This window comes from Aythya ferina (genome assembly GCF_964211825.1).
Source record: "Aythya ferina genome assembly, chromosome: 2".
In the NCBI taxonomy this organism is placed as follows: domain Eukaryota; kingdom Metazoa; phylum Chordata; class Aves; order Anseriformes; family Anatidae; genus Aythya; species Aythya ferina.
In genome coordinates this window covers 137942925-138087103 of record NC_140297.1, presented here as the reverse complement: position 1 = coordinate 138087103, position 144179 = coordinate 137942925, and the positions used below count along the sequence as shown (strand labels likewise).

At 39.8% G+C, this 144179-nt stretch overlaps 5 protein-coding genes and 1 long non-coding RNA gene across 11 annotated transcripts; 3 read left to right on the top strand and 3 right to left on the bottom strand.

Moving 5' to 3' along the window:
* Positions 1–1372: 1372 nt before the first annotated feature.
* POP1 (POP1 homolog, ribonuclease P/MRP subunit) lies at positions 1373–25028 on the bottom strand. 2 transcript variants are annotated; one of them, XM_084511206.1, is made up of 15 exons: positions 24806–25028; positions 22703–22885; positions 21657–21832; positions 18847–19095; positions 18202–18289; positions 17713–17888; positions 16839–17089; positions 16624–16717; positions 15714–15825; positions 14632–14751; positions 7741–7856; positions 6209–6400; positions 5101–5255; positions 3937–4278; positions 1373–3166 (listed from the first exon to the last, which is right to left on the bottom strand). In XM_084511206.1, exons 1-15 carry the CDS (start codon positions 24924–24926, stop codon positions 2479–2481), a joined length of 3063 nt encoding a protein of 1020 aa, XP_084367332.1. In that variant the 5' UTR covers positions 24927–25028; the 3' UTR covers positions 1373–2478. The 2 variants fall into 2 exon arrangements, with proteins under 2 accessions (XP_084367332.1, XP_084367333.1); XM_084511207.1 differs by lacking the exons at positions 21657–21832; positions 22703–22885; positions 24806–25028 and adding an exon at positions 21068–21553.
* Positions 25029–25165: 137 nt separating this feature from the next.
* RIDA (reactive intermediate imine deaminase A) lies at positions 25166–32283 on the top strand. The gene is made up of 6 exons (XM_084510466.1): positions 25166–25290; positions 28081–28186; positions 28726–28780; positions 29575–29643; positions 31074–31129; positions 31515–32283. The coding sequence occupies exons 1-6, from the start codon at positions 25226–25228 to the stop codon at positions 31581–31583; spliced, it is 420 nt and encodes a 139-aa protein (XP_084366592.1). The 5' UTR covers positions 25166–25225; the 3' UTR covers positions 31584–32283.
* Positions 32284–35562: 3279 nt separating this feature from the next.
* Positions 35563–45440, bottom strand: ERICH5 (glutamate rich 5). Of its 2 annotated transcripts, XM_084510458.1 has the most exons (4): positions 45320–45440; positions 41514–41936; positions 39447–39563; positions 35563–36937 (listed from the first exon to the last, which is right to left on the bottom strand). In XM_084510458.1, exons 1-4 carry the CDS (start codon positions 45387–45389, stop codon positions 36915–36917), a joined length of 633 nt encoding a protein of 210 aa, XP_084366584.1. In that variant the 5' UTR covers positions 45390–45440; the 3' UTR covers positions 35563–36914. The 2 variants fall into 2 exon arrangements, with proteins under 2 accessions (XP_084366584.1, XP_084366583.1); XM_084510457.1 differs by lacking the exons at positions 35563–36937; positions 39447–39563 and having other exon boundaries at positions 41298–41936.
* A 15035-nt stretch (positions 45441–60475) lies between these two features.
* RPL30 (ribosomal protein L30) lies at positions 60476–63919 on the top strand. Its single transcript, XM_084510456.1, has 5 exons — positions 60476–60583; positions 60676–60726; positions 61534–61679; positions 62401–62531; positions 63812–63919. The coding sequence occupies exons 2-5, from the start codon at positions 60706–60708 to the stop codon at positions 63859–63861; spliced, it is 348 nt and encodes a 115-aa protein (XP_084366582.1). The 5' UTR covers positions 60476–60583; positions 60676–60705; the 3' UTR covers positions 63862–63919.
* Positions 63920–65099: 1180 nt separating this feature from the next.
* MATN2 (matrilin 2) lies at positions 65100–131213 on the bottom strand. Of its 4 annotated transcripts, none has more exons than XM_084510453.1 (27): positions 131067–131213; positions 123024–123188; positions 110416–110985; positions 106594–106716; positions 102007–102129; positions 97025–97147; positions 92363–92485; positions 88406–88528; positions 85594–85716; positions 83892–84014; positions 83611–83733; positions 83134–83256; positions 82920–83042; positions 82587–82709; positions 78552–78674; positions 78335–78457; positions 78122–78244; positions 77814–77936; positions 77469–77591; positions 77205–77327; positions 76917–77039; positions 74720–75133; positions 71993–72145; positions 67830–67901; positions 67137–67247; positions 66808–66894; positions 65100–65451 (listed from the first exon to the last, which is right to left on the bottom strand). In XM_084510453.1, the coding sequence occupies exons 2-27, from the start codon at positions 123172–123174 to the stop codon at positions 65399–65401; spliced, it is 3825 nt and encodes a 1274-aa protein (XP_084366579.1). In that variant the 5' UTR covers positions 123175–123188; positions 131067–131213; the 3' UTR covers positions 65100–65398. The 4 variants fall into 4 exon arrangements, with proteins under 4 accessions (XP_084366579.1, XP_084366578.1, XP_084366580.1 ...); XM_084510452.1 differs by lacking the exon at positions 131067–131213 and adding an exon at positions 127813–128257; XM_084510454.1 differs by lacking the exons at positions 78552–78674; positions 131067–131213 and adding an exon at positions 127813–128257 and having other exon boundaries at positions 65100–66894.
* Positions 130527–137481, top strand: LOC311432226. The gene is made up of 3 exons (XR_014689906.1): positions 130527–130922; positions 131919–132687; positions 136445–137481. It is a non-coding gene; the product is annotated as an uncharacterized lncRNA (long non-coding RNA).
* Positions 137482–144179: the final 6698 nt, after the last annotated feature.

Sequence of the window (144179 nt, the reverse complement as noted above, 5' to 3'; positions counted from 1 at the left end):
TTTTCACTGGGTTTGAGTTTCCTGGGTTCCCGAAAATGCCTGTGTATCAGGGCTCATGGGAGCCGATCCAGATGCTCCGGGGCAATTAACCAAAGGGTAGTAACTGCAACGAGATACAGCCTAAGAACAGATGTGTGCCACAACCTACACCTGATTCAACATGATGAACACAGACGTAGTGTCCAGCTGACAAAGAGATAACACAGGCTTAATTATCCACAGTTTGATTATCCAGTGTTGACACGGTTTTTATGACTAAGTCACCCTTGAGACACTCCGAATCTGGAAATCCCAACCACAGATAAAAATTTCCTTGCAGCTACATAAAGTCACAGTGTTTTTCTGACAAACTTTGGCTGAGAGTTTTGAGCATTTTTAACTTATCGGGCTCGCAGAGCATTTTACAAGGAGAGTGAAGTCTTGAGGCATAAATCATCGACTTAAAGGAAAACAACTGTGTAACAATATTACAAGATATACAGAACAGGATGCACTTGGATTCCAGTTTCTGTTCATTGGCTCAGCAGAGAGGAGGATCATAAATCAGAAAGAGAGAATGGAAATCAAAGAAAAGTAACAGGAAGTGTCAAAATGAAAACCTGGCAGAAATTACCAATAGGAGGAAAAGAAAAAAGACTCCAGATGTTTAAAAAAAAAAAAAAAAAAAGGAAAGATTCAGTGAACAAAAGATCTACAAGCAGAAAAGAAGCAAAAATAATAGCTTGGGTGGGGGGCTTCTCCTCATTCTTTCTCACGTACAAGTGAGGTCTAGGGAGGCAAGAAAATACGTATCTGAGGAGATGGGGGGAGGCAAAGGGGGAAATAGCCATATAAACATCACCTCCCCTCTTTTCTTCCCATGAAGCACAGCTCTGGAAACTCTGATCCTAGAAATATTTCAATTGAGCTCACAATTCAAAAGGTTCATTAAATCCAGGATTATTACCATGAGAGAACTTGATCAGAGCAGCCAGACTGTAATGTTTAAGGGGTTCTTTATTTCCACATACCTACGTGCTGCGGAGCTCGGAGTCACATGGCGAGCATGTGAAGCCCGGACCCGCAGAGCACCAAGCCTTTTCCTCTGGGGCCATCTACCGGCAAAGCAAAGCAAAACGGTGCTGGACCAGCTTCTCGGCGTGTTTCTGCCATGGTCACTTCATCAGGTGCACTGAGGGAGGGTGCTCACAGAGTTAAGGTACTCTAAAGCCTTCCTCCAACAAAAAAACTCCACCCAAGATTAGTTTATTCACCTCAGACTTTTTCAAACGAAGCTGTGAGCGTAGGAACTAAGTTACAGGCTGATCCTTAGAAAGACAAAACTGTTAACTGATTGTATTTAGTTTTTCAAAGAACCAAGCTGAACAGAAGATTCCTGAATCACAAATAGATTACATTTTTATTTGTCATGATCATTTCAGGGTAAACGTTACCAACTGATATATATTTGTATCATGCTCCTACTAAACTACAATGTATTACTGTAAACTCGTTATTAAGCTGCTTAACTCAAGAATGGCTGGAAGTTTAAGGCTATCATTAGAAAAAGAAAAAAAGTCCAACCCACAACAAACCCAACTAACTAGCCCCCCTTCCCCAGCCAAATCAAATACCTTCCTCCCCTTACCCGCCCCCTGCACACTTTACAGGTTTAATGACTGTTTGACCAACATTCATAAACCCTATTGTAAATTGAGGAAAACCTCAGTCCCAGCATTTCCATACAAAAATAAATTCATGTTTTAAGGAACCAAAATATCTCCACTTATTAGCAGAAAATGTACGCTGACCCACCAAGAGCCATTTACATCTGAAAGGCTTCTACTATCTTTTAAAGAGTTCTCCCTCTCAAAATTGAGAGAGAAATTATTATGCTTTCCAATTTAAGAGATTCGGTTACTATGATTTAAGATTATACAAACAGACAACCTTTTATTTGCATTTCATTTCAGCGCAGAGCTTTTCCAAAGTACCTCACCTGCTTTCTGTGCTAGTTCTGTCTACTTAGCTCTATTCCACTGTAGCCACGGACCCAAGGAAGTAGTAAAACCCCCTTGCTATACGCACAGGCCCAGATGGCACTCGCTTGTAGGCGAACAGTGAATGGGAAAGTTACAACATATCAGCCATCTGACCACAAAAAGGAAAAATTTGTGATTTGCTGTGTAAGGACTGTTATAGCAGCCACTGCTCTGAGGTGAAAAATGAACTATGTGCTTCTTAGAGATAAGGATGATTACAACTGATAAGTTACTGTTATAAATCCTTAGCAGCGCAGACATCAGAAGTAATACTTGGTCTGTTTATGCATCAGTTATTTGCATGATTCAAGTCACAAAGCTTTTCAATTGTTTCATACTCCTCAAGACTCTGGGACTCAGAAACACCTCCTCAAATTTGAGGCATGTCAGAAAGGCCACAGAAGACATAGCAGACATTCTTTGGTATTTTTGGCATTCTGCTGCATTGTAGTGATACTTAAACCTCAATAGTAAGTCTGGCAAATCTGTACTGTAACGATGCTGGAGTTCTTAACAAAACAAGCCCTTTTTTATCTGCTGGCTGGCCGTGTAACATATAAAGCAAACCTGTCAAGCTAACAAAACCCAGGGCTTCTCCACAGCCTGCAGCCAATGAAAAATCCCCTCGAGTGACATATCCCAGGAGAGTTCTGGAGCAGTGTGAAGTAACATCTGGGAGAGTGTCTGGCCAAAGACCAAGTATGAGGTCTTCATGTTCCTCAGTTGTTTCTTCATCTAGAACACTGGGAGAGTCACTTTCTAGAGCCTCCACATTATCTTTCTCCTCTTCCTTCTCCTTCTTCTTCTTCTTCTTCTTCTTTTTCTCCTCTTTTAGCTCCTGTACCCTGTGCTTGAATATGTCACGATGCTTGGGTTCTTGAGGACCGCAGAAGAGTTTGTCTTTGCTTAAATGCAGCAAGTCGTCTTCTGTTGGGATGCAAATCATGGCATGTAACTCAGGGTTCCCCTTCCTCAAGAGAGACAAGCTGACCCATACGAGAGCCCTGGGATAGCGCATCAAGATCGGCAAAAAGACATCTTCAGTCATTTCCTTTTGTCCAAGTCGGGAAATAAGGCGGATTCGACGATCTTTTCCAGAAGTGGGATAGCACCAGGCTGCTACTTGCATTAGCAATTTCTTGCTCCTATTAAAAAGTTTTAAAAATAAACATCAAGGATAGTTATTAACAAGTAGTACAACAGAAATCCAGAAACTCACTGATTTGCAAGACCATGAGTAAGGAAGCCCTGGGGCTTCTTTCTATAACCTTCCAAGCTGATGTTTGTATCACTCAGCACAAAAAGAACAGGGGCGAGTGGAATTCATGTGTTAGGGTACTTCTTAAGGAGATGTTCCTTGTTAAAACCTGCTTTAATCTCAAATACCTTAAAACCCTCAGTGACATTCAGTCCTGAACTGCCAGTATTTTCTTCCTTTAGTAACTACACAAGAACGGAAGACCTGCAGTCAGACACTTTCCAAACACTGTTGCTGCCCTCGTGTGTTGCATTGAAACGCAGGAGATTTTATTTTCTTTGCAGATATTTAAGTAGTGCAAGAACCACCTGAGATGATGCACTAGAAAAAGAATATGTAAGCTTATATATACAACAATTTTTAAGTTGCAAAACTTAAAACTTAAAAAGCAGACATTGCATGTCAACTCCAAAATGTTAAATTCAACACTGCGACATTTAAGATAATTCCTTACTTCATCTAGTCATGGTGTTTGCTGGAGAAAAGCAGGACTTCACTTAATGGCAAAATTCTGGTCCTCAGCAAAACTAAATCTCCTCCTCATTGTATTTGGATCAATTCATTCTCTCAACTTAATAATCAAAGCTGAGCTGTTCCTTTTCCCAATTCAATTATTCCCAAGAAAGAAATGGCACCTTGCGTATCATTTTGACATACCTGAGAACAACAAAGCCTCTTGTCGTAGCTTCATCTCCCTCACCCAAGTTTTGGCTGCCTGGATCACCCTCTCTCTTTATGGCACCTTCAGAGCTTGCGATTTCCATGGTCTCCTCTACCTCACCAGTCTCAGGGGAAGCTTCTTCGGCCACTTCTGGTTTGGGGTCACAGAAGCCATTCCCTTCAGTCGCACAGTGCTCAGCGTCGGGGGAAGAAGGACAGATAAATTCTTCCGAAGCGTTCATTCTTCCTTCCCAGTTCTTCGTCAGCTGCTCCCAAGGACAGATGAAAGGGGACAGAGTGCCCAGCTTGATGTAATTTGCTCTTTTTGCAGGTGGACGCCTAATGATAAATCAAGTAGGTAAGAATATTTATTTCTTAGGCCCTTATTTCGAATTAGGGCATCAAAAGGCTAATTGCCTATGTTGCCATAATGTTCTACAGTGTTTTGTAAACAAGTATTTAGAACGGAAAGCTGTCTGTGCATTCACTTGGTAATCTCATTGACCAATAACTCTAAAGTTACGCTTCTAGACAACACTGTCGTGTTTCTGCCCTCTACATTCTCTCTGCCATTCTGGATGCTTCTACTTACTACAACTGACACCACCACCATTTCCTCTGAATTTCTCCTACTTTTTCCTAGTCCAAAGGAGAGCTGACACCTGTTTGTACAGAAGATGCTTTTAGCTGACCCATAAGCATGGTTAAGAGTTTTGTGTTTATTGTAATGAAAACAAAGGCAAACTGCAGAATATCTAGTATTAAAAATAGTATTAAAAAGTTGACACTAAAATACAACCCTTTGTTCACTTTATTCTTTACCACAGAATACTCTAACATTCTGCTTTTGCCTTCTCCTCTTGCCTCTTGTTTGCTGCTGAGGTTGCTTGGAATAAGTTGTCATGAAGCCTTATTACCGCCTTGTAACCAAACTTATCTCTGGAAATAGGTTTTACTTAATTTATATGGCCTGTTTAGCAGAGCTTTTCTGTTATGTACAGCTTAGATTTTTTTTCTTTTAATATTGGAATTTAAAACTCTAGTAAAAGTTCTTCATAAAGTCCAAGTCTAAATGAACACAACAACAGATAATTAAGAGACTACTTTAAGCAGCATTACTTCTTTTCTCATTCTCATGATCAATCCTGAAGTCAGCATTACCGTTTGAATTTTTCAAGAAGGGTGGCTTCCAGTTCTTTGGCAAACTGCATTCCCGCTGGGCAATCTGGGAAATCATTTGGAGTGTGAGGTGTTCTTTGATATTCAGAATGCTTTGCAGCCTCTTGCAAGCCACCAACTCGTACACCTCGATATATCTGTTATAAAAACCAAAACCCCAAAAAAGCCATGTTTGTATTGATTCCTGGTTACTAACTGAAACGAGACAGTAATACTCCTGAAGCTACTGCCTTAAAAAATTGTAAGTATTGCTTCAGCTTTTGAAAAAAAAAATCAACTTAAATATGATTTCCACAGTTCTAAACGATGACTTCAACAAGAATATTAGTCATGCTCTTTAAGGTTATTTTGAAAAACAATCAACAAAAATAAATAGAATTTCACAGGTTCTGATCTTGTATGTTGCCAGGAATGTTGAGAGAGCTGGAGATGTTCAGCCTGAAGAAGAAAAGACTCCAGGGAGACCTCACTGCAGCCTTCCAGTACTTAAAGGAAGCTTATAAAGAAAGATGGATAGTGACACTGAAAGATGGTGATAGGACAAGCAGGAATGGCTTTAAACTAAAAGAGGGGAGGTTTAGATTAGATGTCAGGAAGAAATTCTTTACTCTGTGCGTGGAGGGAGGCACTCAAACATGTTGCCCAGTTAACTGTAGAAAGGCACTATAAAAACCACCTAAACATTCAAAGTAAGATACTCCTAACAGCACCAGGAAAATATTCAGCCTAACTTAAACTTTGTGTTTCAAGCTCCCCTCAAATCAGAGGCAACAGAATGTTGTCAGAACAGTGGAGATAGCCAAGCTGGAAGTGGATGAGCAGCTGGCATCAAATGATTTCTCTTTAGAGACACATGCTCTTGGAAACACAAAACCCAAGAGCTACAGCATTAGCTGTCTTTTCGTACTCCCCACACTTCAAGCTTCAAACTGCCAGGTGGGCAGAGTTATATCCAACAGAAGATATGGAAAGCTACTGGGGATTTTGATCCTGTGATAGCGAATTGATTACACAATGCTAAAATCAGTATTTAACACCAAATGGCATCATTTCTTGTATTTACTTGCCGTTTCCAAGGAAAGTCACTTACAAAAGGAATCCAGAAAGCCATGCCCCAGCCCTTTGGGAGATAGATATCCCAGCCACTCCCCCATCCTGGGCGATCTTCTCCAGCCATTTTTCCTGGCTGTTGCACCAACAGTATGGGAATCTTTGACTCACAAGGACCCAAATCAAGCTGTGATCCAGGTACCAATAACTGGGCTCTCATTTGGTTTAAATCCTGAGGAGGAGGAGAAATTTCCCATAAGTTAGTAACCTTTTTTCCTTTTCCAAGTAATGTTCTGAAACACAGACATGAGATAACTTATGACAAGGAAAAATAAGTAAGAAACATGCTACACATTTGAACAGACCATCATTGAAGCATAAAACACACCTTTAGAAAAAGTATTTAAGTAACCTTTTTTTCCCTCTCTTGTAATTTCCATATTCCTTGATGGATGGCAGGTATTGAAACTCAAGAGCAAGAATGTACAGCAAAGGTGAGGAGGAAAAGTAATCCAACTTGATATTTATAGATTTGTGCACAAGACTAGACTGAGCTGGTGCTTTCAGAAAATCTGTCGATAGTTAGATAAAATCTGAACCATAACTAGGGAGATGAAAAGAGCATTTAGTCATGAATCGGTTTTGCATGAAGCATGCTGGCACCAAGGCTTTGTCAATATTGGTTGTTATATTTCATTGTACAGCATTATGAATGTATTTACGAGAAAAAGAACACCAGACTGCAACTTTACACATCCCTTCTGCATCAGCTGTTCTTGTAAGGTAAACATTACATTTCACAACAGCAGGAAGACCACAAAGACTGCGCTGATCCTGTTATGTGCTAATGTAACATTTTGGAAGCATTTTGCTTTTTTACACTGTGGTGGTCAATTTGAAAGAACACAAAACTAATTTGCAACACAAGAATATTTGGAGAGATGTTTCTGCCATATGAACATTTTCTATTTTGGGTTATAATGGTGCCAAAAATTTATCACCTCTTGTGACTAGATTACCTTTTCACCCATTCACTTGTGGGTTGCTCCTCCATTGCCAATAGAAATGTCAAGATACAAGGTTTCAAACCTGTAAAAGCACATCTAAAGCTGTCTAGAAATCACAGGTATTACCCAGAATGACACAACACAGTGTGTTGTAGTTCAAGCCCTGAAGGATCTACTTAGTCTCATTTTCCTTTCTTTTTTCAGGAAAATCCACCTAGCTTTGACTGAAGAGTAAAAGGACAGAGCCTCTCTGTACCACTTCATCCCTTTTATCTGCTATACACGAGTTAAAGTGATGTAGGAAAATCCAGTTCCAAATCTTTCAGTTAAATAAACCTACGATGATTTAGTCCTGTAGACAATCCAGTAAAGCTTTCTTTTAAGTGAATCACAAACAATGGTTATAGAAGAACATTACATAAGTGCTACAGAACAGAAAGTTCAACTCAGCAGTTGGATAACTACTACATTAGTAAACTACTACTTTTGGAGTTAAACAAGTTTCAGGAGTCTCGTATGCGGACCGTTAGCCATTTTCTCCATGGCAATCCACCTTGTTAGTTACCTGCTCTGAAATTTTATTTTCAGTGACGTTCTTACAGATGTCCTGGTCCCAGATAAAGCTGTGAGCACACTCAACGGGTACACCCTCCAGGTACAGCTGCCTAACTTTATCATTATCTACAAAAGAAGAGAACCTTCAAGCAAAATTCACATTTTTGTGGTTTAAATTTCAGATTTTCAAAACCACTCCAATATCATGAGTACTATGAGCAAACTGGGAAAAAAAAAAAAAAAACACTACTGAAAGGTTAACAATCATCACAGTGCCTGGAATATATCCTAGCATACATTTTTCCAAATACAGAACATGAAATAAACTACCTGTTAGTCTTAGAAGAATTAACCTTGCGTTTTCTTACAGACAGACATTTCTTAGTAAAAGTGACATCACACTTGGCAATGTTAGTTACATACTTAGGAAGCAACTTTTAATATTCTGGAATTTGGCATTTCAGGAAAAGTATGAAGTTCACCCAAGTTTGGTTAAAAAAAAAAAAAAAAAAAAAAAAAAGAACAATGTTACAAAGCCTGAAATAAGTCCTAAGCAAACTTATTGGATAAGCGAAGATGACCTTTAAAAAATGTACATACAGGCAATATTTTTATGGATATGACTAGAATGCAATACTTATTTAGCACTAGCTTTCCACTCCCTGGATCTTTTCAGGCTCTGCACTTCAAGGAAGGTATGAGTATGTCTTCTTTGAGCACGTCTGCACAGTCCCACAGGTGTGTGTACTACTGAAGATGATAACAGTTCATCATTGGGGGTATTAAACCTATCTCTGCTTCAACTCCCCAGTCCAAACAAAATAGAGGAAAAACGTGGGTTAAAAAACTATGGGTTAAAAGCATTCAGCATTCCATATTTGGTACGCAATGCCTGCCGATCCATATTCTGAGTAAAATAATCCTTACCAACAAATGACACAACGAGTTATTAACAGCTATGTGATTAAAACTCATTGCTGCTCACCTTGTAGGTTGCAAAGTCTTACATATTAAAGGAACATACATTTTTTGTTTGTTTTAAAGTAATGTAGTCTTTTGAAAGACACAATTTAGGTAATTTTTCCAATTAATGAGGACAAAGACTTTGTGCACAGAAGATATGGATTGTTCAGTAGTCCTAACTATACAATAGATACTACCAAACAGAATTGCAATAATTGTTAAAAAATACATAAAGTGTCCATAGTAGTAACAGTTGCAAAAATCAACAGCAACCTTTAATATGGCAACACTCCTGATAGCTTGATGGTGCTATTAACCTGATACTTGCTAAGCATCTTGCTGATAAGTAACATTTACATACAATGATGAGGAAGAAATACTAAAACAATGATCAGATTAGGGTGACATTCCTTCAAATTAAGGACTCTGCACTTTACTGTGGACATCTTCACAAAACTAATGTAGACTCCAAATAAATTATTACAGTTTGTAATTTAAAACCCACTGGGCACAGACCTCTCCTCTATACAGCACAGAATTAAGGTTTGTAGTGGAAAGCCTACAACTGCAATGTACAGCACAGCAAGATCTAGTGGAAACGGAGCATTTTATTTTGTAAGGTTTCCAGTTTATTATAACAAACAAGCCAAACACAGAAAGAGCCATGCTATAGATGACAACTAAAAAGAAAATCTTTAGTCCTTGCCAATCCAACCACAAGAATTTCTTCTGTGATCCAAAATTAAATCAATAACCTGAGGAGGAACCTGAAAAGGTTCTGTGTTCCCAGAGGGAAAGCACGTTCTGTTTGGAGACACAGCAAATATCACTGAACTGAAGGAAGGAGAAAAAGACAGCAAAAACATGAGTCGTAGCGGTAGGGAATTTATTCCTGACTCTTAGGGATAACCAAGGTGAAGGGCATGTAATTCCAAGCAAATAGAGGGTAGGGAAAGGGGCTTTTCAATCTTCTGTACAGAAAGTATTTGTGAACATTAGAATCTCTTTAGGTTACATTATTTAAACACATTCTAGTTCCTTTAACTGTAAATTTTTCACTATAACTTTCTCTGAATTATTTTTTGTCTCCTATTACCACATCTGAGATACTGGTATCCCTGTCATATTTTGGAGTTTCTTAGAATTCGTATATTATAGGACATAACTTTTTTTTTTTTCATTAAAAAGCCATTTAATGCCTGTCTCTTTCCATCCCTACATTCCACCCAATATTCTCCTCACTACCCTAAAATCTTTAACTTCATACTTTCTTTTACCTTGTTCTCCATTCCACCTGAAGAATCCCACCTCTCTGCAAAGCATGCTGTAATTCAAACTGTCGCTTTTTCCTATTTTCTTCAGTCCACAATGTAAAATTTTTGGAGAAATAACCCTACTGATGAACAAGCAGCTAATGAAGATGTTACAGCTGGTACAGGAAATTGGGAGTTGCATTACTAAGCACAGAAAGCTCAATGACAATCAGCACGTTACCTGCTTCTGCTGATGTTTATGGTTGGTGCTCAGACAATACTGACAGAGAAAGGAAGGTTTTGTTTCAGTTCAAATTGTTGTTCTGACACGTGTAGCTGATTACCTTAGCCATCTCAGAAGACATACCTAAGGTTAAGAGTGCTTCTATTTGAAAATTTTCTGTCTGTGAGAAGCAGCAGCAGAAGCAAAAAAAGTACTGTTAGGGAACAGTTTCACAGCACGTATGCATGGGGTACCAGGAGAACCAAAGCAAAGGACTGGATACCTAAACCACTGCAAGAATGTGTTGATTGGCAAAGAATCACGCTCTGTGTTTGCAAAAGTAACTTTAGCTCACTTATCTTTCATGATGCATTCTCCTTATACTCATCTCATTCATTGACTGTTTAGAGGCTCCACCATACCCCGTGTTGAGCAAGAGAATTTGTATTCTCCCATGACAAGACAGCAGCAGTGTATCAAAATGTCAGAAGAGTACTTTAAAACGGAGAGAAGACTAACGCTAATTTGCGGTCACGTAAGTACTGACCGCTTGCTGGGAGGCTCGACTTCCAGAAGGCATAAACCTGCTGAGAAGGCAGTGAGAAGTGATTTATTCACAAACTCTCTATCCCACAGCCTAAAGAAATGAGGTCAGTTCCGTGTATAAACACACAGCCTGAACCCATGCATATGCATTCACGTGTGTGAGTAACTGGGAAAGACTGAAGTTACCGTTGGTTAACACGTTACCCACTGGGGGAAAACTACACAGGCATTATCTTAGAACAGCATTTTGAAAACAAAATTTAAAAAAATAAAAGGGGATACAGATAGATGCATGTCACTTCACAGATTTCATGTATGACAATCCACAAACAGAGCTGAGGGCTGTAACTTACCTAAACTATTTGCACATCTGATAAATAATGCATCTTTAAACTGGTAAGAATTTGCTAAGAAAATCAATTGTTTTTTATCCAATGAAGAACAGAAGACTACTATAGAATCTGCTACCATAAGCAGTGTCATTTTGATCTTCCTAATATCAATCCTAATTGCATTTGAATGTCCAGGAAGCAAAAAGGGGAAAAAGTGTGGAATAGAGCAAGGGTTCCTTTTTATTGCCCAGTCAACGTGACATGTCATTAAGACGAATGGCTAGTACCATTTCTTACATAAAGGTCATCTTACCACATTACCACATCTGAGTAAGGTTATATCAAAACCAAGGCTCAGAAAGTTTATGTAGCTCTAAGGCTCATAAAAAGATTTCCTCTTACAGAAGGAGCAAATTAAAACCATTTCAATGGAATTACAGACCTCATCTTCCATCGGTGGATCAACTATCTAGAAGAAAAGCCTAACTTTTTTTTTTGTGGCTGTTACTGTGGAAACACTGGTAATATCATTGCTGTAGTTATGTATATACTATGTGCCAAGATTAAATTTCCTCATTACTTTTGTTTAAACAAATTGCCCTTCATAAAGTTGAAGAGGTGGATAGAATCCCTTCCTGGATCACTCCTCACAAAAGAACCAGTGTAAGCAGGACAGAACCATTTGGAAAAAATGCTGGTAAAACCGGTAAATCAAACTCAAATAACCCATGGGAATGTGTTTCTTTTGATGACATTCTTGCTGGATATTTCAGTAATCTGACTCCAAGTGTGGACAATAACAGGGTTCTGGGGAAGAGTGCAGCACTAAGATCAGTATGCAGTGATGTCATTCTAGACATTTATGGCTTACAAACTTCAAGTTAGAGGCGATCTTTCTGCATCAAATGGCCTTCAATAGATTCTCCTCCGTCTAATTAATGGATTTGTAAACTCCTGCAAATCAGCCAGGTAATCAAGGAGGTTGATAGGAACAAAGAACAAATACATTTGATAGATAAAGGCAATGAAACGTGCAACAAGACCACATGTTCCAACAAGATCACAAACTAAGCTGCACAGTTCCAGGTCCTGAAACAGTAAACAGTGTGAAGAATGCACAATGCTGGCAGAGAGAGAATAGATACAAAACATATTTTGCACAGTAACTGATTATGCCTAGGCTTCCTTTTATTAGTGCAGATGCAGTTTTACTTTTTCTTCAAAAACACTAAGAATGAAAAGCATGTGAAGGCTTTCCCCAACTAGAAAATTGTAAAAGTATCTAAGTTTAATAAACTAACATGGATAGGTTTTCTAACGTTTTTCAAAATGTAATTTCTCTTAGCTACTTGAACAAGTAAGCCCATTACGGCAGAGATATAGCACCAGTGGTAGCTGTCACACAGTTGACTACCAAGTCAGGATAGGAACAACAGACTTTGGAGAGTAACAGTGGCCTCTCTTTTCAACTAATACTTAGGAATAAGTATTGATGAGTATTGATGAGTATTGATGAGTATTGATGAGTATTGATGAGTATTGATGAGTATTGATGAGTATTGATGAGTATTGATGAGTATTGATGAGTATTGATGAGTATTGATGAGTATTGATGAGTATTGATGAGTATTGATGAGTATGAGAGTGGCAGTTGTACCTCAGTCTTGAGGTTTCTAGGTAGGAGAGATGAACTACCACACCATAAGATTTAGCCCCTGCACATGTAATGGGTACGCAGCAGACTGTGAATAACCCACTAAGTCACCCCACACAGCATTAGGAAGTATTCAGGTGGGAAACAGAACAGCAGCCATTCCTATTCCCTCCCTATTGCTTCTTGTAGCAGGGCTGTTCTCTCCCTTTCTGCTCCCTTACCATGATGTCCTTTTGATTTTAGATTAGAAGACAGCTGTATTATTTATCTTCCTTCATTCTTCTGCTTACTTTTAACTTATCTGGTTAGCAATGTGTTTGTGCAACATGAAGTCCTTTAGCAGGACCTAAATTAAGAGGTATCACACACAGTTTACTTTTTCTTGCTAGCTGATCAAGGGCTTTCTCCTTCACCTGAATAAGAGTCAGAGAGGGCAGATAATATTTTAAGCTTATGATAAAATAAAATTTAAAAAAAAAAAAAAAAAACTCAGAAAGGAACCAAAAAGCAACACCAGATTTTCTGAATGTTTGTGGTTTAGATTTTTTTTTTGCAAGTTGAAGGATAAGTAGAAAGACCTTGAAGATGGACATTTCTAGCCAGCCAAAGGAAGACAGGTATATGTACCTATTTCCTATTGTTTCCCTGCCTTCCATCATTACCTCTTTACCATGTCCCTGCTTCCTGAGGGACAACCATCTCTGGCAGTGGGACAGAAACTACTACGTGGCTTTTCCAATGCTTAGAAGCCTTCCACTGAACTGGCCTTCTTGATCACATCTTCACAGACATGACAAGCAGAATGAAGGGGAACAGACTACTTCTTGTGGTCACTAACTCCTTTACCAGCTCAAACAAGTCTCTGTAAACAAGTGGTGTATAGCTCACCTTACTCCTCAGGACGAAGGAACCAAAGCAGAGGTCACACATGCAGCAACATTTCCAACACGAACATTAACGATGAGAATGTAGCTAAGCAGAACTAATAAACAGGAGAAAGGCTGTTCTACATACAGAGGTTAAAACAGGAGGATATAAGAAAATCTGAATAGGAAGAGTTGTGCTAAAAGAGAGCTAGAAGATGGTAACTGAAATCAGCATTCAACCTGCTTTTCAGTGAAAGCTAAGGCTAGATTATTCCAGTAAACACACCACCAAGGAAACAAAGTATTTTGAAGTCTCTGGAAACTTCACTTCTCTTGTTTGCTAGCTGACTATTCTGTTTCTCATACTAAGTTAGGCAGTCTGTGCCCTGTCAACCTAATTGTAAATGCCTACACAGCACTGTATACAAACCCCACATTTTTCAAGGATGTTCAAATCCAACTGATTTTGCATTTTGCACTGAAATGTTGTGCAAGTAAGCACTGAAATGAAAGTCTACGTAGTCACCCATGCAGCTTTTGTTTTCAAGGAAGACTACCATCTTGGCCATTTGAAATACTAACCTTGCATTTTATTTATTTTTTTCCTCCCTAGTGAATTTGCGAATTTCATCATTCAAAGGCTATAAACCAGAAACAGCAGGTATCTTGGAGAGAGAGACAGCACCTGGAAGACTAAATACTGAACATAAACTGAGCATCTTTTAGCACCTGGTTGGCCTTGCCAGGATTCGAACCTGGATCATCTGTATGGTCAGACAGAGGCTTCCACTGAGCACAAGACCAGCTTTGGTGCAGATCCCTCCCTCACAATTGCTGTTCTAAAACCTATGCAACCTATTTTCAGGCTGTTTCTGTTCTAACAAGGCATATAGAAAGAGGAAGGAAACATTCTAAAAGCTAATGCTAGAGGAAAACAGCAAGAAAAAAAAAACAAAAAAAAAAACATCAGCAGAATATGACAGTAAATGAAAACAGAAGTGTAGAAAGAAACTGTATCTCTTGCCTTTGGCAGTTTCACGCACAATATAAGCAAGGCATTTTACCTTGGTATTTTTCAGGGTCTGGCATGGCTTTTCTCTTCTTTTTTGGCAGATTTACTCGAGGATCTCCAACAGTGAGGCCGAGTATTGTACCTGGTGGCATTTCTGATGGTGAACTTATCCCTTTAAAAATACACAGATGAACATTGCCATGAAACCGCAAATAAATTTACAATCTTCTTCTGCACTGTTATTTTGTGCATTTTTGCCTGCAGGGATATGACACCACTAGAAGCCAGAGATGCAAGCCAGAGTACTCAATTTAGCATGTTTTGAAAACTCACCAATGCTTGTCCAATGTCCAATAACAAAAGACAACAATAGCAGCATAAGAGTTACTCTGCAATTATACTTACGCTTAGCATAGAAATGAGGTCACTCGCTCAATTAACAGACTCAAATTCATCCTTTACGTTTGGCACAACTCCTAAGCAACAAACCTTTCTTTTCTACTTTTCTTCCAGAGAAAGGAAAAAAAAAGGAATTAAGTTTTACCTCATCTTGCCCAATCTGAGGCCTAACTGCTTCAGACTGGAGAGCTTGAGTATAATTTGAGATCTAACACCACCAGCTCTTTATCTGTTTTCAGAGCTAGAAACTAAGATGTTGTTTACTTTGTATTTTACATCTCAGCCAAGTAAACAACTGTTTATTAGGAACAAAAACATGCAAGGCAAGACAAAATGCTTTCACTTTGAGCAGGAGTCTACCATGTTATCTGAGGAGGCAGTTTACAATTTACTGTCTTAAGTGTTTGTATGTGTGAGTGGTATAGTCCAACATAAATATATCCCATCAACAATTTCCAATCTAAGTTCACAAAGAAAAGAAACAAGACTTATTTGTTTAAGAGTTTGGACTACACAGAGGACATAATGTTCCCTTAAAAAAAAATCAGCGTAGCTATCCTCAAATCTTTGACATGCCAGGGTAATTACCTAAGTACATGCTCACTGGCATCACTCCCTCGATCAAGAAAAAAAAAAAAAGCCTCTCCAAACCTATGCCAGCTTGTTAGCATGCCAGTTTTGACCGCTAGAACCTAAGAGTTTTCCCTTCCTCCCGTATCACCAATCCCCAAATACCTTCTAATAGCTCAAAGATAGCAGTTTGACGTTGATGAAGAGATACTTTTTCAGAGTCCTTGCAGTTTTCTACCCACCAGTTATTCAGTTCTGATTCTGAATCTGCCATCTCCTGGAAAACAACACCATCTAATTAACTCAAGTAGTAATTTCGTATTTTCTATCAGTATGAATTCAATCTCAGTTTGCCTTAATCACTATGATTACTTTCTTCCGAATTTCAAACCAAAATCCTTTTTTCCTGATGCAGCTTATTCCTATATTCCACTTTATAATACCCTCCAATAAGCACGTTCAATTTAACCTGTGCTCCAAAAGTAAACAAAGCAATCCACAATCCTTCCTAACTGTAGTCGGTAATTTTTTATACAAAGCCAGAGATTTCATGGCCTCCTCATGTTTGCTGCAAGAGACAAAAAAACTCCCACATTGAAACCACAGTGATGCTACGTGCCAAGAGGTGCACAAGATACTAAATCCTGTAGGAATTATGCATTTGATTTAAAATGCAAGTCTTCTATACTTTTCGTGTCTTGCCTTACAGAGCGCTCTAGCTTGTTGCTTGAGAAACATGATCTATAGAACGCCAAGGAGAAAGTGAATTATTCTAGACCTGTCAACACAGTGTGTCACTACTAAACTTTCAGGGCCCACTCAATAGTGTCATATGATCCTGTTTCTAGTTCTATGTTCCTCCTACCCACACCTGAAATCCATATAGGTGTTCATCCTCAGATCAGTATCAGTTAAGGGGCTCAATACAGAGAAGCTAACAGAGTGAAAATACTTATTTTAAAGGCTAACATGCGTAATGCTAGACAATTTATGATTCTTTCTAGCCAAAAGAAGTTTGCACACCCCAAAAACCTTATTAAAGCTACAGTAGTATCCAACTTGCTATTTTCCTTACTGTTTGAAGCGAAGCAGCTTTCAGGGTCTCTGTAAGGACACAGTGTGACAGCGGGCCGATCAGTCGGTATCTGAGAATCTCCATAGTTCGATCACTGAAACAGAGGGAAGTTTCACCTGAGTGTCCACTTGTACAGCATGCTTTTTCCCCCAGTACTATGTTAAGCTATAATCCATCTATTAACTGGTTATAGGTAACAGTTTCTGTGAACAAACCTGATCACAACACCAGTAGTTTGCGAGATCCATGAGTAGGACTGCAATGGATCTCTAGTGCCATCACCAATTATTTTTTTCACTGGCACAGCTTTTTCTCCTTCTTTATCCTCTTTCTTTCTTTTTTTGCCAAGGCTCAGAACGACATCCATTTGTTCTTCCTCTTGAGCTGATGTTGTAGCTGGCTCAGGGATATAGACTTTTTCAGGCTCTAAACACTGAAAAATTTCTTTTAACTCGTTCAGTATGTCCTAAAGAAAAGTCAAAAGTTTGGATTAGGAGGATGAGCAGGGCATTACAAAGCTTAAACACAATTTTAAGAATTACACTCTAGCATTTTATTTTCTTACAAGGATTTAAGGGAATGATCTTCGTTCTGCTTAAGTCCATGCCTTACTATCAAGTGCTGTATGTAATATTGTTGCTAGAAAATTGTCACTCAAATTAATGGGAGAAAAATTGCAAATGTATAGTTGATTTACTGAAGGTCATAGCTAAGAAGCAGATTATGATTACCTGTGATGACAGTAACCAAAAAGCCTGTCATGGGTGGCAGTGGGAAGGAAGCAAATCAAGCAACAGCACATTGTGAACGTACCCCAAAAAGCATCACTAGAAAACCCTGAACAAGCTCACAACAACAACAAAAAAAAAAACAACTCAGAGGCATGAACCTCCCATACCATCTTTGTAAGAAGTTACAGAACACAAATATAGTCAGAGTGGAAACAGTGCTTTAATTTTTGATTCATAATTTTTAATTCTTAATTTTTAATTCCATCTCTCTCTTGTACACCTTTCAGGAAGTATCTCCAGCATAAGGAATAGACAAGGCATGAACAAACTGGAGTTCAACGCTGAAAAAACAAAATACCTGTTTGAGAGCTGGATGCATCCAGATCCATAACTGTCTGTTTTCAGACCCATCCCTGGGTTTCCAAATAAACGTAACGGGACCAAGCGCATCCTCAGGATAGCGATCTGCTCGGTAAAGATTCAGGGAACCCTGGAATCTTCCAGACAGGCAACGTGCCACTCTAAATGTTAATCCTGAAGAAGAAGATACTTAATGAAAAACAAAGCAACCTCTTGTTTAAGAAACAAAAAAGGAAGTTCAGTCTGGCTGTTAGGACAGTACCAAATAAAGAAGACAATAATAATAAGTTTATTAAAAGGCAAATGAAAATAAGAAATTGTGGTCCTAGGAGAGGACATTTTAATCAGGTTTTTCAACCAAAAAATCACAACTAGGTATCAACTCTTATTACTTCTCAGATTGCTAGTACATTAAGAAGGAAAAAGCATGAGTCAACCTTTAGTCTGTTCAGAATCTTAACTTTATTTCAAACGAATTAAATTTTACCTGTGTCAACACTACATATTCGCGCAAGTTGCTTCAGAAGCTCATTCTCTTTACCAGTCAACTCCACGCAACAATAATATGATAAATCCTGAAACAACAGGATAGTAGTGAAGTGAGAATAACTCTTGAAAGTGAAGCCAGCAAGGAAAGATCAGATAGAGCTTTATGATTTACACTGCAGTTGTATTTTTTCATTCACTAAAATTTGAATCAACGAGAAAACATTTTCCTTTCTATCTTAGCATTGATAGTCACAGGACAGCTGTCTGGCATTTCTCATTCAAGGACCAACCTTCCCCTTGAAGCAAGGGATCAAAAAGGTCACACAATAAAGCATCTGTCTTCAACAGCACCCTTCTCAGGAAGGAGAAACAGGGATTCATTTAATTTCTAAGCTTTTATGGTTGAAAATGGAGTATTTCAGTCATAGTTACCTTTTTAATACATAAGACTCTTCCATAGGCTCACCTTGGTCTCTTTGATGCTCTCCACCTTTCATTGCAGTTATGAAATTATTCAGTTCATAGCTAGCAGTTATTAACAGCTGACACAACATTACTTCAAAGAGACAGAAACACTCGTAACTGAACAGTTGATTACTTCAACTTGGCAAAATAACAAAGAAAACAGATGCAAACATGGTACCTGAAGAAGACAGTGATTTGTCATGGCTCGGTAGCAAGCCCTGTAGCACTTCTCTGTAGGGCTGTTTCCTAAGCAGTATCCCCATTTTTTTACCATATGAAATCTCTTTGCATGCCAAATATGTGTTTCCAACCAAATATTCTTTCTTTGCCTGCGATTAAACTCTGCTACCAAATTCCCGTGGCGCCTTCTAGCTTTGCGACATTTAGTCTTCGACTGTTCTTTTTTCTGATGTACAGCCTTCTCCGCCTGTTTTTTAAAAGAGAGAACATCGAAGTAAATCTCAAAAGGACAAACTTCTGTTGAAGATAAAGGTTAACATATACAAGGATACAGGAAGCACTTCCATAATCTAAGCTATACTTTATCCTGATGTTATTTCTCCATAATTCTACCTTCTCATTTGAGGATAACTAACAGATGGAAATTTTATATGCAAGCCCCATCCATATGAGAATATCAAAGTTGGACTTGAACCCACAGTTAAACCAAAATCCCCAGACATTCAGAAACTTACATGTGAACAGGAAGATCTCTTGGGTGGTGAGGCCCTGGCACAGGCTGCCCAGAGAAGCTGTGGATGCCCCATCCCTGGAGGTGCTCAAGGCCAGGCTGGATGGGGCTTTGGGCAACCTGGGCTGGTGGGAGGTGTCCCTGCCCATGGCAGGGGGTTGGAATTAAATGATCCTTCAGGTCCCTTCCAACCCAAACCGTTCTGTGATTCTGCTACTTCCTGCGTGAAGTTTTTGGCCAACATCAGTATACCCACATGAACAAAAGAACATGATACTTGGAAAACCTCAAAATCTGAGCTTGTACAGAAGCAGTACTCAAATACTGGCAGGTAGGACCTGAGGATACTCAGAGTCTCTACAATGTGTAAAAGCAAACAAGGAAAGGCCCTTGGTAACATCAAACTAAATTGCTGATTACAACCCAGTCAAGAACAGAATCACTAAGAGCGAATGCATGGCTGAAGAGGAAGGCTTGCCTCTCAAGTTTTTATTTGTCTTTCTGTGAAGAGAAGTGGCAGAAAGAAATAGGGACTACAGGGCAAAAATAAATAAATAAATAAACGAACAAACAAATTAATTATTAGATTAATTAACTAGATTAATTAAATTAATCTAAATAAATAAATAAATGCTTCTTAGGATGTCCACTGTGCATTTGCCAAGAAATGGTTGATGGCAGACCACTGGTTTTAAGAGCAACAGCAGAGAAAAGAGAATACTAGAAAGTCACTGAGCAGAGGGAACACTGACATGACCCACGATGTCGAGACAGAAAGGCACAGAAGAATAAACCAAGTTCCAAGTCACAATCAGACTTATCTGATGGCCTGCAGAAAAGGTAAAAGAAGCCACTGGGCCAATAATACGTAACTGATTTGTTCAGAAAGACAGCTAGAGGAAAAAGTGATGTGGTACCGTAGACAAAAAATGCATGTCTTCAAGCTTGTGATGAGGTAAGAGAGAGTCTAGGTAAGTTTTTGCATGAAAGTGGTCACATTAAAGGATCTAAGGAAACAAAGAAAGTGCTGCAGAATCAGAACAGTAACTTTGAAGAAGCAGACTTCAAACACTGAAAACTAATAGACAGAACCTTTAGAAAGGGAAATGGCTCAGAAGACACAAAAGCTCCAAGAAATCATGAAACAAAAAAAACATTTAAGCACACAAACTATGCCAAAAGACCTGAAGAGACAGAATATAGAAGAAATGCAGCTGCATGACCTCAAAAATCCATGAATCATACAAGTGAAAATAAGGATGGGTAACAGTGAGTATATACAGAGAAGTTAGAAATGCTTCCACGTGAAATGAGTTAATGAATTAGGACACAAAAGAACCAAATATAAACATGAAAGAAATCTAGATTAACAAGGACAGAGCAGTAACCACGCAAAGCAGCCCATGCTGCTTATGCCAAACTGCATAAAATCTCATCATGACTAACAAAGCAAAAAGAATGCCAACCAGAGCAATAAAAAAAAAAAGACATGCAGGTTATGAAGATCTAATAAACCACACCCTAAGGAACATGAGCAGAAGTACTTGAAGCAATTTCTGAATCATGAATCTTCAGGAACTCAGGAGGAAGGGGTAAGGTCTCAACCTTAACACACAGAAAACTTATCAAGCAAACTCATCTTATCATTTTAAGAAGTGTCCAGAGGAAGTATAGTGATCAGAGAAAAACATCAGAGTCAGACTTATACCTTTTTTTTAAAATACATATGAACGCCATACTGGATTAGGAGCAAGTAGCTACACAGGAGCATTCTGACTCAATGCTGAGATACTGCTGCTCCAAAATGAGTTTCATGAGCAACCAGGAATACCCATTAGCAGGTCTGAAGCTGCACACAGCTGCCAACTACTCCAGCGAATGTCTGAGCTGTAAAATAGAACAACTGCAGGAATGAGCTGTGCTGGTTTGAGTCCAGCAGGGTCACAGCTCAAAGCAGTGGTGGGGTGCAAGCTAGGCAGGTGTTATTCAGGACTCCTGGGGCCTAGATTCACTGCCCAAACAAACCCTCCTGCAAGTAAGGGTTCTATCACTAGTCCAGTAACTTTTCAAGTCGTCCAATAATCACAAAGCCGAGTTGTTAGTAAGATCTACTTGAGCTACCATCTAAAACTGAGATGTTTCTGCATTTTGGATCCAAGTATCAGCCAAAGTTTGTGTACCTACAGAAAATTTGCTGACCAGCTCAGGTCTAAACATTAATAAATGTACAGCTGAACACCGTACATCAGCTATGCCCATGATACAGTTTATCAAATACAATCAGAACACGCTTATACCTCTTTTCTGGCAATCTCCTGCAGCCTCCTGGGTAGGCGTTTAATGTTGTGACTCATAGCTCGCCTTCGCATCTGCCTAGGTAGCGTCTGGAAAACTAGAGAGTTTGAAGACTTCTGCGTAACTGCTTTCAACATGGCTTTCATCTCAGCAGCACGAGCTTCAGCAAAGGTAGACACTGCAATGGAAAGAACTGTATCAGAGCATGACAAATGGCAAAAATCAAAGGTGACACTACACAAATTCCTGAACTCCAGCAGAGTATTTCTGCTACATCCATCTGATGACTTGCTGAAATAAAAGAAAATACTGTGTACTGTCTATTGCTGAAGTAATAACTATTCTTTAGATATTCTGAAGCTTACATATTTATTTAAGCACATACTTGGACATGAATGAATCTAAAAAGCCGTGGTGTAACCAACAAGTTTTATTTGTATCAAGTACTTCTTTACTAGATTAGAATAGCAATGTTTTCAGATGGTACTCAAAGAGATGTAAAAACTTCTTCATGGAAAAACAGGAAGCAGTAATCATATTACATACTGTTTTAAAATGATCAAATACAGAGCCAGAGGTTGATTTTGTTTTATTCTTACAGAAATGTATTCATTATCATAGCACCGCCACATTTTGAAAAACTAATTTGTCTCTTTGTTCTCCTACAACAAATATTCTGTTTGAAGAAAAGCCGTCTCTAACTCACATCGTGAGCATAAACAGTTTCACTGGCTACATTAAAAACAGATGACTGTCAGCACTCATTTTATTGGTAAACAGAAAGCAAAATGCACACCCCTCATCACAAGTAAGTGCAATTTTTCAACTTGGAAGTCTGAAAGGACTCACTGAACAACATCTGGTCGTTCATTCTGGTACACAAGTATATCTGTATTTTGGAGAAAATCAGGAAAAACTGAAGTCCAAGTGAACACACCAAACACAGCATCGGTTCTGATTTTTGCTATTTCACAAAACCAAAGGCAGACAGCAGACAAATAACAGCAGGTTGCCCTGGAAATTGTGGCCTTTTTTTGTATATACAAACCTGTTATGTATCTAGGTATTTCCTCAGAAGCACCCTGGTGTCCTCCTTGCCATCCTCCTCTTCCTCTGCCTCGCTCTCCTCTGTTTTGTTCTCTGGGAAAATACTGGTCTTTCCTGTAGGGAGGCCCGGATGACTGATGCGAAAATTTCTGCTGTTGATACTGCTGCTCGGAATGAAAATCTCCTGAAGGGTTTAGAAACGAACAGAGGTAACAGAAACACACAGTCAACAGATAAATGCTAAACCATCCTTTGTAGTAAGATTGCAGTACACATTCCTCCAACTGTATTTAACATGTACTGAAAAAGCCATGAGGAAACAGAATTAAGTTCTTTTTCATCAGAATAAACAAAAAAATTGTGCTGCCCAGCAGCGAGCAGCAAAAGATTCAGGAGCTTTTACACATTTTAAGAGTGGTACCCAACACAGACTTTGCCTCCAATACTCTATCCGGCCTAATACGAAAGACCTGATCAAAATCAGCCTATACTGACTGCATCAGTAGCAATTCTTATTTTTGTCTAGTTAGGGTTTTAGTATGACACCAGCAAAGGTAATATTTTACCCATAACCATACGATTTTTGTCTGGTATCTTCTAGCTTAAGAAAGTCTCATGCATGTATTTCCGTTACAGCAGTAAATAAATTCAGCAGGATTCATTTATGTTGGTGCAGTAAGTTACAGCGTACATTTTTCTGGTACAGGCATCTAAATCAACATCAAAATCAAATAAATCACTGCACCAAGTGAAGTACTAGTAGGAACACAGGGCTGTACAGTTCAGGGAGCCCCTCCACTGACAATCACCCTGTGTGTCAGGGGGAACAGGCAGCAGTTTTCAGGTTGATGAGCTTCTTAAACAACTTTAACGTATTGTCCCATTAATTTTGCTACTGGCATGAGGAACACACAGCCAGAAACAGATTCACCTCCAGTAGCTTCAATTTAAATGAGCTTAGAGCAGCAAGGAACCTCCCTCTTCTGTTTCAAGCAATCATGAAGCTGAAATTTCACGTTCTGCAACAATGCTGTTCCGGCTCCTGTAACCAGCTAAGAAGCAACCACATTATACAACAGCACAGCAATTCAAATGGAATATGTATATATATATATATATATATATATATATATATATATATATACACACACATATACGTTTTGGGATAGAAAGAAAGTATGTTCTCATGTGGAATAATTCCCTGATCTGAGTTTGCCACGTGGCTGGGAGCAGCACCATCCAGACAGTGAGGTGAGGGTGGGGAGGAAGTAGCTGGGAGAGAGGGACGGAGGCTGGAGTCAACAAATTTGTGGAAACCTACAGCACAAATCAACTGAAAGAAGAGAGCTGAATGGCAAGTAACTCATATCACAAACACACTCATATCACAAACTTCCACTGTTAAGTTAGCCTAAAAATGGAGACACCGAGTATTTTAATAAGATGGAAGAAGAGTGTTTCTAAGGGTAGTGTCTGATTTAATACCTAAAGAAAAATCAGATGATTTCAGGAATTACATAGACTCATAGTTTTATAGTTTTATAACTCCTCTGTATTTTTTTTCTTTGTTTCTACAGAACTAGCTCCATAAAACCAAGACACTCACTAACACTGCAGAATAAAACCAAGAAACCAAGATACTCACTAACACTACAGAATAATGCTATGTGCATGCTATTCAGCACGACTGAAGATTATAACCATATAGTTTTTTTAATTCCCTGCTAAAAGAGAAAGGCAGAAAGCAGCGCTTAATCTGATAGCACTGCTTTAACAACATTGCAAACCCCTCAGCCTGGGCCGGCCGTAATTTGCTGCATCATGCTGTCTGCCTCAGCACCATCCCCTCGATATGCACTTAAACATCATTTTTTCACCCCAAAACAGAGAGGCAACGCCTCAACCTCTGAATGCTGCGCTCTTTGTATATTTTTTCCCCAAAATAACATAGGTTAAAATAAAAAAAAAATCTAAGCATGACTGAGGCACGTGGTCCAGGCTGTGAGGTGACACACGCAGACCAGGGGGCAGCGGGCAGGTCCCCCCTGAGGGGGCACTGAGGGGACCCTGAGGGGATCCTGAGGGGACCCTGAGGGGGCCGTACCTGGGGGCGGGCAGGGCCTGGGGCCGCCGGCGGGCACAGGCCCCGGCTCGGCGGGCATGGTGACGCTGACCGGCTGGTTCCTCATCTTCTTGGCCCGCTTCTTCTCCCTCGCACCAGACATGACCGCGGGGGCTGAAAGGACACACACGGAGCAGGGGGGGGAGGACAACTCCCGGTGCCGGTGCCGGTACCGGCCCCACCGCACGCCGCCGCCTCGCCTCACCACACACCGCCTGGCGAGTGCGCATGCGCGCCGCGCCAAAGCCACCCTCCCCGGACTACATCTCCCAGAAGCCCCTGCGGCGCGGGGCGGGCTGCGGGGAGGGGAGGGGGGAGAAGAGAGAAGGGGAGGGTAAAAGGCGAGGGGGGGGAGACAGGAGGTGGCGGGTGGCGGAGGAGAGGGACGGGGTAGGGGCAGCCATGGCGAGTCTGGTGAAGAAAATAATCAGTACTGCCAAGGCTCCCGCTGCGATGGGTCCCTACAGGTGTGCCCTGGCTGGGGGTAGCGGGCTTTGCCCCGTGGGAGGCTGTGGGGTGGTTTTTGGGGTGCTTGTGGGGAGGTTGAGAGGTTATGGGGTGGTTTTGGGGGGTTATAAGGGGGTTACGGGGTGGTTTTGGGGTGGGTGGACCTGTCCCTGGGGGTGGTGGGGCCGGTGGGGTCCCGGAACCCCTGAGGAGAGTGGGTCTGGAATGGCACCGGGAGCTTCAGCCCGCCCGCGGGGCTCCCTAAAATGTCCGCCTGGGAGGCACCGGGGGAGCAAAGTTCATAGATCTTAAAAATAATCCCCCAAAAGGCTTGTCTTTGCTATTTAGATCAGAAAATTTATTCCTGTAGACTTATGTCTAAGGTACTGAGTGGGTTTTACCGGTGTTTTCTAAGGGTTCCTAGTCATGCATTCTGGGCATGTTAGGCTTGGTTTCCCATTTAAACACAGGCTCCTTAGGTTTTAAAACTACTTGTAGCATCCTGATGCCTCCAAAAGCATTATCTGTCTCCGGTCCTGTGAAAATGAACGCTCTGAACCTCAAGCTGGATGTTCCCGATAGGAATTGTAAAGATGGAAAAGTACCAAGGGTAGAGGCAGAGAGAGCCCCACGACCTAAAGGTTAACTTCTGGTGGATGGCAGCCAGGGGCTCGGCATCGCTTCTGCAGGGCACCTGGGACAGGGAAAGCTACAGCTCCTCAGCTGCACACACACCCACTGGCTTAGCCTTTAACATAGCCCTCAACTTCTGCTGTGGATTAACTGCACTCCTGTGTTTTGTGCTTCTTGGTAGTTCTTGCTGAAATGCTTCTTACTATGCAGTCTGCTACTGGTATGGTGGGTCTAACATCAATAAGTTTATCACTAACTTAGTTAATCGAGTTCCAGTCAGCTTTTCAAAGTCCAGCGAGCAAAAATTGCACAAGAAAAAAACCTGCTGTGTTTCTGCTCTGAGCATGGGAACAGGGGAAGGAGGGCTTAATGTAGAGGGAAGGTTTGGGGTCTATGGGCTGCGTTCCTGGTTCTGCTGCAGCCTTCCAGGGTGCTACTTTTACCATATTTTGTATTTCCTTTATTGAGCAGCAGAGATGTTATTCTTATATTAATCTACAGCCCTTTGGGTAAAGACAACCTGACTTTTTTTTTGTGAATTGTTACTGGTGTCAGTGAATAGGGGGTTCCACTGCGAAGCGTACAAGGGAAAAGAAAGTCAAGGAGCAGAGGAATCTGTAAGGATGCTGCTGGTCTGGCAGTGGTATTGGAAGGCTTCAGTATGCTTTTTCTTTTTTTTTTTCTTTTTTTTTTTTTTTTTTTTTGCTCTCCCCAGTTATTCATGATTTGGGATTGTCCAAAGGTCAGTTAGGATAAATGTTTTTTGGTGTCATTTGCTTTATAATAAGCAGGTTAAGACAATCTCAATTTTTTATCAGAGAGCTAATATCTCCTTGTTGTGTGGTTCTCCACACAGGAAACAGAAGCACGAGCTTGTGGTCTGAGGGCCTGTTCCTCAAACAAAGTACGATATGCTGAGAAAGAAAACAGTTAAAGAAGAATCTGTGTTGTGCTCATGCACGCATTTCCTATCTAGGCTGCATCAGCTAGAAAACTATTTCTTTTGCTAGTTTCTCTTTAAATGGTATAATTTTGTCTTATCCCAGTTTAGGTAGTTGCTGATGGCAGAGAATAATCACCATGTAAGATATGTTACTCCATCGGATAAATTACTGGCTTTTTTTCCATAATGGAATTGTAGGGGAATGTGGGACAGGCGTTTTTACCTGGACAGGGAAGATGGGAGTGATGGCATTGTTCAGATTGCTTAACCGTAATCATTTTACTGAGTCCCTAAATTAGGTTAGGCCCATGTAAAGTCAATGGATTGAGCAATGAAGAGATGTAGTAAAAACTGAAAGAATGGCTTTCTTTCTCCACTGACATAAAAGGGAAGCTAAGCTGCTAATTTAGGTAGTTCAGGGAGGTGCCTATCTCCGGTTTGTGTAACTTCAGGGGCTTGTTCAGCTGTTAGAACAATAAATTTTCTTGTGGAATGGGTAGAGATAAGAAAAATGGTGTTGACACACCATAAACATTTTGAGAAGACCCTTTCTTTAATTTCTTTATGAAATATTTTTAGCTATCAGCTGGAGGGATGTAAACTATGTCTCTTGTGTAATTGATGGTTTAAGTCTTTGTTTTAATCTCTTAATTTTGTGGTAATTAAAGATGTTAATAATTGCTAACTCGACTTCATACCTGATGTTTACATAGAAATGGTTAGCAAATAGCTCGAATTCTGCAGTCTTCTGAGCTAACCCAGCCAATGGGTCACTCAGGTTATGTGGTGCAAAGGAGAGGGATTGCTCTTGGGATAGAGATACTCTGCCTCCCACCATTTATCTGCAGTGCTGTGTTAGTGTTGTGTTGCTGCACTTATCCCTTCCTGAGAACCAGGGTTTGTTAGCTCAAAGACAGAGCTATGCTGTCTTTCATGGGTGGTTCAGTCCCAGCTGAACCAAACTCTTACAGATTGTACACACAGCTTATGTCTAAACTTGTGCACGCGTAACCCGTGGCACCAAGCAGTGTGGTTTAGTGATGGAACTCAGCAGGTCAGACTTGCTATTTTTGAAGATCTTTTCCAACCTAGATGGTTCTCTGATAACCTATATTTCCAAGATCTTACAAATGACTGAAGAAAATGTGAAATGTGCTTACAAGGGAATGCTTTTGAATAGTTAAATGTTTTTGGTGGGGAAGTTTTCAACAGTAAATGTCTCTTCTGTTTTCAGCCAAGCAGTGCTTGTAGACCGGACCATGTACATTGCAGGACAGATTGGTATAGAGCCTTCCAGTGGGCAGCTTGTCTCCGGAGGTGCAAAGGAAGAAGCTAAGCAGGTAAGATGTGTTCTGGCAATAACCTTTTAATGGCTTGTGCTTTTTTAAATGTAGACTGATGAGAAATTGTAGAATCCTAAAGAGCACATTGCACATCCTCCAAGGTGAGGTAAAATAAGAAGCAATTTCATCCCATCCCTGTCATTTTCCATCCAAACAACCTTGGAGGTCAAGGGAGGAATCTATTTCAAGTAGGAAAGAATCAATGTTTTGAACAAAGGTTTGACCCCAGTGGCTTGAGTGGGGGGAAGATTTGTTCCCCCAGCAGCAAAGAAGCTGTGTGAGTAGTTAGGATGAGATTGAGCTGCATCCTGCATTTGCATGTAATGAATGGATGGGGGTTTATTAGATGTTCCCTTTCATTAATTTACTTTTTAATCTATTTCTGTTTGTTTTTTTTTTTTACTCACTGATGACTGTTGAAGGCTTGCTGGGTGAACTACAACGTGGATCTGTAGCTAGATTACAACTCATGTTTACATACTTACCTAAATACAACCTTGCTGATATTTAAATATTTTTATCTGATTTCTCATTAGGCTCTAAAGAATATGGGAGAAATCCTGAAAGCTGCAGGCTGTGACTATGGCAATGGTAGGTTCTGTTATGAGGATGGCAAACAAGTCATTATTTTCACATCAATTAAAAAAAAGTGACCTCTAAAATAAAATAAACCTTTTTGCTAAATATACAGTTGTTATAAATAGCTATAAAGGGAAAAAATCAACGTGCAAGTCTTTATGTGATGGGTATCAATGGGACACTAACTTTTCCCCAGAGTTTCTGACCATAATACTAACTTTTTTTGATTCTAACTGAAGAAGCTCAGGTGTAGATAGAGCTGCAATTGACTACAGGCATTTTAAATGTCCTAGACCTTACTTCTGGTAAAAGCAGGTTTATGTCTGTTGTGTTCATGTTCTAGGCACTTTCATTACCTGGTCTTTTGAAGCGGAATCTGATAGTGGAGCCAAATCAGGATTAATATTGGTTTAGGCAGTCATGGGTAAAAAATTCTAGCATAGACTGTATCTTCAGTCATTTTATGGACTCTTTTTGGCAGCAGATATTATATATATTTTTTTTGCCAACAGTTGGCTTACAATAGCTTTCTTAAATCAACCTGCTTCATCAGTTAGGTGCCTTTTAGAATTGGGCTTCATAATGGAATTTAAAACAGTCACTTTCAAAGCAGGCCAGGAATATATAATTCCTTATAGTTTAATGTACTAGTTATTAAGATACTTTTTTTAGGTATTTCTGTAGGTGGTAGCTCTACTGGTCAATGTCTGTTTGGAAAACTTTTCAAGATGTTTATAATATTTGAGATACATTCATGGAATAAAAGCAAGAAACTCACAAAATAACTGCAGTTATGTAATTTCTAGTTGTGAAGACTACGGTTTTGATGGCAGACATGAAGGACTTCAATGATATTAACGATATTTACAAACAATGTAAGTGGTTTTTTTGTTTGTTTTACCATTATGGCTTGTAGAACTAATTACACTTGCTGTAAGCAGTGTTTTAATGACTCAGGTGATTTAGTTCCACGTTATTAGGGATTTCATGAGAAATACAACATTAAATCAAAGCAATTTACTTGCAAACACCCAAACAAGTACAGCTGAATTTCATATGGACTCATGTCCTACCATCCCACTAACTTTTCATATGAAAATCAACCCTACAAGTTAATCTTCTACTTCTTTTTGCTTTGATAGACGGTCTGTTTTTCCTAATATAATTCTGTTGTAGGCAGCCTTAAAATGCTTAATTTCAGGTTGTATATTTTTATTTATTTAAATCTCTATCTTTTAATAATTTCTGTGTTATTGTTATGGGACAAAGCTCGCTTATGAGGATGAGTCACCCTTCTGCACTTCAGAATACAAGAATAGTGCTGGGTTAAACAAACTGAATGTAAGCTGAAGTAGGTGATTTGTGAGCCATGTTGTGCAGAAGAATTTGGGAGGCTCTGCACATAAGTTCCTTATTTATGTAGGTTTGGGTTTTAATTAGATAGTAACATCTGGTCCTGAATAAAGTCTCTTATTCATGAGCTATCGGTACAGTCTTCTGCATTTCAAGATGGAATTGTGTGTGTTTAAGTGGAGAAAAAACAGACCAGCTGGATACTTAGCTACTTGTTGCCAAACAGACCTCCTACCTGTTGTTCAGGAAAGCTGTTGTTGCTGTTCTTTGATGTGAGTTATTAACTTTGTTAGTGCAGGAGCATGGAAGTGCCATTTCTGAGCCTAGCGTTAACTCTCACTAGAAAAACTTATATTTAATTATGCAAATTCAGCTCATATCTTGACTGATAGCCTTTTCTTCCTGTTATTTTAGTATGCTTGAGCTCCGGGCCTAATTAGGAATGGAGGACTAAGTCAGGGCCTATTTTGTCTGCCTTCCTTTGATATGAGCAAGGTTTACCCCTGGTAATTCTACACAAATCTGGGATCTTTTCTCATGACTCCTGCCACTGTTTCTCCTTCTTGCTCTATCTGTGAAAGAGCCCTCTCCCACTCTCCAGTCTTTGCACTGGCTGATCACCATTCTGGTTCAATATTGCTGTTTCAGCCAAGTTGGTGTCAAACCCATGCAGTGTCAGCAGAGTGCAAGTTATCCCTGTCCACTAGATCACAATTGAAGCTGCCTTCTTGGTGATGAACAGTAGCTTGTTGAGATACTGGAACAGTCAGTGATATAATTTAAAAAAAAAAGAGGATGTGGATGGAGAAGAAAGCTGGGACAGAAGCTTATCTGTCTTGTCTAATTGAACCTGAAACCATTCTAGTGACTGCATTTTATACAGATGACTTAGAACCATGCGGTTTATCAAGCAAAGTTAAATGATTAGTGGATGGTTTTGTTTCAATTACAGTTTTCAAGTCCAATTTCCCAGCCAGAGCAGCCTATCAAGTTGCTGCTTTGCCAAAAGTAAGTGTCACTTTAAGTACTTGCTTCTGAAACATTATGGCAACTTTTCTTCTGTAATAGCTTCAATTATGATTATTTTATTGAATAAAATAGTATTTTCTTTTAAGTATGCTGGTCTTATTCCCCCATACAAGAGTTCTGAAATGAGATACCTTGCTCTGTAATGGAAGATGGCTACAACTGTAGAAGTAAGGGTTTCTGGTATGTAAGGAAGAGTAAAGTGAATTTTCAATGTTAACATTGCTAAATCAGTAATACCACTGTCAGAAATATATTCCCCTTAAAATGTCGCTCTTTGTTCTTATCAGGTCATGTTATATATCCAATTGCTTCGTAAAATAGATACTTTAAATTCCTAATATGTTTCTTTATTGCTATCTCACAGGGTGCCCGAGTTGAGATTGAAGCGATTGCCATCCAAGGACCCATCCAGGATGTTTCAGCCTCCCTATAAGGAAAGGCTGGGTACCCTACACCTAGGACAGGTGCTTTCTTCCAGATCGTGGCCTTGCGGTCTATAAAATACAAGCTTGTATAAAATACAAGCTTACCCAGAAACACATGGAAGCACTACTAAAATCCATTGAGCCTGGTCGTAGAGCAGGGGCCTTATGTTGTGATGGTGAGAAGGTATTCAGATACTAAAGTACTCATTTTAGGTGGATGTATGACAGTTACACTGGGTGATCTGGACATGGAAAATTAATGACTTGTAACAGTAGGTTTTTAGTAATTGTTTTAAATAAGAAAAAGGTCAGAAATGAAAAATAGTAGAATACTTGAATTAGTATACATTTTCACTTCTGTGTTTTGGAGAATTCTGTTGTATTAACTTCTAAACTATCTTAAATGCTTTCTTTACAGAACAGATTAGTGTTGGAACTTGCTCACATTTTGTTCATAAAGAAGTGATTTCTTAGGAGGGTGAATATTACTTCAGAGAAGCATCATTTTCTTCTTTCTGAAATGAATGTCCTCATAGTTGTAAATCACCTGCAAATTAATCCATTCCTGCAACCTTTTTCATAGTCTTTCTCATACTAATTCAACTTTTACTATGTTTGTTATGGTGAGGGGAAAAAAGAAGACATTCCAATTGTATGAGGGAAAATATCCTGTTTAATGACAATAAATGATAATTATATCTTTAAAAATGTGCTTGTCTTTTCTAGGAACAAACTTTTTTGTTTTCCTGATAATGCTTTTATGCTCTATTACAAAGGAAGTCCTCATTTTGCTTCTTCAATAAGAAATTATAAACCTATTCTTTTGGTTTGAATTACCTATTACCTAATAGCAAAGGATGAAAAATAATCCTTCAAGGCAGAAAGTTTTCTGCTACCATGGCATTACAGTTCTTGGCATTTTTCTCTCTGCCATCAAGAACAGAAGCATCTGCTTGGTGGGGTGTTTAAGCAATACTGGTGGTGATAGTAAGTTACTCTATCCCTCTGCATTCATTTTCTATCTAAGCCAGTAGGAATGGATACCATGTTTTTACAGAACTACTTTGAAAAGTCAGCTACCTCATTGTACAGATGATTCCCTGTCTTCCCCCGCAGCCATGTATCTAAACACAATATTGGTTTATTCAGGGTAAATGAATATACATTGTTTGCTATCTGAATTATCAAGCAATAACCATAGAAAAGCATCTGGCTCTTCTACATACAAACTTTCTACAAATAAAGGCTATTAGTCATGGTTCTGCTCTTTCTCTCTCTCCTTGGCTATACTACTGGTATCTTTTATATTCTACATCTCTAACTTAAGAAGCAATCCCACTGAAGCATAAACAGTAACAGATGTTTTCATGTTACTACCAGCTGCTTTCTGACATGATTTTCTAAGAAACAGAAAATATTACTTCATTTTGTCAGTTAAGAATAATGTTATTAAATGTAGTTAAATTATTTAAACAGATTCACAATTTGTGTTTGTTTGTTTGTTACAACTTTACTCACATATCAGTACTTTTACTTTTTTTGTTGCAGAATTATTTCCCCAAGCAGATTGCAATAGTGTTGAATGTGATCTAAGTTTAGTCTTAAGTAATAGCAAGAGTTATCCCTTATTACCTCTCACAACATTCTTTACTATGATGCCTGCCTCCTTTACTTGTGCTGTGTTGCCTCTCTGCCAATCTTAAACCTAACACTAGATGGCAGTATGTATGTAGTTAGTTAGTTAATTGTTACTCTTTTTTTATTTTTCCTCCTGCTGACTGGTACAAAGGGATGTGAATATACCATTGCTGTCTCCAGTAAGGTATACACTGAGAGTGAAATATAAGTGAAGCACCCCAAAAAAAATGCATGCTGGATGGAACTAGTAAGAGTCAATATACCATTTCCATTAAAAATGGTTGTATCAGTAAGTAAGGAAAATTCTGCAAACAGACAGGAATTAAAATTCACTTTTAGCTATAAGATCATTTAGCTTTTAGCTGAACTCCAGTTGCATGGCTTCTTGAATGTCTCAGACCTAAATATGTATCCTTCAGGTACACAAAATCTTGAATAACAGGTAAACTTTTATTTAAAACTGTAACAACAGTTCTTAACATAAAATCAACTTTCCACAGACATGTTTAAAACTTTTTTAATTTTTTAAGTAGAATTATATTTCTTGATTCTATTTTTAAATAAAAAGGCAAAGCCCCATAATTCTCTAATATGAAAAGCAAGTATTGTGGATATCTCCTGTTCAGCAAAGTATAAAATACTTAAGAAATCTTGTTTAAAGTGGAACTAAGTTAAACAAAGGTGGCTTTTTTTGTTTTCTGGACTGCGCTGCTAGCATGAAAAATAGGAAGTTGCCATTCAGCCTGTGACAGTAATTTCACCATTTAAAGTTTGTTTCAATCACATGTAACTTTAGAGAGGAAAAATAATTAAAAAAAAAAAAAAAAAATCTCTGGTTCCATTCTGGTTTCATAAAAGCAAAGCAATTCTTAATTTTGCATATTCTACCAGGTACTTTGGGATTTTTTTTTTCTAGTGATTATGTTGTCTATGGATTAAGCAACACAAAAATAAAGTTCAGTACATAATTTTAATAAAACTGTTCTCTGTTAAACCAGAGACTAATTTAAAGTTGTGTTTTGTTTTGTGTTTTGTTCTTAATTTAAAACTCTTGCTGCAGTTTTTATCTGAGGGAAGTTATGCATTAAGTGAAAGAGCCAGCTGTAGCAAGGCAGACTACTGAGTATCTTCTGGGATCCTAACACTATGTGTGTTTGTCTGCACAGAGCCACTGGGGTCCCAAATTAACCTTCTCTAGGGCTATGTTTTTTGGTAATTCAGACAAAATTCTTACCAGAACTTTCTTGTTAGCTTGGAAATTTCCTACTTCAGGGGTCCTGCCCAGCACTCTGCAGTATGGGATAACTACTAGCTTGGATGAAGGTAAGGACTGAAGATAGTCTAGATTTTGATGGACGCTTCTGGAAATGGGTTTTTATTTTATTTTATTTTTTTAATTTTATTTTAAATAAGGTACCTTGTCCTAGCTCTGGAGGTATATCTTGTAAGGAGAGACATCAGAGCACATCCTCTTCTCAGCCTTTAAATGAGAAAGCTCTTTGATCCACAGACCAATTTCTGCCCTTGGTGATCTTCGTGATATCCACAGGTTTGTGGAAGCAAATAACTGCCTGTATTTTGTCTCTTTATGCATGGTATGTGCTTTGGTAGCTCACAGACTGTAAATACTAGGCCACAGTGGGACAGCGATTGTCCTATTTCTCAAGGCAGAGAGGTTCAGTTTAAGCTTAGCATCCAGGTGGTAATTTATCCAATTCTGGTGGACTTTGTGGTAATTTATCCAATTAACATTTCATGTTTAACACAATATCAAGCATATTGCACTTTTTGGGAAGGAAAAGGTAAAATAGCTTTTGTTTATTGTAATCACAAAATATGCAAGGACTGAAGATGATAGAGAAGGGCTGACCTGAGTTATAACTGGCTCACACGCCTCGTTTCCAATTAGCATTGCTTTTAATGACTTGAAAAAGTTGAACAATGAGGTAAGGTTGTATATTGTCACCCATCTTCATTGTAGCAGCAGCAGCAGCAAGAGTGATTCTGACGTGGACAAAAGGTTTGACTACCTCTGTTAGAATTTTTAATTTCCACTTTAATGTCAACAGATTTTTAATAGAATCAGCTGCTTGTTTTGACTTTCTTATTACAGAAGACTAGTAAAAATAAAAAAAAATCACAGCATCCACCTACCATAATAAAATAATCCTTTTAAAAGACAGTATGCGTTTTGGTTTTAGAAGTTTATGCTGCTGCCTGCAGAAAGGCAACCTTAAGTGAAGTTGACAAGATAGCTGTAGATTGAAAAGATTGCTGATAATCAGAAAACCTTAGATGCAGTGATGTAGCAAAGAAATATCATTTCAGTAAAAAGCTGGTAGGCCAGGGTTATCAATGAATATTATTTAATACAAACCAAAGTCATCCAGAGTCAGATGTGCATGTGCAGCATAACACTTATCTTAAAATTGATTTTTGTAATTTGCTGCTGGTTATAAAATATTTTCTGCAGTCCTTCTGTACAATAAAGCTAATAAAAATAGTAACACGTGCTTGCCCCTTTTAGATACTTGACCTTTTCTCCACAGTCTACTTTCATATGCCAGAGAATCCTGTAAACACAGTCTCCAATAAAGACATATACTCCCTTTGCAACATTCGCTGTCAGAGCAAATTTCTACTCTCTGTCAGATCCATGACATCGGTTATATTCATCTACTCCACAGGAAGTCTGAAGGATTTGTCATTCTGCTTCAGCTCCAAAATGATTGCTTTGCATTTTGGAAAATAACACAGTCCCTGAATGCGTGTTTCTTCTGGAGGACAGCTCTACAGGGAAATTTAATGGATGAATTCTCCCTTAGGAACAGGCTTCTATATGTTTTAGTCAGAAATCTATTTTAGAAGCCACAAGCGTATATTAGGAGCTACGTGGCTAAAGATGGCTTATTAATCACCATGTGTTTTAACTGCTGTGAATTTATATTTTAAGTGTGCCAGAATTTAAAAGACTAAAACATCCTACTCCTAGTTTAAAATGCCCCTTTTCTTCCAGTTATGCAGAAGTTATGACATATATTGTACTACCACCCTTTCAATAGATGTGTTTAAAAATGGAGAGTTAGCAAAAGATACCTACTTGCTTCCTGGACGTTGCACCCTGTGTATCTTCCATTTTGTGAAAAAACTAGACTCTGCATTTAGTAAATGGGCGAGCTGGGGTTTCCAGTCCTCTGTGTGCTGTACACTTCAGCAGCTCCATAAACTGGTAGTTCAGGCACTCAGAGAAATTGCCTGCGTGTGGAAGAGTTCTCTGGAGCAGGACTTCCATTTCTATCTACTTACACTACTATTAAATAAAATAAAATGCTACGCTATATTCTTTACCCTATATAATGCTGGTTGAAGGCTTCAAAGAATTAAAGTTGGTTATGTGAACCTGGACATATTCTTAATTGAAAACTGAATTATTATACTCCTGTCAGAAAATTATTCCACTGTGCCAGCAGTGTACAGAAGGCACTCTGTGGCAGGGAGGTGAGGGTTCAGGTATTCCAAATACTTGAAGTCTTGGCAGCTTGACTTCAAAAATATATATATTATATAATACTTTTTCTGATGTCTCTTATTCATGTTTGTGTTCTACAAAAGCTCTATTTTCCCAACTTAATAAAATTTAAAAATGTCCATGTGGACAGAAGAGCCGGCCCACGAAGAGGATGTTCATACAGACATAGCTTCTATTCCTTGTTATTAGCTGTTTCTGAAACACATGGGAAAAAAAATAATGTAATAATTACTTTAGAATAGGTCTTGATATTCAATATATCCTACAGAAATTCCGTATGCAAGTTCCCTGGAAGTACCACAGCATGAAGGGGCTAGTTGCTCTTCTCCAAAATCTGTAAGGATGTTCTGTGTGGACTTGAAACAGCCACAAGCAGCTGCTGGCTGCTTCCTCTTCCCCCATCCCATTCCTACAGTCTTCCTCTTTTAGGCATTAACATCGTTATGTGAAATCCAGTTATGCTGGGATGATTTTATGTTCCTTCCCACCCTGCTGCCTGTTCTCTTAACAATGTTTGAAATCACTGGATAGCTTTGGTCACGCTTGACACAGAAGCAGAGCTCTCACAGACATCAAACTTAAAAGTAGTCTCATAAGAACAAGAGGCAATGGGCACAAATTCAAACAAGAGATTTAAACATAAGAACAAGAAAAACTTGTTCTTGTTCTTTTCTTTTTGTAAGAAAAACTTACAAAGACCCTGCAAGGATAGGATGGGAACATGGGACTTGGGGTTCTTGTAATGGATGGTGGTACTGCCACAAGGCTGGGGAGGGAACACAGGGGAGGTGGAGTTTTGCAGGGAAATGCAGGTGATAGGAAAGAAGGGTCCAGCTGCAACACAGAGGCTGACAATTTGTATGAATATTGCAAATTCTTTTAGTGGTTTTGAACTCAACGCTCACATAGAGTCACTAAGCATTCCTTTGTTCAGAGAGGAGCCTTGGTTAGTTTTAGAGCACTGTTTATTTTGTGCTGTGATCAACTCATATCCTTTCAGTTATCTCCTCTCAGAGGCAAGACTTCAAATGCTTTTGATCTCTCTTAGAGCAAGAATTTTTTCCATTCCCTTCAGCAATCTTGCTTCCCTGCCCAGAACCTTGTTTTAGTTCTTCAATATCCTTTCAAGATGGAAGAATTGCTCCTTTACACAACAGCATCCCAAATTTAAAGGCTCGCTGTTCCATTCTTAACAGTGTTTGCTTTGCTCGCTCACAGCTGTTCACTGAGCTGTATGCACTCATGTGCTCCTATCTTCTGAAATGTGTTACAGAGACAGGAGCAGGGCTGCTCTTTCTGCTTCTCTAGAAATATTGTTGGGGAGAATGTTGTCAGGGCAGGTAAATGCAGAAAGGGAGTATTTCATCAAAGCTATAATCATCGCATGATGAAATCTCTTACTCTTCAGAAGCAGGTTCTGTTTTGTTGTTTTGTTTTGTTTTTGTTTGTTTGTGTTGTTGTTTTGTTGGTGTTTTTTTGTTTGTTTGTTTTTCTGAGGTTTTCTGGAAGCAAATAAGTGCTTTGCTGAACTCACAGCACAGAAAGAGAATTCTGACCCTTTGCAAAAGTTTAGGGGTAAGATACGAAAAACCATTCAAGTGAATAAACTTTTCCAGACTTCACAGACAAAGCTATATGGCATAAAATTGAAGACCCTGCAAGAATATAGCTGCTGACAGCCAAAAATAGCTTTTTTATACAGTCCAGCTTAAAAAAAGTAAAAATATACAAGTGATAAACTTTTAAATGGATGAGAAATAACAAGGAGGTGAGTGCATTTTTTAGTCACTACGTATCTAATTCTACTTGAATAATCAGAAGGTTATGAAGGCATGTATGCTTGGGCCAAACTGTTTGGCCAGCAACCTACTGATCTTCTAGGCTGCGATGTTCATGCTGAAAAATGTTTTCCTGAATCCCGTGGCAAGTGGAACATGCTGGGTTGCTACAGTTGGTGCAAATGTGTCTTTCTCCACCAGCCACAGAAGTTGGCCTGCAAAGCGCTTTCAAATGCACATTTCTGGACCTGCCCAGCAACACTTCTGAGTGTAGGGTCCTCAGTGAATATTGAGGAAGGAGAAATAACTTTTGCAGAAATACTGTGATGATGAAAATGTGAATGTAATTTCAAAGTCTGATGGAGGCTTAGTCCGGTTCCCTCACCTTCTTCTCTTAACTGGTGTTATAATTCTCTGAAGGCAATTTATTTGCCTGGTGTTTTTTCCTTCCCACCATGTGACTGCGTTTACTGTGCAATGTGCTTTCACCCCAGTGCTACACTGCTGATTTCAGCTGGTAATGAGAATAAGGGTATCTAAAATGAACGTCCGGCACAGGATGGAAATCACACAGCGGTGTTAAGGCATTAACCCATAAAAACAAGCTTGGCAAATAATAATGAGCAGAGTCATGATTTTAACATTGGTTTCTGTTTTCCAAGACTGCGTGCTACAATCTAGCATTCTTTCCAAACAGGGAAAATATATCCCTGGTAAGACTCATTTATTATAATAAGATGACCCATGGAAAGAGTGGCAGTGTCTTTAGCAAAAATATCTCTTAACATTAATAAAAATATTTATGTCCCTCCCTCTTTCTTGTCTTAAACTGCAAAAAGCAGCAACTGTACCCCACTGAGGACAGCAGAGCTTTTCTGTCTCCTAAACAATAACCCGTGCAGTCCTTCCCTCCTCTGTCAACATACCTATCTCTGTTGCTGCTGCACCATCCACAGCTTCTCCTGTTTCTTCTTCTTTTGTTTCAGGCCCTCCACTTACTATCTCACTGAGCAGCTCAGTTTCCACCTGTTCTCCCGTCTCACCTGGGAACAGTAACCATGGAGATCAAATTAGGATCCACTGAAAAAGCACCACAGGCCCCAGCTCCTTCCTGCACACCTGATTTTGCTCCTTCAGCTCTCCAGTGCCCTTTAGAGGGGCACAGTGTGGAGGTATCAGCTGAACTGATCAACCAGGATGCTCCCCATCGTTTCCCATCATCCAGGTACACACATGCCTCATGCCTGTGAAATCCTCCTGACACTTTCATAAAGTGCCCTTGATGCTCTATTCAATATACATCATAAGCATGATCACTATTCAAATTAATTTTCCTAGGTAATGGATTTTTTTTTAACATGTGTGCAGTTTTATTTGCAGTTGGAACAAAACAGTAACGTGCCACTCTGGCTCAAACTGTGCAGCGGGGAAGCTACTACATAATTAATCTACTCACACAGCTACTAAAGGAAAACAAAAGTCCTTATGCACCACAGCATAAAAAAAAAAGAAAATTTCCTTCTTCATCACATACCTCACAGGAAGAATATGTATGCAAGTTAAGACACTGGAATATTACTTCTACCTTGGTACAAATAAGAGGAAAATTCTTTTCCCCAAAACATTGCTTGCTCACCCTTCAAGCAGCATGGAAAGCTCAGTGGACAAAGCCCAATAACTGATCCCCAGTCCAGTTGTGAGCATGCTTTCATGTAAAGGAGGTCCCACTACATCATTCAGGGGATGCTGTTCTGCCACCAGTGCTGCACCACAAAGCTTATAGATGGTGATTAATGACACTGGAGTTTTCAGCCAGGTGGGACCATGTGTTTTGCAGGTAAATCATTTACTGCTTGTCTAAAACAAGACTTAATTCCAAGTGATAGATCTCCATTTTATCTAGAAGAAAAGCTCAAAATTCTTTTACAAAGAGACACGGGAGAGGACAAGCCAATGCCCATCTTCAGCTACTGGGAATTGGATTTATGTAGCCATTTCATGTGTGCACAGCAAAGCCACGGGGTTAAGAGGCAGTGAATGCAATGGCTTCTGGGCATCCCATAGAGAAGTCCTTCTGCATTTTGGACTTCTTCAGGGCAAATGTGGAGTGAAGAAGGCTGCTGCTATCTCGTTTCCTTGCAGAGAAATGCCTCTCATGTGCTTCACCTGCTTATTCCCTGAAGAACTGCTCCCCAAGGAAGTATCTAATTCCTCAGTGAGCTGCCTTGTACCATTTAGGAGAAAGTTGATTCCGCCTGTGAGGTGTTCACCTTCTGCATGTACAGACAGAGACACACGTCCTGGGGGCATTAACCCAAAGCAGAGTACAGCCTGCAATCTCTGGCAATGGGCATAGCTCCTGCTAAAGGTCCCTCTGACAGCTGCCTGGTGCAGTGGAGATCCCTTCTGCCTCAGGCACGCAGCCTTTGTCCCAAGCTGGTCATCTCCAAGGGGCTTTGGAAAGCCCAGCCCCATGTCCCTCCAATGCTGTCTCTATTCTGCTTGTTTAATAGCTTGTTTAGGACAGACTGGATATGCCAAGGGTGCATCTAAGAACTGCTTTTTCCTCTACAGATAGACGTCCAGCCCCCAACTTCATGTGCACAGGGATGTTGCTTTAGAGTTAACCCAGGTAACTAAGGAATAGAGCCTTTGGGCTCTGCAAATACAAAGCATTGTGTCTGAGCTACACAGAAACACAACATTGAAAGAGGGATATGGTGGGGCATCTTACCCGCTAAGAACATAAAGGTTGTGAAATGAAATAGCAGAGAGAATGGCTGGAAATGCTGATTGAATTTATTACAGCTTGGACTTGCGAGTCTGAGGCTTCCCCACCCGTACCTTATTATGCTCTACATCGTACAGACTCTGTGGGCCAAATTCTGACTCCAGAAGCTCACATGAGGCTCTCCCTAAACTCAAAGGGACCCCCTGATGTGTCTCTGGAGGCAGAATTTGGTCTCCCGAATTTACAAAAGCACAAATATTACCCTCAATGTAATGGTCCTCTTCGGTAACATGCACTTTGTTGACGATTTCCACTACAGAGCTGTCACTGCCCTCTACCAGCCCACTGTCCTCCGCCGGGTCTGGTGGCAGTGACCCAGCATCTTCTCCCAGCGTTGGTGGTGGTGAAGGCTCTGTGCTCTCCTCTCGCCACACAGACGGCAGCTCAGAGCTCTCCTCCGACCCCACAGGCAGCGGCTCTGTGCCCTCCGGCTCCTCCCTGTCCCGAACCGAACTGATCTTCTCCTCCTCAGCTGGGCTCACAGCCTCATCTTTGTCCCCTGGCAGGCACTCGCCTGGGTTGGTCTCCTCAGAGACAAGACTCACTGCCTCTGCCAGGCCCAGCTGGGTTTGGTCAGCTATGGTCTCGTAGTCGTCTGCGGTTGGGGTGTTCTCACCTGGTGATGCTGTTAGACACAGCAAGGAAAAGAAAGAGAGTTACAGATAATGGATGAGTGGCCATTTAGGTTAGACAAGGCCTAGACTCAGCGGGGACTGGGCCACACAAGCAGTACCTGTCAAAGAGCTCACACCTACAGATAATACTTGCTCACTGGGGCTGCTGCTTCTGCAGGACAGCTCTGTTTGTTTTTTAATATTAAGTTACTATTCATATTCCTCTGTCCAACAAACCATTTGATGACAGGAAGGCTCACCTCAAGAAAACTTCCGCTCCTTTCGTCTCTCGTCAACTCACTTAAAGCCTTTCTGGCAGACAAAATTTATGAACAAAGACATGGTGAAATTACTCTGACAGGCATTTAAGGATGAAAGTTGAAGACTCAAATTGAGCTATACCTACCTATCAGACTGATTTAATCCCTTTCTGATTAAATTCAGTTTGACACGAGCTTGTACTTGACCTTGTCAGAAGGAATGTCAGGATGGAAACACTGGGAGGTCATGCACAAAATTTGTTTAGGTAATAATTGCAAGATCTGGATGAATTGCATTTTTTGGGAAAATCATTATTGTAGTATCAAAGGCTGAGCAGAACTGTATGATTTTTCTTATACACAGGCAAACACAGTGAAGAAAAATGTAATACATCTCATTTTTTTGGAGGCATTCAAGCAAATCAGTTAGGACACTGGCAAGGAGCAAGTCGCCAACTGCAGCTCCAGCTGGGTCCAGCCATCTCCCTCCACTCAAAATTCAGAGCCTCACACTCCCTCGGGGACAGGTGACTTCAGATGCCCTTTTCTGACCATTTAGCACCTACAGAAGCAGTCAGAAGAGAGCAGGCACTGAGCTGCTTTTGTGGTCTTAGTCCTCATTACTGGCAATGTAATTAATCTGTGTGCCAGCTGGGTGTCAGCAAGGCTGACAGCCACAGGGTAGAACCCCAGGTCCTCGATGCGTTTGTTGGAAATGTTATTAGGGTATTGCAATGTGCTGTGTTATGGTCTGCTTATAGTATTGCATGGGGATTATGCGTGTTACAGCACGATCACACAATAGCTCAACCTGTCAGCTTAACTCCTCTGTGTGATTTTTTCCAACCGGTAATGTTTTAAAAACAAAAAATGTGAAAATTCTAAGAATTTGAGGTTGTGGTTTAAAGAAAGGAGTAGACAGGGTTTTCAACACCTCTTAAAGGCACGAGAAGAACACAAAGTCAATGAAAGGCCCATTTACACACCTCGGATTTGTGGCTATGTAGAGGTACGGTTATGTATAACACAACACAAAGAAAAGGAGGTAGGATGAGCTGCGTAAGTCAGTGTCCTCTCTCCGTGGGTAGAGGGTTTCACAAAGCACATTGCTGCTCTTTTTAAGCCTGCTATGAGTAATTTCATCAAATGACACAGCTCTTGTGATACAGGATACAGCAAATGTGTTACCCCGTTTACCTTCTCAAGATCTCTATCACACCTTATCTGCCAGGTACAACTTTCCCTAACATGAAAGTCAATGTGGAATCACTTTCTGCAAACAGATAGCTAGTCAAAGTAACAGTAAATAAACCTTAAACTTGGCAAGAGCCTGCTCGCAGTGTTTCACAAGAAAGGCTCCTTCTGTGCACAGAGTTCTGGTGATTTTAGGCTTATGGCCCATATTTTCCAAAGGGATCAGTGAGAGCACAAGTGTCCATCCACTGTTCAAGTCCCAATAGCTTCTGGGTCCCCAGCATCTTGTCAGAGCCACACACCTCGAAGAGTCTTACGTTGGCTACCCTAAGCAGCGACTACCTATGCCAACAGACAAGAGGCTTGATCTTTTCACATGTTATTTTTTATCCCTTTAGACACTTCTCATGCCTTCATTTTGCTTAGTACAGGTGGACAGGGAGCATAGAAAACCCACAGGCAGAAATAAATGAGACATGAAAACTTGCTGTTTCTACCAGTAACAGAAACTTAACTCCACAAAAACAGTAAAAAATTACTGGGAATTTCCTGCAGCTCCTAGAAACATCAGCTGGTCCTCTCTTCATCAAGACATTTTTTATAAATTGTATTATAAAATACTCCCATGCAATGTGAGACTTGCACTGCTGGAAAGCCTTGAAGCATTCTTCTGCTCTCAATTAAATGCAAAGAATTCTCTAATACGGAAAAAATGAACCCCCCTGGTAATCTGTTCAATACCTTCATCTGCAACAGGAATGAAAATTGTGTGGCAGTCAGCATTCTTAGGATGCCTTATTGTTTTGTTTATAAACTATAGTTTTTGTTTTGTTCATAATTTATAATTTTTATTTTCCCTGCTGTAGACAATTTCAGCTGGAGGAGCAGTGAAAAAGCACATTGAATTTAAGTGAACCGCAGGTACAATATTTTACCTTTGCCTTCTTTCTTTCCTTTTGAAAGAGCCTCAAATTTTTCTGAGTTATACATCAATGGAATGAAATGAAATACATTTTTTCCACTGGCACATTCAGAGAAGTTTATTTCAAATTCTTTTCTCCCACTAAATTAAATTAGAAAACAACTAACATATCTGGCTGGTAATAAGAGTCCAAATAATTGAAGTATTTCAGATGTAATTACAATTAATTACACATTATCATGACATTGGCTTATGTATTCAGGACTTTAAATTATTATACTAACATGAATAAGACTTTAGACAGAATTCTTGAGGTACTCAGAACAAATAACTTCAGTTATTTCCCTGAGCCTTTCAGCATTCCTGCACAACGCATTAATATCTTTCAGCTAGAGGACAAAAAGGCAGAGGAATTCAGTACATTGACCAGGTGAACAAGACAGCAGGTACAATATGAAAAGATTTCTGATGATATTTTCCACAAGGCTGCCTGTATACTGTCTCTATAGTGGCGTACACAGCACTCACCCCATGCAACCTGCTAGCACCCCTGCAATCACAACAAACCATAATATTGCGAGGCAAGAAACAGAAAATAAATACACATGGAAAACTTGGATGCTGCAGCCAGAATAACAGCAACAGAAGGATAAACTCGAGAATACGGGAAAGAAATGCAGCAAAATGAAAAGCAAACAACCTGTGTGCATCCCCAGGACGTACCCTTTTGGAGAGCTCGGCATCGCTATCTGCAGCGTTTGGGTTCTTACAGTGAGAGCTCCCCAACCCCCTTATTATTATAAGGGGGGTGGGAGAGATCCCAAACATGGGATTTGTGAGGGATTATGGAATTTTTCTAAGGTGTTATAGAAAACCTGAGGGGCTCTTGAGCTCTTAAGAGCCCCTCGGGTTTTCCACAGCACCTGTGGGAAACGGTGAGCATCCCGTGCCCCAGAGACCGACACCCCCATGCTCCTTGCCCCTATTGCCCCCCACCTTGTCCCCTAGCCCAGCTCACCCCGCAGAGGCTCCCCGGTGCCAGGGGGGTGCTCTTGGGGCCGGCTGCGGGCGCTGCTGGAGCAGCCCATGGCGCTGGAGCCTCTTCCCAGCTCCAAGGGGGCGGGCGGTGCTGGGGCTGGGTGCTGGGGCGGGGGGGGGACAGGGCGAGGAGGGGCTGAAATTGCCGCTGGGCAGAGCAGGGAGATGGAGCCGCGGGGGTGAGGAGGTGGCTGGGGCTTGTGGGCTTGCAGCAGTTCCTCTAGGGGCTGTGGATGAAATGCTGGGGATAGCAGAGAGGTTTAAGCGCAGGGATTCCTTCCCTTAGCGATTTTTTCTGAGTGACAGCAGCTGGAGGTCTGGTGAATTTAATCCTGCGTCTCTAAAACTCGCTGGCACACTTAGAGTCGGGCTAGCAGATCCATATGTGGACCCATCTGCCAGGTAGGAGGGTCCAGGGTCTTGATAAGGATATCAGACAGACTTAGAGACTGTGCTCATGTAGGAGAGAGCCATGAATCAATGATCCCAGAGATGCTGAGGCTGGCAGGGCCCTCTGGAGCCACCTGGTGCCACCCGTGCCCAAGCAGGGACACCCAGAGCAGGGTGCCCAGCACCACGTCCAGGCGGCTGCTGAAGGGCTCCAAGGAGGAGAGCCCACAGCCTCTGGGCAGTCCCAAAAATATCACTGCGAGTGACCCAGCATGATGTTGGCAGATGGAAATGCTTCACAGCTCTCCCCTGGACAGGGCGCCTCTCCACAGGTTTCCTGCCATCTCTAACCTGAACCACCCTGGTGCTTCCCTAAAGGAGGGCAGTAGCCAAATAGCCAGAAAATTACCATTAGCACTACACAAACTAAACAATCATCTTGAACGAGTTATTTTTATAAAGGAAAACATTTCATTTTATTCAGAAATATATACTGGGAAATTAAAATAAAATGTAAACTGTGAGTGTTCAGTGATAGCCGTATCTCCAGAGGCAAAGCAAGGAATGCCTATGTCCTTTTTACTCAGGTAAAAATACACTTCCATAAGCAACCTTTGTAAGGTCCTGGCAATTTTTAAGTTCCACAGACCAGTGCTACATGGTCAAACTCCTTTAACTCGTTCTGGAGCTCACTGGCTGTTCATAATTTTGAATATTTTGGACAAGAGTCCTACTCCAACTAGTAAATTTATGTCTACTTTCTGATCCCTGAAAATATATACACACAGCCTGGGACTTACCATATCACAGTAGACTTTTCAAAATGTGATATTAATAAGGAGTATTCTTTTTTTAAACTATGACTCCTTTTCTCAACTCTTTGGCTATTCTTTACAGAATAAAATATCCTAGAGTTTATTGTGCTAGACAATTCAGGCCAAATTTTCCACTGAGGCACATCTGTGTAGCTCCATTTACAGCTGCTCTGTGATGATGATTTGTGACCTGCAGGAAACTGCCTTCTGAAACACAGCTTTTTATTTTTCCTGGGATGGCAATGACCTCGAAACTTAGCTTCTAAGATGTACCTTGTGCTTTCTAGGAAAAAAGAGAATCTGAAGGTCTTCTTATCAGACTACCTACTATTTTTAGAAATCTGTATCTCTGGATTTCTGAACACTTTGGCCCTTAGAAAGGGTAAATATCTTCTTGTACTGGCACTCCAAGATAGCTATACATATATATATGAATATATTTATATATGTATGTATCTATACACGTGTATACACACATGCGTGCACTGTTTAGCATCTTTTTACTTACTGAAAGCTCATTTATTTCCTTCCTTCCTTCCTTCCTTCCTTCCTTCCTTCCTTCCTTCCTTCCTTCCTTCCTTCCTTCCTTCCTTCCTTCCTTCCTTCCTTCCTTCCTTCCTTCCTTCCTTCCTTCCTTCCTTCCTTCCTTCCTTCCTTCCTTCCTCAAAGTAAAGTCATTGGAATGGAAGGATGGCTGGGAAGAGATTTTAATGCTGATTCAAACGACCTGTACATTACTTGGGTTCCAAATTCCCAATGGTCTGAAACGAAGAGCTGTGTTTGTTTGCCTGACAATGAAGGGGATAGTTCAGCGCACAACCCTGTGAAAATTGGATGAACATGGTTGCATTTGCTGTAAATGTGATTATTGTCAGAGAACACGGTCTGTCACTTTTAATAGCCCTGACAAGTGCAAAAAGAGAAAATAATGGACGCAGGTGTTCACACGAAGTTGTTACATAATTGTGCAGAGAATTTAATGGGACTGAAGTATAAGAAAGGATTATGGTTTTGCATATGTTGCATTTTTATTGTATACATTATTATGAAATTATATATTGTATCCTATCAAAATAGTATGTCTTGGTCATATTAGTAAAATAAAGGGGTGGGCCTAGCTTTTCAAATGGTCAATCTCCTTTTTCGAATTGGATCTTGTCTTTCAGGGCTGGAACGTGACTTCTGGCACTTGAAGCACAGCTGAAGATACACAGCCTCAGCCTTGCGGTGGGTTTAGAAGAGGTTATGACTTCAAAGCCCACCCCTGAATTGCATCACACAAAATTTCCCAGTTCTTTGCTGGTAAAAGGTCGATCCCATCAGTCACCCAGCAGCTCTGACAAGCAGCAAGTTGTGAGCTCTACCCATTCCCAGCTCAAGTGCAGGGAACGGGGGCAAGCAGGGGTACAGCTTCAGTCCTTCCTCTGTGCTGAATGTCTGCAGAGGCCACACGAGTCCCAGGCTGTTAGGGAGATCCACGCTTTCTCTAAAGATCATCAGCGCTGCTGGTTCAGCTTTATAAAAAACAGAGTTCAGAGAATTTAACAGAATGATCCATCCCAGGCTATGCCAAATAGTTTCCATGTACCACTTGTTTTTCAGACCTCAGTATTTATCTTTCTTCATTCAAGTAATTTCTTTCCATTACTTCCTCCCACTTGATCATACATCGTCTCCAATAGCATACATAATTAGTGCACTTTTCTTTTCTTCTTACTGTCATAGGATTACATGTAATTTTTAGGTGATCAGGGAGGGAGACTCCTCTGTTAGTAAGCCAATGATGGTGTTATTACTGTTGCATTTGAGGGGACAATGTCTGAAGTTCTACAACGTGGGGAGAAAGTTGTTTTGGGATTTCTCTGCAGAAATGCATGTGCCTTTGCAGAGTACAGTCAGTACCTACTGCTTGCAGCTGAACTTGCAAGAGACCACATCCATGATCCTAGCCAGCCGCCACTGTGAAGCAAAAGCTGTTTACTTCCCTGGCTTTCCTCAAGCCTGTACACATTCTGCTTGTGCCATAGTTTTGGCCGTCGGTGATGCAGCCTAAAGAGCTTCCTGCCTTGCCTTTCGCCTCTCCCCTCCCCAGGTCCCAGCTCATTCCCACCCACAGCAGGACCTGTCATCCCATGGCCTGTGTCAGTACAGCTGAGATGGCATTATGAAATGAATCACTGGCTCAAATAAAAAACAACTCTGAAAAAAAAAAAAAGGCTCAGGGTGGGAACTCCTTTAGCTGCCATCTTGATTCAAAGATCGAAGCCGAAATTCCTTTAAGTGGTATATTCTTTATTGCAGCGCTGGATGCACGGGGGATCTCTCCACCTATCGTGCATACCTAAAGCGGAAAGCAGTCTTGAATTTATACAATCAATCTATCAATATTCTACAAGCACCTATACATATGCATTACCTATCCCCGCCTTCCCTCGCTTCTCATGCTAATTAGCCTTTTGGCACCTTGCGCCTGCGTAGAGCCTTCCAAGAATTGTGGGCAGGGGTCTTTGGGACGTGGGCAGGGGTCTTTGGGAGGAAGACCCCGAGTCTTCCTCACAGTGTACTTTTCACCTTTGGTCAGGAATCTGCTGAATTGGCAGGTTTCTTAATTGCAAGAGCTGGTTGTTGCCAATTCTTCCGTTTGTTGTATCTTTATAATGAATTCCAATGTCCAGTTTTGAGATTTATAGTCCTTACGTTTGTTTCTCTGTCCGTCTGCCGCTTCCTTATCATGAGTTTCAGTGTCTTGTTTCGAGATATACAGTCCATGTCTGGGGATTGTCCTTGCCTCCCCAATGCCTCCCCAATACCTCCTTAATCAATCCCCCCTTTTCTTTTCCCATGCAAATTCTTTTGCATCAGATACTTTCATTATTTACAGTAACACAACAAAGCAGGCATCTAAACAACATGCACACAAATATTCCTAATACTACTAATGCGATTAGAGCAATGAACACTTGTTTCAACCATTGAAAATTGGGCAACCAGGAGGTTAACTTATTCCATATTTCACTAAAACTCCACGAAAGATCATCTTTACTGATATCATGTAGGACCCTTGTCTGCTTCCATATTTCTTCCAGGTCGGTAGAGATCCTTCCACTCTGATCTACATACACACAACAACTTGTGTTTATTACTGTACAGACTCCCCCTTGAGCGGCCAGTAACAAGTCTAGGGCCATCCGATTTTGTAATACTACCTGTGATAAACTAGATATCTCTCCTTGTTGAGCCTTTATAGTATCCAGAGTTTTGTTTTCTAACTTCTCTATAATTGCAGAAATATTAACTATTGCCTTTTCCAATTCACTCACTCCTAACCATGGGATAAACCATCAAACAAAACTATGAAAAGCGGTGTGTCTCTCTATCAATGGATTGTTAATTTTTTGTCTGATTCTCCGCATATGATTTCTCAAGTAACCTCGAGGCACTACATCATGTACTGTCATATTGGGGACTACCGCTCCAAGAGTGCAAGTTCCCTTCCAATTCTCAGGCAAGACCTTACAGGCTGTATCATTGCATAGCCAATACCACCCTTTTCCTTCTGGTACTGGCCAGCTGGTTGGATTTGCCCAACTGCTAGTCGTACTAATATCAATTGTTCAATTACAAGATGTCTGATTTCCCACATAAGTAGTATCCGTATTTATACAATGCTGTTTTCCTATACCCTTAGGCGAGTTACACCTTTGTACACATACATAATAGGATTCTAACGGCATGAAGCTATTCACTTCTAGTTCCAAAACTTCTTAATATTTTCAACCCCAAGATGTGTTTTCCCACAAATTAGTCCAAGATAAGTTTGCAGGCAACGGAATCCCGATTAACGATACACCCTTATTCCCATGCTGTGGCAGATGGGTGCATACCCAACAGTTCGTCTTATTAGTTACTTGAGAAATTGTTTGTATTAAGGTCAGGTGTAAGTTCTCATCCCAAGTTGCCCACCCCGAATCCGAGAACCGCACCCCTGCAATCATTAGGATCTGGAAAACCGTAATTTTGTTGGTCCAATTGGAGTGGTGGTCTATATTCTCGCCAGGACCTTCTTCACCCTTGAATTGTGGATCCAAGCTGCTTGCTTCTTAATCTTAATGGCGGTGTGTGTTGTCAGTAATACTTGGTATGGTCCCATCCACTTTCCTTCCATTTTTCCTGTAGGGGTTGTCCTGAAAAAGTCTTTATATATATATATAATTCCCGAGCTTAAAGGGGTGGATTGGTTGATCCAACCCTCTAGCCCTGGTCCCTAAAACAAATTTATGTACTTTATTTAATTGTTTCTGAAGTTCAGTTATATAAGCATATAAATATTCTGATCCTAACTGCGTTAGGTCCTCTCCACTAAATAGAAATTGCTATGGCCTTCCATATAAGATTTTGAAGGGACTCAAATTCCCTTTTATTCTAGGTTTAACTCTAATTCCAAGTAATGCTAAAGGGAGGGATTGAGGCCATGACAAATTAGCTTCTTATCCAATTTTAGCTATTTATTGTTTAATTAAATGGTTCATTTTTTCTACCTGTCCATTTGCCTGTGGTCTATAAGGGGTATGCAGTTGCCAATCTATCTTTAGAATCTTACTTATCTGTTGTACCACTTGTGCACAAAAATGTGAACCTCTATCAGAAGACATTGCTACTAGAATCCCAAAGCATGGTATTATTTCATTTAACAAGACTTTAACCACTTCTCTTGCTTTGTTTGTTCGACAGGGAAAGGCTTCAGGCCTTCCTGAAAACGTGTCAGTCAGAACCAGTAAATAATGATACCCCCCTTTTCTAGGGAGTTCTGAAAAATCAATTTGCCACTGTTGCCCCGAATAATTTCCTTTACCGATTATTCCAAATTTTATTCTATTCTTGGTATTGGGGTTATTGTGTAACCAAATGCTACATTGTTGAGTTACTTGTTTTATCATATCGTCCCACTAATGTCTGACTCAGGCTCTTATGCAGTGTGCCAGCTCCCCAGTGCGTTTTATTGTGTTCTGTAAGAACTATGGGCCATGTCAAACTAGAGGCTATTACTATGTGGTTATCTTTTAAATATACTCATCCATCTGGCTTCATTTTACCTTTCTAATCTTCAATTAATTTTAAGTCTTCTTTTGTATAATTTGGATATAGTTTGGATTTTACCGTCTGGTATCAAAGACAATGCCTTCACCTCAGTTATTTCAGCTGCCTGCTTAGCCTCTGCCAATCGATTTCCAATTTCAAAATCGGTGTTCCCCTTTTGGTGTCCCTGACAATGCATGATAGCTACCTTTTCTGGTTGTTTTACAGCCTCTAACAATTTTAAAATTTCTTCAGCATACTTTGTGTTTTCACTGAGCGGTCAGCAATCCATGTTCTTTCCAAATTGCTCCATGAGCATGTACCACGCCGAATGTATATTTAGAATCTGTCCAAATATTTACCCTTTTTCCCGCTGCCAGTTCCAATGCTCTCGTGAGAGCAACTATCTCCGCCTTTTGAGCTGATGTTCCAGGGGGTAAAGGCTTAGACTCGATTACCTGCTGAGTAGTTGTTATAGCATATCCAGCTTTACGTTGTCTTTGCGTAACAAAACTGCTCCCATCCGTGAACCAAGTTTCTTCCGCATCTTCCATGGGCTCCTCCTTAAGGTCTGGTCGGCTGGAATACACAGTCTCTATAGTTTCTAAACAATCGTGAATCACAGGCTGTGCCGGAGCATCACTAAGAAAAGAGGCTAGATTCACAATATTAGTTATCACAATTTCCACGTTGTCCTGTTCTACCAATATTGCTTGATATTTCAAAATCATCAATTCTTGTTTAAGTTGTTTAAAGACTTTTTGTGCTTCTCCAGTCCAGACTAACTTTGACTGGTTAATCTTTATCAATTCACATAGAGGCTTTACCAATAGTCCATAATTATAAATCCAAAGGCGACACCAACCTGTCATTCATAAAAAGGTTTGTAGCTCCTTTACCATTTGAGGTTCTGGAGTCTGGCAAATGACTTCCTTATGTTCAGTTCCTAGTTCTCGTTGTCCTTCCGAAATTTCAAATCCCAGATAGGTCACACTTTGTTGAGCCAGCTGGACTTTCTGTCAAGAGACTTGATATCCATTTAAACCCAGAAAATTAAGACGACTTATAGTCCATTGAATCCAACTCCCTTTAGTCTCAGTAGCTATTAAGAGATCATCTACATATTGTAACAAAGCACCTTCAGTGTCCGGAGGCATCCATGTTTCGAGTTCCCTTGCTAATTGGTTTCCAAAAATAGTGGGGCTATTCTTGAATCCTTGAGGTAGTAATGTCCACGTAAGCTGCGTCTTTCTGCCTGAATCGGGATTTTCCCATTCAAAGGCAAATAGGTTTTGGCTTTCTGTGGCTAAGCCTAGGCAGAAGAAGGCATCTTTTAAATCCAGTACGGTAAACCAGACTTGACTATTCTTTAATTTAGTCAGCAAAGTATAAGGGTTTGCCACTACTGGATGTATATCCTCAGTGATTTTATTTATGGCCCTCAAATCCTGAACTAGCCTATAGCTTTTTCATCTGCCTTTTTAATTGGCGATATGGGTGTATTGTATTCTGATTCGCATTCAATCAATAATCCATACTGTAAAAATTTATTAATTATCTCTTTAATTCCTTTCCTATCTTCTATCCTCAAAGGATATTACTTAACCTTAACGGGTTTCTGTCCTGGCTTTAATTTAATAATTATTAAGGTCACATTTTTAGCTCTTCCAGGGACTTCGGTAGCCCAAACTCCTGGACATACTTGATCTGTGATCTCTAAAGGTATTTCACTTTTAGGGTCAGTTTGTATTAGTGCCAAACTTAACACATTTGTTAGTTGTTCTTCTCCTATTCTTAATTCCATTTTCCCTTTTTCGAAGACAATTTCTGCTCCTACTTGCTCTAATAAATCTCTACCTAAGAGTGCCCATGAGGAGCTAGGCATATATAAAAATCTGTGTATGCCCCATTGTTTCCCTAACTTGTACTTCAAAGGTTCACAAAAATAAGCCTTTTCGGTTACACCTTGTCCTGGTTTCAGTTAGAACAGAGTTAATTTTCTTCCTAGTAGCTGGTAGAATGCTATGTTTTGGCTTAGGATGAGAAGAGTGCTGATAACACCCTGATGTTTTAATTGTTGCAGAGCAGTGCTTATACCAAGCCAAGGACATCTCAGCTTCTTGTTCTGTCCTGCCAGTGGGCAGGCTGGGGGTGCAGTAAGAGCTGAGAGGGGACAGACCCAGGACAGGTGACCCAAACTAGCCAAAGGGGTATTCCATGCCATCTGACGTCATGCTAAACAATATATAGGGGTGGCTAGCCGGGGGCCGGACTGCTCGGGGTTAGGCTGGGCATCGGTCAGCGGGTGGTGAGCAATTGCATTGTGCATCACTTGTTTGTACACATTATTAGTAGTAGTACTATTATCATCATCATCATCATCATATTATTATTATTATTATTATTATTTTGTCTTATTAAACTGTCTTTATCTCAACTCACAGGCTTCACTTTCCATTTCTCTCCCCCGTCCCAGAGAGGGAGGGGGAGGGTGAGCGAACAGCTGCGTGGTGTTTAGCTGCCGGCCGGGTTAAACCACGACACACCTTTTACCCTAACATAATAATTCTGTGAAGGCATTAATGCTTGATTTAGAACTGAATATGTTGCCCCATATCAATAAGAAATTTCACTTCCATTCCTCCCCTAGCTTCATTATAACCAGTGGAGGATCCGCTAGGGTAGATTCCCCAAGTCCCCATTATTCCTGTTGAAATCAGGGGTCGATTACACTAGGAAAAGGCTAGTCAATTTGTCCTCCGAAGCCAGGTCCAAACCGTTTTGTTTTATTTATTTATTTATTTATTTATTTATTTTCATTACATTTCAGAGTTGGTCCAAAAATTCCATAGGGGTTTCTTTTAGACCTTGTTGGAAGCATATTCTCAATTCCCAATTCATCCAGGTTTTAGTATTTACTTAACCGTTCATAATTTTCAGGATGATTCGGGTCTTAGTGGGGGTCGGTCAGGGGAATGCAATTGTCCACAGTTCCCTGAGCGGTCCCATCGGCAATCTGAGCTCGCACATGAACTCAGGTTGTTTTAAGAGTTAACTGGTTTTCTGTTTCTGTGACAACTCTCTCGGACCCATCATGGTCCCTTTGCCCCAAAGGGCTAACACCCATGATTTTAAGATCTCTGCCTCGGGCAGAGGCAGAACTATTATCATTCCTACATCCTCTTTCCCTGCTCATTCAACTTCAAACACCTTTAACACTTTCAACAACCCTTTTAACACTTCCTTTATCTTTCTCCAGCCTGTACTTCTCTAATGCCATCATCAAAGGCTCAGTCAGGGGCCAACTTAATTCTGTACCTTTTCCCACCAAGATGCTGAAACATCAGTATACAACATTTCATCCTGTTCTGCTTCTCAAAAAAACAACATTAACTGTAACAAAATATTATAGTTTAAAGTTCCATTTAGGGGCCACTTTTCTCCACATTCCAGCTTATAAAGCGGCCACCACTGATTACAATATTTGATCAATGTTTTCCTGTTCACACTTCCACCGGCAGATCCTCCAATATCCTTCCAGTGACTTAAAACACATCCTAACACACTTTTCTTTAAAATTTCACTGCTTGTTTGCCCCCCCATTTTCTAGTTTACACTTTCAGAATACACATGTTACTTGCAAAAGCATATCACAAAACGTATCACTCACAAAAATACGGGCACGCAATATCTTTCAGTAGAGATGTCACAAAACTACTATTACCAGCAATATTGCCAAAATCACAATAACAATAGTCAGAGTCAAATTCCACATGCGATAAGTCAGAAAACCGAACTGTGTAACACCGTAACGATATCTCTCTTATAACAATGCCACGAACCTACTATTACCACCAGAAAAATAGCCAAAATCACAGTAACAATAACCAAAGTTAAATACCATACTCCATGAGTCAGAAAACCGAAATAGACAACACAATTCCAGATGGACCTTAAAGCGAGCTCTTTCCTTAAGGTCCCCAAATATACTTTTGGTGCTTACCACAAAGTATATACCAAACACTGCCTCGCAGAAGATCACCTTCTGACTTACAGACAGTTCCAGATACAGATGGACCCCAAGGTCCCCAGATATACTTGTGGTACTAACCACAAAGTATATACCAAATACTGTCCTGCAGAAGTCACCTTCCGACTTACTGGACAGTCCCAGATGACCGGTCTACCAGAAAACCAAACCAGAATAAAGAATATACTCACTTACAATGATGGGGTCCTTGTCTGCCTCCGCAGTGATCCGGTGAGTCGAGGAGTCCCTCCGGGAAATCCCGGGGGTACCCTAGGGAGTCCTGTCCCCAGCGGGTCCTGCGGTCCGGCAGAGAGGTTGTCCCATCTGGGGTGCCAGATTGATTCAAAGATCGAAGCCGAAATTCCTTTAAGTGGTATATTCTTTATTGCAGCGCTGGATGCACGGGGGATCTCTCCACCTATCGTGCATACCTAAAGCGGAAAGCAGTCTTGAATTTATACAATCAATCTATCAATATTCTACAAGCACCTATACATATGCATTACCTATCCCCGCCTTCCCTCGCTTCTCATGCTAATTAGCCTTTTGGCACCTTGCGCCTGCGTAGAGCCTTCCAAGAATTGTGGGCAGGGGTCTTTGGGACGTGGGCAGGGGTCTTTGGGAGGAAGACCCCGAGTCTTCCTCACAGTGTACTTTTCACCTTTGGTCAGGAATCTGCTGAATTGGCAGGTTTCTTAATTGCAAGAGCTGGTTGTTGCCAATTCTTCCGTTTGTTGTATCTTTATAATGAATTCCAATGTCCAGTTTTGAGATTTATAGTCCTTACGTTTGTTTCTCTGTCCGTCTGCCGCTTCCTTATCATGAGTTTCAGTGTCTTGTTTCGAGATATACAGTCCATGTCTGGGGATTGTCCTTGCCTCCCCAATGCCTCCCCAATACCTCCTTAATCAATCTCTACTGAAGTTGATGTATCATGAAATTATGATCCCAGCCAAAGCAGGACAATTAGACTGTTAATCCCGCCATGACTCAGTAATTTGTGATCACGTGTCCAGACTCAAAGGAAATAAGTCGCTTTTTTTTTTTTTTTTTTTTTTTTTTTTTTTTTTTTTTTTTTAATGATCTTGCACATTTTTCATCTTCTAGATCACTTAGGATTTCTCACAAGCTGAGTTTGTTGCATTTTCCTCCAGGTCACGAATGATGAAGCTCCTCTTCATTTTTTTAGCTATGCCAGTGTTCCACCAGCGACTTCTCTCCTATGTCTTTCATGCTCCTAATTTATGCCTCCAAATACCTTTCACTGGTGTCTTCTTTCAGAACCTGATTAAATACACACAAGAGGAAGGTGGTGAGAGACCTCACAGAACCACAGAATCATAGAGAATTAGGGATTGGAAGGGACCTTGAAAGATCATCTTGTCCAATCCTCCTGCTGGAGCAGGAACACCTAGATCAGGTCACACAGGAACACATCCAGGCGGGTTTTGAAAGTCTCCAGAGAAGGAGACTCCACAGCCCCCCTGGGCAGCATATTCCAGTGCTCTGTCACCCTCACCATAAAAAAAGACCAGCTTCACCCCTGAAGAAGTTGATCTTTCTGGCCCAGCTTGGCCACTGGGGCAAGGAGAAGGGTTGGATGTGTCTGTGATGGCTCTTTTAGAGCAGGAAGACCTTGATGGGAGAAGTAATGATGTTTTTCCTGACGTTGCCAGCTGCTCCCTGGTTCTCTTCACCTTGAAACTTGTTGTTGTTGTTGTTGGAAATGGTGGCATCTGCTACTTCTGTCACCTTCTTTTATTTCTGCAGTAACATGGCCTAATCATGGAGCACCCTTGCAGAGGGAACAGCACTTGGCCTGTGTGCCAAACGCAGCCTCAGTGCCTTCCCCATGTTTTGATTCCGGAACAGTGCAGCGTAAACGCACATGCACTCGAGCTGCTGACTGATTTTTAGTGGCCATGTAATATTGTTTAAGGAATTTTCAAGGGGCCAAAGCCTTCTCTTACTACTAGTGTTGACTTCATCTGACTTGAGACAGCCCTTTGCCTTTATGAGAGACGTTTTATGAACCACAGGCTCTCAGAAGATGCCTGCACGACCACAGAAGGGAGATTTGGGGTGTGAGGGACAAGTGCAAAAGCCTATTTCTGACTCTATTTCCCCACATATCCAGAATTAGTGTCACAGTTTGGATCCCAGTGACTGGTTTCTGACAGAAAGTTCTTTCAGAAAAGCGTTTCTTTGTTTGTTTTCTGTAAAAACATACCACTGGAAAGAACTAATTTACAAGCTTTTAAGGGAAATACTACATTTTCTCCTTATTTGAGCTGAGGTTGCAGAGAGTACCCTTACAAACAGCTCCCTCTTCAGGAGCTGTGCAGGACTCCCAAATTTTGCGAGATACCATTAAGACTTGGCATACCCAAACAGAACTGCACTGAGGAATTCACTAGGCCCACTGAGTTTTACACTCTGAGTAATTTCAAATCGCAAGAAGAATATTTGAGATGACCACAGACAACTAGGTAAAAATTTAAAGAATTAAGAGAAGGCACAAGTTGGCTGTAGGAATAACAGCAGTGCACCTGAGTGTTGGGACACAAAGAATTAGAGGAACAAGAAAAGAATGAGACACAGCCACCAAATAAAAGTTAGAAATATATCTTCAAGATTAATTTAATTATGCTCTGTAAAGGACTAAAAATGAACTTGTTTCAAAAAGTGAAACTGGACTATGGGAAGCCATCAAAATGTAATATTTTTTTTTATTATGACTTAAATAGTACATATACTATTTATATATGCTTAATCTAGAAATTATTTCCATAGGACTTTTCAATTAGTGGTGGACCAGTATTTGAGTTTCTGTTGTTAAATTTAAGGTCAGCTGAAGTCTGGTGATTTTTTCCCCCTTGTATACCTTTATTTCATTTTCATCTTGATATTAGCAGGTTGGATTTTTATCTAGGTTCTTAAACTGGTCTGCTAAAAACTGAAGTTGTCACCTAGTTTCTACACAGGATTGGGATGATGCTGTGCATTTTGACCAAAGGCTGCTTCCCACTGAAAAGGTTTTATTTTTGTAAATATTTGATAAGCTGTGTGACTATATACCAAAACAAAACAAAACAAAACAAACAAACAAACAAAAACTTGTGTGAAGGCATCCATGCCAGGAGAAAAGCATTCAATATATTTCCAGAAATTAATTCCTTTCTTAATCAAAATAAAGTATATTCACATAAGCATCCTACTGTAACTGATTCCAGTATGTTTTGGCTTTGCTTTTCAGTTTGTTGCTATATAACCCACATTGACAAAGGCATCAAACTTCCAAAAGCCAACAAATACAGTGCTCTCCCATGCTTATGCCAACCTAGGCAAATCTATAAATGATTTTATGCTAGTTTTGTAATTTCATCACAAAACATTTACGTTGAGACAAACATGATGCAGTATGTCCTAGGTGCATGAAGTCATACCAGTAGAAGAGCTACTGTACTGCAAGCAGACTTCCCTGTCCTGATGTTCCTATCCTGACGTATAATTTTGAAGAGGGTTGAATGTGGACGAGGCATGATTCAGCTGGTCTGTAGATTTAGAGGTACTGTAGCTAGTATCACCTCTGCAGCAGCGATGGGTTGGGCTGACTGACTGCATGCAGAGGTGCCAAAGATCCGCAGGAGATGATGGATGCCTTCTCCCTTATACCATCAGTCCTTAGGGTGCTGTTGAGATGCAGTGAATACTGGCAAAGGTGGTGTCTGACTGCGGACAGAGAAAGCAAGCATCTGCTCCTAGACAAAGTGCTGTAGAGAGTACAGAGACTTGGACTCATCCCTAAGTGTCCTGGGCTAGCCCCCTGGGACAGGCTGGGCCTCTCAGCTGCTGCAGGTTTTCACAGGGGAACACTCAAAACTAACACCCCAAGCTCCTAACCTCACCTCAGTTCCCACAGTGTCCAGGCAGGCATCACCTGAACCCGTGCTGCCCGCTTCTCCCCCCTTTCTATGCTACTCTGGGACATCTTTTAAAAACTTATGGTCTTGTTTAAATATCTTTTTGGTGCTACAGTGCATGGTGGCTTGCTGGTATTTGAAATGTAAGGAAGAAGGAAATCTGTGGGGTGATAATCTATCATGGAGTCACCGTCCCTTGGAGGTGTTCAAGGAGAGGTTGGACGTGGTGCTTGGGGACATGGTTTAGTGGGTGACATTGGTGGTAGGGTGATGGTTGGACCAGATGATCTTGGAGATCTTTTCCAATCCTAATGATTCTACGATTCTACGATCATCCCACGCCAGGCAGCGCCACAGGACCTACTGTAGTCCCAAAGCTTTTATGTAAAAGACCTTCCTGTGGATTCTGACTCTGTGTGCTTATTGGCAGGTTGTACTGGGCACGAACCTACAGACAACACTGTGACAGCTGTAACTTTCTCACATCCCAGCTGTATTCTCCAGTAGTGTGTGCTCAGAAAGGTATTTTCAAAGACAGTTGTTTCCAAAGCCCACACTGTCCCTTCCCCTTCCTCACGGGGAAAGGCAGGCCGCCTGGGCCTCTCCTCTGCATTGTGCCTCCTTGAGCGGCGCCTGAAGCCTCCCGGAGCTGCGAGGGGAAAAACAGAGGCGTTTAAAATCGCTCCGTGATGCACAGGGCACCGTAAAGCGCTGCTGATGAAGGACACGACGAGGAAAGCGAGCGCGCAGAACCAACCTTTCGGGCCGCTGACGCGCGGCCGCCATTTCACAGCGCGTCCCCCTCACGTCCCTCCCCCTCTCCCCGCCCCCTGGCCGCGCTAAGCCAATGGGAGCCGCGCGCGGGGGCGGATTGACAGCCGGCGGGCGGGGCCGGGGCGGGGCTGGTTGGCGTTCGCGCCTCTCGCGAGAGCTGGCGCGGCGGGGAGAGGCGGCGCGTGCCGCGGCTCCTTCCTTTGGCTCGCGGCGGCCATCTTGGCGGCGCCTCAGCGGTGAGTGGGGCCGGGGCCGGGCGGCGCGGGGGGGCTCGGGGGGCCGCTAACGGGCGCTAACCCGACCCCCGGTCGGCCTCTGTGTGTTCCAGTTCCCCCCCCAGCCGACGCCAGCCAGCGACATGGTGGCCGCCAAGAAGACGGTGAGTGGCGGCCGGCCGCCGCGTGGCCGCGTGAGGCGGCGGCCGGGCCTCTGAGGGGACCCGCGGGGGTTCTGAGGGGACTTTGGGGGCTTCTGAGGGGCACGGCCTGAGGCCGGTTCTTGTGGGCTCGGCTCCCTCCACCCCAGGGCATCCCAGGTTGCTCACAGGGCCCCTGTGGTAGGGGGAGGAAAGGGGAGCTGGTGCTGTGGTCCTGGTGTGGGTGGTAGGGCGGTGGAGCTCAAACTTTGCGTTTCTGCCATCTTTTTGCTATGATTTCAAGTCTATTCCAGCAAATACGGGTTTCTTCGTAGGTGGTGGCACTCGCTGTTGCATGAGCACCACGTTCTCGTGTTGGGGGGGCTGCTCGTTTAGCATGTGGTTGCTTGTCTTTGCCTACCTGCTTAATGCTGTCAACACGTGCCCTGGGAAGTGCCACACGCCCAGCCTAGCTCAGCTTTGCAAGGTGGAGGTGGTATGGATATCGATTCAACTTGGCTGAGCTTTGCAAAGGCACGCTGCTTACACCACGATGCAGTCGATTAACGTAGGTAGCACCAACAACGCTTTTTTCCTGTGTAACTGGTAAGAGGTACTTTGATAAAGTTGGGCAAGCATAGTATCAGCATCCTTCTTACCCACAATCATATACTGTGCTGGCTCTTTATTCCACATTCCAAATAATATATCATGAAAAGATTGCTGGTAGTTGAAATTTCTTCACCTTAAGTCTTACGCCGTTTTGCAAAAGGCAAAGTAGCATATGATAAAGCTTTCTTTTTTTTTTTTTTTTTTTTTTTTTTCCTTCAGAAAAAGTCCCTGGAGTCTATAAACTCTAGGCTTCAGCTGGTTATGAAAAGTGGTAAATATGTGCTAGGCTACAAACAGACTCTGAAAATGATCCGGCAGGGCAAAGCCAAGCTGGTCATCCTCGCCAACAACTGCCCGGCTTTGAGGTAAGCAGATGTGTGAATTATTACTTTTTTAAACTAAGGCAAATGCTTTGTATAAATACAGCATGTGCTTCATGTGAATTGGTAATACAGAGTAGCTTGTTGGCCTGTTCCTTGCTGCTATGAATTAAACATGGTGGGTTGTTTGGTGTATACAAATTTCAGGTCTGGACACGTTAAAATTCTTCCCAGCTGTTTTTTAGGTTTCTAATACCAAGAGTTCACATTAGAGAATATACTTTAAGTTTTTTCACACCGTGATAGCATTCACTGAAAGTGTAATGTGACCCAGTCCCTGCTTTTTCAAAGTAATATATTGGGAAATAATTTTACAGGAAGGAAAAACTGGTAGTTGATATTGATATAAAATACATTTGAAGCATAAAAAAAATGCTGTCAAAGTTATAATTTAACTTTAAGCTCCTGGCCATAGAAATAATTCTTTTGAGAACAAAGTCTTTAGTGGTTTCCGTCTCCTGACGTGTTCCTTGTTGAATTTGTGGGGCCCTTTTTTGTCATTAAGGAGTATCTGACAGGTTAAAGAAAGTGTAGATGCAGAATTAACATAGGGCACTGTTACATTTGCTTGCAAGAAGATGATTTTTTCTGGGAGGGAAGGAAAACTGTAGGGTTTAAGTATAGCTGGAGTTAGCCCTGCTTCTGGTGTATTATGGTTGATCAGAATTGTTTGTCAGTGCTTTAATACCAAGTTTTTGAATCTCAGAAAATCAGAGATCGAGTACTACGCTATGCTCGCAAAGACCGGTGTCCACCATTACAGCGGCAACAACATTGAGTTGGGTACAGCCTGTGGCAAATACTACAGAGTGTGCACGCTGGCCATCATTGACCCAGGTATGTGTCTGCTGCTGTATAATGACCCAGACGGGTGTGTATCAGCGGTTCTTTCATCCTCCAAGCACTGCTACTCACTAGTATGTAACATGCAGGTGTGATGTAGCTTTGCTGTAACTTCCATTGGGCTTCATTCTCAATTTCTTCTGCTCAATATTCTGTTTTCAGGAGTTCTAGGTTCTTAGAACTTTGTTGCTCTTCCTTACATTTGCATGTAGCTCCTTTCACTGTTAAACCTTGGGAGCTTACCTGTCACTGTAATGAGGTTTCTTTCAGTGGCTGGGAAGGAACTTAATGGGACATGTGTCTAAAACCACTGCTAGGACATGAACTTGTGTCACCTGCTCTCTGTATCAATTGGGTTTGAACTTTGTTAATCCAAGACAAAGGATCTCAGCAAAACAAATTGCTGGGTTATGAGTTGTCTTGCTTCCCAGGGTGAGCTATAAAAGAAAAAGCAACGTGCAAGTGGATACTAGTCCAGTACCAGAGCTGAAAATCATATTAAGTGATAAAACTGTAAATTGGTGTGTAATTCTATGGCTTAGTAGCACTCTTTGTTCAGAGTTGTTCAAGTTCCTTGTAGAGTCTGCTAATTAGGGGACTTCCTATCTTATTTCCTGAGTCTTCTAGAGAAGAATCTAATTACCTTCCATTGTTCTGTTTGACCAAGAGTTGTCTTAATTGAATGCATACATACGGATTTAATGATCCTTAACTTTGATCAAATGTTCCCCAAGTGACATCAGTTTGAGTTCACTGTTTCTTTAGAAACCTTTATTTAGCTTGTTTGTATTAAAATAATAGGTAAAACTTTGTTTTTAAAACACTGCATTTAGGTTTGTTTTATTTTTTTTGGCTGCCATATTAAGAGCTTTATATTAAGCTGACTGTAAGTTAAAGAACTGCACCTGAAACTTCCTGCTATGTAGTGCAATGCGAATATTCTCGCTGTCCTGATATTCTCGTGATCAGGGGAGGCTAGACATTCGCTATATTAAAGCTGTGCATTGTGTCCTCCAGGACTAGATTGTCGCTCTAGTACTGGCTTTGTGAATGCTAGTGACAAGTATGTAATTATCATAACCATACTGAGTATCTATTAGCAAAAATGCAGTTAAAAGTATTTTTATCAAGCCATCAAAATTACTTTTTTGTAAATAAACTGTTTCCACATTACTTTTACGTTTTGTTTGTAGAATCTTTTTTATTTTTTTGCTTATTTCTGGAAATGGATCTTTCTGTAGGTCTTCTTGTAACGATGTATTTTTGTTTTACAGGTGACTCTGACATCATTAGAAGCATGCCAGAACAAACCAGTGAGAAGTAAACGCTGTAATGGTGTTCTTTCTACAATAAAACTGGTTACAGATCTGTTTTAAGAAAAACTTGTATTGTATTATACATTTTTGGTTTTAGGGAACAAACTATATAAACGAAGATTCTTTATCACCGCTGTGTTTTTTGTTCTGTTAGAAGTAACATTGGCGGGACAAAACTTGCCTGTTGCTTTCTGTATGAGTTGGGGCTCTTCAGAAGGTAAGTGGAGCAGGAGTTGACCACAGTAAGCATGGTGTCAAATCCCAACAGGCTGTGACTCCCTTAGGTTTTGGATTTTGGGGTGCTAATGGGAAAACAAGTCATCATGTGAGGCACAGTAGCAAATTTGGGACGTTGCTAGGGGATCCCAGTGACTTTACTAAAAAGTGTGAATAAATTTTAGTATTTTTTTCACCTTATCAGTCACAAACTACTAATGCAAATTACTGTGTATTCATTCCTAAATATGTACACATGTTACTGTTGAGGATGTTGGCATTTTCTGGCTTTATCCTTTTTTTTGTGTGAGATCACAGTTGCATGATGTTCCTTAGTATTAGTGACTAATAAATGGGGTGTTGGCACTTTCCTGACGTTCAGTGAAAGGAACATTTAACAACAGTCAGTATGTACCAGCAGTCTCACAAAACTTGCATTCTATCTGCCAAAGAATGCTAAAACACAAAACACCTTTTAAAGCTTGTTGCTTTGTACATGTGCACACTTACTAGTTTGTCTGCCATGATTTAATCTAATTTTGCTGCAACTACTTTGGTTTTGTAGCAGAACAGATCAAGTTGTGTACTTCAGGTTGCAGACAGTAAAGAGGCAAAACAATGTGTCAAAGCAAAGAAGGAATTGCTGGTGCCTGTACCTATTAAACCCCAGATTTAGTTCCTTTAGTTCAAGAAATGGTTCTGGTGCTGCTGTCAATGTAAAAGTGTAGCAGAAGAGAGCCAGCAGACTCCCTGCTTTGCTCATTTACATTCATCGCGTTTTCAACACAGACAGTATAAATTCATTATTTCCAACTGATTTCAGTAGTCTGCACTTGTTGGAAAGAATGTATGAAATCTAAGTGCTGCGAATGCCATCCCACTGTTCTGTTCTTACACATGCACGTACATACAGCTACACGTAGGCGCACAGTCAGCGTGCTCGAAATAGGAGCAGAGTGAGTGGAGGAGGGAAGTACAGAAAAGCAACCCAAATAAATTCATACCTTTAAAAATACTTCAAAACGTGGAGGTTTCACATCAAAAATAACAGCATTTTAATGTTTTGCATAGCTTATTTCAGTTTAGTTCTACTGAATTAGAATTTTTGCTAGTTACTAAATTGTTTATATATAAAACTTTTTAAAAAAAAAAGTCTTATCTGCAATTAATGTAAGACAGAACACACAGTATTACAGATGCAGGAGTCCAAAATACTCTTATTTAACTTGAGACATGGGTTTGTTACTTTACTTTAAACTGATTTAACAAAATAGCTCTCCCAACTTTGTATGTATAAATATACAGTGTAGTGTACACTTGATGCTTTGGTCAGTATTTTAGCCTGTTTTCCAAGTCTTCCATTCTCTTCGTCATTTCTTCCAGTAGGCAAAAGTTAAGGAAAGAGCTAATGATGATATGCAGTATTAAAAAAAAAAAAAAAAAAAAAAAAATAACGTCAGCTGTCTGATCAGTCAGGTATTGTGGAGCATGACATCACATAGCATGGAATAAAATTGGAAATTAGGAGGGTTTAGGAAGGTTAGTCACCTTTTGCTTGGGAAATGGCTGGGTATCAGTCTGTTCATGGGAGGTAGTAAGCAATTGCCTTTGCATTGCTTGTTTTCTCTGTCCTTCCACTTCTTGAACAATTTTTTTATGATGACTTGCAAGTTTTCTTGCTTTAATTCCTCCTTTCCTTTTCCCTGTCCTAGTGGGAATTGGGGGAAGGGAAAGGTGTGGTGTTTACCTGCCCACTGTGACAGATTCACAACCCCCTCCCCACTTTATGAAATAATTCTGCTTTGCAAGGAATGATTTATAATTAATGAAATGAGCAAAATGTGATGCCTTGCCACTAAAGGGTTCTTGGGAAGATGGGAAATAGCAGTGCGGCTGGCTGTTGAGATACACAAAATAGCTGAATGTAAGGTCTGAGCTGGTAGGGGTACTCTTGAGAACCTACTAAATCAGGCTTGGTGGACAAACATACTGTAGAGCACCCTGTGATTTGCTTGTCTCTCAGTTGCTGAAATCTGTGTTTTGGGGAATCTGACAGACTTGCAAAGAACACTACTGATGGAAATTATGGGATATAGGACAACTGCTTCTGTGGTTGATGGCTGAGCTGGCTTAAGAGCAGCACTCATCTCTCACAACTGATAGTGGAGTTCTTGGGCAGGCAAGTTAGACAGTTTCAGGTTAGCATGTGTAGCATTGCAACCTCATAATGAAGCTTAATTTGGGGAATTTGAATCTATCAATCTATGCTTCTTTTCTGTGTGAATAATTGTTCATGTGAAAATAATTAGACCTTATGTCCTCTGCTTCCTCTTCACTGAGAATCTTACCTTACACACCTTCCTGCCTCCGGTGCTTCACCTAGCAGCTAGGAAGGGAAATATCTCATGGTTCCTGTTGCTACTAAATGTTGTTAACATCTGAAGTAAAGCAAAGCAGAGAGTATTGGTCTTGACTTTAACCAGTGCTTTCTTTGCTGATCCTGAAGGTGGTAATTGTTACAGATTATTAAAAGATCCATATTAATAATTTGATCCCTTCTATGAAGGAGAAACAGATTTCAAGTCTTAGGAGCCTTGCTTTTTGGAGATTAACAGTGTCTGCGAAGTAGTTCAGCTTTTCATTTCAGTAGAGTGATCTGTGCCACGAAGGCAGCTTATGCTTGCTAGTTATAATTTCTTTTAACCCACCCCTCTTGATTTACATACAAGAAAGGATATATCGCTGTGTGAGTTTTCTTACTTCACTGGTTGCGTAGTTCTGGAATGTCACAAGGTTTTCACATTTGCATTGGTCTTTGTCTTTTGCTGAAAAACAGAAATAGGCAAGCATAGATTTAAATGCTGAATAAATCCGATGGGCTGAGGGAGAGAAAGACAAATTTTAAATGTAGAGCAGGTTTAATACAGCTCCCTGTTCTGAAAACAGGTCAACATCCAAAGGAATGCTATGGGGCAGAGTTTGTATACTGAGAAATAGTACACAGCATGCCTTAGCCTAGATAATGAAAGAGCAGTCTGGATTATCTAAACAAAGGTAACCTAATTACCTGTTGTTCTTGTGGAGTGAGTGTGACTGTCTTCAAAATGATACTTATGGTGTATTGCAAGATTGGGGCAGGCAAGGACATCTGTGATGGTTATTGTGGTTGAGTCAGGTCCTGCAGGAAACCCCCCCCCAAAAGTCTAAAAATGAAACCCACTGCACGTAATTATGCATTATCTTTGCTACTCACATGCACAGAGTTCTCCTTAATTAGTGAGTAATCTCACTGACTGCAGTGAGGATCATTCATGGAGAGGACTAGCGATACAAAGAGGTGAAGGAACCAAGCTGTTAGGCTGTATTTACTGCGTACATGATTTAAGGTGTGGGTTGCAGAACGGAAAGGGAGTTGTGAAGGTTCCTGTGAGAAACAGAAGTGATTGAAAGCTGAACATGCTTTAAAAATCAAGCAGAGTGTTGGAATACAAGCTTCCCCTTGAAGAAATTCATTTGGATGGTGTAAAAAGGGAGCATGCAGCCATGCCTCTGTTATGGTGGCTCTCAAATTTTCTGTACTAAAAGCAGATGTGAATTGCAGAAAAGAGGGTAGATTTTAAGGGGGTTAGGGTGGGAAATGAGTGAACAATTCCCCTGTAGGTGAACTGTTAGGGTTCTCTCCAGAAGCAGCCATGGAGAAGGCAGCAAATTTAGCGGCAATTCGGGGAGACAGCAGGGCACTTGAGTCAAAACAGCCAACCTGAAGACTGGGGACCAGTCTTACGAAGCCTTCCAGATGACGGATCTTGCTGGTGAGCTGAATTTTTCATGGCTGGTAGAAAGAAGAGAGGTCACAAAAGAAGAAATAAAAATTCCCCAGAAATGGAGATGTTACTCGTCTCTCTCTCACCATTCATCGAGAACGTATCATACGTGTGCAGGCTGGAAGAAGTCCGTGTGATACATAACCAGGACTGACCCTTCATCTTGACCACCAGAGCTCCTCCAAAACTGGAAGTGCTTTAAAAATACTTCATGATGGTAAAGCAATTTGAAATTACAGCAACTTATGTCCTTTAGTGAAAATCCTTGTGTGTTTCACTGTCATCTATGGGCCCTTTTGGGGTGAACTGAGTAAGAATAAAAACTGCTTGCAGAAGGAAGATGTCTCATTCTCCTTTGGTTTTCTCCATAATGGGAAATGTGGATCAGGGAGTTTGGTATGAAGGGTGTAATTGAATTTCTTTAATACTCTACAGTTATTAGCAGAAGTACAAGCTTATAGCTCATCAAGCATAGACTTTAGACTGTAGGAATTTATTTCAGACTCCATATACCCAATTTTTAGTCAAAGGGTGTCTTTAGAGAAATGGAAACATATTTCAAAACCCCTTATTTTACACCTACAGGTATAACCATCTCAAGGGTTGTTCTGCACACTACCTGCTTCCTGCCGCTAGAGGGTAATGGAGAGACAGCTTTTGATTCTTAGGAGTGAGTTCTCTGGAAAATTACTACTTCGCTTTCAATTAGTTGTGAATTTTGATGGATGCACAATAATGTGCAGATGTACCAACTTGCACTGGGAAGCAGATGACACACGGGGTTGGGGGCTGAATGCTGAGCACAAGGAAAAGGGCATCAACAGAGATGAGTGGTGGAGCAAGACCAGAGTTCAGCAGGCAGAACTACAGCACTTAGGTACATCAGAAAGCATGACTGGGGGCCTGTTGGTGGAGGAAACACTCAGAGCTTAGATCTGAGTCCAGAGAGGTGTGGGATGAGATCACTAAGTAAGGAGGAAAGAAACTAGGTGAGGTGTCTTGTAAAATAATAAGCACCTAGGAACAAGGATGGTGAAATTCCCCCTGTAGGTGGGACAAAACAGGTAAGGTGAGGCTTGAGTAGTTGACACTAAGTAGTAAATTGTGTGTAGTCGTGGCCGAGTGGTTAAGGCGATGGACTAGAAATCCATTGGGGTTTCCCCGCGCAGGTTCGAATCCTGCCGACTACGGCCGGAGCTGAAGAGGCTCTGTGCAATTTTATGGATCGCAGGAAGCTTGGCACCAATGTGAGGAAGAACTTCTTCGTGGTGAGGGTGATGGAGCTCTGGGACAGGCTGCCCAGGGAGGTCTTCTCTGGAGATATTCAAGGCCCATCTGGACGCCTACCTGGGCAGCCTGATCTAAGGAACCTGCTTTGGCAGGGGGGCTGGACCTGATGGTCTCTGGAGGTCCCTTCCAACCCCTACAATTCTGTGAAATCGCTCTAGAAGTAGTTAAAGGATCTGTAGCCTAACAAGACTGTCTAGGAAGGATAGAAGAACTGACGTGAAAAGTTTGAGATCTCGACACTGGGCTGACATAGAGAAAGAGTTGAGGATTCACATGCAAGGGATAGAGAAGAAACAAGACTGAGAGATATGTTGGTGGGGCAGGAGGGCTTCCAGTTTGGGAGGGTAGTTGAGCACTTCAGAAACTCTTATTCAAGCTTCAGAGACTGGTTTGGAACCAAACATTTCTGATCTCACCACCTCTGTCAAATCAGACAAGTACAGAGGCTGCTAGTTTCTTTCTAAGTTCTTTGATAAAGTCAGTGCAGTCAGCATAAATACTCAAATTTGCTGGGGAAGCCACGCTAAAGTTAGGTGTTTGTTTTTAATGTTCTGTTTTGGAACAAAATCTAAACATTACGTTAGAAAAAAGCCTCCGAGGATGTATCTTCAAAGGCAGTGTCTGACTATTTGCAGCAGCGATAATGATCTGCAATTTGGAAGAACAGAGTGTTAACCAACAGGTGCCATCTGATCGGGGCTGGGGGGCCTTGTGACAAAAATACATGTAGCCGTGTAATTAAAGGCTCCCGTAATGCACGTGCTCAGAACATGGAGGCCATCGTGATGAGTGCCTATTAAATATGACATCACTGTAGCCTTGTTAGTGCTTGAGAAATTAATGTTAACCAAGGCAATGAATGAGAACCCTCCAAGTGAGTTCCTCTTACTAAGAAGCATAATAGAAAAGCATTTTTTTTCTCCAAATTACTAGTCATCAAGAATAATTAATGGTAATCAGCAACTGTTCCACAGAGCTGATGGTTTTCTTGCAGAATAAAAGGAAAAAGCCTTACCCCTAAAGAGATTTGGATGACTTCTGTTTTTAACTTGTACACATGCAGCACATCGACAGCTGGGACTGGGCATAAGAGTCTTTGTCAGTGGAGTCCGCATCTGAGCTGCACGAAGTTCAGAGAGCTCATCCCTGCCCTCAGGCTGGTGCCTTAAAGTCCTCAGCTGAGGACCAAGGCTAGAGTCAAAATGAAATTACTGCGGTTGGAAAGGAGGGGAAAAAAAAAAGTAGGCTGAGAGGAAAAACTGAAAGGAAAAATAAACTTTCAGCTTGTGTAACAGGCATGGAGGCAGAATTTCTGGTGGTATGAGTTGATGAGCAAATTCCTGCAGTGTCCAGGAAAACAAACAAACAGCTGAGGCACTGCTTAGAGGTGAGAGAGGAGAAGGACAGAAGCTGTGAGGCACCACCTCTAACCAGTTACTAAAGGTGCAGTTTAGAAACTGCCACAGAGGGGCAGAATTTACTTATTTTTCATCTGATGGCAAATATATTTAAAAAAAATGGCTGCTAAACACTGCTGTGGGTACCTGAAGGATGCATTTCCATCACTGAGCTCTGGGGTTTGCTAATGAGTGAGAATTATTATACCAGTTGCCAGCTAATTTTGGCCTTGGCGTCTCCCCAAGCTTTTAAGATGACATGCTGTCATCAGTAGATTATCTGCCTGGTAAGAAGGTTAATGAACAGACTTGGGTTTATGCTATCACAGTATTTTGAATTTCAGAAAGATGGAGCTAGAAGATTCATATGACAATGAGAAGCACAAAATATACAAACTAGGAAACGTTCTCACATTCCTTTTTTTCAGATTCTTCCCTGACATCTGTGTGAGGAAGAAACGCACCACTACTTGCCAGTGAATTTTACACAATAAAGCTAAAGAACAAAGTAAAACCTGTTTGCATTTAATTTCAAGAAAAAAACAAACAGAAGTACTGAAAATTAAACCATCCTGTACAATTCTAGTGTTGTGCTCAATTTTATTTACAGTGATGCTTCTGGATTTTGCTTCAGGTATAAATTTGAATGTTCTAAATAATGCTGAGTCCTGGGAACGTGTGAGTGGGAGAAACATACTGTCCTTCCTCTAGCTGAACAGCTTCCATCCCAGCTCACATTCCCCCTGTACCTTGCAAAACGTCAGCTGGGAATGTTTAGATTGAGGCAGTTTGTGCCAGAATGAGGAAGGGTGCTTTCTGCAGCAAACCTTCCACGTTTGTGAAGCAAAACTTGGAGATTACATGCAACTGAGATCCACTCCTTGTAGCTTTGAATATACATTCAGTGAACTGTTTTTAATGTTCTATAAATATGCACAACAGATCTTGATAATTTGTTTTGCTGAGTTTGTTTTTTTTTTTTTTTCTTTTGCTACTGATCTTAAGAGCAATTTACAAGTCTCATTAGGCTCTATAAATCCATTATTATTTTCCCACATTCCTAATGAACTAGATCATGCTGCTTCGGCAGGGTGGGGTTCAGTGCATGGCTGACTTCAGTGTAACAAAAAGAAAGCAATCGATTCTTCTAAGCACAGAAGCATACATTTTATACGAGCATTACGAAAATAGAGAAAATGAAATTATTCTATACCTTTACCTGGTGATAGATTAGGTGTATATATTCCTCACGTTTTAAAGAGCAGAAGAATTACCTTGAGCCTTGCAATGTCTGACACCAATGACCTACTATGACAGAGGTCACCATGAATAAAATTCCTTGTTACTTCAGGCCTGCAAAATAGATCTATAAGCATTCATTCCTCTTCTAGCTCAAAGTGGAATACTGTTACCTTCACAGATCTGGACTTTTAGCTCTTCACTTATGTCTTCCAAAGCTGTGAAATCCTCAGCGTAGAAGAGATGCTTATATGATGGCTGAGAAGCAATTTCCAGCAGTTCTTCCTCAATTGCTTTTCCTATTCCAATGGCATAGATAATTATACCTAGGTTCAAAAGAAAGTGCATATAATTATTATATCGGCATTTCTAAACCCCTGCTCCTCCATGAAAGGAAAACGTGAGCATTAGTCATTTTAGAGAGAGAGCGGGAGAGCACAAGAAATGTATATATTACATGCTGTATATCTTCAAAAATGTGTTTGAACAGGCTTAATATGCTTCAGTTATTTAAAAGATGTGCAGAAATTGCTCTGCTGTCATTTAACAGGTAGATGTTTTTTAAGATAAAGAGATGAGGGTTGGTTGGCCACTGCTAACAGTAAATGAACCCATAAAGAGCACTGTAAAACACCCAAGGGAATTAGATGGAAGCCACTAACTAGTGGTATACCTCAGGGGTCAACACTGGGCCCTATTCAACATCTTCATTAAGGAGCTGGATGATAAGGCAGCACATACCATCAGCAGGTTTGCAGAGAACACAAAACTGGCAGGGCTGGCTGACTCACCCAAGGGCCATATTCCTATCTAGAGGAATATGAGGCCACACCTGAAGCACTGTGTCCAGTTCTGGGCTCCCTGGTACAACAGAGACCTGGGCATGCTGGAGAGAGTCCAACAAAGGATCAAGAAGATGAAGGTGCTGGCAAATCTCTCTTATACAGAAGCACTGAGCAAGCTGGGACTGGTCAGCCTACAGAAGAGAAAGCTTGGGGGAGATCTCATCAATGCCTCTAAATATCCAAAGGGAGGATGCAAAGAAGATGGGGCCAGGCTCTTTTCAGTGGTTCTAGTGACAAGAGAAGAAGGCATGGGCACAAACTGAAACACGGGAGCTTCCCTCTGACCGCCAGGAAAGTTTTTCACTTTGCATGTGATGGAGAAAAGGCACAGGTTGACCACAGAGACTGTGGGGTCTCCCTCCTAGGAGATTTTCAAAAGCCATCTGGATGTGGTCCTGGGCAACTGTCTCTGGGGTTGGATGGGATGACCTCCAGAAGTCCTTTCCAACCTCAACCACTCTGTGGTTCTGTGAATCATACAAGTCAGCCTCCCAGTTGTACTGAGAGTTCCTGGTCTGTGTGTGTCTGTGCAGGCAGGGTGTGTGCGATAAAGGTACTTACTGGGATGGTGGGGAGACCTGTTATCTGTCAGCAAATGGGTCAGACTCTTGAAAGATGCCAGTAATTTTTTAAAAATATATAAATAATTATTTTTTTTCACTGGAATCCTCAGAGCAAAACGATAGTAGATGCTTTAATTCTAAGGGATGGGTTAGGCGGCACAGCAAAGGTACCCAAACCCGTGAGGGTAAGAACATGGGAAAGGAATCCTGGGGGTCTAGGAGAGAAAGGCCCTCACAGCAGGGATGCTTCATACAGGCATCTCCCCTGCAGACATGCTAGCAACTAACCACGGATTTCTTTATTCTTGCAAACCTATCACTTGACACAACATTTCTCTACATTATTTCTGGCATAGAAATTGTCCACAGCTAGTATTGATTTTCTGATTCATGATACAGCAATTAGCTTCATAGTACTTCAATCTCTTTTGCAAGTTCCAAGAGCAAACAGTAACTTCTCAGCTGTTAGGTTTCAGATAAAACTTAAGATAAGAAGGTTTGGTGTCTCTCTATTATCACTGAATAGTAACAGCTACATACTCACTGAATTGTAACTTTAGCCTTATTGATGAAGAATCCTGGGCCTGATAACATCGTAAAATATGCATTTTTCAACCCTTCAATATTTTCCTTGAGCATCTCCTTACTTTTTGTCATGAATCTGCCTACAATTGCACTTCAGCCAGGAAAGCAAAACATTCACCAGAAGCTTATTCAATTTAATGAATGAACCAGTCATGCTGAAGTCTGTTGCTTTTTAAAGACTTGGAGATATCAGTGATAAAGCATTCAAGGCCAATTTTATGTTCAACATTACTACATTGCCTACACTGCAATTACACAAGGGATGGATTTGGCTTGTAGTGCTACAAATATCAGTATAAACAGTCTGGAGCTGGGGTTTCATTCAGTAAGTAAGCAAGGTTGGCTTAGTACTGTTTTCCTTCAGTCCTGTAAATTCTCCACTTACTTACCCAGACCTCACTATTTAGTGTATAAATCTTTCATTTTATTTTTTTTTTAAAGCACTTGGTTTATATTTCATTGTAGTAGCAGCCTTGCTAGCACATACTCTTTTCATATCCTTTTCTTCACACAAAGAAGTCCAGTCCTGACCAGGGCTACACTACTCAGACATCACTATGACTGTCATATCAAGTCAATAAAACAAAACCAGAAAAAATATGTGCAGCATCATTGTAGTTTAATCCAGCAGGCAGCTAGGTACCACACAGATGTTTGGCACACACAGTGGAGTATGGGGGAGAGAACTGGGAGGAAAAAAGTAAAAGTTTGTGGGTTGAGATAAGATAGTTTAATAGGACAGAAAAGGAAGAAAAATAATAACAACAACAACAATAATAAAATACACAAAGCAAGTGATGCTCAGTGCTATCACTATACTATCACTACTCTCTGATTCTCTATGATTCTACATCCTCTTTATCACAATATTTGCCTTGAAGAAAGAATCAACGACACTTCCACTCACCAGTTTGCTTTGCTCTAGCAGCCCACCCAGAGACTTCATCTTGGGCTCGTCCATCCGTAAATACAATAGCGATTCGAGGGACATTTGCTGTAAATGGTCTGGCGCCTTCTGTTTCTGTGAAGCTTCTCTGAAACATTTGCTTCAGAGCCAGTCCTGTCATGGATCCTCGCCCCATATATTTCATTTGTGATACAGCTTTCTTCATGTCTTTGGCTGAGCTGAACTGCCTTAATGTAAACTCTGTGCGGACTTCACTGGAATACTGAAGCAAACCAACTCGAGCTGCTTTGGGTGAAATCTCAAGCGTATCCAATATTCCTGAGACAAATTGTTTCACAATTTCAAAATTATCCTCTCCGAGACTTTTCGATCCATCAATCACAAACACCAGGTCAACCGGGCCTTCGGTGCATCCTATGAAATAAGCAGCAGTGTTTAGACCATGAACAAGTTGACAAAGCTGAAAATAGGACCTAGACACATAGGGACTATGTGAACTCAGGTATCATCTAGAGTACCTTGATCCTGGCTCAGACAATCTTGCCAGTGATTCTAGAGATGTTGTATACGTTCATATCAAAAGGTCAGAGTGTGCCCATGACTGGAGTTTATAATAAAAATATAATCAAGATGAATATCTATCAATATGTGCTGCTTTGTAGAATACTACGACTCTTAAAAATACTTCAAATGTTTAAAACTTTGCAGTAAATTAGATTTTTAAGCAAATTTTAAGAATGATTGTTAAGTGGGGAAGACTGTAACTGAAGAACATAGCTAGGATATAGAAACAGTTTTGACCATTTTTTTCTAGGGATGGGCCTGTAGGCTAACTTTACCTTTGTGTAGATGACCAACACTGAAATAAATGGAAGAGAATCACTGAAGCTGTATTCGTACTGCAGAAGTAGCAAAAACATAAAGGTGGTACAAAGAGATGAGTTGCTGAAGCTATACTTGCATATAAGTTGAAAATTTAGAAGTTGTGTTTAGAGTTGCAGGAAAGAATGAGGTAAGAGCTGAAGAGCTGGGGAAGGCTGAAAGAGAAGGGTTAGGTACAGCTTGGGATGAGGCTCATGTCTAGGGAAAAATTCAGAAGATGCCTGTGTTTTTATAGCACAAATTTAAGCCTCTACTGGCAAATAGCTAAAAAATTATAGGGGAGACAGTAGATGCTAGAAGGGTGCCTAGCTGATAATGTTGGATCAGAATGGTTTATATACATTGTTTTGCTTGTAACTCTCTTAAAATCTTGTAATTAGAAGCCTTATTTATTGCTGAAATTAACGTTTTCTGTTTTACCCGCTGAAGCTGCGAGACAAGCCAGGAGATACTGACAAACTTGGAATTCTCATACTTGGTCAAGTGCACTTGCAAAAATCAAGGCAGCTGTAAGCACCCTGCTTTGACTGCAGCAATTACTGAAGCTGTCTGTTAGCAAGTCAGTAGGGATATGGAATTTTCAGTTTTAACATTTGGATGTTTCTTCCTGGACAATAGCTCCTTTTTAGAACTGGTGTCCAAGAATTCCTTTCTGCAGTCATCTGAGGAAAAAATGTGTCACTTACTAAAGCAATAGAAATGCACTGAATATCAGAACCACCTCAATATCACTGCATATGTCAAGAAAGGGCAACAGTTCATGGTGAACTGTTTTAATTATGATTGAGATCAGCCATGAACATGTTACCATTTTTTTGGTAATAATACTCTCCTCAAGTAAGGCATCCATTTTTGCAGAATAAATATTTTTACTGAGCTCCAGTAGATGAGTTTCTCCTCCAGAAATTAGAAGGGTGATGAGATAAATGCATATCATGTTCCAAGGATGTCATGTTAGAAGATAAGAAAATAGAATTAACGATATTTTACAATTTAGTATATAAAGATAAAAGCTCCACAGTATATGAATCTGTTTAAAGTACACATTCCTTGATAATAAGATTTTGTTCTGACTTTTTTCCTGATGTTTGGAAGGGATTATTATTGTATTTGATACTGTATTAAAACAACCATTCATTCTGTTATTTTTTTGCTTACAAGAACATCAAGCTAAATTGTTCAAGACATTCCATCACACTCACATATGGTTTGGGCTTTCAAACAATACATCAGTTTTGAAGTGAGGCATTTGAAGTAAGGTCAAGAAATTTTAAAAATCAAAGAAACAAAGTCTTTCTGAATAAAATGTACCTACTTCTGCATGTTTTCTGATCTTCTTTCAGTACATATCCATCCTGACATTTGCAGATGTATGAATCATCATTATTAACACAAATATGTTCACAACCATGGGCAACTGATTTGCAGACATCTTTGCCTACGAAAAATTGAAATATTTATATGTATTCTATTTAACATATTTATAAATTCAAACATTTCAAACGTCATTTGAAGAACATATGACAAAGAAGTAGGACTTCTTTCAGTTTTTTATGTAGTAATGCTGGAGATGAGTGTCTGATAGACTTATTCAGTTACTTACTTCGACATGTTTTTCCATCTTGCCGCAGGACAAAACCCTCATGGCACTGACAGCTGTATGAATTATTATTATTAATGCACACATGTTCACAGCCATGGTCAATGGACTTACACAGGTCTTTATCTGAGAATTATTAAGAGAATTTCATTATTAAATCTGCTCTCAAAAGCAAAACTGGTATAAAACAATTTTGAGAAAAAATTAGGTTGTCATCACTTTTATGACTGAAAGAAGACACTCCCCATAAAAGTTCCAGCTACTCACTCCTGCATGTTTTCCTGTCTCTCCTCAGTATAAACCCTTTGTGGCACTGACACACGTATGAATCACCAGTTGGAACACAAACATGTTCACAACCATGGTTGACTGTTTTGCAGATATTTTTACCTGGGAATAATGAAAATAATATTTAGCACAGTTATTCAGGTAAATAACTTTCACAAAATATAAAAATTAGAGCAATAATCTTCCATGACAAAGCTCATTTCCGTGAAGCTGATTGCATGCTATTTTATGAAGTTAATTGCATGTTAAAGACACAAAGAACGCACTACATGATATACTTCATGAACAGATCAGAAAATACATAATGAAGATTAAACAACTTACTTTTACAAGTTTTCCCATCTTCCTTCAGTACGAAGTCCTCATGGCACTCACAGATATAGGAATCATCAGTATTAACACAAATATGTTCACAGCCATGGTCAACTGATTTGCAAACATCTTTATCTGAGGAGAATGGATGGAGTTTGTTAGATGAGATTCTTTAGGGAGAGATAACATCTTTAATAAGTAGCTTAAGTAGTTAGAAATCACAAATAAACATACACATGTGGAAACACTCACAGGCACAACACTTAAAAGCCTCAAGAAAAAAAAAAAAAAACCATACTCTTATGACTCAGGCTACTCACATCTACATGTCCTTCCGTCTTCCTTCAGTATGAAATTTTCATGACATTTGCAGATGTAGGAATCTTCAGTATTCACACAAACTTGTTCACAGCCATGGTTGATTGAATTGCAAACATCCTTGTCTGCAAACAAGAGAGTTGGTAGTTAACATGTATCAGCAGGGGTCTTTATTATATGTGTAATTCATCAAATTAAGTTATCATGCTACTTACTTTTGCAGGTTTTCCCATCTTCTCTCAGCAGGAACCCATCATGGCATTTGCAGATATAGGAATCATCAGTATTAACACAAACATGTTCACAGCCATGGTCGATTGCTTTGCAAAGATCTTTATCTGAGAACAGATGACAGCTCTTGCTAGTTAATATGTTTCCACACAAGCATGAACTGCAGATAAAAAGTATGCTGATAAATATCAGACTACTTACTTCTGCAAGTTTTTCCATCTTCTCGTAGCAGGAATCCCTCCCGACACTTACAAATAAATGTATCACCAGCATTAACACAGGCATGTTCACAGCCATGGTTGACTGATTTGCAAATATCCTTGCCTAGCAATAGTTAGATAATATTTAATGTGATTTGCTAGTTAAACTTTTTTTATATATATGTACATAAATATAAAGACTGTAGGGGTAATCCCATGAGCAAAGAAATACGAAAGCATGCATGCTGAAAGCAAATTTCTGGCTAGTTGAATGATTGGCAGTTTAGCTCACATGAGGCATGAGTTCTTTACTATCTGAGCAGAAAGAACTGCACGGTTTGGATGGTCTCCCACTGGCAATGAATTATTTTAGGATTAATCTGACCAGATTAAGGAGGAGGACGCTACACTGACAGCAGTAAGAGAAAAAGGAAGGAGTAATTTAGCATAGTCATTTAGCATAAATTCATGCTAGTGAAAACAAAATTAAGCAAAACACCACAGGACACAAAGCAAAACAATTCTTTGGGACTCTTACATCAACGCCAAGAAACTGCATAAGCAAAATCCAGGAGAATAGGAACTACTCATTTAAGAGGATAAATAAAATGCTGAAAGCTGATGGGGGAATTTGTATGAGTGCAGTGTTAAACCAGTTGGTCATAACCTGTTCAAGAAAGAGGAGGAGAAAGTACAGGAGGAAGTCAAGCCATCTATCAGCATTCCCTGTTGCTTTTTCACTGCAACAACAACAACAACAATATATATATATGTATATATTCCCAGCTGCTAATGCAGAACTACTTTTACATAGGAAATATAACAGTGGATACCTCTGACAGCAAAGTTCAGATTGGTCAGAATCACAGAACCATAGAATATCCTAAGTTGGAAGTAAACCACACCAATCACTGGGTCCAACTCCTGGCTCCACACAGGACAACCCAAAAATCAGGCCATGTGTCTGAGAGCGTTGTCCAAACTCTTTTTGACCTCCAGCAGGCTCAGTGCCATGCCCACTGCCCTGGGGAGCCTGTCCCAGTGCTCGACCCCCCTCTGGGTGCAGACCCTTTCCCTAACCCCCAGCCTGACCCTCCCCTGTCCCAGCTCCATGCCGTTCCCTCGGGTCCTGTCGCTGTCCCCAGAGAGCAGAGCTCAGCGCCTGCCCCTCCGCTCCCCTCGTGAGGGAGCTGCAGGCCGCCATGAGGCCTCCCCTCAGCCTGCTCTGCTCAGGGCTGAGCAAACCAAGGGACCTCAGCTGCTCCTTGCACGTCTTGCCCTCTAGACCCCTCACCATCTTTGTTGTCCTCCTTTGGCCACTCTCTGATAGTTTTATGTCCTTCTTACATTGTGGCACCCAAAACTGCACACAGTAATTGAGGGGAGGCCACATCAGTGCAGATCAAAGTGAGACAATCCCTTTCCTCGACTGGCTAGCATTGCCATGCTTGATGCTTCCCAGGGTATGGTTGGCCCTTTTTGCTGCCAGAGCACACTGCTGGCTCACGTTCAACTTGCTGTTGACCAAAACCCCTCAGATCCCTTTCCTCAGGGCTGCTCTCCAGACTTTCATCTCGCAGTCTGTACATACAGCTAGGGTTGCCCTATCCCAGGTGCAGAATCGAGCACTTAACTATTGTTAAATTTCATGTTAGTAATTGCCTAGCCCACCACAATCTCCTGCTAATGTAGTGTCATCTGCAACATTACTTAGTATGCATTCAAATCCTGTATCCAGATCACTTAGAAACAAAATGAAGAGAACTGGCCCTAAAACGCAGCCCAGTGGACCCTCGCTATTGACTCGCTGCCAGTTAGATGTAACCCCATTCACTATCACCTTTTGAGACTGACCCTTCAGCCAACTGTTCACCCATTGTATTATTTATTTGTCTAGCTGTATGCTGGATATTTTGTCCAGAAGGATAATGTGAAAAACTGTATTGAAAGCTTTGCCAAAATCCAGATTACATCAGCTGGCTTCTCTTGGTTCTTAGCAATTAGCAGAGCAAGTAAGTTCAATGTGTAGAGAAGACATTTGTGTTTTCACAAGAACTTCAGTCTGAGGCACATTACCTGGAGGTTTCATGCTGCCAATACAAAAATTCCCCAAAATACTACAGAGGACGATCTTCTAACTCAACAACATTCAGGACATAATCTAGACTAGATCCTGTTCTAGCAGGTAAAGAAGAAATGGTTATGGAAGTCAAAATTAGCATCAGTTAGCATCAGCTTATGCACAGCTGTGTGCAATATTTGTTGTTTTCAAACAGAATGAAATACAAGCCAGCAACAAACAGCTATTACTTCAGAAGGATAAATTTTACATAGCTGAAAGCAATTATGAGCCAAAGGATTTTGTGATGGGAGGAAAAAAAAAAAAAAAAGGTAATGATGACTGCACTATTTAAGGTTATTTTAGATAACTGTAACTAGATACCTCCAAAAAAAAAACAACAACAACAACAACAACAAAAACTTAGTCACAACATCAAAACAAAAGTACCAGGGTAATTAGAAACCAACCTCCATTAGAAATTGAAACAGAAAACAGCTATAAGATATGAATAATGAATGAAAGGAAAATTCATATTATTTACCAAAAATGAAAACATTAAATTCAAAAACATGGAAATAATAAGATAAAGGAAAAGGGAATGCATGACCAACAAAATGAAGAGCAGTATGAGTAAGTCATTTAAAGAAAAAGAAAATGGAAAAGAAAAAAATAACAACATTCTAACAGGATATTGTAATTAGAAATCTTAAAGCAGAAAAGGTAAAAAATATTTAGTATATTCAAGTTGGAATTTATGAAATAGGCTACTAATAATACTGTTGGAATGATGTTTTGTGAGCTGAGCAGTACATCACACAGCGCCTACTGAAGAAACAGTAGTAACTCCAGATCACTTGTAGCCAAGAGGTGTAACAGAGCTGGCTGAATAACACTTCGGATGCCTAGCGTTGTTTTTTTGTTACCTCCTAGAACTCCAGGGAATACCCAAAAACACTGAGGAGTTTCTATTTCTAGTGCATACACACACAGCATTTGAAAAGGATAACTAATTCACTGTAAGCCTGTCAGCTTGACACTGATCTGCATTAAAACAATGGAACAGATAATGGAACAGATAACAATCTTAAAGAAAATATAAAATAATCACTGACAAAGTTTGTAGGTTATTCCAAAGTTGAAGCAATGGCAAACAAAAATAGAGCAGCTGCTGATATAAAGAGACAGGAATCTTTTTGCAGGCTGAGTAACAACAAGCCGTATATATTTTTAAATAGCCAGAATTAGACTTAACATATTTAGAAAAAAAAAGAATGAAGGCTGTACTTCCCACGGGATGTGGGACACTTGTATGACTGAGAGTCTTATATGGCTGTGGTCATGGTAGATAACTGGCTACACATGAGCTTTAGCAGAGTTGTATGGTCAGAGACTAATGCTATCTTTGGTCATAAAAATATAAGGGTAGATTCAAAAAAGAGTCAGGGATATAGTTCTTATACCCTGGACCCTACTGTACCTTGTATTGTAAGACTTTGTACCACTGTGGTGTCCCCGCAAGGATGCTGATACATAAAAAAGGCTTTAGGAAAGCAAGAAGAGATTTATGAAAAGATTGGAAAACATATAAAGAGCTTGAAGGAGTTTCATCTGCTTATCATGTACCATGATAAGAGGTTAAGCTAAGGAACAAGTTAAATTATGGTCCACATGAGTATACACAGAACAACACAGTGGCAATTAGAAGTTCAACTCATCAAAGTAAAATGTAGCAACATCCTATGCTCAAGATTAAATTTTGGCATAGTCCAGAAATTAGATTCACATTTTAAAAGCCACATTCAGACTTAAAACTGGCTGATTTTCTGAAATATAGCTTTAGTTCAAACAATAATTGATTCCTAAAAATCTTATGATCTGTAGAGGACAATATTCTGCTCTGACCACTGTGAATCACTGAATAATTTCCAAGTAAAAGGGAAATGAAATTTCTCCTTTTTTTCATAAGCTACTTACTTCGGCATGTTTTCCCATCTTGCCTCAGTACAAATCCGTCATGGCATTGGCAAGTGTATGAGTCATCATTATTAACACAAAGATGTTCACAGCCATGATTGACTGATCTGCAGATGTCCTTACCTAAGAATAATGTAGATTTTATTTACTACAGTTTAATAAATGAGTACATTTCCAAAAATATAAATGCTAACAGTAAAAAACTCCTAGTAAAATAAAGAATTTATCCTCCTTTTTGTCAGGTAAAATTATAAATAAGACCTACCTCTAGCACAATTTGCTTCTCCAGTATACCCCTGAATGTAAAAAATACATTAACATCAAGTAACTTACTTTTACATGTCTTCTCATCTTCCCTCAATACAAAACCCTCATAGCACTGGCAAATGTATGAATTATCAGTGTTCACACAAACATGCTCACAGCCATGGTCAACAGAATTGCAAACATCTTTATCTGGGAAAAAAAGAATGGTGCCAGACTTTAAAACATGTCTACAAATGCACAGATTTTAAGGAAAATTTCTATTAAAGATAAGGATACTTACTTCTACATGTTTTTCCATCTTCCCTTAACGCAAATCCCTCATAACACTGGCAGATGTATGACTCATCAGCATTAACACAAACATGTTCACAGCCATGGGCAACTGAGCTGCAAATGTCTTTATCTGAGAATAGTTGACGGTTTTTGGTTAAAGCACATCTACAATGAATATATTATGCAGGGAGAAGTAATAGCTTTTATTAGGTCTACTGAGATCTTTGGAAGAAATGGACAAAAATTTAGGCAGCTAACACTTCTAACTCTTAGTACCTGAAAAACTGTGTGTCTTTTTTGTCTACAGTTATATCAGTTTAGCTACTAAAATACATTATTTCTGTCCACTGAGTCTTTTACAAGGTTCTGGCAGGTATAACCATAGTGCATCATGAATAAACTACAAAAGTGCTTTTAGATAAAACACTTCCAGAGATCTACGTTCTGTAGATAAAAGTCTACCAGTAATTACCAGAGTACTTACTTCTGCATGTTTTCCCATCTTCTCTCAGTAGGAAGCCCTCATGACACTCACAAGCATAAGAGTCATCTTTGTTAACACAAATATGCTCACAGCCATGGCTGACTGATTTGCAGATGTCCTGTCCTGGGAATGATTCAGATATAAATATAGTTTTGAATGAAAACACGTTAAAAATGTAGGTATCAAAATGATGTTTTCTAGTGAGAAGTGATAAACTCCTTTCTTTTCTTGCCTAATGCAAATGCAAAAATGTTCAATATACATGTATATTGGTTACTCACTTCTGCATGTCTTCCCATCTTCTCTCAGTATGTATCCCTCACGACACTTGCAGGTGTAGGAATTGTCAGCACTAACACAAACATGCTCACAGCCATGGTTGACTGATTTGCAGACATTTTTACCTGAGAGTAATTTAAAAGATGAAGAATTGTATTAGTTAAGGACAGGATGTTCAGTTACTGAATATTCTTGTTCTTGCTGGTATTCCTGACTCAATTCTGCAAATCATTTATAGTACCTGCTGTCAATTTCTAAAGGTACCTCTTTGTTGTACAATTTTATAACCTTATTACTAGGAAAAAGTGCGCTATTTTGGTTCCAGAGTTTGTATAATTTCATGTGTCCCCAGCATGAAGATTAGTAACCCACAGAGATTTCCAAAGGCACCTAAATCCCACATCCACATTTCAAGTAAACTTTCTGGTGAGAAACATATCTTTCCATCACCATCATTTTATCTTCAGTAATAAACCTGCTCAAACCTGAAGTAGTTATGCTGTCTTTCCCTGTGGTTAAGTTCAGATGGTGTTTGTCATTTTTCTGTAAACAAGAATTACAAAAGCTCAGTTTATGTAGTGTTTAAATGTAATGAGAAAGACCAACTGCATAATCCTGCTGTGGCGTTCTTGAAAATTGCCAGCTATAGTTGGGTAAGCTGATGTTCCACGGGCTTTCCTGATAGGTGATTTAGTTACAACTTATATTTCAAAATAAAATGAAATTGTCTATTTATTAACATTGGATAAACTAACATCTTTCTTACTTACACTCTCTTCTCCCCACCCTTTATTTTCTTACCAAGACTGTTGCATGGACACAAAATTTCACTTGCTTTTAGCTTTTTGCAACGTTAAGGTGTCAGTACTTTTTGAGAAAGGTAAAATTTGTCTCTTTGCATGGACTAACAAAGTAGGTTGTTGATGTGGTATGTGTAATACAAACTGGTAATATGGAGATTTTCATTTGTCATGTTAGTGTCTGGATGACTTTTAATTTTATTTTTTTTTTGTAAATGTTTTTAACAGCAGATGTTGATGAGATCTTTGGATATGATTTGGTTTATAGTTATGAAGTATTTCATGTCTCTGTGTTTTCCAAGGACTTATCCACAATTCTTCTTTGATCCCTTAGTGTGTGCTCTTATACTGGAGAGAAATTTTCAATTCCTTTTTATATCTGTCACTCTTCAGAACTGCGTAACGTAGCCAAATGTATAATGCAATTATGATATCTCTTTTGCAATGACCCTTATACCACGTTGGGGAAAAACGAACATTCCATTAGTATTGCAGGCTTCTTTGTGCTGTAGAAATCTTTTGAAATGCTATATATTTTTGCCTCGATTTGAGAAGAAAATTACAGTTGTCTGATATAAGAATGTAAGTTGGGGTAAAATAATTTTGGATCCACGATGGACCAGCATCAGAGCTACTTTCTGTATGTCCCAGGCATTCAGGGAGTCATTCAGGTGCCTAAAAGTTTCTACCCAGTGCCCCTTTAGATGCCCTAGAGCATCCAAGACATTGACATACTGTTGGCAAATAGGACACCAAAAGGGTAACTGTGAACTTCTGTGATCCTGGAGCATTTAAAATGACATAAATGAAAGCCATGTTTAGGCAATCAAATCCTACCCTACAGATTTTTTTTTTCTGTGTGTGAAATAAAAATCTAGCACTGACTTGCTGAATAATAACTTACGTTTACATGTTTTCCCATCATTCCGAAGCCTGTATCCTTCAAAACACTGACAAGTGTAAGATCTGTCACCATTTATACACAAATGTTCACAGCCGTGATCACTCAGAGCACAATAGTCAACTCCTGCAGAAGCAATGAAAGTTATTTTAAAAAATATATTAATAATTAATTAAAGGATTATTTTCATCCTTAGTATTTGCATTGCATATAAGAAAGTAAATACACACTTATTGAATCACTTAAGCAACAATCCTGTTCCTTATCCGATAATATACATAGAGCTTCAATATAATTTAAGAAGGTTTTGCTTTGCATTGCCTGCTGTAAGCAGAGTTGAGAATGTTTAACATAACTCAAGAGAGTCCATGTCTCAGTACTCACAAGTTGAATTTTAGAAAAAAAAAATAAAACAGCACTTTAACAATGATTTTATAAAAGACAGTGGAAAAGACAGAAAAGCTACCTTGTGGACACTCTTTAAAGATGGTTTCAAAATGATCTGATGTAAACGTGGCATTCCCCAGACTTGCTTGTGTGCCTGACCTAGCTGCTGTGGCAGCAAGCAGAAAACCTCTCTGGGAACTCAGTGGTCTTTAGCTTAGGCTATCCAAGCTTTTGCAAAGAATTGAAAATGACAAGAACAATCAATCAATGTGGTCCATTTTTTCATCTCAAATTTCCTGAGTGTTTCTTCTGCGTAGTACAAAGACACAATATCCCCAGGAATCTGCAAGCAGCACTCACTACTCTTTATAGGCGACACACACAGTGCCACTCATTGTTTTGTACTAAGCTGTCAAAGCAGAAATCTATTTACCACTCAGGTGATCTCCCAGCTGTCTTAAGATAACCGTGCCTCTATATATGACACCAGTGTTGTCATGTCCCCGATGTTTTTCCATTAGGAGTGGTATATGTTAAATGCTAATCCCACTCAGCCACTCATTCAAGACATCCCAAGTGCCAAAACTATTTTCATGGTAGTCTAAAAAACCCACAGTGTCTCAGCAACTCATCTGGAGCTCAGGAATAGGACAAATCTTATTCCTAAATAAATATGAGGGAAGGGATACACTGGCAAGAAGAACCACCATTCAAAATCTCTCAGTTTTATTGCATGGAGGGATTCCAGAAACCACAGCACAGTTTTAATGCTGCTGATGAGTCTCGAACTACAGCCTGGAGGAAAATGACTGAGTGAAATAAAACACCTCTTTTTACTACAAAGGAAAAGGGTTTTTCCATTCGCAAGTTGATAAAACTATTAAAAACATAGTTTGGCTGTTTCTGAATTTCCAGGGGTTCTTTTAGATGAATTTTCAGATAAATTGTTTCTAGCACACCCCAACCTCTATTGTATATACAAGAGTACTAATTTTGCATTACTGTCCCTTTTTTGATTCTTGCAGTGACAGAAGCAAAATCTGCCATTGAGTGGGGCTAAAAAGGGTACTACAGAGACAAAGATAAGGTTAAAGACAAAGGCAGTTTGCCTTTGCAGATTTGCCTCACTTTTCCCAAGATTATCTTTGTATCCAAGATTATTTTTGTATCATTTTGATTTCTGTTAAAACTGTTTTGCCCAAGTGCAAGTAAAGGAGCTAAGTCTGGAGCTACTCCAACATTCAACAAGCTTGAAAAACAATGTACCTCTGCAATCTGCAGAAAAGGTGGCCAAAACTCTCTCATCAAAGACGGTGGTTCCAGGAAAAGTAACCAGGTAAAATATAATCACATTCCTTTCTTCCTGGCCCTTTTAATTTTTTTATTTTTTATTCTTTTTATGTATTTTTTTTCCAGTGAAGGAGGCAACATGGCCATTTGTGAAACTGCAATGATTCTCAGTGATCATTAGATTTATAAAGGGTGGAGAGCTGTCAGGACAACTTTTGTTTGCTTATTAAGGGCTCCCATGTGAGCAGTAAAGCTCTATGGGATTCACACTTCTGCCCCAGATCAGATGATGCAGTTTGCCTGGGGAACACAAATCTTAAAATGTCAGTCAGACACATGTGTCATGTGACTGGAAAACTGTCCTCAACCACTGGGGGTGTTTCTTCCAAAACTTGCTGAAAACACTAGAATTTACAGCAATGTTGACAAGTGCCTTTTTCCAAGTCCTTTTTCTCTCTGTCTCTGCTTTCAAAACATTATTAAGGTGTTTTTGAAATTCAGTCTGTGAGAATAAATGGAATCATAGAATCACGGAATGGTTTGGGTTGGAAGGGACCTTAAAGACCATCTAATTCCAACACCCCTACCATGTGCAGGGACACCTCCCACCAGTCCATGTTGCCCAAAGCCCCATCCAGCCTGGTCTTGAGCACCTCCAGGGATGGGGCACCCACAGCTTCTCTGGGCAACCTGTGTCAGTGCCTCACCACCCTCTGAATGAAGAATTTCTTGCTAAGGTCTAATCTATATCTAATCTCTTTTAGTTTTAAAACTGTTACCCCTTGTCCTGCTGCTACACTGCCCAGGATATGGTTGGCCTTCTAGGCTGCAAGCACACATTGCCAGCTCACGTTGTTTTTTTCATCCACCAGTACTCCCGTATCCTTTTCCACAGGGCTGCTATCTTAGCTCATCACACAGTCTGTGTTCAAGTTTGGGATTGCCCTGACCCAGGTGTTGGATCTTGTGCTTGGCCTCGTTGAACTTCACGAGGTTGACAGAGGCCCACCTCTTGAGACTGTTGATGTCCCTCTAGATGGTATCACTTCCCTCCCCTGAAGGTGTGTCCTTTTCCCTGTATGAAAACAGAAACCTTTCCCAGGTGAGCTGAGATAAAATAGGTTCTCAGAAGACTTACGTGTGCAGGTTTTTAGGTCCTCATTAATAACAAATCCTTCAAAGCACTGGCAGACATAGGAATCATCAGTATTTAGGCACAGATGCTCACAGCCATGATTGCTTTCAGCACAGTGGTCCACTCCTATTGATTTGTGTTAATAATTGAAGAAAGCACATTGGAGTTTTAGGTACATACATTATGACATTGTAGTTTGTGCACAATGCCTTGGCAGAGCAAGGGGAAAAGATCAGTGCAGCTTTTTATTTATGCAGCATTCCCACCTATTTGAACAACCTGAGTTAATTAACAAAACCTAAGTGAAATTAATAAAACAACCCCACACAGCAGACAACAAACTTGATAAAGTGCTTGCCAAATGTCATGAAGGGAAATGGAGGCAGTGTCCTGCCTTGTATTACCCACAGGATCATGCTTTCTTTGTTTAAAAGGCAAGACTCTTTTGTTCACCATAAAATTTTCTCAGAGAGAAGTAGGAATACCAGTAACTCTTGTAAAAGAAATTATAGCTTCCAGGTTATTTCATAAACAGTACATTCTTTTTCAACAAATGAGCAATCACAAATTAACACTATCCTGCCAACAGGTTACCGCAGTTCAAGCCTAGTGGAGAAAAGATACAAATCATGAGTATGGGAGTGTCTTAACTTGTTCCATTTGCTTTGTTTTCCTATTTCTATTCTGATTCCAAGTCAGATAAAATGGAATATTTATTGACTCTTGTATGAAACTGGTCCACTGAACAGACAGCAAAGCTTTAGAGTGAGATACGTGCACTTGCAAATGTACTATGTAATCTGCTGACGCTGTAAGTATAGAAAAAGCACATTTTAGGAAAAAAGCTTTATACTGAACTTTCTCATAACATTTTATTCACGTCTTGCTAATGGCTATTTTTAGTTATATAGGCCCAAATCACTTTAGCTTAACTTGATCAAAAGTAGTGGAGTTTCCTCAGACACAAACAGAGTCTCATGTCTCTATTTGCAAATCATTTACAGATGTGAACAGGCACGTCTGTAGCTGTCTATATTTAAAAAAAAAAAAAATCCTATACTTAACATAAAATTACTTAGTTTTAAATATTGCTGTTTATTAGTTTATTTAACTAGGCAAAGAGTTTGCAGGAGTCAGTCCATATTTACCATTATACATAAGGAGAGGTAACATTGGCTTGGACAAGTGAAGCTGAGGTGTAAGTTTTTACTAGCTGAAGCAAGTTCCAGCTGGAACAGTCTCCTTATTCCAAGGGTTTACATCACCATGAAGAGGCTTGTGTAACTTCTCAGAGCACACAAAAAATGTGGAAAAAAAGGAGAAAATAATAATAATAAAAAAAAAAGAGTTTGTGAAAAAGTGCATCTGTAGCATCTTGGCACCATCTTTTACAATACAAACATCCACACTAATGTGAATTTTAACATTTAAATACTTTGGGTTCTAATGCAGAATCTTTTAACACATGCTCTCAAGGAGTGGAGTACTCACAAAGCAGCTAATTTCCAGGCTTTAAGAAATAGTATAACTGTAAATTTGTTCATCATATTTGCTTCGTTACTTTTTTTTTTTTTTTTAAGGAAGAGAAGGGGAGGGAAAAGGGGAAAGGTCTGTATTTAAAAAAAAAAATAGTGTCTTGGGAAATATTTATTTTTAGATATTCAACTTGTGATAGCCTAAAACATAATTGTTAAAAAGTTCTTGCAACACATCCAAGTGTCTTTAAATATAGCTTTATCACACATAGTTTATTTAAAAATAAGTACTCCCTAGTCTATAAACTATTTTTAATTTCAGTGACAGAGTGTTCCTTTGGCAAAATTTATCATAAGTACATCAGGCAAAAATGATACCAATATTTTAGATTATGAGAAAAATGGTTCTCTGGAAAAAAAACAACAACAACAGTATCTTCTGAAAACTAGGTGACAGCAAGCGGGCAGTGCTGTTGGTGTCTTCTGGTGCAACACTGGTCCCTCTTTTAGTAGCATTCTTATTAGCAGAGGACACTTTATTAAACAGATTGATGAAAATGCAAACATATAGCAGGAGGAGATTTCTACACATCTCCACATATCAGCATACATTAGTTCTAAGTGTGCTGCAGTTAAGTAGCACATAGTAATGATACAGATGTTCCAGAGTAAGCTCTGCCGTTGTGTTTGACACCATGGCTGAACACCTTTTCCCAGTTATTTGTATTGGAGAAGATGATGCTTTAGTTCCATATTCAATCTGGGATCTTGCTATAGCATGACTTCACTAGGGCTGGCTTGGGGTTGTCTTTACAGAAACATAGGTTTGCATAGCTCAAAAAGATCTCAGAAGGGACTCAGGAGCATTTTCTCATTCTGTTCACACCTCACCCCACTGCAGTAACTAGTTGCTGCTGTTCATGAGATACTAATTTCTGCACGTATTGCCATCATGTTGTAGGGTGTATCCAGGATGACATTCGCACACAAGTGACTCTTCCATATTAACGCATTCATGTTCACAGTCCTGCTGACCAAAAGCACAGAAGTTTACTTCTGTAGAGAGAAAAACACTGAGGAATTCAAGCCAGTCGTGAGGGTTTCTGAAGTCAAACAGCTTAGAAAAACTCACTTTTGTTAAATGGTACCAGATTCTATGCTTTGGACAGCTTTTGAAACTGCACGTCTGATAGTGAGCTGTGGATCTGTGAGTTGACTGCAAATACTTAGTTAGCAAGACTGCACTTTGACTCCATACCCCCACTCCTGTAGTCATTACAATTTATGAACCATGGTGCATGGTGGAGGAGGAATGCCTGGTGCTGGTCACCAGTATTCTTCCTGATTTATAAAAAGGGCATATATGCAAATGTTCTACTTTACAAGTTTATCTCACATGAGATTTGTTATAACAAGTTTTGGAATGGGAGCTCAATCCTGAAAATGTCACCAGATTTACAGCCAAATCCAGAGTCCCCTAAGGTTAAGGAAAAGTATCCAAAATGAGAGTTATGATTTGTCTTTAATTCTAAATTAAATCATTGGCAATAAGTATTCCAGGCATTATAGTTCTTTTACTCCTATGCTCACCAAGGCACATCCATTCTATAAAACCCTGAATGTATTAAAATACGATACAGATACTAAAAGCCAGAGTAGTATGGATTGCTGTAAAAACAGCACAGTGTATATAATGATGCTTGATGAGAAAACATCTTTAAGACTGAAAGAAGACATAGTTGTAAAAACAGATAAATTTTATGAGGGTCTAGAAATATAATTATGTTGCTCTAATCAATATTCCTACTCATAAAGTATCAGCACAATTCCTCCCCCACTAGAACTGAGTCACCAGGTCAAGATAGTTCTTTATTAACAGCATTACACTGAAAACTTGCTGAGTTTCTGGACCCCAAATCAGGAAGAGCTGTAACACAAAAGGCTTTGTGAAGGAAATAACATGTACAACTGGTTTGGAACCCTAACATTGCTGAGGCTGTTGATACAGTTTGAAGGAAACTGTATGGGTTTCATGTGTGATTTTAAGTTGCTTCTCATAACTACATTACCAATCCATTACTTTCTCAAAACTAATGAAATACATCTGTCCTTGGCTAACACAACTTAGCAGCAAAGCAAGGTAAAAATTAAAAAAGAAAAAAAAATTTTGCAACTACAGGACAATGTCAGAAAGTCATAAAATAAGAAACAAACTTTTTGGTTTTAAGCCATTGTGGTTTCTGTATTATGCCTTAAGTTTTCCTGAATCTCTTAAAAAATGTGTAATATACAACCTAGTCTATGAAACAGCAAACTATATATTTTTCCAATAAGACAGTGCAAGTTAAAATTCAAGTTTATAAAGAAAGATTTGTTTCAACCTTTATAATAGAGAAAAATTTCATCCTTTCAGAAAGGAAACCATTCACAGCTGGTTTAAGAAATAAAAGCAGATGAACTTCATTATGTCCAAAGGATTACTCACTTTTGCATGTTTTCTTATCTGGATTAAGTCTAAACCCTTCTTGGCATTGACAAAAATAGGAATCATCTGTATTAACACATTCCTGTTCACAGCCATGGTCCTGAAGAGCGCAATAGTCTGGTCCTAAATGGAAAAAATTGCGTCAGTGAGAAATATAATTCCTCAGATATAAGCTAGAAAAAAAAATTACGTCATTTTCTTTTCTTTATTTTTTTTCCTTGTGTACCATTTAGAACTTTTACCATATTGTTCCAAACTGTGAAAATAAGATTTACCTTTCTGACAAATAATCTGTTATACTAAGGTAGACCTGATATGTATTCTTAATGAATTCTTGGAGAAGACATGTACTACGTGCAGTACAGAAGTTAAAACCTTAAAAATTTCTCAACATTTCACAGCTATACACTGCCGCATCAAAATTGCCTATTTATTTTACTCAGAGCAAGTTTGATATGATCTGTAATAAATACACAACCAAGCTTCTGAATGCTATTCATTAGATCAAAACGGGACAACCAGGTCATCAAGAGCATCAGTGTTTTTAAAAGCCTTAAGCGCTTGCTACATGGCTCTTCCATTTAAAATGCTCATCAAAGGAAAGATGAGCAAACTCTAGAAACAGCTGCTACTTTTGTACAAAGTACCTGAGAAGGGAAAATAATTCTGCAGTAAGCACTGGGATATTTACCCTGTAGCACTAAATACTATGAATTAAGTCAAAGAACCTGACATTCACTTAGATGTGATGTCTGGCCATCGCTTAGCTGTATACTAGTGGAATTCACTCATTTATTGTAGGGAAAGAACAGTCTTAATCCTTCTTCACTGCTAAAAATAGATAGATGCGTCAGAAATCAAATAAGTTACATTTTTAATAACATCCGGCACTTTTGAACACTTCATTAAACAACCTGAAAACCAAAATTCAGTGGTTAATTATTATTGCAAGAGATAATTGACTTCCTGAAGCAGGAACTGTCTTTTCTAGTATATGTGGTAACCTAATGCAATCAGGCCTTTATATGTGATGAAAACCTTCACTAATAATAGACCAAGCAGCAATAGGGGCAAAAGTCCTCTTAACAGTTAACTCCGCATCTGGGAATTGCCTCTACCTTCCTCACTGACAATCTAAATTTACTGCCCTCTTCTCTTTCTGCCACACGTAGAGAACTCTGCTGGTGTTGGCAGGATTCCCCTAACGAGCCATTTTCCTTTTATTTCATTCTGAGAAATTTGGAGTAATTCCCAGAGAAAATTTGTAAGACATGCAAGACTGTCTTACACGTAAGACATGTAAGACTGTACTGATAACATTTACATTTTCAAACCTTTTTTTTTTTTTTTTTTTTTTTTTTTTTTTTTTTTTTGTAGCCTTGAGCATTGAAGCTTACTTTCTGTTCTTGAGCAGAAAGCCACAGTTCTTTGATAATCACAAGATCTTGGAAACTGGAGCCCTTGGCCCAGGCCTGCTTACTGATACAGTGATCTGGTCTGGCATGGATGTGAGTCTTGGCTAGTTGGCAACTGTCACTGAGATTCAGTACATAGGCCAAACATGTAGAAATTTATGCTAAAAGTTTTAATTTACAAACATTTTAAATCCCGTGTTCTGAAATTTGTTCCTTCATGTTGTTTATGTGAACTCAAAGGCAGTGTGATTCATATGGGAACTAGAACACACTTTTGCTCTGAAGAGCTCTCATGTCTCAACTTCGTTAGCATCAAAATCTACCCTGTTCTTTTCTTTATGATTTATTTTATTATCAAGGCTCAGAAGATGTCAAGTGTAAGGTAAAGTGGCTTAGCAAGTGTTTGAGCTGTAGAAAATGGTATCAAAAGCCTTACTGAAATCTAGCCAGACCATATCCACAGCCTTTCCCTCATCCGCTGAGCATGTCACATTGCTGTAGAAGGAGATCAGATTTGTTAAGCAGGACCTGCTTAACAAATTAACAAATCTGATCTTTGATAGACCCATGCTGACTGGCCCTGATCTCCTAGTTGCCCTGGTAGTGCTGTGATGGCATTCAAGATAATCTGCTCCAGGAGCTTCTTTGCCACCAGGAGTAGACTGACAGGCCTGGATCCTCCTTCCAACCCTTTTTGTAGATGGACATCACATTTGCGAGCCCCCAGTTGACTGGGACCTCCCCTGATATCCAGGACTACTGATAAATGACGGAAAGCAGCTTGGTGAGCACTCCCACCAGCTCCCTCCGTACCCTCGGGTGGATCCCATCTGGTCCCATTGACTTGTCTATGTCTACATGGTTCAGCAGGTTGCTAACAATTTCTTCCTGGATGATGAGAACTTCATTCTGCTCCCTGTCCCTACCTACCAGCTCAGGGAACTGGGTACCCAGAGAACAACTGGTCTTGCAGAAGAAGGCATTAAGTACCTCAGCCTTTCCCACATTTCTTGTCACTATGTTTCACCTTCCATACCCAATAAAGAATGGATATTCTTCTGAGTCCTCCCTTTTCTTGTTTATGTATTTATAAAAACATTTTTATTGTCTTTAACAGCAATAGACAGACTGAGCTCAAACTGGGCTTTGGCTCTTCTAGTTTTCTCCCTGCACAGCCTCATGATACTGTTGTAGTCCTCCTGAGTGGCCCGTCCCTTCTTCCAAAGGTCATAAACACCCTTTTTCTTCCTGAGCTCTAGCCACAGCTCTCTTCGGCCAGACCAATCTTCTTCTGTACCAGCACATCTTTCAGCATGTGGCGACAGCCTGCTCCTGCACTTTCAACATTACCTTCTTGAAGAGTGTCCAGCCTTCTTGGACTCCTTTGCCCTTCAGGACTGCCTTAAAAGGCCAAAGTCTGCCTTCTGGAAGCCCAGGGTGGCAGTTCTGCTAACCTTCCTCCTTACTTTTGCAAGAGTTGAAAACTCTAATTCATGATCATCTTGGATATAAGCTCATGATGGCCTCCAACCTTCACATCACCAACAAGTCCTTCTCAGTTAACAAGCGAAAGATCCAGCAGAGTGCTTGTTGGCTCACTGCCAACTGTGTCAAGAAGTTATCTTCCACACACTCTTAAGACTGCTTCCTCTCTGCTGTGTTGGATTTCCAGCAGACTTCCAATAAGTTGAAGCTCCCCACCGTAACAAGCACTAGCAACTACAAGAATCCTCCCAGTTGCTTATAGAACGTTGCATCTGCCTCTTCAGCTTGGCTGGGTGGTTTATAGCGGACTCCCACTATGACATCTGCCTCATTGGCCTTCCCTTTGATTTTACCCATAAATACTCAACCCTGTCATTACCATTTTTCAGCTGTAGACAATCAAAACACCCCCTTAACATAGAGGGCTAGCCTCCTGCCTCTCCTTCCTAGCCTATGCTTTCTGAATGGTTTGTAGCCATCCATAGCAATACTCCATCAGTATACTTTCAGCAAGTCTGTGGGTGACATTAAATTAGGGATATTATCTGAAAGTAAACAGCAGTACAGAGGAACCTTGATAAACTTCACAACTGGACAAACAGAAGTCTTCTGAAGTTCAGCAAGAAGAACTGCTTGGGGGTATGTCTCTTTCCCTGGATCATAAGGTCAGATGTGCAGTCTGAATTAGATGCTTTCTTTCTAAATGTTAAAATTAAGTGACATAACAAGCATAATATGCACTGTAGTCAATAGGTTAACTTCATCTCTTTCAATAAATGTTGAAATGCCCCTAAGCCTTTAAAAAAAAAACACAGAAATGCAGTGCTACAGAAATAATGTTTGTTCACTTTATTAGACAATATGGACTATATTCATCAATGGCATCAGCAGTTTCACTCACCTAAAAACTAAAGGGTTTTGTCTGCTTACAGCTGCAACACTAAAGTTTCATTACCAAGGGCTGCATTTATGAAAAAAGGTAACCAGGAGCATACATTAAAGTTTTCCCTTCACATTTCCTGAAGTGAGTTATGACATTACATACTACAGAGGTTTTAGCTTATTTTCCCAATTAAGGGAAGCTTTAGCAAGAGTATTTTCTGGTCTGTTAGTTCTCTTCCGCTTTATATCCCCCCCAGCTCTGGTAACTTTTGAACTTGTTAGTTCAGTGTCAATCAAGTTTGACAAACAAGGAAACCTCTGAAGTTATTATAAGCTGGTGGAAACATCGAAACTTTATAGAGGCTACTGATCTTCCCAGAGCTTTGGCACAAGTATCAAAGAACTCTCTATTGAGGAAAATCCATAGCAAAATAGGCTGCAGTGTTTCCTCTGATTGTGGAACTACTCACTCTGTTTAATTTTAGGTTGTCTTACAAACCAAGATGATTATAAATTGTCATGTACAAACCAGTTTGTTTATCCAGCTAGGGGGATGATATTCTAAATGAAATATCTGGATAATCAAAGAGAATATGCAAGACAAAGCTTTTGGCTTTTACTATTGAAAAAGGAGCCTGGTCTCATGTTAAATGCTTCCTGTTTATAGAAGGGGCCCCTCCACCTACTCTCTCTCCCTAAAATCCAAACTACCTCCAAAAACAACTCTCATTGCTTTTATGACCTTTGGATTCAAGGGCACTCCAACATTTTCTATACCTAACATATTATTCAGTGTTCCCAGGCACAGTGGGAGAATTACTGCTGAGAACTGGACAGAAAGAGTACATACTGTGCATAATTAAAGCTTATCGCTACTTACTTCTGCAAGTTCTTTTGTCTGGATTTAAAATGAACCCTGGGTAGCATCTACAGTAATAGGAGTCCTCAGTGTTAACACATTCATGTTGGCAACCCTGGTTATCCACAACACAGTAGTCTACAACTGCAAAAGAACAAGAGCAACATATATAATCAGAAAAACAAAATTAGAACTATTACACATAGAGATTATGGTACTAGCTACACACAGTAGTTACAAGAAAAAAAGGGAAAGCTGACATAATTTTTCTCCTGAAGAACCTTTCTGCAAAAAGCAGTGTAATTACTAGTTGGTACATCACATTCATTTGAGTCCCAGATTGTTTCTCCTATCCTGTGAACATTTATCAACTCACTTATTGTCAGGAACCTTCTGAATGTGTTCTCTCCGATCTGAAAACCATGACTCAGTCAGCAACTCTGTTCAGAGACCAGGGCAAAGCAAAGTTTATTTGACTTAGTTTTGTCTTCTGTCTCTCCCAGTCCAGTCCTGGAACTGTTCTGCTTTTCCTTAATTCCCTCAGCTGTATTAGTTATCATTACTTGTTCCAGTAGCCCAAATGCATAGGAAACCTATAGCAATACCTCCTACACTGAAGGCTGTCACGGTACATTTATCCCCCCTACCTTGCTCCAGAATCATCCTGTAGAAATCAAGTGCAGCTATGAAATCTGACAGCTTCAGCTGATTTTCACCACTGATATTTTGCTTATATAATGCCTTTTGTGTGAGAGAAATCAAACATCATAGTTAGTCTAGTCACGTATTTCATAAGTCTGGTCACCTATTACACAAATCTGTATTTGCAAGATAGGTTACCAAAAAGGTAATAATATAACACTTCAGAGTTTACTGAGACGAGCCCATTTAAAAGTGCTAAAGGAGTGAAATAAATTATATGATTTTATTTCTTTGCAGTTTGATCTGTTTCTTTACACAGAAAGCCCTAGAAGAAATCAAAGACAAGTCACAAGGCAGGTGTTCTAACCCCCCAAAAGCTTCCAGGCCCACATTAGACAAGTTTACCTAATTCATTCTGCAGAAGACAGCAATGTGCCCAGCTTTACAGACATTTAATGAGACAGCTTCCCCATCTTTGCCAACTGACTAATTTATTTATTTTTTTTATTGCTCTATATTGTGGATACTCCCAAACTATTTTTAAGAGGCTGTAAGTTTGTTTTAATTAAAACATTTTTTTTTCTTTAATAGCCTTCCATTTGCAAATAATGCACACTCAGGTGTGCTAAGCTATTTAGTCAAAGTCTGGTCAGGGAAGCAGATAATCCATTTAGTGACCTTGAAAGAGCTTTTTTAGAAAGATTTATTCTTAGGAATAAATGTGTTGAATGAAGTCAAATTAGATTACTTACTGTCTACCATGTGAGACCATTTTCCTGGCAAGTACATTCCTGTTTCCACACTGAATAGCTTCATATAAAAATGTATTTGCTGAATATATTTTTCAAGGATATAATGTGTCATATAATTAGTCAGCTTTCCCCTTAAATTAGTTCTAACCACATGCACATTTTCAAGTGTTTTTAAATACACCGTAATAAATAAGTCAAAGAACATACAATTTCTTTCTATACAGCATCATACCTGGGAAATAGCCTATTTAAATCCCTCCATAAAGTCACCTCCTTCTCTACATTTAAACCCTAATGAACATGCACTTCTACCACAACATCTGTAACTGCCCAGCTAATTATTATGAAGTTGAGAGACAACTGAATGGTTCAACAGGTCTTAGAATGCTTTACTATCAACATCTGAGTAACTATCACCCCAAGCACTTTCAGATGACAATCCCGTCTGGGGAAGGACTGTGCCTTCTTAGGCCTATGCAGCTGGTAATGTACTGTGGACACAAAAGGGAAAAAAAAAAAAGAAATACCTCAAAATAAATAATTCATACAAGACACTGATTTTACCAGGCTTGCTTTGCTTCACATATATTAATTCTGGGAACCTCTTACTCATAGAAGTAGGTTTGTTGGCCTCTACCAATAATGAGCATATCAATTTAAATAGTGCTTTTCCACTGACAGTTAGGAAGTCAGAATATTCTCTTGACAGTTGCTTTCGGAGATATGTATTATTTATTTCCGCTCCCTCCCCCAGTCCCTTATTCCATGCAGGCTTATCCTTGCAGACTGGCATTAGTAATCTACCTACAATTTAATTTCACTTTCAGCTTCATGTTTCATTTTGGTGGTACTTTCTTAGATAGGAAAGTTGTCAACAGCATGTCAATCAGCAAGTAAGTTGCTGGAGGACTTAAATCTTCCTGAAACGACTGAAAAGAATGATAAATCTACATTTCTTATACTGAAGCACTGCAATCCTGCAGAAAATACATAACATCTGTATAAGACCAAAGCAAAATAATATTTTCTTCATTTATGTTAAGTTTTATTATTTTTATACTTCCTTATTGTCACAAGAGTCATGGGATAGACACCAGAATGTGAACTTTAAATTTTAGCCCACACCTATTTCAATATGAAACTCTTCTAATTAATTCTGAATTAATGATATTTTTAAGCAAGCAAGCAATGAATTCAGTTGTCATCTCCCTGTTTGTTCCACCATGTTTTTCTTCCTTGGAATTAGTTGCTAAGTGATTAGAAGTATCTTTTACATCTAGTTACCAGTTTCATACCCTAGGTGCTCATGTTTCCCTCTGAGATCTGTGAGCAGCACAGGTTACCTTTCTCTAATATTGCTGGTTTACTACTATGATATTTATATATTTTTTCATTTTTTTAGGAGAAATGATTATATTAAGGAGAAGGGTAGAAGAAAGCCTAGGAAGAAAACATGGCAGAATGAGTAAAGGCATAAGGAGAATGAAAAACAGTGTGGGGTAGGAGAAGAGAAAGCTTATGGAAGACTTGTTAAAAAGTAGAACACAGCCAAAAAATGCAGCAGTACCAGGACTGCAGACAGGTGCCAGCAGCCAAATCACTGCCAGGAGAAAAGAGCCCACACCCAACAGCTGCAGCAGTATGGAGACAGCTCAGCACCAGTGCCAGGGAAGAGAAGGCACCATGGCCAGCAACACCAAGAAGATGGGGATAGCGGGACCAAGATTGAGAGGGCTGTGTGTTTGACAGCATAATGTTGGAAGAAGGGCTCAATGCCACCAAACTTATAACTGGCAGGATTTTGTTCATATGAAAGGCTGACAGTTAACATGAAAAGCTATTTAAAAAAAGGCAAAATGGTAGTACTCTGCTAACCACAATTATCACTGAATAGATAGCTTCAAGTATTGTTTAATCTGAAAATCTGTTCATAACCAGTGTGTTGCAAACACTCAGGCTACTTCACCATTCAATGGTTACTTTAAATGAATACATTGTAAACTGCTGGTTGTGAGCTTTTATTTAATTATTTCCATCCAGGTAACCAGCTGACAGGTGTGTCAATAAAGCAATTAGCATTGCCTTTGATTCTTAACTAGAGAAATTAGCCCTTCAGAAATGAGGAGGAGAATGTAACAAAATAGCAATAACAGCTGATGACACTAGGCATGAATATCTCAGATTAAATATATGGTAAAAAAGAAGTAGGGATTCAAAAGCCTGCTAAGAGAAGTCATGGATTTTCTCTTTCTGGATACAAACATATCAATAGCAGAGAAAAGTCTGACTGTGAAGGTCATGAGGATTAGGTTAAGGTTACTGGATGAAATTCTGTGGAGTGTTAGATGTAGAAATTTGGGCTATATCATCTAAAATGCCTTCTTGCTTAAGTAACCATTTTTAGCTGCATTTTCAAAACAATTCAATTTGAGAAAGCAGGTTCTTAAAGGGATATATTAGTGCCCAAATTATGCTGATCCTAAATTATGTTAAGGATTGTAAACACTCCTATGAGGATCAAGAGGCTACATGTATGGTAAACATTTCTGGAGAGAAGTACAGTGTCAATGTTCTTTAAAAATGCATTTATTATTCCAAGTCTAAAAAACTTCAAAACCTCATTTGTGTGTCCCATGAGAAACTATAAGCAGAATGCTCAGTTCCATAAACTGTCATCTATTTTGCACCTCAAAATAGGATTATTCTGCAATATAATAACTGTGAAGGTAATGGTTTAGTGGGGACTGTTAGCGTTAGGTCAGAGGTTGGACTCGATGATCTTGAGGTCTCTTCCAACCTAGAAATTCTGTGATTCTGTGTGATTCTGTAATAAGAGACAGGTTATATTATGTTTGTGGTGAATTCCAGAAGACAACATTTTCCTGAAATGTAGTATGGGATTAAACATTTATAAGAAGGGCAATAGCCTAATGTACCAGAATCATCTTAAAAATATTTACTGTGTATAAATGGAGAAGAAGTAAAAAGTGAGATACTTATATGCTAATAGAAAGGGAAGTATGTTTTTGTCCAAAAATTGTTGTACTGTGTTTCCATGCTTGCAGTTTTGAGCTGTCTTAGACCTGATGTTTGCTTCTGTACTACCCATAGTAAAAGTTAAAGACACATATTGGGTGGGTTCTTTTAATGGGGACCAACCATTCCTTAAAGCCATCTTTTCAGAGTTTGAAAGTTCTCTTGGCATAACCACAAAACCAAGTGAGAAATTGTAATAAATTGTCCACTCCCATGTTTTCTTTGTCTAATTTCTGTCTGAAAAGGAACTACCAAGTTTGTCTGTTTTTGTTTGTTTTTGAATGGCCATATATAACATGCCAGTGCCATGCTGGCCACCTGCATGGATCTAAAATAAAACACTAGATGCTTAGTTTCAAGATAGCGATGTTATTTTTCTGTGTGAAATTAGTTGGAACAATTTTTCCCAGTCACCATTTTTATGAGTAAAGGCCTACATACATGTCAATATGTATTTTTCCTACCCCTCATATAGAAGAAAACAACTTTCCAATTGTTGTTTATGGCCAAACTGGACATTAATTTACATTTAATTTTCCTTTGGTTTGTGTCAAATGCTAAACTCATACTCACCAATGCAGTTCTTTCCATTTGCATCAAGTTCATACCCTTCGTAACACTGACAGACGTAAGACCCAGGTGTGTTCACACAAATCTGCTCACAGGCGTGTTTCTCCACAGCACAAAGGTCCTGAGCTACAAGACATAATTGCACGAATATGAAGTCCTTTGCCCTTCCATACTGTACAGGTAGACTACATATTGGAAATAAATTTCAGGAATCTATGAACAGCTCTTTAGAGTTGAGCTCATTTTCACACAGAATGTGCTGATATTCTATCACATAGTGATACTTTTATAACAGCAACAACAACTCAAATCTGAGGAGTTCACTCCTTCAGCTGAAGGCAACAACAGTTACTGGGACACCGGTGTCTAGTGGATTTGCTTGACTGAATATTTCTCTGAAAAACTTAATGGGTGTACTTCTTCTTTTTTTTTTTTTTTAATAAAACTTTTTTTGTATTTGTGTCTTTTTTTTTTTTTTTTTTTTTTTAAATTTGTGTACAGTCAACCCTAATAAATTATGATAAGGATAGAAAGGAAAAGAAAAAGAAAACAGGGCACCAAAAGCCTTTCATTTCCGAGTTTTATCATTTTTCAGTTTTGTGCAACATACCATAGCAAGTTACCCCTCCCAAGCAAAAAACCTCTTGGGAAAAATTTCTACAGCAAATGAGGTCAGTTCAGTTCCTGGTCTAACGAAGCACATTTGGCTTTCTTAACAATAGACTGAAGCTTTCTGAGAACCCCAAGTTTCATCAGTGAAACCTCTGAAAAACAGTACTTTGTGTTGTTCAGGATCAGGCCCGGAGACTGCTCAACACATAATTATCATTTACAGCTGCAAAAAAAAGGCTTTTGGAACACATTTAAGGAAACTAGCCAAGCAAATATGAATTTTCTTTTATAGTGCTCTGCTTCATATCATGCGGCATGATGAACAGCATAAACAGTCGTTTAACTCTCTTGTTCCAATATAAACTCTACCAATAATTTTTTCATCCACATTTGCTCTTTTGTACTACTTTGTGTATAAGATTTGAGTATATCTAGAGAAGAATGAAAGAGATTAAATAACACAAACAGTGTAATGAGTACAGAACAGCCATTATCTGACAAAACCACTCTTCTCTAGACAATTTAGATGAGAGTTGGTAAAATGAGCTATAGTAGGTTTTCATCCTTTGCATGGATGTAAAGCCATGTTAATGATTTCCATCCTTTGCATGGATGCAAAGCCAGCTAAATGACATAAATAAAGAATATTTTAAGTTGAACAAAGGAATATTTTTTTCCTGGCTTTGTTTTGGAAGATGGTCGAGTTACTTTATTTATTTATTTATTTATTTTGATTTTCATGTGGAAGGCAACAAATCATGAAGATAGCATTTTTTTTCTCCATCAGTGCAACACTGAAATGCATTATGGAACAAAACTGCCGTCCATTCAAAAGACAAATGCACCCTTTTCCAGCCTGAAGCAAACTTGTTAATTCATTGCTGATTTAAGCCATTTGGTTAAGGGCTTTTAAGAACTGAATACTGATATGCTGTACTCTCTCAACATAAAAAAAAAAAAAAGGTTCAGAAAAATGAAAGGAGTATATCTTTAGTGTCATAACATTCATCTTTTATGTACTGCTTAATTTAGCAAGTGATAACATGTATATGTAAGGAAACTATTTGTTCATGAACAAGTTGACAAGTGCATCCAGAAGTTAGATAAATACATCTGTTGTATGTTGACCATGTACTGCACTAAACATAAACATAATGAAGATTTATTTTACTTAGAGGTCCAGTGAGGAACATACTGTCTCTTTGCATGGGTAAAAAATCCAATGCAGCCAATGAAAATCACTAAAATGGTCACAGACTGGGAGTTTTTCTATCAGCATTCTCCAGCTTCCCTCTAGAAATAAGCTGTCCAGTTTGTCCAGCTTCATTCTCCTTTGCTCATGAATGCTGTTACCTCTCTGGGGACTTTTCAGAAATAATGGTCTGACCTTGGTAGACTGCTACCACATCACCTTCCTCCTTTACCAATGATCTGCAGCATCCTAGAACATTTATGGTCTGTTTGATGGCTCTCAATATTAGATTTCCAGTACTATTGCTAAAATTAGCTTACAGTTTGGTGACGTGGAAAAATATCCATTAGAAGTAGGCTACATACACATTGAATGACTCATCCTTTCTACATTTAGGAAACTCAAACCTACTCAGAACAAGTACGTGATATCCTACCATACATGATAGGATATCCTGTGTGATATCATGTGTGATAGGTAGCCAAAGAAAACTACTGTAAGACTGAGTTGTAACTTAAAAAAAGAAAAAAAAAAAGTAGAGCAATGAAACAGTAGAATTTGAAAAACCGTACAAAGTAACACATCATGGGCTACTGTGCATGGGTCACTAGTAGGAAAACCACGCACAATTCCAAAACTGTCTTGAAAATTAATCTGTAACATGAAGCAGTGCAGTGAACAAAAAGCTGAACTACTGGCTGATAAAAAACTATGGAAATATAACACAACAAACCAGAAGACACAATAAAGAAACATTTTTTCATATTTGCAATTAAAATTCTCTCAATTTTTCTCCATTATTTAAATCTAATTGATTATTTTTTTTCCCTCAGTATTATTCTTGAAATTCAATTGTCCAAAGTGACGTTATGGGTGAGGACAGGAAAAACATATAAGAGAAAATGCAGAAAAAGAGAAAATTTGTATTTAAAATAAATTTAAGAAAATTGAAAGCAGAAGAATTTTTCCTTAAAAATTCTTTGGTACAAGAAAATCAAAGGCAGGAGGAAGGTTTAAAAGAAAGGTTTACAGGATACAAAAGTTTAAAATGAGAAGAATTTCAAAAGGGAAATAATGGAAAGAAGAGATTAGGGAATATTACTGAAATGTGATTACAGTTAGAGGCCTCATTTGGGATTCTAACCACCCTTTTTTTGGGAGAGCTACAAGAAATGTGCAGAAGCATAGAGAATAGGCTGTGTTAAGAGTTGTTCTTGTCACTGTTCTTGCCTTGGCTTAGCTGCTAAGCCAAGTAATAAATAATTAAAATACATTTCAGATTGATTTTTTTTTCTTCTTGAGAAAAAAAAAAAACCTGGAATAAAGTGTTAAATTTAATACTAAACATTCCTCTATAATTCACATGCATATGATAAAGGGATGTTGGTGCGAAAGGCAATGAAAACAAAGATTCTTAAATCTAGCTCATCCCATAACTCAACAGCATGGGAGGTGAACAATTCAAAAGCAGTTTCCTATTGGGCTCAGGGGGTCTGAACACACTCCCACACACTGACAAAAATGCCCACATCACTGCAGTGCTGACATCCTTTTGTCCTCATTTCTATTTGCCGAGGCTCTGGCTGAAACTGTGTCCTGTTGCAGAAGTAAGGACTCTAATCTTCAAGCAGCAGAGTCCTCCCAGATACTGACATACTCCCATTGTTTCAGTTGTCATTAAGTATTTGATGTAAAATACAACACTAAACAAGGGAGGAAAAACAACAACAACAACAACAACAAAAAAAAAACCTCTAATCACAGACTAGCTGATTATTTAAGATGCTGAACATGTGAGTTCCAAACACAAGAACAGGATTTGAGCCTGCATCCTTCACCTCACTTCTGAATTATCTATTATGATGGAGACGTACTATGCTCTCACCATGACAGTTTCCTTCAGCTTTCTGAAAAAAACATTTTCCAAAATTATTCTTCTGGCTAAAATCAGTTTGGCAAATTTGGCTTGAATCCATGAAATGTTGTGGGGTAAGAAACTGCATTTTTAGCAAGTGCATTTTCCTCAAGTGGTAAAACACAGTATCCCATAATTGCTTTAAAATAATGGTGAATACAGAAATAAATTTGGCACACCCATCTTATGTAGTCTGCTGTTAATTACTAGGAAGCAAGTCAAAATGGAGAAAAGAAATACTGCTTACAAAAATCAGAATTAAACTGAAGTACAGTTTGTTACTATAAACTATAGTTAAAGCCAATTACTTAAACTCGAAAAAAGTTGATCTTTTTAAAGAAGGAAATGAGAGCATAAGCAAGACTTTTGAAACTATTTTTTTTTAAAGGTCTTAAGGCTAGTCTTCAAGCAGAAGTTAGGAAGAATTTTCCAGAATGTCAAGTTATTTCCCAGTTCTCTAGTATGGGGTTTATTCCACCTTTCTGTACCACTCAGTATTGGTTGCATCTAGACAGGTTACTAAATTAGTTTGACTCAACTCACTTCATGTGGGATGATGAAACTTCTTTCTTTGGCTGTTTCATTCTTGACCTTATTGCACCAATAAATTTCAAAAGCAACTTCATGTAGTTACAGTTTACTTCTGCAGAGTCATGTATAAAAATTAGCTTGATGTATTTCATAAAGGCTTATGAAAATTTCATTTACCAAAAAAAAAAAAAAGTACAATTTCACATTTTTAGACTCTTTGCCATGATTAGCATTAATTACATACTGAGCTCAGTCCTTTTTTATGAGCACAGCTCAAAGAGCATGGAATGTTAAGTGCTTTTTGGGAGCATGAAAGAGAAAAGTTAAAAAGAGAACATACTGCTGCAAGTTTTCTGGTCAGCATTCAGGATGTATCCTTGTTTACATCTGCATTCATAGGAGCCGGGGGTGTTTATGCAGAAGTGATCACAGCGATGCTCAACTATACTGCACATATGGGGAACTGAAAGGAAAAAGTAAGAGGTTATTAATTGCTTGTCACAACTAAATAATATATGGTTTCAAAAGCTACTTAAAAATTTCAAATTAAATTTCAACAGTCAACACAAAAATGGAGGCTTAAGCTTACATTTGAGTGTAGGTTTGCCAAATAGTACTATATGTCCAGTCCTAATAAAAATAGGAATTTATATATTAGCTGTCTAGCTGATGTTGGTAGCATGTTTTTGGACATGAAATTACATGTGGAATGGAGATATAAACAAACAAAAAAGTTACAAAACAGTATCTGGAAACACTGATTACTTGGTGGTTCCCTGAAAACAATGAAACAAACCTACCACATTCAAATTTAGAAAATAACTATAATTTAAGTACAAACTGTTCTAGAGAACATTTGATTTCCTGAATTAAGAAAATAACCCCACAGCACAATACTAAAGAATAATGACTGGAAAACAGCTTAATGAAGATTCTTGCTTGCTTAGTTATTAATTTTGAGGAGCATACGGGCAATGTATGACTATGATGAGGTAAAGCATCTCCAAGACTCAGTAAGGAGGAGCTGAGCTGAGCTACATGCTAGAGTATAACTCTTCCTGACTCTATTTTTTTGTTATCTGTTTGTATGTTATGTCTCTAATAGCAAGTAATAAAATGCAACAGACTTAGGAAGAAGATCTAAAAATAAAAAGAATAGTGAGCTTATTCTGTCAAATTCATTACTTACCTATTTTTCCCCATATCAGCACTTTTTGGGGAATTACTAAATCTCATTGCTGTTTTCCTTCCACTAGAGCACTGCTCATATGTCATTCCTATAATGAGCAGGTGAATTACTTCTCAGAGAACAATGTGAGGAAAATAATATATTCTGCTCAATAACAGGGATTGATGTGCTCCTTATTGTGCTAGGTTGACAAACATCAAAATTTATGGAATAGATATTCAATGGCAATATAGCAGCTACAACAGAAGCCTAAAAAATAACATGTGGTATGTGTGGAACATATGAAAAAAAAAAAAAGTGTTTTTTGAGATACATGCTATGTATCCACTCTTTAGAATGGTTGGCAGAGTTATACATTTATTACTAATAAACAAACCACCACAATTGCCAAATCTCCCAAACAGCTTTTTTGAATTCTTCATATCCTGCCATAACAAAACTCCTCAAGTATTTTATCCATGTAAAAACAGAGCTGCTGGGACCTCTCTCAGCTGTGAGTGAAGGGTATATCCGAAGCATATATCCCATTACGTTAAAATGCTAAATGCTCGCGAAAATCAGACCATTGAATGTACTAAGTCAAAGATTTAAAGTCAGTGGATGATCCTAACAGTTTTAGCCCTGTTTCTGTGCCTCCATTCCTCCAGTGTGAAATGGGGATAACAACACTATCTGCTTTTCAGGAGAATAATAAGGACTGTTTGTTCCTGATGGCTCCAGCCTGACTTCTGTCTCTTTCTCACTCTTCTTTTATTCATTCTCCATCTCCATTCCTGGATTCTGTCCCCTCTTCTGTTTCCCTTCTGAGTTTGCAACTTTTGTCTCATTCCCCATGCCTCTGATTTCCCAAGATACTGCTTCCTTCTCCTTTACCTTCCTGCAAGGTAATAAAAAGAGGCCCCTGGGCCCCAGGCCTCAACTGCTGTGTCTGACACCACTGAATCTTTAGGAGCCAGAGGCAGCAACTGCAGTCTGACTTAGCAGGGCATGAAACCCAGTCAGTTGAAATGGATTCTTCTAAGAATTTGATTGTTAAGGTCTGGGACATCTTTGCTATCCATGGGGAAACAGTGGTTAATTCAGTTTACTTTTATTTTGTCCACTGAGCTTCATCACTTGGCCAAATTCTTCTCTTATCTTCATTGGAATCATGAAGGCACATTCCCACAGACACAAGGGTAATCCATACCCAAAGACTAATCAGGAGTCAAGTTCTCTTCCCAAGGCACGAAGCCTAGGAGACTGCGTGCCGGGAGACTTGACCAGAGCGGGGTGCCTTGATGGCTCTAGGAAAGAAGCAAGGCGTCCAGATGTTTGACCCAGCTACAATGATAATCCCTCTAGGTCCACAGCAGGGAGAACTTTTAAAAGCTAACCCATTTCCCAGGAGGAACCTACGTGCTCCACGCTATGAGATGCCTAGATTCTCTCTTCAAATTTAGACAGATGAATGCTGCTTCACAGCCCACGCTCAAACAGACATTAAGGATCCTATCTGATGTTTAGTTCCTTAAGATGAAATCCACAGGATGCTAGCACATTAAGTTCTGTGTTGAATCTGGCCTGGGTTATTAAGTGTGGTTTGTTGTTTTTTGGTTTTTTGTTTTTTTTTTTTTTTTGGATCTCACCTTCAGCTCCTGAAACAGCAAATGGTGTGGAGGCATTCACTGAGTAAAGGAGGCAGCAGCAATCCTTGTCGCCTCCATACTCCTCCATCTGCAGGGGGATGGTTTTATTGAGGATCATGTGTATTTGGATTAAAGATGAACTATAAAACTTTAATACATTTACTGGGTATGGCCTAGTCAGACAAAGATTAAGTAGTACTTGTACTGGATTCATTTCTAAAATGCTATTAAAAATCCCATAAAATGGAGTTTTGTAGCATTTGCTGTTCATTCCATTGAAACTCTCATGCTTAGTTTACTCTTTCTTGGTTTTTAAATGTATTTTACTATGCCAGCTAATACCACGGCAAGGAAGAAACAGGAAAAAATCTATTATCTGATGAATGTCCGTGATGTTGTTCTGTGCTGATGCAGTTCATCTGGAGCTCTATTGCTCTTTGAAACAGTTTTGGAAAAGACCAAGTAAGGAAAATTCTCCAGCCTATCCTGACAATAAGCCTCAGTTCTTTCCTGGCAAAAGCGTCATAAGAGATGAGTGAGCATTCAGTCTCACCATGCATTCTTTCCCTGGACTCTGCTGAAAATGCCTCGGTTTCATGCCATTATATTAACTACACAGATTGGAATAAAATTAATTATACATGCCAAAATATTTGTAAAAGGTAATTGTGTATCACAGAATTACTGATGGAAGTGATTTCTCTATTGTAAATTAATACCTATTAAAATATTATTTACTTTATGGTATGAATGAATAATATCATGACAAAGGTTTTTCCTAACTTTCTGCATTTATAATGGGTGGAATAAAAACGCTATCATATTTCTGTCTCTCACTTTTAGTGACAAGGCATGCTCAGAGATAACTGTTTGTATATATGTAAACTCTAGAAGAGGAATAGCATGAACTCCCCAGTTTTTTATTTTTATTTATATATATATATTTAATAACCAAAAGACATTTATCAGCTTGAATTTTCAATACTAAGTGAAATCACATTTAAAATCGATAGATGAAACAACTTATCTAATGCTCAAATAGCAGAGGATTGTAAACTAACTACTGTTATGCAATGAATAGGAAAATCATGGTATGTGTGTTTGCCTCTCTGCTTATGACCATTAGGAATTACATCACATTTTATGGCACTTGCAGTAGAATTAGCTTTTCCCCATATGTATGATTGCTGTTCTGAATGTTGTCTAGATACCCTCCCTTTTTTCAGCAAATATATTCTAACAGAATAGGTTCCACAGGAAAAAAAAATGACAATGCATGACTTTTTTTTTTTTCTCCGTGTTTTACTTTCATCTGTGCATTCAAACCTACATATAAAAGACTTACCACAAAGTTTTGTCTGGAAGGCGGAGGTCAGTGTTTCAATCTGACTGAAATTAGCAACCAGAAATACGTGCTCTTCGTGCGGTTCACTCCCAATGGACTTCAGTGTGTTCATGTCCACTCTTCCCACTCCAATGGCAAAAATCAGGATTCCTGAGTTGCGAGCTTTCGCAGCAATCTCTGCCACTGGATCTTGCGGTCGCCCATCTGTCACTATCATGATAATGCGAGGCACGTTCTGGCTCAGAGGTCGAGCCCCCTCAGACTCAGAAAACGCGATGTTGACGGCGTACTGAATAGCCAGCCCAGTCATGGTGCCAGTCGCTAGGTGCATCATTCTCCTGACTGCTCTCTCAATCTCCTGCTTCCTCCTGAATGTCTTCAGAGAGAATTCATGTTTGACAGTGCTGCCGTACTGAATCAGGCCCACTCGGGTGGCATCAGGACTGATGTCCAGGAACTGTAAGATGGTTAAAATGAACTCCTTCACTTTTTCGAAGTCGTAAGGACGTACGCTTCGAGAACTGTCAATGATGAAGACAAGATCCAGACGTTTTCTGTTACAAGTATTTTCTAGAGGACAAAATGAAAACAACAATTCTTTACAAGAATTCTGAAATGCAGATCAGATTAGCTTGACCTGAAATGTCAAACATGCTGTCTAAACAAATACCCTGATAAGTGTTGGCAAAATACAGGAAAAATAGGAGATGCCAGAACTAAAGCTACTTGGGCAATCTGAATTTGGTCTCTGGTGAATAACAGTAGCTGCCTGTTACTTGATCAGTATATTTTTTTTTCATGAGATCAGTGCTCAGAATGGGCACTGCTGAGACTTTGGCCTCATACCCCACGCAGGATGGAAACCCTCTCTGAATTACATAGTTATTACTGTAGTGGGCTGCACGTTGATGATGGCTGTTGTAGGGCCTAAGAACTGAGAAATCCTAACGGGACAGCACTCTAATGACACAAGGTGGTATTAGTTCTTCATTAGAAACAAAGAAACAGACACAGAGAAATCCAGGTCAAAAGCATCTGTTAATTGGAGTGACTGATCCAAGACGTGAAGGGGCTGATTTTTCAGGGAACTTGGCACTAAAGTGCGCTTTGCATGTACAAAGTACAGCTCTCAATGACGTCAACTGCAGCTGTGAGTGCTCAGCACTTCTGCAAATCAAACCCCATGATTTCAAACACATAATTAATGGCCATCTGGGAAAAGTTGAGTCTATTGGACTAGCTCAGCATCACACTGAAATTCTGTGGCTGCACCAGAGACAAAATCCAGTTTTCTACAATGGCGTTCGACTTGGAAAAAAGACCACTCGTACACTTCCTGAAATTGTCTGTTTCAGTCATCAACACAGCCTTTTTTCCAAGAGCCACTGAAGCTGGAATACCACAGGGTATGTCTATGACAACTGCACAGACAGACAGACAAAGCTATCGTGGGTAACAGCAGAAGCACAGGCTGCCCCTTCTGGGCATGCCACGAGCTTCCCAAGGCCCTGGGTACACCCTCTGGCTTCTACTCAGCCTCTGTTGCTGACATATGCGAGTTATAGGGTGGGAATGGACAAGGACTGGCTGTTCACTGGCTTTTCCTATACAGAAAACCAGCACATGGCAGGCTTATGGGAAGCAGAGGGACACGAGCTATGAGCCTTGCCACTGGAGGCTGTGTATGGTAGAAATTTAAAAGGACTTTAAAAGTCTTCCTGGGATGCTGGTGATATGAAATGAATTGAGGTTTAATAGAAAGACTACAGGTAGAGAGAAAGCTCACCAAACTGCAGTAGCATCCTCACCTTACTAAGCTGAGGTGCCCTTAACCAGGAGCATCCCTCCCTGCCAACCCAATTCAATTCCCAGAACACTCTTACCCATCTTGTGCGCTGAGTGAGGCAGATGCCCTGTGGAAAAAGTAGTTATTTGATTGTATAATTAAAGGCCGTGTCATACAGCACAAGTACAAGTGGGCCAATCAAAGACTCAATTGGAACAACATCTGCCTCTCCACAAGCCTTTACACGAGCTCAATTGTGACTGCTGATGAATGCTAACCATGCATTGCTGCCAACGAAAGGGGTGAGAAAGATGCCTATTCTCACTTGTTAACTCAGAAGCTTCTTTCATAGATTACCAAGAACATTTGTGGGCACAGAATGAAAATGGTCTTTGATGACATAAAAATGACTGCCTGGATTTATTTCTCTGCAGTCTACAGTGTGGCTTTATTCAGAAGTGTAGGAATATGCTCGAGTTGCTTATTCTTTCAAAATCAGAGAGTGTTGAATGCAAGCCAAACTGAGCAGAAAAATAAAAATCCGAGTTCTGATGGAACACATATATCCTGACACATTAACTGTTTTCCAACTTATTCGATCAATGGCATATCTAATTATTATTTTTACTAATATGGGATATTCCAGCACAGTTATAATACAAAGATAACAGCAAGATAAGACTTGTGGGAGCCGGGCAAGGGGAAAGAAAGATTCAGAAAGAAGGCCAAGAATGTGTGTGTGCCTATGAAGGCATTGACAGAGGAGGGAGAAGGGCAAAGTGACTGCTATTTCAAAACACAAGCCTTGCTGTTGAATTCTTTTGAATTTCAGGGTGGATTTTTAATTTGAATGTATAGATTCAGATCTCAGTCTGAAGAGACTCAGTTCCTTATTTTGAAGTCAGGAATGAATGGAAATGGAAACCTGGAGAGCATTAGTAAATAGTACTACCAGAAATACCCCCTATTGTGCTAAATTAGTAATGCAGAAGGATGTAATATAGTATATCTCAAAACCACTTTCAATAGAAAAAAAATCTATCTATAGAAATGCCAAACATTTCAAAAATATATATATATTTAAAGTCTTTGTCTTCTGGGGATTTTTAATGAACTTGTAATTATTAATGTTGATTGAGCTGAGCTGGGTTCCATGAAATATTAAGTATAACTCTTTCAGTAAGAAGAACTCTAGCTGGGTGGTATTTTGAGGAGTGGCAATCAGTAATGGCTAACAGATCTGAACACTCATCCCCTCAGATAAACTTTCAATGACGCCCTTTTAGCAGCTCCATGGTTTTGCACTTGCCCTGCAAACTATAATCTCTTCCTCCTACCAGCTCTTATGTTTAAACAGAGAACTTTCTCAGAAGTTTGGCAAACGTCTTCAAACCACAAAGCAACTCCCTTCTACAATTCTTATGTGAAGTGACACATTCATTGAGAAGAGCTACTCATCCAGAAACCTATATCTAAGTCAGCACAGTTTTTGTATTGCCAACACAGAAGTTATAAAAAGAAGCCTCAAAATGTGAGATATATTATCCTAAGGCAAGGCAAGACAAGGAAAGACAAAGCCAGGAAAGGAAAGGTCAGGTCAAGAGTAAACATGTTGTCCTTCTGTGCTCAATACCCAGTTTCTCTAGAAATGACAGTTACTGTGATGCCACCTCTGCAAAATGAACAATGCAAGGAGATTTTGGCTCTCCCTGGAAGAATCCAGCTGGGATCCAGTTAGATAGATGCATAAAATACAGCTTAAAGGAGTAGCTCACATTTCTAAAGTTTGATGAAGTTACTTGCAGTAATCGATAGCTCAGAGGTCAGCTGGTCCACATTCACAGCATTAAATTCACCTTCCTACTAAAACAGAGTGGCGACATGCAAACAGCCTACCGGGAATAATCCCTGTCCCCCATGTCCTCTGCATCATGCACAGAAGTTGCTTGGGGAGTGCTAATCAACATGGGCCAGAGACAGCTCTAACAATTTAACAATAATAATGGTGGAGTCCCAATGCCCAAAAATGTCCCTTGGTATTATTTAATTTATCGGTATCCTCAAACATTTCCATTTTGGGTTATTCAAGCTGAACACACTCAAAGGCTCCAAGTTTTAGATGGTAATCTTTTTCAACAGCTTTTGCAAACTGTCTCCCTTGAAAAGATTGTTTAGAATGAAGTTATTTATTTTCTGTTGTTGTCCTACATTTTTACAATTCCTTAATTACTCTATTTGGTAAATACTACACCAGTGTTAAGACATTTAGACACTGAAAATGCAATTTATAACAAGTAAATACTAGTTCCATGAAGACTTTTGCTATAGACTAAGACAATTTAAGCAAAAGGAAGGATGAGATCAGCTAAGAAAAAATGAGATCATAGACAAATTATTGCCTGAGCAAGCAATGCATTAGTGACAACTTTAAGGTTCAATAGCTTGTGTTTCTTAGCTCACTTTGATGTAGATACAAAAAATTACATGTTATGTGAGATTGCCAGTAACAACAAGGTTTATTTTTAGATTTTTATCTTTATCTGAATAACAGAACCAAAGTCTTCACTCAATTAAATATCAGAAGACTGTTCTCCCAGCTAGCACATTATAAAATTTCTTTCTAACTTTCATTTCTTTCTTTGTCATTTTATTATTTCATTTTCCCTCAACCTTACTTGCTTTTCTTTTCTTTACAATTTCTTTCTTTACAAACCTTGGTACCAAATTTGTTGCAAAATGTGTGAACCTGATGGTATCAATTATTTCTTCTTAAAGTTCCAGAATTCTGGTTTTCCCTGGCTGAGTATCCATCCAGAAAGTTAATCTGACAGGGTTTGACAGGTACAGATATTTCCAAAAGATTTCTCAGTTCAATCAGAAGGTTTGACTGTCTTGTTGTTACAATTGAGCAAGCACACTATACTCAAATTTGCAATTCTTTCACACATATTCCAGGAGTAAGACACTGTAATGGGAAGAAAGGCATATGTACATACTCTCTACATACACCTTCTAGGAAAGTGCAGTAGCTTCCTTAGCAAAACTCAAGCATGAAGCACACAGCAGTAAATGTGATATTGTTCCTGTTTGGAAAACACATTTTGTGGCTGTTGCCAGGAATAAATGAAAAATAGCAATAATTCCAAGCACTTCTTGGCTCTAGTGAGATACCTTCTGCAAGCTTACTTTCACCTCTTTTCTCATTCTAATTGAAAGACAGGGAAAAGGGTGTTTTGGTGGATTTCAGATACAACCATCCCTAGCTCCTGAAGTAGGTGTTGGGGACTGCTCGGTACCCCTTACCTGGCACACGTATGTGCTGCACTTGGTCCTGCAGGTGACTCCACCTCTTCCCAGCTGTGGGACAGACCATGGGTCCAAGACCTGCCCCCATACTCCCTGGCACCATCCTTGCTCTGAGATGTTTCCCAAACTCACTGGCCTCTGGCCCCAACCCAAAGATTCATTATGAGTTTGGCAGCTCACCCACTCCTCCTTACAAATTTCTTCATCTGGGAACACTCTCTAAATGGAACACAGCCTCCAGAAATCTCTTTGTTGCCTCTGACAATTTTTTTTCGGAACTTTCAAAACTTCTGGGAGAACTGTACAGCAGTAGGCTCTTGTCCACACATTTCCATTTCCTTCCACATGCAAGTGCTCCACTACCAGTCACAGGAGAAGGGTGCGTTACTTTGCTCTCATTTCACCTCACTTTTTCTGTTACTTCCCTGTCATCTTTTCCAGAGTAAAGAGGTCATTATCAGTGTGAAGTCTCTTTAACTCAAGTCCCAAATTGACTCCTAATTTATCCCAATTTCTTTACTGAGACTGGTGCTGTCTCTGGTATGAAAATAAAGTATGTTGTAGGGATGTTCTCAAGTTTCTCAGTTCTTCTTCCAGATTTTATTGTTTCTTAGATGGAAACTGTTGGTTCCCTGAAGTCATAGCCAGAAGGACCAGGGACAGAGAACTAGGGTTGCTTTCCCTTGCAGTAGGGGAACACCAGGACAGAGAAATGAAATACCTTGGTATCCCTATGTCAATCCTAACAGTATCAACATCTACCCACTGCATCCTACCAGAATCAAATGTTGTATACTCTCAGCTGCATGTAGCTCGTACACATAAAAGATGAGGAATTTATCTTCTGAGACACGATGGAGAAGCCTTGTGGTACACAGAGGTAATGCCACTTTTAATCCAGTTCTCCCAAACAACCTAAATGCATTTACTCTGCCTGTGACCATTGTTTCCTGCACATCTGTGAAACAAAAAATCTGTCATAACCAACACAAAAAAGGTGGCTTTATAGGAGATCTTCATATATTTCTCCATGAAGATCTGAAACTTCTGTCTTGGCTCAGCTACCTTGGATGCCACTCAAGGGACACAGAAATTACTACAGAAGGAACAGACAGAACAAGTAAATAGCTGTTAGTAGCAGTGTCGAAAATTCAGTGAAAAGAGTTGACTAATTAGTTTGTGCTGTCCTCCTTTCAGGACATTAGCATAATGTTTTAAAAACTCCTATCCATACTTTTTTTAAGCCACTTGTGTCTTTGTTTATGGGGAAAGCTGTTAGCAACCTCGACATTACTCATTGATCAGCTGACTCGAGACCACATATTTCTATCCATTGGTAACAGTGTAAGTACTAGGCTCTTCCAGAATAGCTTCAGAAACAGCACCATGGGACACTGATGTATAGCATCTCCCACTACCCCCAAAAATGCATAGGGCAATCATCATACCCACTGGCAAATCATTAGTCCTACCACTTCAGCAGTACTTAAATAAGGTCCTCTCCAGCTTTCAAAGCATTTTAAAGAACAAATCCCCCTCTTCAGCCACAATACCGTCTGGTTACCCACACACGCCTATAAAATGAGCTATCCCTTAGGTTATGCAAATGCTGTTTCCAGGATTTTCAAGTTAATTTTGTACATATGTGGGCTCTGTTGTGTTTCTTTATTTGTTTTAATTATTAAGCTGAAGTACTCACACTGAAGCCAAAAACACCACACTTTTGAAAATTCTGTGTTCTTTTTTTGGCCTGATCTCCCTTCCAGATAAAATATGCAAAGGAGGCTTTGCACTCTTTGAGAATATACATGATAAAATGGAGTTTGTAATTTTACTCTGCAAATTACTGTCAGGACAAACTCTTTTTTCAAACAGAAGTGGCTTTTCACAGTAACTTGTGGGGGTTGTAACAAAATTTCAGAAATACAAAGAGCATTTGCAGGTTGGTACATGACTCAGTTTTTTTCTGTAGCAACAGATATTCTTTCCTCCACGTAGAAAACTTAAAAATCACTTAAAAAAAAAAGGAGAAGAAAAAAAGGGAAAAGGGAAAAAATGGAAAAAAGGTAATAGCATAAGAAAATGAAACAAAAAGAGAAGACAGGAAGAATGAAGGAGATTAAAAAAAAAGTGAGAAGCACAAATGCTTTGAGGTAATAACTACACAGAGGAAATCTTACATATTATACTTATGCAATACATAATTATTGCAGAAAAAATTGAAAATTCCTTGTGCTACTAGAAATCCAATATCACATACAAAATTAATTACTGAATTGCTCTTTAAAAGGCTGAAAATTGAATGCTATTTTATGACTTAAAAATTAACTGTGAAATCCAAACACAACAGTTGGCAAGCACAACGTTGTTATGTGGCTAAGAATTGCTAACACGAATCAGCACCCGGGCTTTCTGATCTCCCTAACAGCTGGCTGCACATGAGCGGACTCAGGACACAAATCCCTGAAGCTTGTTACAGCCCCAGCTAGCCACAAGGCTCATTAGTTGGGCTGTTTTAGGGCTAACAACTTCCACAAGAACAACTACCTGGGCAGGGATATGGCAACCACTCACTTGTTGCTTCCCCAGACTCCTATTTGGGTTTTGGGAGGCACAGCCACAAGGCGGACCACAAAGCCTGAGAGCCACAGGTAGAGGAGAGGGCCTTTCACTGCCAACAAAACACAGGAGCCTAAAAGAGTGGAGGGGTCTGGGCAAGTGAAACTCCTGCTGCTGCTTCAGACCAGGTAGATAACAGATACCAGCTATTGCTGGGAAGAGGCTGACAGCTGAGATGTTAAGACGAAAGTTGAAGTTTGAAGCCTCAGCAGACCTTCCAGCTGCTGGAAAGTAAAGCAAGCAATTGCTAATACTCCACTCCAGCACACTGATTGTACCTACACTACTCAGAAGGAAGAAACAAGTGATTTTGCAGACTATAAAATGCTTTGCTCTCACTTTACAAATAACATGCCTATTTTTAAATGGCAATTTTATGATTTGATTAGCAAGAATCTGAACTGCATGTAGTTGATTACCTTATATCCTTATAAAAGTTTAGTTACCTTTTAATTAGAAAAGGATTTAAATTACATTTTAACTAAATATGTGATAACTCAGAAGATATAATTCACAACTTCTTCCTGCCTTTATCTATAACCAGGAATAGTTTTGATCTACCCAGATATAATATCATCATAGCATGTCACAAACATGCTACAGTTATCATGGCACAATCCTAGCTTCAATTCCAAAGCAGACTTCAGTTGCAATGACCCTGCTTAATGTCTTTGAGGACCAAAGAACTTGACAGGGTTGCATTTATGTGAAGAAATTACATGAATATGTTAAGGCTGTGAATGAGATTCTTACAGCTGCTATCACGTGGTTCAGCAGTCCACATTAGCAGGATTTAGAGAACTCATGCCAACACTGAGGGTATAAATGTCCAATAAACTCAATCAAAACTACACAGAAATCTTTTCTGTACTCCATAGAAGGCTTACAGACTGTACACACTTCCGTCATGTATTTTTCCTTCTCACTTGTGGCTACAATTTAACCCAGAAAAGTTAACTGGATAATGCTCTTGAACCCTGAAGTTGCATACAAATAAGCTTATGAACTGATCTGGATATAAGAATGTTTGGAATAATTTTAAGAGACTAGCAGTGATTCATAAATTCAGTCAGCCATGTGTACTTCAAATTACTTCCCCTCATTTTATTAGTGGAACCCTATACATACAACCAAGAGATAAATCATTATATATTTTGCTGCAAAATATAATTCAACACAGACAAGAACACTTGAGTTTAGCCGCAGTTTCTACTGAACAAGGGCCAAGAACATTTCCCTGTTGGCCTCCTTTCCCCTCCCTTTGTTTCAATTTTGTGCAGTATAGTAAATCTCTTGTAGTTTCTTTCTTCTACTATCATGTAAAATATAAAGAAATGCTCCCTAGATTATTTTTTTCATTCACTTAAGTTATTTTCAAAAACAGATAGGTGCACATTTTATATTCCTAGGGAACGGATGGAATGTCATTGCTTATAATATTAATCCACAGCTTATTCAATTATTCCCATGCATCAACTTCAAAGCTCTCCAAAGAAATATGCCCCTGATGTGACATGAAATATACACACAGTTTACAAGAACAGAGCTCACGCAAAAAAAGCCAACCTCCAAAAAACATGTGGGTTTTGCACAGTTTTGAAATTTTGCTTTGCTTTGTTTTACAATAAATGCCTAAAATGCAGTACGATGTTGCTCCCCTCCCTCATCTTCCCCTCACACACAACATCAAGCACAAAAAAAAAAAAAAAGGCTGCATCTTAAAAGGACTGGGTATGTGCAACTTCTGAACCTGGAACCTGCTGAAAGGTGCTGTGGATTTTGGACCACAGCCTTGAAATCCCAGTACTGGGATCACCTCTCTGGGCAACTGATACAGAGCTTGGCCAGTCTATCCATTTAAGTGCAGAAGTACATCTCAGTTATACCTGAAGGAAATTAGCTAACATAATAGACTTAATTTTATATTTAAAAACATGTAGCCAACTATATTTCCATCACTGCTTTTCTTTAGTATCCAAAAAGCAACACTAACTTGGCAAACTGTGCTTTCACTGATCTGTGTGTAATCTAACAAAACAGCTGCACTCAGCAGGAACAATGATTTCGTCAGACAGCTAAGTAAAAACTCTTCAGAGCTCTTGTAAAACCCTTAAAAGAGAAGATTCTGAAGCAAAAAGATTAATTTCCTTTGAGGTATCAGGATAAGCCAAAAGATCCAATACTCAGGATCAGATTATTGATAAGAGGAAAGAGAAGGTAAGTTTTAGTTTGTTTGTCATTTAAAGGGAGAAGGGACTGCCCTCTGCTTCAGAAAAAAAGATTTCCACAGGCCATCCCATCTTTTTCTGTTATTTCACATGGTCGTTAGGACACCGCTCCACTCCAAACATGAATATACCTACATTAACACATTACTGTCCAACAATGTAATACATGTTCTGTGAATATGAGAAATAGACAAATACTTTTTATCTCTAAACAAACTACTCACATTCTACAGCTAATATGCTGCAAGAATGATTTAGGAAAATGTTCATGGAGTCAACCAAATCAGTATAGTTGACAGGTTTTAAATACTCAGGAGGTTGTTTCAGGGTTTAAGGAAAGAGAAGTGCAAAAAGTCAAATCCACTCGAGGCAGTTTGGCTCTCAAAGGCCACACTGATTTCCAAAAGCTTTGTGTTCAATTGCACACAAGATATCAGATTTTAATGGAAATTATTAGCTATAGTGATAATTCTAAACAATCAGAAGCTAAGCAAAGTTCTACAAAACGAAAACAGTACACACTGAGGTTTAGCAGAAAGACTGGGGATAAGAAAAACATAGAAAAGACATAGCTCATTCCTTCTGAAAGCTTCCTTAGAATTTCCTTCCTATACTCTATTAGCCCTAACAAGATAATTAAAAAATCTATGAAGGATGAGTGTATGGTTGCCAAAAAACTAAATCCTCCTGAAGCCAGATCCCAAAGTATTTGTATCTCTATTTGGATAATACCACAGGATTTTTCATTTGTTCCATTTTGCTTATTTATATTGCCAGTTTCCTGCAGCAAGGAATTTTTCTTTTGCACATAGCCACTGCTAGTATTTTACCAGTAAATACCTGTCACGGCAGTGCACTTTTGTTTTAAAAATTGGTAAAATAGAGAAAAAAAAAAAAAGAATAAAATTATTTTGATGCTACGAATACTAACAACACATAATCCTTCATTTTTGTCCTAGAAACAGAGACCTCCACCCAACAAAAACTGCTTAACTTGTATTGCTTTTCCATATATCTGTTGGTTCTTTGCTCATTTTTGCCTGCCAACCAAGTCTTTCCACAACAGCAGCAACTGTCATTGCCACAATTTGTAATATATATATTATATAGAATGGAACAGCTTCTAATCCCTGTTAAATTGCTCTAAGTCTGAGTGATTTTATTAAGTCAATATAACTGATGCCATTGAGATCACGATTTGGCCCAGCTCTTCCTCATGTCATTTAAAGAACAGTGCGGCTTTCGAGCAGAATGGCATGCATTTTACACATTCTGTTCTTTGCAGAGAGGCACGTTTTAACTGTGCCACTGCTCATACATGTATGCAACTGCAGAATTTGAAGCAGGTGACCTAAATTATTGTAACAGAATGCAAGGTCCAAGAGGCTGACTCCAAACTGCCACGTAGTTTTATGGGCTGGACCAGAGAGTGTCCCAAGTTTCTTGCATCATTTAATGTCTCAGAAAGGTTCTTTCAGCCAGAGCTGCCAATACTGTTTGCATCCTGCACATGCCAAACTGAAGAGGAATACAGGAATTTCCAAATGCAGGGCCCACAGAATTTCTCGGCTTTTGAAATAAGAAAGAAATAATTTAATCTGTACATTTTGACTTCATATCTGGTGCTAATACTTTTAATGTATTTTCTATCATTTAAAATATGGAAAAGAGACTATAAAAGAATTAAAAAAAAAAATCACAGAAAAAAAAAAAGGCAAGCTGAGAAACATGACACCTGTTAGTTTCTCCACATTGCACCTTACTATTGCATTCATTTTGTAGGGAGACAGTTCATTTATTGAAATAATAACATAACATATTTGCTGGAGACTCTAAAGTTTCAGGAGAGACTATTATTTAATCTCATTTTGGAGTTTAAGATCTTAGAAAGGTTAAAAGTCTTGTTGAATAACGCATGAATAGGAGCGTTTCTCCTTGCTGTTCCACATCCATGCCTTCAGATGGATTAGGTCTCTACAGCTGTGGTTTTCAGCCTCCAGTTGCTGAACCCCAAGCATCTCAAGACCACATCTATTACTTCTGAAAGAGACAGTAAGAAAGGGAACTGGCAACGATCAATGAGAGAGATGAACCTATGTTTTAAAATATGACAGACACAAGCTGACTGCCAAATTCTGTCCTCAGATTTATGGCAAAACAGGAAAAATGAGCTACTCATTATAAATAAAATCAACTCGACAGAATGAAACGATTAACATCAGGTAATGTAACGAGAAGCCCCATTTCAATAGCTAATGATTTTAGTTCAGTCACCCTTACTCAAAGCACATATAAAAAGCTAAAGGTTGCTTGCATGATTAAAAAACAAACAAACAAACAAACAAACAAACAGCTTTGACAAAACCTCCATGCACCAAACATATTTTCTCTAAACACTGAGAACAAGGCTTTTTTTTTTCCAGTACGAGTCCTGTAGCAAATATTTATTTCATGGCACTTATATATAAAGTAGTTCTAATATCCCAAAAGTAAACACCTTCTTTCAAGAGCTGCTAGGTCAACTCATATTCCTGCCTGAAAACTGTTACAAACTAACTCAGCCAAGGTTTGGCCAATGCTCATGCCTTTTATCTTTATTATCTTTATACTTGAGATGGCTTTTAGTGGTGGTTGTTATTTTGCTTTGGTTTGTTCTTTTTGTAACTTACCTAGTAGAGATTGTGAGTTAACATCCCTTCGGGTGAAATGTCCTCCGGGGAGATCTTTTGCCATGACAGAGCCAGTGGAAAGCAGCATGTGCCCAAACAGCAAGAAGAAGCATGCAACCATTTTATGCATTTTCAAGAAGTAGAGGGACATTCCAGGATGCAAAACTGCAATAAAGGAGAGAAGGAGACGGGCTCTGTGATTACGTGAAAAGATACACTACAACCACGTCAACCACCCAGTTGTGTTGCTTCCAAACCATCGCACACCAACACGTAGATATACTGGTATGCCTACACGTTCAAGAAAGAAGATCTATATGATAAAGTAGCAGTTAGCAGACCCTGCGTAGTCTTCATGTATATTGGTAGTTGAATTTCATAGCTAAAATTGTAAATCTATCAACTCTTAGACGTATCTGTAAAAATCAATTATTTTTAAAACAAGAAAGGAACTTTCTTTCAGTGAGCTTGTTAGCACAAACGGATATGAGGCCACAAATAAATTTTAATTATTCTACTCAGCAGTCCATGTAGCGTGCATTTTGTCAGATGTTTAATGGTTCTTGTGGTCTGATAGATACTTGCTTCAGAACATTTTGGAGAATAAGACAAGAGAAATTAATATACTCCAGAAACAGTAACTGTGAATATGAACTGGAAACAGCTTGTGCTTCTCTTTCAAAAGTCTGTTCTTGATTGTTAGCATGAAGGTAAAAGTACAGAATGAGCCTTGTTTACTCAAGAAGATGACTTCTGAAGATTAGCAATGAGGTTGCCCCAAGTTAAGAAGATTTTTTCATAACAAGGAACAAATTAACCAGCAAAATCCCTCTACTAAGAGATGATTAATGTCCAGGAGTTTCTTAAGGAACCATCAAAAGCCATGGCTGACTCTGTCCACAAGCAGATAGCTGAGATGCTAAAGACCCATCTTCTGTCCATGTCCCCTGTAGGTGGCATTTTCAGATGTCTATTCCTTCTACCTTCCCCCAAAACTATTTTGGTTTTAATTTTTTAATCTCGATTGATATGTGTTGTGAAGAGAGCATTTCGCAGGAGCTAAGCTCAGCCTTGGAACTGGCGATATGATGAAGCTTGGTCAAAAGATGATGCAAGAGATGGATAGAGCTACCCAATTTCACAACAAAAACAGGACTGTTCTACCTGAAGCAGTGGCAACCTCACAAGCAGTGCAAATTTTTGGCTAAATAACTAAAATAATGAAAACAATTTTAATAGGGTCCTAAGCCTGAAAAGCATAGTTACACAGAGCCACAGATCTATAACAGAAGACAACTCAATGCCCAGCTTCAGTAAGAGAATTACATTTTTTCACCACCATGAGGCACCCACTAGTAGGATACAAAATTCTATGGAAATATTTTCTCTCTAATAAAGACGTTTTTATCAATTTTTCTTAAGTCTTTCCCACACAACCGTATACACATGGTACTATTTTCTGTGTACCAATCTATTTTTCCTTTTGTGTTTCCTACTTGGCACCCCCAAATACGTACACAATGTTCTGGTGTACATGCCATAGGGCAAAATGAACGGGGCTTTTGCCCAACCACGTTTACATGTTTAATATCACTCAGTAACATATGATTTAAGAACATTCAAAATAGGGCAGAGTTTATGTAAATAGTTGCCACTAAGCAGTAAGATTTTGGAGCCCCAGCAGCATGGACAGCTGGATGGTATTATGGGTAGAGCAGTTCCAGTGCTCTAGTCAGAAACAGATGGACTCTGTAAACAGCATGCACTGCTGAAAACGGGACCATATTTTGCTGGATGCAACAGTTGTTACTGCTAAAAGCTGCTCCCGGGTTGTCTTCTCACTTCTCAAGGCCATCAGCAACAAATACGGGGCTCTGCAAGGGGGTCTCCTTTCTTCTGGCCTGCTGGTTAGGACCAGTAGGTAAACAAACCTCAAGGACATGCTAGTTCTGTAAGAAAAGCCATTTCACCTGTTCCTGATGTTGCATTAGCAGAGAACCAAGAGTGCTGTGGCAGAGCACCTTCAGAGAGCATCACTGAACTGTCCTGTGACCAAAGAAAACTGTGACAAAGAATTAAGGACCACCCTCCCAGCTCTGCAAAGTACCGCCAACCTAACTCTCCTACAATCTGCCCCTTAACATAGTTTATACCTTCACAGCAATCTTTTATATTTGGTGACAACTTCACTAGGATCAACTCTGCCCACAAGCGACTTCAGAAATCAGAAAAACCAAGTGTTTGCTGCGGTTCTAAATATTTGAATTCTACTAGGAAAATGTTTATAAAGCATGCAAATATCATATGATTAGCTGACCAGATAAACCAAAATTCCTAAGTGATCATTCATTAGCTTTCACTGAATTATGAGATGTATTAAAAAAAAAAAAGTTCAATTCTGCATGATTTTACAAGTCAGTGGTGACAAGTAAAGGGTACTAAAGAGATAGAGGAACTGAATAACAGTACCTAGTTTTCTGGAGATCTTTTTATTCAAGCTTAGCATAGCTTCTTCTGCTTCATAGTATTTCATTTTTCTTCAGAAAACACAGCTCCTTAGATGCCAATACCTTTACCAGTCTGATAATTGGAAAATAAGCCTACTTACAGTTCCAACAATAAATGCCCTATTATCAAAGTACTTGTATCCTCACAAGCATTTTACACTACTGTTTAGTGTACAGTGCTTAAAAGAGGAGAGATTTATTAGCCTCATCTCCAAGTTTTGATGTACAAGGATAATTTAAAATAAAAATCAAAGGGAAATTGCATCAATTTTCAATGAGGAAAAAACAATGAGTTCCCAAATCCAAAAGCTATATAGGATATGTGTGTAAAGTATAGTATATAAAGTATATGTGAGAGTATACAAGTATACGTGATAGAAGGCACCACCGATCCAAGCCTGTGCTCTTCTCCTGCCACCTTGAATCTGAACTGAAAACTTCTGGACCTCTTCCCTGCGGTGATGGCACTCCAGACTCGGGTGCTTTGCTCTAGTTCCAGGTACATATTTGTGCCCACTGCTGCTTGCGCTTTCACACGACCAGCCTGCACTGTGGTCACACAGCTTCCATGTGTACAGCCCTCCCACGGTTCTCTGTTTATTTTCTGGGTCTTCTGCAAGGTCTGCTGTCTTCACTGGTGAAGCTGGATAGTGTTTATTGTACCACACTTGGTATTTAACACCTCATTTTCCCAGCAGGCTAAGCCAGGCTGCTGGCACAGCTCTCTGTAGCATCACATTGCTGGCTAACCCTTGCTCTACCAAACTAAGAGCATGTTCCCAAAGTTACAAACACCAAATTTCAGTGGTTCTCTGGAAAATATGTTTCAAGCCCTTCAATTCTGGCTGCTACAGCAGGAGTATTCATGACTGTGTTATCAGGAGACAACTCAACGGGGCAGACAAAAACCAATCTGGTGTATGACAACCATCCCAAACACCTCAAAAGCCAAAGGCACCAGGAGAAGGTGTGGCAAGATGCGGCTCACCCAGGCTGAGCACCAGATTATTTTTTAAGCCCTCTAATGCATTTTCAACTTTCACGAGTTACAGTATAAGAATATTGAAAAAATGAAATCGTGACTTCATCTTTAAAATACATACTTCCTCCATTGGACAACATTCAAACACCACATGCCTGTTTCTATCCTTTAAAGTATGTTTCCATGGAAGTCTTGTCACAAGGGATTAATGGCTGCGTTTTGAGTAGAGGCTCTACTGGATATTCAGAGCCAGTGGTGATAAATCAATGACCTTCTCCATCACACGGTGCATGTTTTTAAGATTTGTCCTCTTTCCTATGATAACTCATAAACAATGTCAAGGGAGGAGCGATGCTCTGTGACTCGTGCTAAAGTCCGAGTTCTTCCATCTCTTACTCCATTATAGGGAAATTTCTTTCACACAGAGGATTAGGAAAACTTTCCATTGGCTTTGAAGGCCACCGCTTTTTCATTCAGGTCTTGCCGGGCAGATCACGACCAAAAAGAAATTGGGAAACCTGGATAGTAAGATGTTCCAGCTCAAGCCTCCCACTCTTCTGGGTGGTCTCCTTCCTTCTTGTGTGGGACAAGTTCCTTTCTGAGGCTAAATCAGACCCTCTAACCCCACAAGCCCCTGCCCCACCCACTCTCCAGCTGCTACTGAAATCAGCTCTGTGCACAGAAGGGGCAATTTGCAGCAGTTATGTGGGACTTCAACACCCTTAGTAACTGTGGATAACATCTCCTCTCTTGAACCCTATATAGTTTCTCATCATATATGAGAAGGAAAAGGACAAAAAAAGCACCACCGACAGCAGTTATGACTGCTACAGGCTGCCTTCAGCTTTCCTTGTATGATAGTTAAGACAGACATTTACCTCCATTAAGCTGCCTGCAGATCTAACTTCAGTATTCTTGATGTAAAGATCACAAATGCATAACAGCAAGAACATTCTGAAGTCCTTTCAGCACTCCTCATCATCCACCCATTTTTTAAGATAAGAGCAAACTGTGGTTAAATCCAAAGGCTTTTCCTGAAGTTAAAGAACCTGCAACCGATCAACGTGAGTCAATAAAATCGGGTCAGCAAGCACTGCAAGCTACTTGGAAAACCAATCAGCCCCTATTGCATGCAAGACACAAAATACCTAATTTCTACCACCTCAGAAATTAAAAAATAATAATAAGATAAAAACTAGGACTGCAGGCACTTTAGGGCCCCGTTAACTATCAGTTAGAACGTGTTCCAGGGTATTCCACTACCACAAGCCAACACATGCATTACTGGTCCATTACTCACTGAAATCACTGTGTGTGGCATGGGTGTCAGGACACAGTGTATTAATAATTTCCTCCATCTTTCTGGACCAGATTGCTGATGCAGGCACTTTTCAGTTCTGAAAAATAGCTGTGGAGTTCCTCAGAGCCCTGCACTGGAAAATATCTGTCCCTAGCTATGCAGGTGTTGTGGGTTGCAGCCAGACACAATCAGGAGGATATTTAGCACATCAGCAAGGAGCACCATCCTGCCTTCGTCCTTACAAAGGAACACTCTACATAATGCTGTTCCCCCAGATGAAATGGATCTTTTATGAGTCCTTATTGCACACGCAGGTCTTCATTAGGCTCAGGAGAACAGCATGGGTACAACTTCCCTAAAACCATGGCTGTCAACCACAAGTTACTGATACAGTTGAGCCGCTGAGAGGGAACAAGGTTGTAGGAGCTCCACATCTGTAAATTCCTTGTCTGTTCCCCAGTCCTGATGGCAGGCACTACCTGCAGAAGAGTGCGTGAACCTACCTAGGATGCAACCAAGTCCTGGAGAGTGGCAGAGCAGCACTCCCTTGTTAACACATTCATTAGCTCCTTCTAAGGGGCTAACTTTGGCCATTTGTGCTGTCAGGAGCATGAGAAGAACTTGGGAAAACCATTATCTATAAGCCAATTAGTGATTTGGGTGTGTTCTGAGACAGACAACCCAAATGCAAAGACCTTCCATAACAGCACTGCAAGCCGCCTCAGAATAAAACTAATTGCTGACTCAGCAACACCAAACAGTCCCTTGCCAATCTAAGATAACGAGCGTCCAGACAGTAAGAGCAACCCAAGTTTTCAGTGGGTTCAGAACCAGAAGTTGTGCACCTAATTATTCTGACTGCTGCTGCAAATGCTCACACCCAGGTTATGTCCCGAGTTAATAAAATAAAACACGGCAGGGTAATAAACTTACGTCTCAAAACAGAAATGGGAAGACCCAAACCACGTTCCAGAGCAGTTCCTAGAAGGGAGGTGAATGACATGAGGTGGTCAGCCAGCTACTGCCACAAACCCTGCACTGTGCTTGAGTTCCCATATGCAGCGTGGCTGAAGATGCTACAGAGTATAGAATGTATAAGGGCAGCCACATTCTGGCAGCAGGCAGAGAAATTCTGTGGATGGGGGGAGAACAGCTTGCCTGTTCAAACATGGAGGGCAAAAACACACACATGTGATGAGTACGCACACCAGAACACACAGCTTATCAGAAAAAGCAAAGAGCAATATACTAAGTATGTGTTACATTTTGTTGTGAGGTATAAATATCGTATTAGGACTTCTGCACAATGGACTTGATTATCTGAAGGGCTTAGAGTACATGTGCTACAGGTATAATTTAATTTTCTACTAACAAAATAAGGAACATTCGGAGATCTTATTTTTAACTCATTCATCTAAACCACATATAGACTTCCTGCTAACACTGTGGTAGAACTAATAACTACAAAATCACAGAATCACAGACAAACTGAGGTAAGAAGGGACCTCTGGAGGTCATCAGGTTCAACCCCTGCTTGGAGCAGAAGCTGGCAATCATTACAATCATTTCAGAGGCTTGCCATATAAAAGTTAAGAGCGATGTTGTAGAACAGTGCACCCATAGTATGGTTTACTCTGCATAGTTTCCAGTGGTCAGACGGCAAGCCTTAGCAGTGGGAATTCTTGCTTTATGACAGCATCAATCTCCATGTTACAGTTTTCTTCAGTTGCCAGTTGGACAACAGACCTTTTCATTATCTTGTTCTTTAGGGGCAGGATTATTTGCACTTTCTGGTACTGAATTGGATCGACACATCAGAGTTTCCACTAAGTTCGCGGAAGAGTAGCATGGCAAAGCTGAGAAATTTCACTTTTACAACTCAGAGAAGGAAATTATAGGAAAGCATATATTATATGACATATAATATGTATGCGGGCTGCTTAGTTTTGCCTCCGTGAAGTACAGTCACAAACCATAATGGACTGCTCCTAATTGCAAACAGAAAGTTTTTCTTTACAAAAAAGATCCAGTAGCTCTAAAACATACTCGCAAACCCACACTGACCCCAGTACCAGCAGCAAGGCAAAACAATAATTTGGGGATATAAAACCCCTTACTCATTAAGAAAGCACAACCCCACAATGAGTACACTGTATTAAGGGAGCTTGTTAATGATGTGCAGATCATAATTAAATAGCAGTGGTTAGTGCTTTACCTTCCCATGGAGATAGTTTATAAGTCATGGGAGAGCATTTAGAGCTGATTAGCCTTTCCCTAGTTTGCACAGACTGACTGAAGCATCTTTACAATTACAGCTGGGTCCCAGCTCATAAGCACTAGAGTGTGTCTGTGTGCGGGGTTTGTTTGTGAGAAATCCCAGAGAAGTCAATGGAAAGACTCACGTAAACTATGCGAATATCATCTGCAGGATTTAGGATCTTAGCCATATGTGATTAAGTGCTGTGTTTCCTAAAGTTGTAAAATAAATCAAATTTAATTTGATGGATATGCCTATAATGATATTGGTATATAGTACATGAGAAAAAGCTGAGAAAGCTGGTGCTTAAGGCTGATATAAGAATAGCATACCATTCACAAATTATTTTGTATCAAAAGTTTCAGGATTTTGTGAAAAAGACAAACGTGTAGTTTATTAAGATCTTGATGAGACTCGGTATGTTAATTTCTTCCGAAGTCGTCAGCTTCGTGACAGCAGCACAGCTGTAACACCTAAAGCAGCATGCCCCCTTTTCAGATCTCAGTCAGGATCACTGAGTGATGGCCCAGAAAGCAGACCCAGGCATTTAGGAAGCCTTAGATTAACCAGGGGGTTGCAATCCTCCTTCTGAGCCAACTCCACCCCACTGCTGAGCGTAATGGCACGGGTCGGTCAAACCCTGCAAGTACTGTGCTCGGAAACAGGACTGGGTGGTCATTAGGGGTGCCACAGCGATTTTTTATAGGATTAGGAGCACCACCTAGGCCGGGTTCCCTGCACACGACCCTCAGCACGCTGCCCGTCGCCCCTTCCCCACCCCGGAGGCCGAGCCCAGTCCTGCGGGAAGCCGGGGGGGCCACCTGCGAGATCTCTCCTTCATCAACCCTTCCAGGTAAAGCGCCCCCAATTCCTCAGCGAGCTTAAAACCGGGCGAATCCCCCCGGCAGGACCCCGCTGCCCGCTCCCTCCCCAGCCGGGACCCCTCTCCTCGCCCTCCCTCTGCCCACCCCGGGGGTCCCGGCTCCTCCGCCCTTACCTGGGGGGCTGCCGGGGCCGCTCCTCGGGGCGGCTGCGAGCAGGGCAGCGCCTCCTCCTCCTCGCCACGGCCCCGGGCAGCCCCGAGCGGTGTCCGGCGGAGGGGTGGCCCCTCGGGAGGAACCAGGCTCGCTGCCCGACCCGCCCCGGCCGCCTTTTCTCCGGGAGGCAGCCGCGGGGGGCCGGGGAGCCGCTCTCCTCAGCCTGCACCCGAAGGGACGCGGTCCTCACAGGAGCCGGGACCCGCTCCTCGCCGCCCGTCCCCTCACGGACACGGGCTGCCGGCCCCTATCCCTCCCTCCGTCCCTCCCCAGCGGTTGAAATCTCAGCCCCGAGCCCCCCCTGCACCTCGTCCCCGTCCCCCTCCCTCCGTCCTCCTCCTCTCTCAGACCTGTCCCTGCCCCGTCCCGGGGGCTCTCCCCGCAGCAAGGGGGACGCGAAGCCGGCGGCAGAGGAGAGCCGGGGCCGTGCTCCTTTCCAGGGACGCCTACCGAGGGAAAAGCTGGGGAATGGAAATCCCATTCCCCGCACGGAGGGCCTCCGGGGCCAAGGCAAACAGTCCCTGGTGAATCATGCCGTGTCTCCACCGCGCCGGCTGCCTCGGCGGCGAGCTGGTGGCAGCCCCGTCGGGGGAAAGGCTGCGGGAGCTGGTGGGGTAATGGGGTCGGGAACAGGGAACGGGCGCTGCTTTGCTGGCCCTGCAGCTGCACGGTCAGGAGTCCAGGTGGAAACAGCAAAGCATGGGTTTTACATCAACACAGCTTTATTATGCGTGAAGAACAAAAAAATCCAGCTTTGTTCCAAAGCAACTGTTACTTCTTCTTTTTTTTTTTTTTATTTTATTTTTTTTCAGGTTAACAAACAAGTGAAAACAGCGAAAGCAAGCACAACAAAGATGAACTGGGTTCACTGCTTCCAACAAGAAGCTCTGAAACCTCTCAGCCCTGCAAATCCACGTTACAAGAATGCACGCTGCATGGGGTGCCAGGCAGGTCAAAGAGAGACGGGTTGTACCTCCCAGTGCTGCTCGGGAGGTGAACAAACTTTGGAAATCAGCTGGGCTAATTTTGTTGAGTTTGGCAAGGCACAATAATTGCGTATGAAATCTAATCCCCAGAAAGAGAGGTGTAAATGACGAGCATATCTCAAACCAAGAGGAGCCAGATTCACTCCATCTTTCCTGCTGAGCACTGTCTCCTGAATCTCTCCTGTAGCTAGAAGAAAGGCAAAAGCAAAAATAAAAAGACAGCTAAACTAACAGTCCTGTGGATAGACATTACAACAAACTCAGCGAAGCCAGGTGCAGAACGGTTTGCATGTTCTGTTTCATCCTTTGTAATGCAGCATAGGAAGAGGCCCCAGCCAGAGTGCCAATTAAGGCTCTGTAGGCTCAAAATACACAATCTGTATCCCAAAGATTTTATTGTGCTGTGGCTTGATTTACCAGGTTGCTAGAGAGAGACACGAAGCAGGAGAGCAAGAGTCGTGATGAGAAGATGACTTGAGCATGCAGAGGCTCAGCTTGGCAGCTTCAGCTCCAATTTGCACAGAAGAAATCCCAGCACTAGCTATTTGCAGACGCTGTGCAGCCTGCTGCTCTTGGCAGATTGAACACACACAAGGTATCACAGCTGGAGAAGATGGGCAGGGGTATGAAGGCAGTGAGTCAGCATGCTAGGGCATTGATTCGTTCTGTAAGAGAGAGCTTAGAAGACAGGGAGACCTTTGTTGGACAAGCAGCTTGATGAATGAGCCTGGCACGGGGCAGTTACATGGCCTCTGTTGGGGTTGTGCAGGTCACACCTTCTACCACGTGTGTAGTCAGGCTCATGGCATACACCAGAGACTTCTTGCATCTCCCCATCCCAGCTCCTCAAACAGCTCTTGTGCTTTGTGTCTTTGTTTTGAGGGCTGATGCTCCAAAATATCCCGCTCCCAGAATCAGAGACGTTTGCAACCCTTATTTTTCTCTCTGCCATGAGCAAGAATGTCTCCATGGTCCCTGCTCCATATAAAAAGGCATTTTATTCTCTAGATTTTCATTTGACTTTGTTGATCAACTATTTCATTTATTTAATAAGGTATGCAAAATTCTCTGTATTTCCACATTGCAGATTCTCACTGTCTCTTCACTACTTGTCTTTTCTTGAGCTACTGCCCTCCACTCCCACTTGTATTACTTCTTTTTTTGGGAGAGACATTGCTCAGTCTGTCAACTTTTTGGAAGATAGGCAGAGCAAAGATGGCAGGTACAATGTTAGAAAACCCTGGAAAAAAGCTCTTATTAAGTTATGCTTTGATCTGCAGCAATTATTAAGCTGCTTGAAGATTGCCAATGAGATATCAGAGGCTTTCTGAGTCTCCTCTTCCCTTTCCTGGCTTCTCTCAGTATCTGTAAGGATAGTTCTCAGTCTGGAAGAAACTCCCAGTGATGTAGTCTGCTTTCTAGTTATCACATGCCATGACATTATGTAAATCATTCCAGAAAGTAAGTTCCATCTTAAAAGCAGATGAATAGGGAATTATTAAAAACAGTAGGGAACTAGTTTTGTGCCGGCTGTTACAGGACTCTTCCAGACCTTCCTCTTCCTGATAGTTGGACACTTTCAATGGATGTGTAGCCTAAAAGTACTCATGACCATTTAATACTTATTTTCCAGTACCAATGTTGTCTTTCATCCTGAACAGCTCTTTTTTCTTCTCCAAGGTTTTCCTAGCTAGCTTATGTAGTGACAGCAATCATTTTCTCTCTCAGCCTTTCTCCTTGTCTCACTAAACAAGCAAGATTTCACTGTGCATGTGCTGAGCTGGTTCCTGTGAACGCGTGTGACTGAACACGATACACCACATGAATTCTCACCACAACACTTCTATTTACTGGAAGTACTTTGCCTGATGTGGTCTAGGATTTCATTATCATTTTAATTGGCTGCATTACCACTGCTGGCAGATGGTCATCCTTGTATCCTTAATATATGCAGCTGCACCTGTTTTCCAGTGGATGAATCCTAGCTAATATATGATCTTTCATTTTATACTATGGCATTTCATCTCTCTATTAGTTCTTTCTTTCTTAAGATCATTCAGTCATTTCCAAATGAGATCCTCCTTTTCCATTCCATTTGCAATGTCTGTTGACTCTCTCATATTTTATTAGAAAACTTCCACTTTTGGCTGCTAATTTCACGAGTGAAAAAGTTGAATGTTAACACGATTTTTAAACTGATCTTTTAGATATCACTAATAACTCTTCTTTACCTTCCCCCTCTGAACAGTCTTGCATCCCATTTTTCTATTGTCATTAGCTAGGTCCATACTTAGCTCACAGTCCTTCTCCTAGTTCCTATTTAAACTGGTAATTTCCCCTGTGGGAATGCTTTTCTGAACTGCAGACAGATTAGGTCTACTAGGTTTCCTTTGCCAAAAAAAAAAAAAAAAAAAAAAGCAGGTTAGATGAGCACAGCCTAATGTTGAGAAACCAGTCTTGCATTTATCACTAGCCCATGTTTTGCAACATCTTTAATTAATCATTGCTTATTTATTTATTAATTTATTTATTTTGTCCTCTAAGATCTTTAGTACTACTTGGGTCAGAATAAAAGCTAAGATTGCATTTGTTAAAATTAAGTGCCTCCTAGGTAAGGATTGCTTTTCCTTGGGCACCATTCTAGACTCTTTAGAATTGTTAAGAAAATTTGGTATGAAAACTGTAGTGTTATTTGGATGGAGATGGTCTGCTCCCTTTGACGTGAATGTCTGACGTGAACTGCTGTTGGGTATGTTGGCTATAATATAATATTTATAAACAGCGAAGTTTTTAGCAAGATAGGGTTCTCAGAGAACTAGGTAATGGTTTTGATACTTTCCATCACAAACAAGAAAATATTTAGACCGTGGTAAAAAAGGTTGAAATAAATACATTAAAATGGTTGTCAGTGCAATAAAAAGTCTATGGCTTTTGTCAGCAGAGGAATTCAGTGGTTTATTTATTGACACACAAGGTCCAAAATGCTCATAAGTGAGCTAATAAAGCTGTTGTGCTACTGAGTATCTGTATTAATCTGTAGTGAAATCAAAGCAGATTTTTTAAGTCACTTCAAAAGTTTATTCCTGACAGTCCTGTGATTGGAAATGTTGTAATGTATATGTACGAGTAGCTAAGAGGGTTTATAAGCCATGCTGCACTGCAACTAATCAAGCACAGTTCACAATGCATATGCAAACTGAAGTCCATCAATGGAAGCACCAGGCTTAATTATATAATTAGAAGAGATGCCCTTTCCTGGGACCAGTGCTCACTGAAATTAAGTGGTTTGCACTGATTCCTGAAATGCTGGCTCTGCTGGTAATTAGTATCTTAAAAAACATGCAACTTAAGGTTGTGTTAGTTACAATGGGATTTTCAAATTTCTACAACAGCTCAAAAGTAAAACTTTATTCATCCTTTCCCTTCTCTACTACTTTTCCTAAATAAAGACAAGGCAGGTTTGGGTTTTGTTTTGTTTTGTGTTTTTTTTTTTTTTTTTTTTAGGCTTACATGGCTGTTAAAATTATAACCTCTGTCCTGTAGAGCAGGTACATTAGCCAGTAGTTGTCAAAATAGAAGACAAGGATATAGGGTTCAAGGCTATATTTAATCTGGTATCTTGAAGATGTAGTTAAATAACATGCTAAATTTCATCATTCAAAAAAAAAAAAAAGCAAAAATCATTTTGCTGTGGTGTGTACTTAACTTATTTTCTTTGCTGTTTTGAGCATCTGGTGTTGTGTTTGTTTGAGCATCCACAAGTAGCTTTCTCCTTGAGATGCCTGTGTGATTCTTATTTGTACATTATATAGTCTCTAAAAAGAAAGGATGAAAGATATTTTTTGAAAATCCATACTGTTTCCTTACATGGGTCCTTTCCATTCAGCTGATGCTTCCCATAATTCCAGGAATGTGCTGCTGGTTAACAAATTCAGTACAGATTCAAACAGATGTATTGACAAAATGTTTATTTCACACTTTTGGTCAAAAAGATTCATCTGAGAGTTAGCAATGGGTCAGTGATGTATGGTTCTGTTCTATCAACTTCATTTTATATATATATATAAAACCAGGGAGAGTGACACGGATCAAAGGGTTTGAAGGAGTATGAATTTGTAGAGAACATGCATTTACTTCTCTCCCACACTTCTGTGTTGATTTTGCAGTGGTTTAGGTCCAGATGCTTGAGGATTAGGATCTTGTCTGGCTCTGTACATAGTTCTAAGAATCACTTCACATTCTTAAGTCATCTGAGAAAGGCAAGTAACTCACTGGCCAGACATTATACACTTTGGTTTTTCTTCTTTCCTATCTCTCCCCACCATAGCAGTCTGAAACTTTTGTCTTTCTAGGTGCCACAGATGGCAAATGCAAGCAACTGAAGTCTCCTGCAGTGGCTCAGAGAACTGGGCAAAAGGCAAAAGTTCTGTTTCTTGAAGCTCAGATATCATAGTCACCAAAGTTTTTCCTACTGAAATTCTCCTGGAAAATCCATTTGTTTCCCTCAAATGTTATGGAAGAAAGTGAGAACTCTTGCAGCTGGCACTTGAAAAGCAAATATTTGTCATATGTAGGCTAAGTCCTTTCCTCATTATCCTCAGGAAAATTGTATTCAACTGCAGAAAGCACTCACCTACTTTAACTGGCTGAAACATTGCCCCGGGACTGCCACTCGGCCAACTATATTCACACACTTTACTTTTGCTGTAACTTTCAACATGTGCACAGTAGAATTGCATTTGCAACATTTCCCTAGGTAACTTAAGCCATGCCATGCTTAAATTCAGCCCCCTCTCCCCCCCCTTTTTTTTTTAAAAAAAATCTTTTTCAGAGACAAATTGAGTATTTGCTTATTCAGCTCTTAGATAAAATTGAGATCACCATACACAAGGAGCCAAATTTGGGCTACAACATGATCCAGAAAGCATGCAAGTTGCTACCTCTAAGTCGCTCCCTGCACAATGATAAAAAAAATCCAACTTTTTTTTTTTTTCTTTTTTTCCACCTGTTTTCAGCAGTTTCTGGACTGTAAGCAAAATAATAGGGTTCTTTGGGAATATTAGGTAATATTTGTGTTATGCTCAAAACAGGCACCTGAGTTTCATCCAAACTACAACTTTGGCAGAATTGAAGCCATCTGGCTCTTAGTGGTGTTTGTACAGAACTTTGTAGTTCCAAGATGAAAAAAAAGAAAATGCCAACAACATTTAAATTGTGATGATTTAGGTGCCAAGCAAATAAAGAGTTGCCAATCCAGCCTTACCCCTGGGTGCTTTTGTGGCATAATTTGCAACAGAAATACCGGCCTAGCTGATCTGTTATTGCCATTGTCATTGAGATTTGCCCTGATTTCATCTTTAATAAAATTAATTAACAATATTAAACCATAGAATATTCTGTTATCATAGAATATAAAAATGAAGCAGACTGTCTTGTAACAGGTGTCAAGAAAAATATAGTACTCACACACGCAAAGAGTAGTGTTTTTTTTAAAAACGTTAATACAAAAAATATGACTAGAGTAGCTTACCTGTCTCTAAGTGACCTAACAGAAATATATTTTGTTAAAAGGCTGTTATGGTAAGGCACATTAATTGATACAGAGAACTACGGCTATAATGAATCACTCCGGTGTCAATTAAACGTTACAGACTGAAAACATCTTGCAGCTGTGGTACTGCTATGATGCTGATCCCCAGCTAAGTGTGATTTGTCAACCATCTTGAGAAGATGAAGGTATGTCCACAGGGCCTCATCCAGGAGTAATCAAAGCTTGTGCTGAACTTACATTCAAAAGAGATTACTCAGTCTTCAAGATAAATGTGTTCAGATGTTTTGGTGGTTTCTTAAAAACAATCATCATCTTAAAACAGATTTTACGCCTGAAACTTTGGCCCTGCAACACATAGGTTTGTGGCAACAGCCACTGGATAACTCGGTGCTTTATAGAGTGCATGAGGAAACATAGGTGCTACCAAACCTGTTCCATGGTAAGAGGAGAGAAGAAGGAAGGTGTCTGCTGCCAGGGCTGGTCCTGTACTCCTTGCCAGAAGAAGACCAGAGGTTTACCCTGCTCTCTGCGAGTCCTTGCACTTGTCACCCTTTGCTCACTTTCCAGACATGTTTCCAGGGCAGATGATCCAAGCCTCTGTGTAAATAGCAGTTTTTAGCCATAGCAAAGTCCCACCTGTACCTTGGGCTACACTGCATAATGAACTAGAAGCCACTTTTGCATTTTGTGGGGGGCAAATTTCTTTGTGCTGGGTGTGTTGGAAGAGCACACATGGGACTCAGGTGGCTGAATGGCTTCGGGGAGCTTGTACAGGAGCTTGTACACTCGTCTCTGTCCAAACCAGTGGTGAGTTAAACACAATTATCAGTCTTTTTTCCTTATCTGGATCCCCTTGAGGCTTAGGCAGAAGGTGAATGCTGGCTCCACAGCCTGCAGAAAACCCAGCGCACCATGCAGCACTGCAGACTGCAAGGGAACAGCAAAACATCCAGCAAATTTAAATATTTGTAAGTATACGCAGCCATTGAACACGTCTAGACATCAGTTTTGGAATAAAACATCCAAGTTCTTGCTTAAACCTCCTACACACCAAAAGAGACCAAATTTCCCTGCATTAGTTCATTCCTGAATTAATTTATGAATTGCCTTGCAAGAACATTCCTTTATTACTCAAAAAAAAAAATAAAAAATTGCTAACAAGTGAAAAAAGTCCTTACAAAACATATCAAATATGAAGGATAAGGTGTAGGATAGCAGAAAGCCAGCTTGTTTCTAGTCTGATTTTTCTATCTGCAGGTTTCTGCCATTGGGTTCTGTTACACTTTTGTTGGTTACATTTAAGACTCTCTTATTAAAGTTTTGTCCCCTATGCACTTACTTATATGGTGTCCTTAAGTCACCTCTTAAATCTGAGTTATTAAAGACATTGCATTTCCTGAGTTTTTCGCTTGATGGCATATTTTCTAGTGGCTCCTTCAGCTCTTCGCTAACCCATTCTATTATTTTTTTAAACATTCTGCTTCAATTACTTACAGGCTTAAGATATAGGCAAAATATAATCTGGTCTTTTTATTGATGATGTATGCTCTTTAAAGCCACAGATTAAGAATTTTAAACACGGTGGAGTCAAAAACTGATCCCTGCAGAATTTCTCTTGAAACACTCACTCGCTGAGAATTCTTTGCTTACTTACAGCTGAGATTTATCAGCTGTTTTGCAATCTATTGCATATGTGCAATGCTGTTGCTATATCATTCTAGTTCCCTGGTCAAAATATTATATTGTATCAAGTAAAGTGTCTAAGAAATGCCCAAGTGCATAATGTTTGCACTCAAACCCATATTGATCCATTTCATAACCCATTAAAAAAAAAAAAAAGAGGAAGAAAAACAAAAAAAAAAAAAGGGAAAAAAATAGTGTGGGTAGTTTGACAATGTCTATTTCCACAAGCAGTTCTGTGTTCAATTTTTTTTTATTTTATTTTTATTTATTTATTTATTTATTTGTGCACTAGATCACAAAATTATAGACAAATTTAGGTAGGAGATGACCTGAAAAAATCCCCAAGGATTGTGTTCAGCCCCTCTAGGTTATAGTTATGTATGATGAATCTCCCATTGTACCTGACGACTAAAAATTTCAATTCAGGAACTCTCCAAAACATACTTTTTGAGTACCACCACTGGCGATGGTGGCATTTGCCAATGTTTTGGCTATGCACAGGACCGCTGTGCTTTTAAAGACTGAAAAGAAAGAAAACTTTGTTGTGGTGAAAGCACAGAAGATGAAAGATTTCTTGGAAATACTACTATAGAGTTGTAGCTATAGCATATCTAAATAATGTTATGTTTTCCAAGTGATGTAAAAAAAAAGTCCTCAACTTCCCTACCCCCAAATACCTGGAAAATCTATCCAAATGTAAGATTGTATTTCACAGAAAATGGCAGCAGAGCAAAATTACAGTGAAATAAAATCTCTGAGAAGATCTGTAGTAACCTCTTAGCTTGTAGTTGTAGTAAACCTTGTCGGGTAGTAAACAGAATCCAACCCAAATCCAATCCAACCCAAAGAGAAAAGTCACAGACTCACAATAAAATGAATAAACTCATTCTGCTTCAAAAGCAAAGTAGAATTAATTACAGACTTTGTTATCTGTGTCAAGTATAATGCAGAAAAGCTATCTATGAACTAAAAAATGTCCAGAAAAGACATTGTGTGTTGGATGTACACGTGCATCACAAACACATGATCAGGGATTGTATCTCAAAACTCTTCCAGCTTGAGATTCCACCTGGTGAAGGTGAAGCTATACTTCCTCAGACACATTCACCTCCCAGCATTTGTATGCCATCCTCAGGGTACTTGTGTGAGATAAACTGGTCCCAGCTCAACACCTGTGGGCTCTGCTGCTCCAGTAACCTCTCACAAGTGGCCGCAGACAAGGTGGCTCTATGGACTAGATTAGCACTTACCTAAACGTGGCTGCCCAGTGGGATAGGAATACAGCAGTAACAGTCACGTTTTTCTTTTTCTGAGCTCCTTGTTTCTCTGGGTCTACTTTTCTAGATCCCTGGGGTGCTCATAGTGTCTGTTCAGCATAATGGTGCATCAATTTTATTGTACTTTATTTTTGCAAAACGCTGGATCAGAGCTTTATATCCAGGTTGAAAAAAGGAATTGCAAAGTGAGGAAAAAGCAACCAGAAGATAACCATCTATTATGTATTGTGCTGTGCTATGGGCTTATTTTGTTTGTTGTTGTTGGTAATTCACAAGGTAAAACAGAACAAAGCAAACCAAAATAAAATGGGAAGAAGAAAAAAAAAAAAAAAAAAAAACCACAACACATAGAATATATACTTTTAAAGTGCAAACCAACCAGCTTTCATAAGATGAAATTTTGGCCACAGATACTTTCACTCTAGTTAAAAGAAAAACATTTCCATTAGAAAAAGAAGACTTCTTTATTTGGGGGGAAAAAGAACAACAAACTGCTGTATCAACTAGTTTGCTTCATTAACAGCATTTTGAACTGCTTTAGTTGCTTTTTCTTTATGAAAAGCAAAGAAGAAGGATCACACAATAGCAGGAAATTTAAGCTGGCCTGTGCAACTGATAAAGTTAATTTCATCTTTGGCTCCAGTGCAATGAAGGAAATGAAACCAATTCCAATTTTCTAATGATTTGGTGAGGAGAGGAATTCAGGAACTCACAAAGGATAAATATGGGCAACTAATTGCCAGCTCTCACCTTTGTTCCTGTACTTTTATTGCCCTTCCTGTCCTCAGGTGGGTGCACCTGTTACTGCTGAGAATGACCCCATTAACACAAATAGCATCAATTTCCCAGTGTCCCACCTGTCTTAGACTGGTTTATGGGTGATATGCAAAATGTAATTGTAAAAGTAGTTGTCTGGCAAGCCACCTTTTCTCCATAAGAGATGAGGCATCTGTTTGTGCTTGCCCCTGGCTCAGAGAGGAGCCCAAAAGATCTGCTGTCCATAAAGTAGAACACAGCTGTCTTATTAGGACAGTGTCGGTATTTGAGAGCTCATCCTGACACTGAATGTGCTAAGAGGATTTGATGCTAAGAGTCTACCAGTTTTGGACCTCTGGCTCCAATCACCTCCTCTCCCCTGCTGTCATTAATGGACTTGAAATGGGGCACTTTGGAGGGGGAACCAATTTCAAAATTGCAGGCAATCAACTCCCCAGAGTTCCTGATGATGAAGTAAAAGAAAGCTCAAAAATATTTCTCACCTCTGCCCCGCCCCACCCCCCCCCCCCCCCCAAAAAAAAAATAAATTTGTATACTCAGAAATAGTCTACATGAAAGCAGAATTGTGTTAGAGTTATTAGCAGGATGCACTTAGGTACTGGAATGGTGCCCAAATTCGGGGCTAAAAAGCTGCAGATTACTCGTCCCTGATATTCCTGGTCATGCTGACCTGGAAGAGCAAGCAGAAGACCTGGAATGGCTGCAAAGCCTCTACTATGCTGCAGCTCCCTCTCTTAGAGTAGCTTCACAGCTCCTCTCCCTGCTGGCTAGCAAGCTTCTCCATGAAGCCAAGTAGCCAGCCCTGCTACATGCCTGATTCATCTCCTTGCTGTTTATTCTGCCTTCCAAGTGACCTGGTGTCCTCAGCTCAGGCCAATTGCTTAAGTCCAGCTTTTGCTACAGAGGACAAAGATGTTTCATGACTGTCTGAAAGCCCTTCTGTCAGCAAGGTTCGAATAAACTGAAAGAAAACAAAATGAATTACTGTATTGAATTTCACATAAACTCTTCATTTAAAATAAGCTACCATAGTAGATCATTGTCTAGGGTATATTTGAAGGACTGCCTTTTTGCTTTGAAAAGACTTGATATCTGCTGGCGGAGTGACAAGGGGGTTTTCACTCCTGTTGCTTTGTATCCTGCTGGAGGTAGACGGAGGATGCAGGCAGAAGGTCACAGATCTGGCTTCCACACCCTGCTGAGCTATTCAGCTGAAAAACTGGCCACGTTGCAGAACCATTTTGGGTCAAATCCATGGGTGTGGAGCCATCATTTACAAATACCAGAGTCCTTCCCTGAAAGAACTCTAATCCCGATTTATCAGAGCCAAGCCTCCCTTTAGATAGCTATGGCTGCTGTTTGGGGTTTCTCAGAGCTGGGAACTGAGATAGTGCTGGAACATCTCCATAGCCACAGGCACCAAAATTTTTCATGAAATACCTTTTTGTGGTACCTGATAGCAAATTCTGCACCTAGTATACCCAGTATAGACATATAAATGGCAAGGATACGAGTTAGCTCTGGAAAAAGCAGCCACTATATGCTCAGAGTCCTGTCAAACCAGACAGTTTGGTAGGAATCAAGGCATCATCCACTCCAGTGATGAAAATCTGAATCACACCTGGCATTACAGATAATGTAACAGGTTACAGGAGCAATATTTCCTCCTGACCATAACATGGGAGAAAGAGAGCACATCAGCCAACCTTTTTTTTTTTTTGTGGTGAACCTCTCAACGCAATGACATCTGTCTCTCTGTGTTGCTTAAAGGATGTAATTATTTTTCCCTCTGTTTCCTTGCCAAGCTTTTCTTGGCCATGAATTCATCTGATGTGGCCTTTGGTAAAATATCAAGTCTGGGCTGTTTTTAAAGACCAAGGGCTTTCCCAAAGAAATACAGACAGACTAGCAACTAAAATAATAGTTAATAATTGTTTTAGAAAATTTCATGTACTTACAAGTGCCACACTGCTAGCTAGCAAGCTTCTCCTCTAGTAGCCAAGTGGCCAGACTCTTTTCTCCTGCCAAGTAGCCAGCCCTGCTACATGCATGATACGTCTCTTCTTGAATACATCTCTTCTTGAATACTTCTTTATTTTCTGCAGTGTGATGCACGGATGTGTATTTGAGAAAGGGAAGCTACATTGTTCCATCAGGAATAAGAGTATCAGGCACAGATGAGAGAAATGGGATTTGTGCTTTAGCATGTGTTGGCTTGGTGAAGCCTAAAATGCCTTACAACTAATACTAAAACAAACAAACAAACATCAAAAAACACAACAACAACAACAACACAAAATCTCAGCAAAATATCTACTTACATTTCTTGTACTGTCAAGGTTTAGATTGCTATTTGCTGACCTTGACCTTGACCTTGATGATGTTCCATATGAACATACCTGAAAATATTTTCTTTCCACTCTTCAAGTTACCAGATATTATTACTATAAACTGCCACAACAGAATTTAAGATAAGAAAACAGGAGCGAATTTGAGTAAGTACACAAACCTAATATCTAGGAGACATGGAAAACTGCAAGGAATAGTGAGAAAAGCAAGCAGTCCCCAAAGCTCCCAACAACTTAACAAGCCAGGTTTTTAATGGCTTTGTGTGTCACAGATGACTGAGTAATAAAAATGAATTACAGAAAAGCTGTAGTGTGAATTCCCCAGGATTAGACACAGAAATGGAGAACGAATTCAACAACTGAGGACAAAAAAAAAAACTTACTCTGGGGTTCTTTCTTTTCATGTGACCCAGAGAATCTGGCCTCCTTGAGAGCAGGGCAACTCGTCTTC

What these genes read in the sequence shown, in the direction of transcription:
- POP1 (XM_084511206.1), bottom strand. Translation starts at nt 24,926, where the DNA reads ATGTCTGGTGCGAGGGAGAAGAAGCGGGCCAAGAAGATGAGGAACCAG. An exon ending in CAGGCCCTGCCCGCCCCCAG is followed by an intron (nt 22,886 to 24,805) that starts GTACGGCCCCCT and finishes TAAACCCTTCAG; the next exon opens with GAGATTTTCATTCCGAGCAG. An exon ending in AATATGTAGTGTTGACACAG is followed by an intron (nt 17,889 to 18,201) that starts GTAAAATTTAAT and finishes CTTCTTCTTCAG; the next exon opens with GATTAACATTTAGAGTGGCA.
- RPL30 (XM_084510456.1), top strand. Translation starts at nt 60,706, where the DNA reads ATGGTGGCCGCCAAGAAGACG. An exon ending in AACAACTGCCCGGCTTTGAG is followed by an intron (nt 61,680 to 62,400) that starts GTAAGCAGATGT and finishes TTTGAATCTCAG; the next exon opens with AAAATCAGAGATCGAGTACT. An exon ending in GCTGGCCATCATTGACCCAG is followed by an intron (nt 62,532 to 63,811) that starts GTATGTGTCTGC and finishes TTTGTTTTACAG; the next exon opens with GTGACTCTGACATCATTAGA.
- MATN2 (XM_084510452.1), bottom strand. Translation starts at nt 127,870, where the DNA reads ATGGAGGAAATTATTAATACACTGTGTCCTGACACCCATGCCACACAC. An exon ending in AGATAAGAAAACATGCAAAA is followed by an intron (nt 88,529 to 92,362) that starts GTGAGTAATCCT and finishes ACAAATCAATAG; the next exon opens with GAGTGGACCACTGTGCTGAA. An exon ending in AGACGGAAGGACATGTAGAT is followed by an intron (nt 77,937 to 78,121) that starts GTGAGTAGCCTG and finishes CATTCTCCTCAG; the next exon opens with ATAAAGATGTTTGCAAATCA.
- ERICH5 (XM_084510457.1), bottom strand. Translation starts at nt 45,389, where the DNA reads ATGGGCTGCTCCAGCAGCGCCCGCAGCCGGCCCCAAGAGCACCCCCCT. An exon ending in CACCGGGGAGCCTCTGCGGG is followed by an intron (nt 41,937 to 45,319) that starts GTGAGCTGGGCT and finishes TGTGTCTAACAG; the next exon opens with CATCACCAGGTGAGAACACC.
- RIDA (XM_084510466.1), top strand. Translation starts at nt 25,226, where the DNA reads ATGGCGAGTCTGGTGAAGAAAATAATCAGTACTGCCAAGGCTCCCGCT. An exon ending in GCTGCGATGGGTCCCTACAG is followed by an intron (nt 25,291 to 28,080) that starts GTGTGCCCTGGC and finishes TTCTGTTTTCAG; the next exon opens with CCAAGCAGTGCTTGTAGACC. An exon ending in TAACGATATTTACAAACAAT is followed by an intron (nt 29,644 to 31,073) that starts GTAAGTGGTTTT and finishes TTTCAATTACAG; the next exon opens with TTTTCAAGTCCAATTTCCCA.